Here is a 144,179-nt window from a genome sequence, read left to right as displayed (position 1 = left end):
AAATTTTGTATCCACAAAGCAGTTAGTCTAACGTTTCATGTAGTGTTGGGGGTAATGTGCAGGCTGGCCCATGGCATAGGCAACATACTCAGTTGCCTATTGCAAAAAATGACAGGGGGGCTGCACAAGAATGTTTTTTCCCCCAAAAGTGCACCCTCCAGTGACGACTGTGCACCCCTGTACCCATATATTGAACAAAATTAATTGTGCCAAATAACATTTTCAGTTGTGCCCTTGGCACAATGTCACAGTTATGTGCAGTTGTTGGGCACAGGATTGCTCTTGGCACCCTGTCTCCAGGGTGTCCCTGGGATAGGCTCCAGACTCCCCTGTGAACCATTGTAGGACAAATGGAAGGATGGAACATCCTTTCAGTACTGATTAAATTTAAATGTTTACAATAACATCAAAAACTGCCTGCATCATGACATGAATATGATACATCACTGCATTAGTTATGCATGCTGGTGCAGTTACCATACGCATTAGTTATGCTACTAGAGTTACTCGATTATATGCTATGCATAACTGGATCCTCATCATATGTTAAAAAAGAGTGAAAAAAGAACACATTTATCAGTTTCAGAAGGCAGGAAGTGGTGCAAAGAAGAGGAACAGAAAAAAGAGCAATATAGAGGTAAGAATCACAAGTTAACAGTTGTTCATTTCAGCCATTGATGTTTTTGAAATAGCTTCTTTAGAACCTCTTAACTGGAATGGCCATTTTTTAATTTTATTTAATTAGTTTAATGCAAGTTAAGTGCAATAAAATTCACTTAAGCTTCTAGAATGGTATTTTAATTGCAGTTTTTCATGTAATGGAGGGTTGAGATGGATGCAAGTGCAGATAAGAGTAGTGCCCTTGCCTGAGCAGAACTTGGTTGGCCATGTCAGCAGACTCAGGCATGAGCAGAACAACGAAGTCTCATTGACTTCGGACAGGAACTTGGCTTGAGAGGCAGTCTCATTGACCTCGGACAGGAACGTGGCTTGAGAGGCCATCTTGTTGACCTTGGACAGGAACATGGCTTTAGAGGCTGTCTCATCAACCTCAGACAGTAACATGGCTTGAGAGGCCGTCTTGTCGACCTTGGACAGGAACATGGCTTGAGAGGCCATCTCGTCGACCTCAGACAGGAAATGGGCACGCTCTCTGAGGTTCAGGTGTGGTGCAGTCTCTTCTGCACCGCACTGCAGAGAGATGACGTGATACCCCTGGCCTGGCTTGAATGTGGAGTGAAGGCTACTGTGCAGCCAACGGGAGCAAAGCGGGGCCCGAGGGGGAAGTGACACTCCCCATGAAGGTAGAGGGGGAACGACGCTTTCCGCAATGTCCGAGGGGAAAGCGAAGTTCTCGCCGAGGCCAGAGGGAGGAACAATGCTCTCCATGAAGCATTAGGGGGAGCAATGTCCTCCGTGGAGCGGGAAGGGGGAGCGACATATGGCATGAAGCAAAGAAAAGGAGCGATGTCATCAGCGGAGCATGGAGACAGAGCAATGTCCTCAGCCAAGCAGGAAGGCAGAGTGACGTCCTCAACCGAGCAGGAATTCAGAGTGATGTCCTCAGCTGGGCAGGAAGGCAAAGCGATGTCCTCAGTGGAGTAGGAAGGTGGAGTGGTGGCTGAAGCGGAGCCTGGCATAGCGACATCCGAGGGGGAGCATGGAAGAAAAGCATGGAAGAAAACCGGGAGGTGGAGCAAAATCTTCAGCTGAACCAGTAGACTGAGCGGCATCCTCAGCTGAGCAGTGATGATGATAATGATAATGAGTCTTTATTGGTCACCTATACATTATAGCACAGTGAAATTCATTTCTTTGTATACCCCAGCATACCAGAAAGTTGGGGTCAGAGCGCAGGGTCAGCCATGATGCAGCACCCCTGGAGCAGAGGGGAATTAAGGGCCTTGCTCAAGGGCCCAACAGTGGCAGCTTGGCTGCACTGGGGTTTAAACCCCTGACGTTCTGATCAGTAACCCAGAGCCTTAACCATCAAGCCACCACTGCCCCCAGTGGCGAGGACCAGTGGCATCCTCAGATGAGCAGGGAGGCTGAACAGGGAGACTGAGTGGCATCCTCAGCTGAACAGGGATGCTGAGCGGTGTCCTCAGATGAGCAGGAAGGCTGAACGACGTTCTCCGTCAACTCAACAGGCTGAACGAGATCCACAGTGGGGGAGGGAAGGTGGGAGATGGTTCTAGCCTGGTTGGAAGGCTCCTCCTTGACATTCCCCCTGATGGGAATGTCGAGCCATTGCCAGTTGGCTCGAATTAGGGAGGATTTCCCTTCCTTCTCCCACCTCGGCTTTTCCCTTTCATGCAAGTGCAGATAAGAGCTTTATTAGACAAGAAATAGGCAGACAAATCCAAATCATGAAACACAGGTGTGGTGAGAACAGGCAAAGGGTCAGGCGATCAGTAAATGAGCATGAAACAGTCAAGGCAAAGCAGGAAACAAGAAACTGGAAGATAGATCAAAACTAGACACGAGAACAAAACAACACCGGCTTGGTATGGTGAATACACTCAATACTTCGCAAAGTACATAGACATATGAGGGGTTTAAATCACAAACATCATCAGGTGTGAAACACAAGATAGCTGTGCACAATGATGACACATGGGGAAAACAAACAATGACAATACAGGGTTAGAGACAGGTCAGAAATCATAACAAAAGATACATGTCAAAAGTAAACAAAGTCAATGTTACTGAAAAACTCTGAAGCGCGTGTTTGTGCTTTGAGCCTCAGAGTGCGCCGCATGCTCCAGCGCTAGCGCAAAGGGAAATTGTAACAGTTATATTGCTGCTTGCTTTCACTTCACGAAAAACATCATGTGTCTTCTTTTAAAAGAGATCATGATTAGGCCTGTAGTCTAAAGCATTCATTTAGTCTAAGGTATGTCATTTTCCAGTCTATGCTCAAAAATGGGGATGACTGGTAAGAGGCTAATCAGACCAACCAGATAACTAGCTGTTTGGTAAACATCAACCAATATGACCACCCTGGAAATTCTTGACTTTTTGCATGAAAAGCGACTGCAAGAAATCTACCCAAACATCTGGGTGACACTGAGTATGAGTGAAGGGATGACTTTTTCCAGGAAGTAATGAGTAAAGTAATCCCCATTACATTCTGAAAGAAGTAATTAATCATTTGTAATGGATTGCTTTTTTTTTTTTTTTTTTAACTTTCTTAAATGATCCCAACACTGTTTACATGTTACAGAGAGCAAATGCATTAATATAAATTTTTAAACATTTGGCTGAATCTGAGTTGTGGGTTACTGATCAGAAGGTCACCGCCAAGCTGCCACAGTTGGGCCCTTGAGCAAGGTCCATGGTTCACATCTTGTGGTAAGTCAACAAAATGTCCAATTACAGGCAGTCATCAGACTACAGTCCCCTCTGAAAGTAATGGAACAGCAAGGGCAATTCTTTTTTCACTAAACATTGACGATGATGACATTTGGGTTTGAGATCAAAAGATGAATGTCAAGTCAAGTGGGTTTTTATTGTCATTCCTCTATATAGCTTGTATACATAGGAATGAAATGCCGTTTCTTCAGGACCTTGGTGCAGCACAAAATAATATGCCACCAAATGCAAACCACTCGTGAGCAGTAAGCATCAGAAGACCAGATTGGACTTTGCAAAGAAATACAGAGATGAGCCACAAAATTTCTGGAACCAAGATTAGTAACAAATGCAGTCTACCAAAGTGATGGAAAGGCCAAAATGTAGAGAAAGAATGGATCTTCTTATGATGCAAAAAGCAGGAGCTCATCAGTCAAGCATGGTGAATGTAGTGTCATGGATTTTGGCTTACATGGTTGCTTCTGGAAAATTCTCACTAATCTTTATTGATGTTTATGATGTAACTTATGATGATAGCAGCAGAATGTATTCAGCCGTCTACAGAAACCACTTCCAATTTACAGAGAAATGCAACCAAGCTAATTTGGAGGAACTTCATCAGGTAGCAAGACAGTGACCCAAAAAGCACTGCCAACACAACAAAGGCCTTCATCAGGGGTAAAAAGTGGAAGGTTTTAGACTGGTCAATCAGCAGACCTTAACCAAGTTGAGCTTCCATTTTCACCTCCTGAAGAGGAGACTGAAGAGAGAAACCCACCAACAACTGGAAGAAGCTGCAGTACAAGCCTGGAAAAGCAAAAAAAATGTCAAATAAATTTCAACAGTTTGATCTCAATCAGTTTGGTACCAGCTCGATGCAGTTATTACAAACAAGAGATATGCAACCAAATATTAAGTGTTATTTACTTTGGAGACTATCTGTTCCTATACTTTTGCTCACCTAAAAATTGGCTGGTCTGATACAAAAGGTTGTATGTTGTTAACACATCTAGATGTAAATAACAGAAAATAAAAACTGAATCCTAAACTCTCATCTCGTATTTGTCAAACCCAAATGTCTTCAATGTATAGCAAAAAATATATTTTTTAAAAATATGATATACTGTATCTTAGCCCTTAAGGTTTGAAATAGCTTGAAAAATCTTGTTAGCTGTATACCTGGAGCCAGGGTGCCACACATCGCAGGTAATCTTAGGGTGTTAGGAAAGCACACATGCTCTAAGATAGTTATTCATGTAGGATCTAATAATATCTGCTTTTTTTAAAGCCTGAGAGATCATGTAATTTACTGGAAAAATATTTCTGAAATGGCAATACATCATCATGTTTATTTGTTTGTAATAACAGTGCTTATTTCCTATTCAACAATTTCCTAGCATTTTTTTATCTTATGTAAATACATCACATTTGCCTCAAGCTCTACAGTCGCCTGACCCCACCCAACTTACATACTGATGAGAACAGTAATTGAATATTAAAATTAGTCTGGTTAAACATATAGATGCAGTATATATATATGTGTGTTTTTGTCCAGAGTCTCTATTATTCAGGAAAACTCCCTTTACAACTGCAGGTAATGCATCTGTTGTAGTTCATTAAAATGTATAATTTGTACTTAGCTTCTACATCCTAGTGCTGTTATCATAATAATTATTTGTATTTTTGTTTGTACTATTTTATAATTTGTCCAATTTTTGAGTCACAGTTGTAATTACATTGATGTATATTTTTCTCTAGATATGTGTACAGAAGACTGTAACAGCAGTCATCATTTGCAGCTGGTCCAATCATCATCAGTAAGGTTGAATGTATCAATGGCCATAACCCAGATCTTTATGTGGCCACTCATCTACATCAACATCCTCATGCTTCTAACCTTTTCTAGAAAACAAGCCTTCAGAACTGAAACACGCTATATACTGTTTGCCCATACCTTAATCGTGGACGTGACTTTTCTTGTGCTGACAGATTTTGTAGTAATTCTCTCATATAGCTATATACTGATGCCCATGCCATTCTGTATTCCAGTTTGCATGCTCATGGAGACACTTACAACAACCACACCGCTAACTATTACTGCAATGTGTGTGGAACGTTACGTGGCCATTTGCATGCCACTGAGACATAGTGCTATCTCTACTGTCAGCAGGACCCTTACAGTTATTTTTATTATTTGGATCATAAGCTCCCTAAAGTCATTTGTGGATTTGTTCATCCTTGTCACAACTGGCTCAAAAGAATATCTGTCTCAGTTAACCTTGTGTCATTATGAAATTATGATGCCAGAGAACTGGCACCGCTTCATGAGGGGTGTTATATATATTGTTAATTTTCTAATAGTTTTACTTGTTGAGTTATTTTGCTATGTTATGATTGTGATCTCTGCCCGAGCAGCCTCTGTTGACAAGAAGTCAGCAACCAAAGGTCTGCGCACCATCTCTTTGCATATGCTTCAGCTTTCACTGTGTACAACTGAAATTATTTGTCCCTATATTGAAGAATTAATCATGGAGCGATATATTCAGATATATTTGCCAATCCGCTTTTTCAACTTCATAATGTTCAATGTCATTGCTAGGGCAGTCAGTCCACTTGTTTATGGCCTAAGAGATGAGAAATTATATGCTACCCTACTGTATTATGTCAGATGTAGACAAAATCATATTTCATCTGAAAGCAGAGTTGTAAACGCAAAACAATAAGTGAATAATAAATAAAAGTTACTAGCGTTAGGTATTTCCTAAACTGATTTTTTTTACATAGATATATAGCCATTTACTTTGTAAATATATAATCACAGACAGAAGGCAAGTTTGTATTACAGATTAAAGGAGATTTCAAGGGCTTTAAGAAATTCAAGGCTAGGTCTAAGTGGTTACCATGAAACGTATGTATATGCAATTAATATATAATGCAATATATAAGTATATAATGCACTCCAAAGGCCCTACTTTCAGAGTTTTCTGCTTTGGTGTCGTATGAAACTGCTCTCCAGGATCCTGAATAAAGAAGGTGGATTTTCTCTCTCTCAAAGAGTGTGTTTGTTTTTCTCTCACCTTGTTTTCTGCCTCAACATTTTTGTCTTTGCAGAGCTGTGGCCTCAATTTTATCAACATTTATGATTAAGTAAGTCACGATTTGTAAGCTGGATCTTATCATATAAAACATATGGATGGCCTTGGTTTCTCATGTCTTGAATACTTTATACTATATTTCCCTCATTTATTTGTATATAGTCTGTGTAGTCATTTTGGCATGTTTCCATAAAAATAAGAAAAAAAATTGATAGGCTTATTTTATCAACAGACAATAGTTCAGTCAATGAGAAAATGAGAAAATACAAATGAGAAAATACAAGCAAAGCAATATATCAAGCAGAGAACAATACAAGTAGTGCTACCATACAAGATCCATTAATTGAGTTCCAGAAGAAGCAAAGTACACAGAGTAGAGGTGTAAGTGCCAGAGCTATTTATTTATGTATTTATTTATTTATTATTTTTATGGGTTGGTTAGGTGTTCACGGAAGAGGTGGGTCTTTAGCTGTTTTTTGAAGATGGTGAGAGATTCTGCGGTCAGGATTGAGGTTGGAAGTTCATTCCACCACTGAGGAACATTTAGTTTGAATGTTTTTGAAAGGGACCTTGAGCTACGCTGAGCTACTACTAAGCGTTGGTCGTTGATTGATCGCAGATTGCGTGAGGGAACGTAAGCCTTCATGAGAGAGTTGAGGTAGGAGGGTGCTTTTCCAGACAAGGTCTTGTAGGTGAGCATCAAGGCCTTGAATTTGATGCAGGCAGCTACAGGAAGCCAGTGGAGGCAGATGAAGAGGGGTGTGACATGGATTCTCTTGGGCTGGTTGAAGACGAGGCATGCTGCTGCATTCTGAATCATTTGAAGGGGTTTGATGGAGCTGGCCGGGATGCCAGAGAATAGTGAGTTGCAGTAGTCCAGTTTTCAGATAACAAGAGCCTGGACTAGTATCTGTGTAGCCTGTTCAGTGAGGTAGGGTCTGATTTTCTTGATGTTGTACAGAATGAACCTACAGGACTGTGCAGTTGTTGAGATGTGGTCTGTAAAGGTCAAGCTGTCATCGAGAAAGGTTCCTGGCCATCCTGGTTGGCTTGAGTGTGGTTGAGCCGAGCTGTACAGTGAGGTTGTGGTTAATTGGGGGACAGGCTGGGATAACGAGAAGCTCAGATTTTGCCAGGTTGAGCTTAAGGTGGTGTTCCCTCATCCAGACTGAGATGTCCGACAGGCAAGCAGAGATACATGCAGAGACGAATGGATCATCAGGCTGGAAGGACAAATAGAGCTGGGTGTCATCAGCATAGCAATGACATGAGAAGCCATGAGACTCAATCACCTGCCCCAGAGATGTAGTGTAGATAGAAAAGAGCAGTGAACCCAGAACTGACCCCCGTGGAGCTCCAGTTGTGAGTTGCTGAGTTTCAGAAATACCTCCCCTCCATGATACCTTAAAGGATCTGTCTGAGAGATAGGATTCCACCCAGTGCAGAACCGTTCCAGTGATGCCCAGGCTGGAGAGAGTTGACAGGAGGATCTGATGGTTCACAGTATCGAAAGAAGCAGAGAGGTCGAGTAGGATATGGACAGATGATCTAGAGGTTGCTCTTGCTAGCCGTAAGGCTTCAGTGACGGAAAGCAGAGCAGTCTCCGTGGAGTGATTGCTCTTGAAGCCAGACTGCTTGGTGTCCAGGAGGTTGTTCTGTGTGAGAAAATTGGAGAGTTGATTAAAAATTGCTCTTTCAAGAGTTTTGGAAAGAAAAGGGAGGGAAACAGGTCTGTAGTTTTCAACCGCAGCAAGGTTAAGTAATGTTTTTTTAAGCAGTGGGGTAACCCGGGCCTGTTTAAATGAGGTAGGGTATGTGCCAGTAGAGAGGGATGTGTTAAAGATGTGTGTGAGTGCAGGTAACAGTGTGGGAGAGATGGACTGAAGAAAGTGAGAAGGGATAGGGTCAATAGGACAGGTTGTGGGATGGCTGGAGAGGAGGAGTTTAGAGACATCAGTCTCTGAGGGGGGAGAGAAGGAAGTCAATCGAGAGTTACATGAAGGAGGAGCCGGTCTATACATGTCTGGGGTTGAGAACTGGTTCCTGATTGATGTAAACTTGCTGGAAAAGAAAGTGGCAAAGTCATCTGCAGTGAGAGTGAGGGGAAGGGGGAGGAGGGGGACAGAGAAGAGAAGAAAAGGTTTTGAAGAGAGTGTTGGTGTTGGGAGAACTGCCAATCTTCTCTTGGTAGTATGTGGCTTTAGGAATGGAGATGCTATTGGAAAAAGGAGAGAAGTGTTTGGTAATTGTTTAGGTCAGTTGGATTGTTAGATTTACGCCATTTCCATTCAGATGCTCTTAGTTTGGCCCGGTTGTTACGCAGAGCTTCTGAGAGCCAAGGGCTAGAGGGTGATGTGCGAGCAGGTCTGGAGGTTAGGGGGAAGATGCTGTCAAGAGAAGTGTTAGGGTGGAACATAGCATGTCAGTTGTGGTGTTTAAGTCAAGTGAGGAGAGGTGGCTATCAGAGGGAAGTAAGGTTGTGACAATGGAAGAGAAATGTGAGGGGGAAAGGGAGTGAAGATTGCGACGAAATGAGATAGAGGGTGGAGACAGTGAAGGGGGTGAGGGGAGAGAAATAGAGAACTGGGTAAAGAAATGGTCAGAGGTGTGGAGAGGAGTAATGAGAAGATTGTGTGTGGTGCAATCACGTGTGATGATGAGGTCGAGCTGTTCGCTGGCTTTGTGGGTTGCTGGTGTGGTGAGCTGCTTGAGGTCAAATGTGGGAAGGAGAGCAAGAAAGTTAGCTGCATGTGGCTATCTAGATGAATGTTGAAGTCTCCAAGGGCACACAAGAGGAGTTCCATCATCCGGGATGGTGGACAGTAGCATGTCAAATTCATCGATGAACTTTCTCAGTTGAATTGGAGGACGGTAAACAACAAGAAAGTGCATTTTGACAGGTCAGTGACTGTAACAGCATGAAATTCAAAGGGAGTGTAGGGGCAAGAGGGAGAAAGTCATGTAAATTTCCATGTTTTGGAGAGAAGCAAACCTGTACCACACCCTCATCTGTTGGGATGTGAGGTATGAGAGAAGTTGAAGTTGGTGGCTAGGGCAGCGGGTGTGGCAGTGTTCTCAGTATGGATCCAGGTCTCAGTCAGAGCCAGCACACTGAGGTTGGAGTGGGTTGCAAAGGCAGGAATGAAATCTGCCTTGCTGATGGCAGATTGGCAGTTCCAAAGTCCGATCAAGAACAAGAGGCAATCTGCAGAGGCCACATTCAGAGAGCGTAGGTTGTCAAAGTTGCATACTTTTCTGGGAGTATGCCGTGGTCTGCGCCTGTGGCAAATAACAGGGATAAACTGATGACACATGTTAGTGTGTAAACAAGTAAACAGCAAGAAAAATAAAGGGGGAAAAAATATACTTTGCAGCACGAGTGGTGTCTTGTCGGTGTCCTTGCTCGGTGGACCTATCCAAGTGAGACTGTTGGGTATCCATGTGTTGTCATGCACAGTAATCTTTAGGCTGTCCACATGGGGCCATCTTCAGCAGAAGCAAGTGATTCAAAGATTAAGGAGGCTCCAAGAAGAAGCAAAGCATCAGGATGGAACAGGCAGGATAGAAGGCAGATAGACTCAGGATCTCTGGCATCTCATCGGACTGTAACATCTGTGACAGAGTTAAATATGTTGGTTCAATGTGTGGTCACAGTTAGTGCAGCCCACAACAATATTACTTGTTTTAGCCAAGATGAAGATTTTGGAAGGAGCACAGACATACACATATGAAAACTCCAACCATTTTTTTCAGCATACAAGGTATTGTTTGGCTGGAGAATAACATGCAAGAAGCTGGACAGCCACATGAACAACCCATTTTTAATGCTAACTTGCTGCTATGGTAGAATGATTTGTCTTATCCAGTTTGTTTGCAGGGGTGAAATAAATGCTTTCTAGAGAGAATGCAAACTGGAGTACAGGAATCATCAACATTTTTTTACTCTTTTTTTCCTGGTGAAAATAGATTCAATAAATTCAAAATTATGAATAAGAATATGAATAAGAATACCTACAAACCACAATTGTCACGAATCGTGACGGTGCAGAGATAGGACGGATGCAAGTGCAGGATGAACAGTTGTTTATTAGAAAGAGAGACAGGCAGACAAATCCAAAACGTGATCCAAAACGTAATCCACAAACATGCAAGAGGTCAGGCGATTGGCAAACAGGCATACACGGGGCAAGGCAGGAATCTAGGTCGATAAACAAAACAAGAAACGAACTATGTCGAGGGACTGGAAGCGGATAATCCAGCGCGAACTAACTCTTAACATGGACCGTAACTATGACTATGATACGAGCTAAACCAACTCCAAACATTTAATCTTCCGCCTTGTGTGCTGGGAGGCGTGCGGTATATATGCGGACATAATCAGCGTCTAAACTGCTAGCAGCTGAGAGCAATACAGACCCACGTGAAATCCCAGCCAATGACAGAACAGGGAGGAGACATGACAGAAACATAAACAAAACACACGTGTCCAGATGTCGCTACGGTCAACAACGGGAAAGCAGGTGCTCACGCATTCGCGCTTAGAGCACGCTGCTTCAAGGGGGAATCGTGACAGAACCCCCCCCCCCCCCCAAAGGCACTCCTCCCGTGCCATGAGTCATCCCATTTAATTGGCGGACCCGGCCCCCTGGACTGAATGTCCCAGGCAGAGCCAGGAAACTGCATGGTGTTCTTGGCGGCGCAGGGAAGCGGAGCGACGTCCTCGGCGTAGCAGGGAAGCAGAGCGACATCCACAGCTGGGCAGGCAGGCTGAGCAAAGTCCTTGGCGGAGCATGAAGGCAGAGCGATGACTACAGCAGGGCAGGCGGGCTGAGCGAAGTCCTCGGCGGAGCATGAAGGCAGAGCGACGTCCTCGGCAGAGCATGAAGGCAGAGCGATGTCCACAGCCGGGCAGGCAGGCTGAGCGAAGTCCTCGGCAGAGCATGAAGGCAGAGCGAAGTCCCCTGTAAGGCCTTCGCTCTTCGAGAGGAGCGTGGGTCTCCGTGCGGCCAGGGAGAGGAGCGTGGGTCTCCTCGAAGCAGTAGGGGGGAACGACGTTTGCCATGGAGCCGGAAGGCTGAGCGATGACCTCAGCTGAACAGGCGGGCTGAGCGACGTCCACAGCTGAACAGGCGGGCTGAGCGACGTCCACAGCTGAACAGGCGGGCTGAGCCACGTCCACAGCTGAACAGGGAGGCTGAGCGACGTCCACAGCTGAACAGGGAGGCTGAGCGACGTCCTCAGCTGAACAGGGAGGCTGAGCGACGTCCTCAGCTGAACAGGGAGGCTGAGGCTCTGAGGTCACCAGGTGAACCTTGGGCACGGGCGGAGCTTGGCTGGCCGTGTCAGCAGACTCGGGCACGGGCGGAGCTTGGCTGGCCGTGTCAGCAGACTGTGGCGCGGGCGAAGCTTGGCTGGCCGTGTCAGCAGACTCGGGCACAGGCGGAGCTTGGCTGGCCGTGTCAGCAGTCTTGGGCGCGGGCGGAGCTTGGCTGGCCCTGTCAGCAGACTCGGGCGCGGGCGGAGCTTGGCTGGCCCTGTCAGCAGACTCGGGCGCGGGCGGAGCTTGGCTGGCCGTGTCAGCAGACTCGGGCACGGGCGGAGCTTGGCTGGCCCTGTCAGCAGACTCGGGCGCGGGCGGAGCTTGGCTGGCCGTGTCAGCAGACTCGGGCACGGGCGGAGCTTGGCTGGCCGTGTCAGCAGTCTTGGGCGTGGGCTGAACTTGGGCGACCGGGTCGGTAGACTTGGGCGTGAGCAGCATTTGGTCATTAGGCAGAGATATTAGCAGAGCTTGGTCAACTGGATCAGCAGGCTTGGACATGAGCTCAGGGACGTGAGACTTGGCTTGGACCTCAGGGACGTGAGACTTGGCTTGGCCCTCAGGGACGTGAGACTTGGCTTGGCCCTCAGGGACGTGAGGCTTGGCTTGGACACCAGAGCCTGGAGGCTTGGACGTCAGAGCCTGGAGGCTTGGCTTGGACGTCAGGGCCTGGAGGCTTGGCTTGGACGTCAGGGCCTGGAGGCTTGGCCTAGACGTCAGAGCCTAGAGGCTTGGCTTGGGCTTCAGAGCCTGGAGGCTTGACTTGGGCTTCAGAGCCTGGAGGCTTGACTTGGGCTTCAGAGCCTGGAGGCTTGACTTGGACCTGGGCTTCAGAGCCTGGAGGCTTGACTTGGCCCTCAGGGACGTGAGGCTTGGCTTGGACGTCAGAGCCTGGAGGCTTGGACGTCAGAGCCTGGAGGCTTGGCTTGGACGTCAGGGCCTGGAGGCTTGGCTTGGACGTCAGGGCCTGGAGGCTTGGCCTGGACGTCAGAGCCTGGAGGCTTGGCTTGGGCTTCAGAGCCTGGAGGCTTGACTTGGGCTTCAGAGCCTGGAGGCTTGACTTGGGCTTCAGAGCCTGGAGGCTTGACTTGGACCTGGGCTTCAGAGCCTGGAGGCTTGACTTGGATCTCAGAGCCTGGAGGCTTGACTTGGATCTCAGAGACTGGAGGCTTGACTTGGATCTCAGAGACTGGAGGCTTGACTTGGATCTCAGAGACTGGAGGCGAGGCTTGACTTGGACCTCAGAGACTGGAGGCTTGACTTGGATCTCAGAGACTGGAGGCTTGACTTGGATCTCAGAGACTGGAGGCTTGACTTGGACCTCAGGGACTGGAGGCTTGACTTGGATCTCAGGGACTGGAGGCTTGACTTGGATCTCAGGGACTTGAGGCTTGACTTGGATCTCAGGGACTTGAGGCTTGACTTGGATCTCAGGGACTGGAGGCTTGACTTGGATCTCAGGGACTGGAGGCTTGACTTGGACCTCAGGGACTGGAGGCTTGACTTGGATCTCAGGGACTGGAGGCTTGACTTGGACCTCAGGAACTTGAAACTGGACTTGGACTTCAGAAGCTTGAGACTTGACTTGGACTTGGACATCAGAGCCTGGTGTTGGTGCCTCCCCGATGACCTCCTGCTGGAGCTCGGCAGGTGAGCCCACCTCGTGGGGCTCAGGTTTGAGCTCTGAGATCGCCAGGTTAACCTCCGGCTGGGGCTCTGGTGCTAGGACCTCCGACGGGCGCTCCGAGGTCACCCTGTCGATCCCGGGCTGGGTCTCTGCACGGGCTCTCCGGTGGAGTTTCTTATGCTCCCGCCAGCTGCTCTTGAAGCATTCCTGAGAGCAGAAAAAAGCTTCCTGGAGGCCCAGCTTCTTGCAGGTGGGACATTGAAGCTGAGTCTCTCTCCCGCAGCCCTCGGTCATACATCTCGGAGATTTTGCCCCCGCGTTGGCCGGAAACTCAAGTGGATCGCTGGTTACTGCCCTGTCCATCTCCTCATAATAGAGGTTGAATGGTGGGTCCACCTGGGGCTGTCCATTGACTCTCCACCCCAGTAAATCAAGACCACGAAGTTGTCCAGGCTGTGAAAACTCCTCCATAAACAGCTCTGCAAACTGAGTGACATCATGGAGGGCTGGCGACCCAGCACTCACCAGCTGTTCCGCCCAGTCACGGGCCGGACCGCAAAACCTAGACACCAGGAACCCGATCCACTCTCTCTTAGTAGGCTTGGGAAACGCCAAGCTGCAGAAATACACCTGGCAGCTGAAGAGGAACTCCAGCGGGTAGCTCCCCAATCCCGCTGTCTCTGGCGGCAATTCAACGGCGTACCTTTGGGGAAATTGCACGGATGAAAAATGCGGCCAGTAATCCGAGCGTTCCCCGATGAGGTATTGTCCTACTATTTCCCTGGTTTCTGTGGCGTGACTTCTCTCTCGTCCTCGTGCTGCATCCATGTTTAGGGCGGAAGATTCTGTCACGAATCGTGACGGTGCAGAGATAGGACGGATGCAAGTGCAGGATGAACAGTTGTTTATTAGAAAGAGAGACAGGCAGACAAATCCAAAACGTGATCCAAAACGTAATCCACAAACATGCAAGAGGTCAGGCGATTGGCAAACAGGCATACACGGGGCAAGGCAGGAATCTAGGTTGATAAACAAAACAAGAAACAAACTATGTCGAGGGACTAGAAGCGGATAATCCAGCGCGAACTAACTCTAAACATGGACCGTAACTATGACTATGATACGAGCTAAACCAACTCCAAACAGTTAATCTTCCGCCTTGTGTGCTGGGAGGCGTGCGGTATATATGCGGACATAATCAGCGTCTAAACTGCTAGCAGCTGAGAGCAATACAGACCCACATGAAATCCCAGCCAATGACAGAACAGGGAGGAGACATGACAGAAACATAAACAAAACACACGTGTCCAGATGTCACTACGGTCAACAACGGGAAAGCAGGTGCTCGCGCATTCGCGCTTAGAGCACGCTGCTTCAAGGGGGAATCGTGACAACAATGTTCTGTCATTTTTTGTTATTTGTGTTTATAGTGCTAAAAAGCTCTACAACACCCAATTATAACTCAGCTCTATAGAGATCTAAAGCTACATCCAGATTAGTGTTCATTTTGTCATCTATTTTTTATTTAGTTTTAGTCTTAGTCCTGTGTCAAATGTCGTTGATAGTTTTTATCATATTTAGTAAACTTTATCCTGTTTATTTTTAGACAATATTTAGTTTGGACATTTTTTTCTTATCTTTGTTACGATTTCCCCTTGAGCTAGCGCTGTAGCATGCAGCGTGCTCGGAAACCTGAAGCGCAAGCACTAAGCGAGTGCACGCTTTTGGGTTTTCAGTGACACTGACTTTGTTTACTTTTGACAAGTGCATTTGTTATGGTTTATGTCCTGTCTCCACCCCTGTATTGTCACTGGTTGTTTCCTGTATGTGTCACCATTAGTCTCAGCTCTTTTGTGTTTCACCCCTGATAACGTTTGTTATTTAAACCCCTAGTGTATCTTGTATCTTGGAAAGTATTATGTGAGTTTCCATAAACCAAGGGTTTGGTTCTCGGTTCATGAGTTATTGTTTTGATGTTGTTCTCACCCTCGATTCCTGTCTTGCCCAGTTTGTGCCTGTTTGCCAATCGCCTGACCCATTGCCTGTTTTTTGACCATGCTATTGTCTCATGATTTGGATTTGTCTGCCTGCCTCTCTTTAATAAAAGCTCTTATCTGCACTTGCATTCGTCATAACCTCCATTATGTTTAATTACGTGACAGAATACCTCGCCACACCATTTGATGCAGCAGGAAGAAGGAGGAGACCTCATGCCAGGGAAACCAAGGAAACTGTGCCAGCCTTGGATTCGATCCAGTTTCCTCAATAAGCTACCACTGAGCTCCCAGATCCTTATGATGGATGTTTTGGCTATCCTGTGTATTTTCTTGTGGACTGCCAGTTTTATTTTGCTAGCCTAGCAGACCCCAAGCCGGAGGAGAAGCAATGGCTCAGGTTAATGTGGTCCCGGTTCTTTGGACCCACCCGCCAGTGGGTGTGGCTCATGGTGGCCAATGGAGCCAGGGAACTTGGGAATGTAACCCAGTTTGTGGGAATATTTGTGACGGTGTTCGGGAGTCCAGAATCTAAGGCCGACCTGGAGCATATTTTGGGGGTTCAGCCTGGCAGATAAACCTGCCCTGCCATTCACCACCTATTATATGCAGGCAAAGAGGGTGACCTCCTCCCCAGAGCTCCAACCTGAGACCCACAAAGTGGTCTCACATGCAGAGCTCCAGTCGGAGGTCAATGTGGTGACCTCTTCTCCAGAGCTCCAACCTGAAACCCATGAGGTGGTCTCACCTGCCAAGCTCCAGTCAGAGGTCAACGTAGTGACCTCCTCCCCAGAGTTCCAGCATGAGACCTATGAGGTGGTCTCACCAGCTGAACACTTGTCTAAGGTTAATGTGGCGACCTCAGCTCCAGAGCCCCAGTTGGAGGTCAACATGGTGACCTCCTCCTCGGAGCTCCAGCATGAGACCCATGAGATGGTCTCATCTCCAGAGCTCCAGCATAAAGTCAAGTTCCTGTCTGAGGTCAACGAGATGGCCTCTCAAGCCATGTTCCTGATCGAGGTCGAAGAGACAGCCTCCTGAGCCATGTTCCTGACCGAGGTCGAAGAGACGGCCTCCCGAGCAATGTTCCTGACCGATTTCGACAAGGCGACCTCCAACGCGAAGTTTCAGCTAGAGGTCGATGAGGTGACCTTCCACACCAAGTACCAGTCCAAGGTCGTGGGCACGGACAACCACGTTATGCTCATGCTCGAGTATGCTGACATGGGCAACTAAGTTCTGCTCACGCCCGTATCTGCTGACACGGACAACCAAGTTCTGCTCACGCCCGTGTCTGCTGACATGGACAACCAAGTTCTGCTCACGCCCGTGTCTGCTGACACGGACAACCAAGTTCTGCTCACACCTGTGTCTGCTGACACGGACAACCAAGTTCTGCCCACGCCCGAGTCGGCTGACATGGCCAACCAAGTTCTGCTCACGCCCAAGTCGGCTGGCATGGCAAACTCAGTTCTGCTCATGCCCGAGTCTGCTGGCAATGCCAACCAAGTTCTGCTCATGTTTGAGACTGACAACACAGCCAACCAAGCTCTGCGTACACCTGAGTCTGGTGACACAGCCAACCAAGTACAGCCTGCAGAGTCAATGTGAAGAAAACCCAAAAACAAGAGTTGGTGACATCACCAAAGAGCACCAGAGGGCAAGGGTGAAGGTAGCACAATCCACTTCAAGTGTAGAAATATCATATCATACCACATATGCAAACCACTTGTGAGAAGTGAGAATCAGAAGGCCAGATTGGAGTTCGCAAATAAATACAGAGTTGAGCCACAAAAGTTCTGGAGGATTAACCGCTACCAAAGTGATGGAAAGGCCAAAATGTAGAGAAAGAATGGATCTGCTTATGATGCAAAAAGCAGGAGCTCATCAGTCAAGCATGGTGAATATTGTGTCATGGGTTTTGGCTTACATGGCTGCTTCTGGAAAAGGCTCATTAATCTTTATTGATGTTTATGATGTAACTCACGATAATAACAGCAGAATGTATTCAGCCATTTACAGAAACCACTTCCAATATACAGAGAAATGCAACCAAGCTAATTTGGAGGAACTTCATCAGGCAGCAAGACAGTAACCCAAAAAGCACTACCAACACAACAAAGGCCTTCATCAGGGGTAAAAAGTGGAAGGTTTTAGACTGGTCAATCACCAGACCTTAACCCAGTTGAGCATCCATTTCACCTCCTGAAGAGGAGACTGAAGAGAGAAACCCATCCAAAACAAACAACAACTGGAAGAAGCTGCAGTATAAGCCTGGAAAAGCAAAAACTAAATAAATAAATTTGCAACAGTTTGATGTCAGTGGGTCATCAGCTTGATGCAGTTATTACAACCACATATTAAGTGTTATTTACTTTAAGACTATCTGTTCCTATGCTTTTGCTCACCTAAAAATTGGCTGGTCTGATACAAAAGGTTCTATGTTTTAGGTTGTTAACACATCTAGATGTAAATAACAGGAAATAAAAACTGAATCTAACTAATCTAACTAAACTCTCATCTCATATTTGTCTTTTGATCTCAAACCCAAATATCTTTAATGAATAGCAAAAAAAATATTTTTTAAAATATTGATATACTGTATCTTAGTCCTTAAGGTTTAAAATAGCTTGAAAAATCTTGTTAGCTGTATACCTGGAGCCAGGGTGCCAAACGTCGCAGGTAATCTTAGGGTGTTAGGAAAGCACACATGCTCTAAGATAGTTATTCATGTAGGATCTAATGATATATGCTTTTGTTAGTTTGAGGTTACAAGGGCTAAAATTATGTGTGAGCGTAAAGTAGTGAACGCAATGTTGAATGCAACAGTATTCTCAGATACATCTATATATATATATATGTCTGTCTATTGGTCTGTATATATATATATATATATATATATATATATATATATATATATATATATATATATATATATAACATGGCCCTAGTCTCAACATGATTAAATAATTGCATGAATGAGCAGGTGCACATGTGTTCCTAATAAAATGGCTAATGAGTGTATATTTAGATATTGTTTAAGAAAGAGACTGACATTCAAACTCTAATGTCTCGAGTGTCATTTGTTCCTATATGACCCAATTCACTATGATCTGCTTCCATTGGTAATTAAAGTGAAGTGGTACCAAAACAAATTTTATTGAACACAAATGAATTAGTGATCTATTTGTGTGTTTCAGGCAGGTATAGGATTTGCACATACTTTTTCCATGACACATGATCTTTGTGGTTTGAAGATTTATGCTAATATTCCATTACAAACCTTTATAAGTTTTTTAAAAAAATTTTCATAACCAAAAGTTTAACAGCGCATATTTCCTAATCAATAATTTTCTAGCATTTTTTTTTTATCTCATGCAAATATACATTTGCTTCAAGCCCTACAGTTGCCTGACCCCACCCAACTTACATACTGATGAGATCAGTAATTGAATATTAAAATTAGTCTGGTTAAATATATATATATACAGTATATATATGTTTTTGTCAGAGTCTTTATTATTAAGGAAAACTCCCTTTACAACTGCAGGTAATGCATTAAAAGATGAGCTGCATCTGTTGTATTTCATTAAAAAATGTAGAATTTGTAGATAACTTCTACATCCTAGTGCTGATATCATAATAATTATTTGTATTTTTGTTTGTACTGTTGTATCATTTGTATATTTTTTATGCCACAGTTGTAATTACATTGATGTATATTTTTCTCTAGATATGTGTACAGAAGACTGTAACAGCAGTCATCATTTGCAGCTGGTCCAATCATCATCAGTAAGGTTGAATGTATCAATGGCCATAACCCAGATCTTTATGTGGCCACTCATCTACATCAACATCCTCATGCTTCTAACCTTTTCTAGAAAACAAGCCTTCAGAACTGAAACACGCTATATACCGTTTGCCCATACCTTATTTGTGGACTTAACTTTTCTTATGCTGACAGATTTTGTAGTAATTCTCTCATATAGCTATATACTGATGCCCATGCCATTCTGTATTCCAGTTTGCATGCTCATGGAGACACTTACAACAACCACACCACTAACTATTACTGCAATGTGTGTGGAACGTTACGTGGCAATTTGTATGCCACTGAGACATAGTGCTATCTCTACTGTCAGCAGGACCCTTACAGTTATTTTTATTATTTGGATCATAAGCTCCATAAATTCATTTGTGGATTTGTTCATCCTTGTCACAACTGGCTCGAAAGAATATCTGTCTCAGGTAACCTTCTGTCATTATGAAATTATGATGCCAGAGAACTGGCACCGCTTCATGAGGGGTGTTATATATATTGTTAATTTTCTAATAGTTTTACTTGTTGAGTTATTTTGCTATATTATGATTGTGATCTCTGCCCGAGCAGCCTCTGTTGACAAGAAGTCAGCAGCCAAAGGTCTGCGCACCGTCTCTTTGCATATGCTTCAGCTTTCACTGTGTACAACTGAAATTATTTGTCCCTATATTGAAGCATTAATCATGGAGCAATATATTCAGTTATATTTGCCAATCCGCTTTTTCAACTTCATAACATTCAATGTCATCGCTAGGGCAGTCAGTCCACTTGTTTATGGCCTAAGAGATGAGAAATTTTATGCTACCCTACTGTATTATGTCAGATGTAGACAAAATCATATTTCATCTGAAAGCAGAGTCATAAATGCAAAACAATAATTGAATAAAAAATCAAAGTTAGTCACCTACACTAAGATAAACTTTGAATGTGGTAAATTCTGAAGAACCCTTGCTGACCCCTGCAAAGGTGCACCCTCCACAGTAAGAAATGTTATTTTGACCCACAGATGTACAGTGATTGTAGCTTAAATTTATGAACTGTAATAAACTTGCTATACTGTACATAGTTACAATTAAGTATTACAAAATGCTGTTTAATACAACAAACACAAATATGTGGAGCCAAATAGGTACAGATGCTTTTTTTCCAGAGTAATAATACTTCAAAGAATCTCAGGACCAGAGCTGTCTATCAGTTCATACCTTTAATAGTGACTGTTTAAAATGGCAATTTGAAGTTATTATATCACTTCAGTTGATTCTACAAATGAAATTCTCTGTGTAGACCTCAAATATGTCACAACTGTAAGCATTTTTTTTAGCGATCATCCAAATACTGAGCTACAGTATATTAATTATTATTTAAAGAATAAAAACAAAACTAAATTACAAACTATAAAACATGTTAGCATTTGACTGACACTTTTATTTGTTTTAGTTGAGCATAACACAAATATTTTCTGTTCAATTCAATATGTTTTATATAGTGATTTTCACAATGGACATTGTTACAAAGTAGTTTTACAGAAATTTAGATTTAGATTTAGATCCCTAATGAGCAAGCCAGGGTTGATTGTGGCAAGGAGAAACTACCTGAGATGATATGAAAAAGAAATCTTGAGAGAAACCCCACTCAAAAGGGTACTCATCCTCTTCTGGGTGACACTGGATAGCGAGATTATGAATCATTACTCATTCACAACTGTGTACCATAAAGTCAAACAATGCTAAGTGTGTTGAAAGGATCTTCAGTACAAGCATCAGTTATTTTTGATTCCATTATTGTTTTTAGCTTTAGGTCTATAGTAGGGGTGTGGCTTCTGCTTCATTGGAATGAAAACCTGCACCTACACCGGCCTTTTGTGGATAAGATTGGACACCCCTGGTCTATAGTGTCCAAGTAAATTTATCCACTCAATCATGAATGAAACTTGAGCATAAACTGTTTTAAGTATTACATTTACATTTACATTTATTCATTTAGCAGACGCTTTTATCCAAAGCAACTTACAAATGAGAAAATACAAGCAAAGCAATATATCAAGCAGAGAACAATACAAGTAGTGCTACCATACAAGATCCATTAATTGAGTTCCAGAAGAAGCAAAGTGCACAGAGTAGAGGTGTAAGTGCCAGAGCTATTTATTTATGTATTTATTTATTTATTATTTTTATGGGTTGGTTAGGTGTTCACAGAAGAGGTGGGTCTATAGCAGGGGTGTCCAAACTTATCCGCAAAAGGCCGGTGTGGGTGCAGGTTTTCATTCCAGTCAAGCAGGAGCCAAACCTGATTCCATCTGTTTAATCAGCTGATTTTGAGCTTTCAGTAGACTCAGGTGTGGCATCTGCTTCATTGAAATGAAAACCTGCACCCACACAGGCCTTTTGCGGATAAGATTGGACACCCCTGGTCTATAGTGTCCAAGTAAAGTTATCCACTCATCATGAATGAGACTTGAGCATAAACTGTTTTAGGTATGTGCAATCTCTCACCTATCCAAGTGAGACCGTTGGGTATCCATGTGTTATCATGCGCAGTAATCTTTAGGCTGTCCACATGGGGCCATCTTCATCAGAAGCAAGTGATTCTCAGATTAAGGAGGCTCCAAGAAGAAGCAGAGCATCAGGATAGAACAGGCAGGATAGAAGGCAGATAGACTCAGGATCACTAGCAACTCATCGGACTGTAACATCTGTGACAGAGTTGAATATGTTGGTTCAATGTGTGGTCACAGTTAGTGCAGTCCACAACAATATTACTTGTTTTAGCCTAGATGAAGATTTTGGAAGGAGCACATACACATATGAAAACTCCAACCATTTTTTTTTCAGCATACAAGGTATTGTTTGGCTGGAAAATAACATGCAAGAAGCTGGACAACCACCACCACATGAACAACCCATTTTTACTTGCAGCTATAATAGAATGATTTATCTCACCCAGTTTGTTTACAGGGGTGGAATCATATACATTCTAGAGAGAAGGCAAACTGGCGTACAGGAATCATCAACATTTTTTCCCTCTTTTTTTTCCTGGTGAAAATAGATTCAATAAATTCAATATTATGAATAATAATTGTTCAATAAATTTAATTATTATTATAAGAATACCTACAAAGCACAATGTTTTGTCATTTTTTGTTATTTGTGTTTATAGTGCCAAAAAGCTCTACGATACCCAATTATAACTCAGCTCAATACAGGTCTAAATCTACATCTGTCATATCACAGCAAACCAGTGACTACATTTCCCATCCTACACATTGGCCTACAAACATGGCTGCCATGGACTGCAATTCCCAGAACACTCACACTCATTCTAATCACGTACACCTGCATCCAGTTCACAGCAATCACAACCATGCTATAAAAGAGACTTTGTGAACACTATGATGTTGCGAAGTATTACGCTCGCTTGCCTAGTCTCTGTAGTATTTCCGAGCCTTATATCATGTTTGCTTTTCTGATCATGGACTTTGTTTACCCTGTTGACCTCAATTCTCTGTTCTGCCAAGTTTAGCCTGTTTGCCTCATCTTTTTGACCCTAGCCTGTCTTGGACTTTGCTTTCTGCCTGATCCTTTGTACTTCATATTGTTTGATTAAACTGCCATACCTGCACTTGCTTCTGTCCTGCGCCTACATTACGTGGCAGAATAATTCACCGCAACATGGAAGCAGCAGGAGTACATGGAGATATCAGTCCAGTTTCCCCAATGGATGGACATAGAACTCCCAGACCCGAATTATGGATTGGGTGGCTACATGAGGCAGTTCATGTTCCACTGCCAAATGTACTTTTCGAGCCTGGCGAACCCCAAGCCGGACAAGAGGCAGTGGCTTGGGTTCATTATGTCCCGGTTTTATGGCCTGGCCCGTTAATGGGCAGAGCATCTGGCCAGTACAGGGTCAAGTGCCCTCAACAATGTAACTCAGTTTGCAGAACTATTCATGAAGGAGTTTGAGTGTCCAGGGCTGAGCTACAGTCTGGATCAACTTTTGAGAGGAGTCAGTGTGACAAGCAAGCCTGACCTGCCATTCCACACCTACTATGAGTGGATCGACAGGGCAGCCTCCAAAGCTCAGCTTCAGCCCCCAGCCGACAGGGCAGTGGTGGAGGTGACGCAGACCTGCAAGACAGAGGGCTGCGGTAAAATGGCCCAGCTGCATGTCCCACATGCAGGAAACTTGAGATCCTTGGATCATATTTCTGCTCTCGGGGATGTTTCAAGAGCAGCTGGCATGCTCACAAATGGCTCCACAAGAGACCACCTGTGGTGCTCCAGCTGGAAGTCAACATGGTGACCTCATCTCCAGAGCTCCAACCTGAGACCCACGAGGTGGTCTCACCTGCTGAGCTCCAATTGGAGGTCAACATGGCAACCTCCTCCCCAGAGCTCAATCATAAAGTCAAGTTCCTGCTAGAGGTCAACGAGGTGACCTCCCAAGCCAAGTTCCCGTCCGAGACCGAAGAGACAACCTTCCAAGCCATGTTCCTCTCTGAGGTTGAAGAGATGACCTCTCAAGCCAAGTTCCTGTCAGTGGTCGAAGAGATGGCCAACCCAACCTCTGCTCATGCCAAGTTTCTGTCCGAGGTCAAAGAGACGACCTCTCAAGCCAAGTTCCTGTCAGTGGTCAAAGAGATGGCCAACCCAAGCTCTGCTCATGCCAAGTTCCTGTCCCAGGTCGAAGAGATCACCTCTCAAGCCAAGTTCCTGTCCGAGGTCGAAGAGACGATCTCTCAAGCCTAGTTTCTGTCCGATGTCAAAGAGACGACCTCTCAAGCCAAGTTCCTGTCAGAGGTCGAAAAGACAACCTCTAAAGCCAAGTTCCTGTCAGAGTTCGAAGAGACGACATCACGACCAACCAAGTTCTGCTCACGCCCGAGTCTGCTGACACAGCCAACCAAGTTCTGCTCATGTCCGAGTCTGCTGACACGGCCAACCAAGTTCTGCTCCCCCTGAGTCTGTTGACATGGACAAGCAAGCTCTGCTCATGCCCGAGTCTGCTGACACAACCAACCATGTTCTGCTCATGCCTGAGTCTGTTGACACAGCCAACCAAGTTCAGCCAGCAGAGTCGATGGAGGATGATTCTCCACCTTCCTGCTCCACTGAGGACGATGCTCCGCCTTCCTGCTCTGCTGAGAACGTTGCTCCACACTCAAGAAGGGCTGACGAGATGGCCAACCAAGTCAAACACCTGTCTAAAGCTGATGACACAACTTCCCAAGCCTGGGTCTTGTCTAATGACCTCGGTGAACAAGCCTCAGCCTCATGACTGTTCCTCGGCTCCTCGAGGAACCTGCTACTTTTCGGAACCTGCATTGGAACCTGAGGCACTGTGAACACATTTTGCCCAGAGGGCCAGGACCGCCAGGGGAGGGAGTGTATTTTGGCGCTTCGGGAGAAGTGCCCTTGAGGGGGGTTCTGTCATATCACAGCAAACTAGTGACTACATTTCCCATCCTGCATGGTGGCCTACAAACATGGCCACCATGGACTGAAATTCCCAGAACACTCACACACAGAACACTCACATTCATTCTAATCACGTACACCTGCATCCAATTCACAGCACTCACAACCACACTATAAAAGAGACTTTGTGAACACTATGACTTCGCAAAGTATTACGTTCAGTTTCAATTTTGTCATCTCTTTTTTTATTTAGTCTTAGTCTTAGTCCAAATCAAATGCCCTTGATAGTTTTTAGTCAACTTTATCTTGTTTATTTTTAGCCAAGTTTTAGTTGACTAAAAGTTTGGACATTTTAGTATTATCTTAGTCATATAAAACCATAAGTGTTTTATATATACTATATATAAAATACAACCCCAATTCTGAAAAAGTTGGGACAGTATGGAAAATGCTAATGAAAACAACGAAGGGTGATTTGTAAATGTACTTTGACTTGTATTTAAACAAAAAAATTTATAAAGACAAGGTATTTGATGTTATCTAATCAACTGCATAGTTTTTTTAACATAAACATTTATTTTGAAATTGATGCATGCAACACGTTCCAAAAAAGTTGGGACAGGGGAAATTCAGGACTAATAGCGATGTGTAAAGTTGAAATAAGAAGGTGATGTGAAACAGGTGAGGCAATCATCTAATCATAGTATATAAGGAGCCTCCAAAAAAGGCCTAGTCCTCCAAGAGCAAGGATGGGTCGAGGCTCGCCAATCTGCCAACAGATGCGTCAGCAAATAATCCAACACTTGGGAACAACATTCCCCAAAGACAAATCGGTAGGATTTGGGGCATTTCACCTTCTACAGTGTACAATATAACTAAAAAAATTCAAGGAATCCATTCAAATCTCAGTGCGTAAAGGGCAAGGCGGAAAACCACTTCTGAATGCGCATGATCTCCGATTCCTCAGATGTCACTGTCTTACAAATCATCATGAGTCTATAATGGATGTTCTGACATGAGCTCGGGAATATTTTGGTAAGCCTTTGTCTGTCAACACCATTCACTGTTGCATCCACAGATGCAAGTTAAGGTTTTACTATGCAAAGCAGAAGCTATACATCCACACTGTCCAGAAGTGCCGCTGACTTCTCTGGGCTCGGTCATTGGACAGTAGCACAGTGGAATCATGTTTTGTGATCCAACGAGTGAACATTTCATACAGTTTTTGGACAATACAGCCATTGTGTTCTTCAGGCCAAAGGGGAAAAGGACCATCCAAACTGTTATCAGCATCAGGTGACAAACAAAAATAAGAGTGACAGCCTATATCAGTGCAATAAAAAAATTTAAGTGGTACAATAAAGCCCATAGTGGCTTGAGTATCTGCATAAATGACAGCTAAAACACTTTACAAACATTACATATCTATGCAACTATTGACCAGGTTTTATTTGTAACAAACCTGTTGGATATAATACTTAGCAAGCTATGATAGTGAATATAAATTAAGATGAATAATGGTGTTCAAAATAGATTAAACCTGGATCATTTCAATTACGTGCACGCAGCTTTATCCAAATCAAAGTTTCTACTATCGCATCTGTTAAAGTAACTGCTTCTGTTAAGATTTTCTGCTCTGTTAAGACTCCCTTGAGGGCGTGTCCTGTGAGGGCCTGTGAGGGCGTGCACTGATAGAGAGGTGTTCCCATTGGCTGCAGCCTGTAGGTATTATAGCAGGTCAACATCTACCTGTGTAATAAATTGTACCACATATAACCCAGGGTTAGTTTAGCACTTACAGAAAAACGGCTGTAATAAATAAATTAATTAATTAATTAATTCTGCAAACAAATAGAAATGAAAGTCAAAAAAAAGAAAATTATTAAAATTCAATAACTTTTTGATTGTAGGAGCTACACATGTAAAATCAAATGTACTATGATACAGTTCATTTATTGCTATCAACTAAAGCAAATAGATTTTAAAAACTGTTTTATTTTATTCTTTTTTTAAAAGAATGTAAATGTTTTACATTTGTAACTCCTAAAGTTAAAAAGTTATTGAATTTGAATTATTTAAAATATTAGATGACGATAATCTTGGTAGAATCTAAAAATTAAAAATATATTCAATTGTATTTGGCTCTCTGTCCACTCCAGAATAAGAAAATAAACATTTTGTCCTTTCTCTGTTTTTATTTTTTGAGAAATAGAAGAGAAGATCTCGAATGTACTGTACAGTGAATGTACAGCAAATGTCTGGTGACCTATGCCATCACTTCCAAATACAAACGCATCCCATAGCATACTCCCTTAACACTGATTGGCAGGTTTCTGTTCAAGGCATCGGAAATGCAAATGCAAAGGGTCTTGCAATTTCTTTTGAATTTTGGCAGGATCCATACGTGACCCCGAGGTGAAATAGCAACTGCTACTGTTATTTTGATATGACAGGGTCATAACTCATAAGACATGGGAAACGCAGTTGCAAATGGACTTTGTGTTTTCAGTTGAACTTTGGCAGACATTGTACATTTGTCTAAACAAAAATGCAAACGGTTTGCATTTTCATTTGTATTATATCACAATTTATGTGGTAAATTGGAAACACAATTGCAAATACAGTTTGCAATTGCTTTTGAAAATTTTCTGCAAAATACTTCCATATTTTTTGTCATAGTTTTTGTTAATGAAATTAATGCTAATCCAGATTTCTGTAAAGCTGCTTTGTGACAATGTCTATTGTTAATAGTGATACACAAATAAAAGTGAATTTAATTGAAATAGTGCTATTCTTTAAAAAAAAAAAAAAAAAAATCCTTTAAATATTTTTAAATATATTTTTTAAGAACTTTGAAAAGGCATGTCAGACTTAGCAGAGAAAAATGCTAGTGAAAAACCAAAGGTTTTAAATAAGATTTATTAAGGAACTGGTAAACAAAACAGAACAACAGACTAAAGGGTAATTGTTTAGTGAAAGGAAGGGTCAAAACCATGAAGTTAGAAATAAACAAGACAATAAAGCATATACTGCATATAGTGATCTGTTTTCTTATTTGGACTTAAGCTAAAAGTGGGCATGGTCTGCACCATAAGGATTTATTAATTTATTGAATATAGAAAAATTAATTTATGGAAATACTGGAAAACACTGAACAAAACAGGGCTGCTTGAATAAGAAAAAACATTTTTGTTCATAAATTCTACCAACAAATAGCAATTTGCAGAACAAACAGTGGATATAAGAAGTATGAAGAAAACTCTTACAATAACCTGGCTGCACATGTCTGGCCACCCGCAAATCTAATACTTTGTTAAACCACTTCTTTGCTTATAATACAGCTCTCAGACTTTTTTGACCAACTTAGCACATCTTGATTTGGCAATTTTATTCAACTCTTCCTTGCAAAATGCTCCAGATCTATCAAATTGTAAGGGGATCTCCTTTGCACAGCCCTCCTTAAGTAATTCACAGGTTTTTAATAGGTTTTAGATTAGTCTCTTTCTGGACCTTTACAAATAATTGATGATCATTTGGGTGATTTAGGTGGGCTTGGATGTTTTTTTTTTCCTGAGAAAGGGCTTCCATTTAGCCACCCTACCTCATAGCCCAGACATTGGGGTTAACTTAGCTTAGCTGTGGCTTAGGTTGTAGAGTGGGTTTTCCACTAATTGTAGGATTGGCGGTTTGATTCCTGACCTCGAGCAAGACACTGAACCCCAATGGCAGGCTAGCACCTTGCATGTGTGAATGGGTGAATGAGAAACAGTGTAAAGTGCTTTGTAGAACCACTAAGGTTAAAAGGCTCTACATAAGTGCAGACTATTTACCATTTACATGTGCAAAAATACAAGATATTGCTGTCACATGCAGCGATGACCACCGTGCTCTCTATATATTTTAACTCTATGGGATGTGCAGATTGGGACCTCTGGTGTTCAAACAGTGCAACTGCATTAGATGCATAATTAAAAGAATGCTGATATCGCACATTTCTATGACGCACATCTTCACATTTTTTTGCATCGCGATGCATAGTGTCACAATGCATCATTTTCTCTTATAGAGCCCCACAGTTATGGAACAGTCTTCCTATTAGTGTTCGGGACTCAGACACAGTCTCAGTGTTTAAGTCTAGGCTTAAAACGTATTTGTTTACTCAAGCCTACCCTGACTAGATTCTGTTCTACTACTTCGCAGTCATAATTATCTTTTTTCTCCCTCTCTCCTTTCGCCGAGCCCCACATGAATTTATGGAGATACTAGAGATCCAGATCCTTTCTGCCTCTGGATGGAGCTCAAATCTTCTCTAATTCCAGACTGCTGGGACTACGGCTGCTCCTAAGGCCATACAGACTTCATATAAATCCATAATGAACTTTTTCACACTATCTGTTGTTACCCAGATGAGGATGGGTTCCCTTCTGAGTCGGGTTCCTCTCAAGGTTTCTTCCTCTTAAAACATCTTAGGGAGTTTTTCCTTGCCACTGTCGCCACTCAGTGGCTTGCTCAGTTGGGATAAATTCGCACCTTTAATATCTGTATACCATGTTGATATTTCTGTAAAGCTGCTTTGAGACAATGTCTATTGTAAAAAGCGCTATACAAATAAAATTGAATTGAATTGAATTGAATTGAATTGAATTGAATTACACCCCCATTACATTTTTTTGAAAAGTTGTCTGTTGCGTAATATGTTGCTTTCTTTATTGACATACAAAAATGTTTCTGTAAATTTTTTTAATGTTTGGAAATATAAACATCTATAATAAATTTGTACTATATAATCTACATCAGCTGTGTATATAGAGTGCTTCTAAAGTTATAGTGAAACCAGTCACTTCTGAAAGAATCAGAAGCACTCTGTTTGCATAGCAGATGAAGGATTTTGTCCAAAATGCTCTGTTTCATTTGAACCTTTGTGTACTATACTGGCCTCAACAGCATTCCAAACAGCTTGTTAAATACTTACAGATCCTTTAATTATTAATCAAACTTTGAGTCTCTGCTTTATTGCACAACCTATTTGTTTTGTGTGGGAAAACAAGGGCTCTTTCCAAAGATAATAAAAGAACACTGCTCATCTATTTCCACTGATGAGAACAGCAGTGTACAGGGCATGTACTCACTCAGGTCTTGTGATGCAACTAAAAGTCATATTTGAAAAAAATATACACTCACTGGCCACTGTATTAGGAACATATATACACCTACACATTCATGCAATTATCCAATCAGATACAGATCAAGAGCTTCTGGTAATGTTCACCTCATAGTTCAGCATGGGGGAAAATGTGATCACGGTGGGTTTGACCATGGCAGTAAGCACAACAGTATTTAGAATTTACACATAAAGTTGCAAAAAAACAACTACAAAAAAGCATCCGGTGAGTGGCAGTTTTGCAGGCAGGAAAATCTTGTTAATGAGAGACGTCAGAGGAAAACTACAAGACTGGTTCAAGTTGACAGGAAGGTTATAATAGCTTAAATAACCACTTTTTACAACTGTAGTGAGCAGAAAAGCATCTCAGAACTCACAATATGTGGACCCTTGAGGCAGATGGACTACAACAGCAGAGTTTCGCAGCATGAATGTACAGCCGACAAATCTGCACTAATTATGTGATGCAGTCATGTCAACATGGACTAGAATCTCAAAGTTGAAAAAAAAATCTCAATAACTTGGAATCCATGTCACTATGACTTTTCTAAGAGTAAAGTGGGGTTCTAGCAAGTATTAATATCATGTTCCTAATAAAGTGACCAGTGTGTGTATATTACGGAATTTAATATACACTTCAGTGAGTGTATAGTATGGAATGTAATATATACTACATATATAGCACTTCATGTCCATATAAACTTCATTGTCTTCTGGATAGACGACACTGTCCTTCACAAAAGCTATATGAGCTGTAGCCGCTTCTGTCTGCTGTTAAAAAAACGATATGATGTGTGTAAGAGAAATACTGAGGCATGACAGAGTACAGAGTACAGAGTAGGTCTTGTTGACTTTGCTCATTCGTAAATGCGAATGACCCCCTCTATACAAATTCTCCTAGAAGTCACTATATACAAAATCTCCTAAATTACATTCTAGTGTCAAGTTGTTGTTTTTTTTTGGTTTGAGAAAAAATGTTGAGGACTTAAATCTTTGTCTTTTCCAGGTGCCAAGCAAAAACAAAAAATTGACCTAGATGATTAAAAAAAAAACTCGCTTGCTTGATCACTTAGAAACAGCTACAACATCAAGAAAAATTAGTACAAAGATATTAAAGCTGGATATGAGCTGAAGGAAGGCTTATATTACAACTAATTTAGTAGACCTATTTCCTACTGAGTTAAATGGCCCAGACAGAAAAGTGATGTAATTTTAGCTTTTGTGAGCTAAATTATTTTGTGAGCTTACTAAATTATATTTCCAAGAAAACTTACTGTTTACTCCTCATATTTTATTTAGATCTAATTTTAAAGCTCATTACAAATCTCTAAGGTCACTTCTTCTCTCATCCAGCCAATGACTGTACTCTATATATCAGGTGAAAGGGCTCAGTTCAGCATCCAATCATATTAATCAATGTAAAAAAAAATAGCAAGAATTATGCCAATTCTTCATCTGCTGTGAAGATTTCATGCTACAATGTGTGCGCCTAAATTTGGATAAGCCGCCAATCTGCAGGGTTGAACTTCATCATAGGTTCATTGCTGGCCCTACCTCAGTGAAATGTTTCAAATACTGTCTTCTTTCCTTCCCAAGAAGACATGAACTCCATCTAAAGTGAACTCTGTAAATATCTGCTTGAAGTGCAGACTTTCAACTTTAGAGAGGATTAACATCCAAATCAGGGAACCGTGAAGGAATTATAGCACTTTTCATATGTGCTAACCGCCCCCGCCCCCTTTTAAAAGAACCAAAAGTAATTGGAAAATCGAACATAATCATAAATTAAATTGCCATTTAGACGTCACCAGACACTGTTTTTTTTTCCTTGGTGATGTTCCTCCAGGCCTTTAATACACCTGTCTTCAGTTTCTACATGTTCTTGGGGTGTTTTGCCTTCAGCAAGTGAAATAAATGAACAATTGGATCAGGTCAGATGTTTGATTTGGCCACTGCAGATCATTCCACTTGTCTGCCTTAAAAATATCTTGGGTTGCTTTCAAAGTATGCTTCAGGTTATTGTTCCTCTGCACTGTGCAGCACTGTCCAATGAGTTTTGTAGCATTTTGCTGAACCTGAGCAGATAATATAGCCGTATACACTTCAAAATTCATCCTGCTGCTTTCAGTCACATCATCAATAAATACAAGGGAACCAGTTCCATTGACAGTCACACACTCATGCCATAAGATGATGTGTTACACTTCAGATCATGCATGATGAGTAGATCCCTTCTCCATACTCTTCTCTTCCCATTGTTTTGGTACAAGTTGATCTTTATCTTATCTGTCCATAGGATGTTGTTCCAGAATTGTACAGACTTTTTTTTTTTTTTTTTTTAGATGTTTTTGGAAAACACTAATCAGGTCTTCCTGTTTTTAAGGCTTTACCAGTGGTTGACATTTTGTGGTAAACCCTCTATATTTACTTTGGTGAAACTTCTCTTCATTCTCTTGTTGTGAAAAATGTTAATGATCACTTCCAAAGTGGGTTTATTGGTGCTTGTTCCTATCTTTGTCTTGCCCTTTGAATAATTTGCACGTAACGTTGTTTTCTTTTGTTTATTGTCAGTAGCTCTGACCTGCTGCTGCTTTTTTTTTTTCTCCAAAGGCTGTTGATCAGCCTTTGACCCTGCGTGTTTACTATAAGCCGAGCTGGTCAGCGTTTCTGCTGACGCGGTATAACGCCTGTGCGTCATCGCACGTCTCTCCTTGAACTTTATTTTTCCCCCTAATAGGACTTTTTCAGTACACTAGTCAATAAACCGCTTGGGCCACGCCGTATAAAAATGCGCGATCCTGGAATCGTCAGATTCAACTGAGAACAGCGAAAGATTACAGGCTTTCTTCAATAGTGCTACTTAAGATAATTTAAAAAAAAAATTATTTTACCTTCATAATAGGCGGAATTTATATCGATTTAGATCATAAACATAAGATACAAGTCAGCAAGCGAAAAAAAACCCAAAACAAAACAGCGGATTAATCTATAAATTCAGAAATGCAAGCTTTGGGGCACTGCGGTTTGTGTGTGTCTAGAGGACCTTTTCAGAGCCGGACCGACTTCCTGCTTACGCGGGCCAACATGGCTGCTATCCGTCAAGCGGCGGCGTGTTTACATTTATTCAGGTATGTATAACGGTACTTGATTAATGTTATGATTTTGGAAGATCGTAGATGAACTGCATACCATAAATGGAGGTCTTGTGCAACGTATGTATGTATGTATGTACGTACGCACGCACGCTCGCTACCGTTGTATTCTGACCTAATATGCAGTACTCTAGTAAGCAAACCACTGTTTAGTATGTTTTATTTTACGAAGTCATGGGGTTTTGGCCGTATCCAAGGCGACTGTAGGTGGTGTACTATTTAAATTTAAATACGTTAGTTTGTGGTTTCTCAGATTTATCAATGAATGAGCTTGAACATGAGTTTTAAACGTCTCTTTTACTTCTAGAGCCACAGCCAGTGGGACCTTTATCAACAGACAACCTTTACAGTGGCTTCTACGTATCCCCGAAATGATGCAGACAAATATGGTGTCCTTGAGCATGGGCAGTGGACTATGTACTGTTCCCTTCATACAGGTATATTGTCAATTAAAGAAATGTGGAAAGCGGGTATAAAATGTATGCGATGTCTTAATACCAAATGCATCCTTTCTGGACTGTTGTAGTACACTTCGGATGAACTGTTTGACATTGAATTCAAATACGACATAATGGTTAAATTCACAAAGGATAGAAGTTCTTAAGGCTTTAAGTTCCATACACATTTTTCTTGTTTTTATTACAGCAGGCAGAAAATCTCTCACATGAGTCTCTGATTCGACGGGCATCCGGCTTGGTCACAGACAGTGCTAATACCTACCTTTCCCAAACGACCATGGCTCTTGTAGATGCCCTCACACTCTATACAAAGGTCCGTAGTTAGGTTTAATGGCTTATGTGGTGTACTATTTGGATACTGTTTGGGTTGTATATATCTCAGTCTCAGAGAACATCAGATTAATGTGCATTGAGTAACACGATCTGTTCCTATTCTCAGGCTCTGCACACCCTCATTGCTCTTCAAAAGCGCTATTTGGCCTCAATTGGAAAACTAACTCCTGCTGAGGAAGACAGCATTTGGCAAGTGATTATTGGCCAGCGAGTGGAGGTAATTTTTTGGGGCCTGTGTTTTAGTGAATTCAAATATAAAAGTACCTAGTGAAGTCCCTTTTCGTTACCTTAATGTTTGTTAGTAGCATTTGCTCTGCAAAGACAACTAGAAAACTGTACTTTGGAATTGACTGTAATGGAGCGTGATATACTTTTGTGCTTATCACTCAGATATCACCAAAAAGAACTGGCTTTAATCTTTACTGATGCTCAGATCTATAAACATAAATAAATATAAAAAGCCCCTGTAGCAAGCAGTATTTTTCTTTATTCAGGTTGGAGACAGGCTGGATGAATGTAAACGCTTTGAGTCAAACTGGATGAATGCTATCAACATCTGTGAGTTGTCAGCTGAGGCTGCCTACAATGCAGGCATGTGTTTATGAGCTAAAATTACTAGTATTTATATGTGGGGGAACAACCCTTGTCCATTGATGGTTATGGTTTAAATCAGCTGATAATATCCTCTTGGTTTTTAGGAGCAGAACATGTATCCAATGCATTAAAAAGCAGCATGCAGGCAGCACAGTCTAAGGTAGAAGAGATGAGGAAACTTCAATTGGTGGCACAGAAGAGTCTTGCTGAAATGAAAGCTGAAGAGATCCAGAGAATGGCTGAGTATGCATCAAGTATCAACTTACAGGATTTGGAGGATCTTCCTGAGGCTTACCTCCGCGAAGACTGAGAAAGCATTTTTTTTTTTTAGGAAGGACTGAATTTAAGTTATTGTCCAGCATAGGTTCCAACTTGGAGCCTTTCAGCTGCAAAAATGTAGTATGGCTGAGAACCAGTGAATGAAAAATATTTTTTGTTTGTGCCATATGTATTACATTTGAATCTAAAATTTATGGAATATAATTTCAAGGCATTGAACTTACAGACTTATTTGGCCAATAATTTGCATTGCCCATTAATGATTAAGATAATTAAGCACAATATCCACACAGCATATTAAATTTGTCATCTTATGTGTGCTATCTACATTTTATCTGGAAAAAAAAGCGTGTCATAAGCTGATAACCACAATTTCTTACATGTAAGCCAGTAATTTGTCCAGATGATGTACACACTTTTGAGATCATTAAAAAAATGAATGTACTACTGCTTTATTTTAATGTAAATAAAATCTTATTTTTTCTATGAATGTGCCAGCTGTTTTTATTGATGTGATCTGGAAGAGAATTATTGGATCATCTTGGCATGAATGGACATATAGTGCCATCTGCTGTGGAGGAGGGTGAAGTTGCTCAACCCATTTGTGTGGATTGTGTTTGAATGGCTGATTCAGTTGAATTGTTGTGTATTTAGAATACAGAGCATACTTTTATTGATAACATAAAGCAAGACCAAAGAAGATACACACAATACAGTGGATATAAAGTGAATATAGTGTACATACCCCTGGTAAAATTGCAGGTTTTTATGATCTAAAAAAAAATGAAACCAAGATAAATGTTGTATCTTTTTCCACCATTAATTATACAGCAACTGACAAAATCCAGGTGAAAAACAAACTTAAATATTATAGGGTGGAAAAAATGGAATAGAAAAAAACATCATAACCTGTATGCACACTTTTGTGGTTTTCTATGGGTCTTGCGATTTCTCCCAAAACATACCAGTAGGTGGATTAGCCTTTGTATGCTGTAACGTTGCAGCTTCAAACTAAAAAGCCCAAACTTGTTCCAGCAATACCACTGTGCACAAAGCAAGGTCCATGAAGACATGATTTGCCACAGGCTTGAGTAGAATTACTCATGTGACCTCAACCCCTCTGAACACCTTCGAGATGAATTGTAATACTGACTGTATCCCAGGCCTCCTCACCCCACATCAGTGCCTGACACAGTGCCTTGTGGCTCAATGGGCAAATCCCCATGTGTAGTCCTGCCTCACATCCAGTGTTCCTGGGATAGGCTCTGGATCCCCCACACTCCTGACCAGCATAACATGGCTGCTGAAAGTGAGTGAGACTGAGAGTGTTATAGACGGAATACAGTGAATTCATTCAATTATTAATTTAACATAATTTATATATAATTTTTAAAAAATCAAAGTAATGTATATAATTCCAACATTTTCATTAATAATCCAAGCAATTCCCACAATATACTGGCTGTGTCACAGAAAACATCGTTCTTAAAAAATAACCAGCAGATGGCGGTGTCATGTTTTTATTACATTTTAGCTATTTATCCAATCAGCTCTTCGTCGGATATAAATTACAATTCTTTATTGTTATTTGCCGTCGCTCATTCAGTGGTGTCACTTGTGTGTATCATACTGTAGACACTGGTATCCTGGTGTTTTTGTCATCGTATAATTAAATTAATTAGAAATTAATGTATTAAAAATAGGTAAACTGTGGGTACCAGTGAATGTTTAGAGAATGCGTTAGGTAGGCTGATTGTATTAAACGGTGATGTTTTGTTGTTGTTTTTTAACGTAGCAGTGGTCAACATAAAATCAAAGTTGTTGTCAGGGGCTTTACTTTGTGCTTTGCACACACACTCTCTGTTGGAAGCACACAATATATATATACTATAGATGCATAGGTGCGTAGACTGCACCCCAGGCCTCCTCACCCAACATTAGTGCATGACCTCAGTAATCCCCACAGCCACGCTCCGGAATCTAGTGTGCAGGTGGAAAAAAGTTGTAAATGTTGCTGTAAGCAAATATTGATTCCATATGGCTAGAACATTAATGATTACCTCTGTGAATTTTCAAGTTCAAAATCTTAAAATAATTTGAATGCCATCGTTATACAACTGCATGCTGATCATGCTGGTCACTGCTACAGAGGGACCATTTCAGGGGCTTGTTTCCACGTGTTCAGAGGTCAGATTGCTCCGCCCACTTGAGCCGAAATGATCACGCCCATTCTTAGATCTCTAGTGCTATGGTTACCCCAGGCACTGTGTTCATACGACAAGCTTAGCGGAATTAGAAATCATGGCAAGGGGACTACGATTTCTCGCGGGGAATATCGCAGTATCTTTGCAGTTCTCCATTCATCTTCCTCTTCTTTTATTCGTCTTCATCGGTGGGTTATTTATTATTATTGTTTTAGTTATTCTGTACGATTGTAGCAAGTTTGAAGTTTGCTGTGTAGACAATCGCAGCGTGTAGCACAACACATCTGATGCTCCAGCTGAATCCCACTACTTCACATGTGTGTGGTATAGATTCTACTTTAAATGATTTACATCACTATTAATGATAAAGATTGTAGCTTTGAACTTGCATTGTGTAGCCACAACAGCATCATCATTACAGTTAGCCAGCTTGCAGTATTGTTTGGCTTGGCAAACGTGGAAATATTGTAAACGTGAAAGACAGTAAAGCGGGTGAAAAGGTCATTAGTCTGTATCAGTGAGTGAGCTACTTTGCTAGACAATGTAACTTTTTAGTTGAATGTAAATAAAGGTGTACTGAGATCTGCACAATTCAATGTAAATACTACACTGCATCTTTTGGCAGCTATTTCACTTTGCCTTCTGGTTAAACTAGTTGACTTTAGCACGAAGTTTACTGGAACTGTAGCAAAAAAAAAAGAGGATTTACATAGAAAAAAATTCTGCATGGATATTTCACGTCTGTATTTTATGTAATTATAGGAAAAGCCATGCTACAACAGACTATGATTAAGAGTATGCACGCCATTTTTTTGTGCATGAAAGAGATTTTCAGTCTGTGTTTTTCAATGTTTTCATTTAGGTCTTTCCCACTTGAGGGCAACTTTTAGTGCAGTTAGTAAAATTGTTTTAGAAGTCTTCAAGAACAGGTCAGACCCCTGTGTAACATAGCTGGCCCAATTAGTGAAGAGCCGGTTAATATACTGTAGGACAGTAGGTCTGCATGATCGAGAGGTGAACAGTCCTGCACACGACAAACAGTACTAGATGCAAGTGTCAACAGCTGACATGTGGTCTAGGTCTTTATAGTCCTCATTCATACTGGCTAAAATACTGCTGCAGAACCAGAGTGTGATGCTGCTGCCAAGCTAGCACCTCCCTTTATAATAATTCCTTAGATTTATATAGCGCTTTTCTAGACACTCCAATTCTCTTAATATAATCGTTGCACTGTGGCATAGTAAAAGATTTCCTAGCAGCAATCAGCCAATTAATTTGCAATGAGTTTTGTCTCTCCACGCTCAAACCAACATGGCCTGCTGCCGTTTATAGGCTGTTACGGTTCTCTGAAAGTCTACAGGCCGGTAGAGGCACAGGAGATGAATTCAGTTCCTGTGTCGGATCATCTGTCGATGGTCCAGAATTCTTTTTGTGTGTGCCATATCTGAGTCTAGGCCTTCCATCTGCTTTGAGAGAGACTCTGAAAGACTCAGGACAGTTGTTCTGCGTAAAAGGGGGGTGAACACTGCTGTGCTAGACAAACAATACCAACTCATGCTACTGTAGAACTGTACTGACTTATAAATATGGACATTGATGCATTTCAGAATAATCCAGACACAACTCATGTACAGGCTGACTGTTACTGTTGACCTTAAAAACATAACTCTATTACTCTTCTCATAGAGCTGTCTTCAGTAAGTAAATGTTCACATATAGATTTATGATGTCCTTAATCTTTTGTAAGTCCTGTCTGTTATTGAGAACAAGGCTAAGAAGCATGGTTTCCTAGATGAGAAGTAGACTCACAGAGCACTTTATTAGGAACATCTGTACACCTACTCTTTCATGCAATTATCAGCCGATCATGTGGCAGCAGTGCAGTGCATAAAATCATGCAGATACGGGCCAGCAGCTTTGGGTAATTTTCACATCAACCATCAGAATGGGGGAAAATGTGATCTTAATGATTTTTGTCATGGCATGATTGTTGGTTTTAGTATTTCTATAACTGCTAATTTCCTAGGATTTTCCTGCAAAATAGTCTCCAGAGTTTACTCAGAATGGTGCAATAAAGGAAAAAAAAAAACATCCAGTGAGTGGAGACAATGTTGATTCAAGATATGGAGAGGCTGCAGTCAGTGAAAGACCTCTTGGAGTAGCATACCTCCCAGTGTAGTCTCTAAAAATGAAATTCTCCTTGTGGAGTGCCCCATCACAATAGAGTGCTATTAGAATGCACAATAGAATGCTTCTAGGCTGCGGTGATCACCTTCACCTGATGTCCATAATTTCTGTATAGACCGATATTGTGCCAGATAAATAGTTCGTACTTTGACTAGTTAGCCATGCATTTCAAATAGCACAACACGGTGTCTACTGGGCAGATTAGTGAACATTGTGCAGATTGACTCTAAAGTCAGTCACAAGGTTCTTCGGTTTTGACACCTAATCTATGGTAGAACCGTTCATTTCTGTCACATGGTTACCCTTCTCCTGTCATCAGTGCATGCAGGGCGAGCATCCAAAACACATGGGGGAAATCCCGTATCTGATTCCTTGGGAGCATGGCAAATAAAAGGCCCTTATCCTAGGGTTCTAGTACTCCAGAAGTGCTATGACAGCCCCCCGGTTGTAGATGCTATGTGCTTCTCGGTCGGCTGGCTCCCTCTGGCATGATTTTGTTGCATAACTCGTCAAATGTTAAGCGGGTCATTCTAAAGTTTTGGATCCACAGGACCACCGTAAAATCATTGCAGACTATGATCTCCCAGAAATCCCGGATATGTGGCCCCTGCCAGGTATAAGGGGCTTGCCTTTCCATGATTGCATGCATTACATGCCCTCGTCGCCTTCTATTAAACACTATCACGGCTATTGCGGTGGATGCAATTGAAATCACCGTGCCAACACTCATCAGATCTTGGAGATTGTTCACCATGTTTAATTGTAATGACTATCGCGAGAGGAGAAAACCCAGATTTAATCGCATAACATCATTTAATGGAAACGCAGACCATTGGCAGTTATGGTTCGTCAACATTCTTAAAATATCGCTTCTATTTTGTGCAAAACTGCAATGGAAACCCGGCTACTGAGGGGGAAAAAGAAGCGTGTGGACAGACATGAGTAATGCCTGTTGTGAATGTTATGTCATTACAGTGGAAAAAAATACTGGAGACTGTAACTGCTGGCCACTAGCTAGTCGCAAGCATTAGCATTTAGGTTTTTTGGTTTGTTTGTTTTTTTAAGTTACCCATTAACAGGGTCAGGGATGCTTTCAAAACTGAAGTTGGTACTGTAAATAAATCTAACACATTATTATCTTTAACTAATATTTAATAGTTGGAATCTAAAAGCGATTACCGATCCTATTGCCAGTTGTCCCAAGAATACTCCATTGTACTTCAGTTTGCACCATGAGTGTGCAGTAACCAATTTGATAGCTTTTACACACCATTAATATTTTCAGTTACATAACATCCTTTATGATTGGTGTAAATGTATACAGAGAGGAAGGAAAAGGTGAGCACTTCAGGGGCATGGAGCAAGTACCTCAGCAAGAGCGTGAAACATACATTCTGACTGAATTGTTTACAGCAAAGTCCCTGTCAGAGGATGCTTGTGTGTAATTTAAATTGCATGCCACAATACAATAGTAGGAAATAAGTCTGTCCCTCTTTCAAATTTTGAAAAAACTTAATTTTTAGTGTAAAGTTCTGTTTACATGGCCTGTGTTTTCTGGGGTTGAAGCACAAAGGTAGCTGTTTTATATCCAGACAAGGAATATGAGGAATATTAGCCTTGAAATACTCTTGAAAAATCCAAGAACTGTAGTAGAGTGTTGTAGCAAAATAAACTTGTGTTTTACTTGCCTATCAGTTGTTAACAGTTAGTTGGTAACCATGATTACATGACCAGCATAAATAATTCACTCTTAAGGCATTGCTTACTGTATTTAACACAAGCCTAGAATATGATGGCCACATCATCTGCAATGGCATTGATCTTCCCTATGCAGTATGTGCTAAAATAAAGACTGCTGCAGCATCACTTGCTAAGCAGCACAACCTGCTGCAAGTCACTCACTGTAAGTAAAAGGGTCAGTCATCTGGAATCAAACAGACAAGATTTGACACAGTGATTTGCTTTAACAACAAACAGTCTTCTGTTTAATCAGGACTCTTCTATAACGTATATAATGTTATATATATTATAACGTACGTATAATTTTCACGAGATCAAGAGATGGCCTAATGGTATCCTCTAGGAATGGGCCTGAATGAAGCCACCTAGCTAATAAGTGGGATTTTTAGAGATGTTTAAATTTTTTCAGTTACATGGTTAACAATTTTCTGATTCTGTTTAATATTCTGATTCTTAATTATTATAATTCCCATTAAGGTCAATATTTTTATGAAGTATGTCATTGTGATCCTATGTTAGGTTAAAGGTTGTATATATAGGTTTTGTCACTGCTACTCCATTTAATTCAATTCAATATAGTTTCATTATTATGTTTTGTCACCTCACTCACAGCTGCATTTTTAATCAGATAAGCTGTGCTTAAACTATAATTAATTGCTGTAATAAACTGCACATGGAGAAATTTTGCCTTCTTTGCAAGTTTCAGTGATGGCTCTTTTAGGTCATTGCTGGTTTACAGTGTTGGATGGATGGATCACTGTCTGTTAACTTTACAAAGGCCAGCTAATAAACTGGTAGAACACCTGCCTATTAACAACTGTTAAAGATACCCTGTTTTTACATATGTTATATTACATAATGTAGTATGTTGCATATAGTTTAAAGCTTGTATACGTTGGAATGAAATGACGTTCCTTCAGGACCATGGTGCAACACAGAACAGTGTGCAAGACTACATAAAGTGCAAATGCAAAACAGTGTGAAATGAGTACAAGACAATAAATACATATAACAAAACAATAAATACACATGACATTAAATAAGTCTTATACACAGGACAATACACAGAACATGGACTGTAAACTGTAAGCTATTGTGTAATAGTCAAGTATAACAGCAATATTGGCAGCAAAAAATGATTCCATCAAATAAAGTGACTGATGCAGCTATGCAGTGTGCAGTGGTACTGAGTCTTACTCGGTTAGATTAGCCCATGTGAGCACTGGGAGGCAGCAGGGTGTTGAGTTATCTGCCTCAGGGAAGAAACTGTTGTGGAGTCTTCAGGTGTTATGGATGCTCCTGTACCTGTTGCCAAATGAGAGGGGTGGTAGGGGTCATCCGCAATACTGGTGGCTTTGCGGATGCAGCGGTTGTTGAATGAGGTGTTAATTGAGGGTAGAGAGACCAGCTGTGCTCATAATTTGCTGTAGGGTCTTGCCGTCAGAGGCTTTCAGTTCCTGTACCGCACGGTGAGACAGATGATCAGGATGCTCTCTATTGTCCCTCTGTAGAAGAAGGTGAGGATGGGAGGGTGAAGTTTGGTTTTCTTGAGCCTTCTTAGCTAGGCAGGTGATGTTGAGAGTCCAAGAGAGGTCCGCTGTCATGTGCACACTTGGAGCTTTTGACTCTCTCCACAGTTGTTCTGTTGATGTGCAGTGGTGAGTGGGCCACTTGGGTTCTCACATGGGTATCAACATTGAGAGATAGGTTGTTGTCCCTACACCATTCTGCGAGCTGGTTCACCTCCTCTCTGTACACTGACTCATCATTGTTGCTGATGAGGCCCACAACTGTAGTGTCATCAGCAAACTTGATGATGTGATGAGAACTAACCTTAGCAGCACAGTCCTGAATCAGCACAGTAAACAGCAATGGGCTGAGCACAAATCCCTGGTGCTGGTGCTTAGTGTGATGGTGCTGGAGGTCTAGTTGCCGACACTGACAGACTGGGATCTCCCAGTCAGAAAGTCCAGTATCCAGTTGCAAAGGGAGGTGGTCAGACCCAGTAGATTCAGCTTAATCTGTTGTTGTGGGATGATTGTGTTGAATGCTGAACTGAAATCTATAAACAGTATTTTTATATAGTTGTCCTTTTTGTCGAGATATGTCCAAGATGGATGGTAGCAGATATGGCATCCTTTGATATGGCATCCTTTGTTGAGCAGTTGGGATTATTGGCATACTGAAATGACCTGAAGGCAGTGTCTCTGGTTTTCAACAGTGAGCGCACTTCTGCAGTCACCCCCGGTTTTGGTTTACGCGTGTGGTGATGGCCTTGAAGGATGTTATACATCATCTATGCACTTGCTTATGTAGCCAGTCATTGATGCTGTGTATTCCCCCAAGTCTGTGGTGTTATGGTATGTAGCCTCTCTGAACATATTCCAGTCTGTAGGGGTGTGCTATCTGTAGGTTACTGATAGCCTCCTAGAGTTCACTTAGCACTTCCCTAACATTAGTGCCTGGTGGAGTGTACACCGTGACAATGAGCATGGTGGTAAATTCTCTGGGCAGGTAGTATGGCCGGCATTTCACAGGCATAAATTCCACCAGCGACAAACGGTAGCTTGAAACCACAACGGCATTCCAGCACCATTCATTGTTTATCTAAACAGTTTATCTAAAGTTTCCCAATTGGTGTAGACTACACATAACCTGCACCATATTAGTGGACCCGAAGTGGCTGCTGCTACCATCTTGGACTCAAAGATATGTAAATGTGCAAAGTGCAATCAGGGACATCAGCATGATTAGCCATAACAAAAAGGGAGAGCCAGAAAGTAACTTGACTAAACAAATAGGTGTTCAGCATAGACTTTAAGGTTGAGACTGTGTCTGAGTCCCGAACATTAATAGGAAGGCTCATCCAAAACTGTGGGACTTTGTAAGAAAATCTCTGCCCCTGCTGTAGTCACCATTAATCTAGGTACTGTTAAAGAGCCTGCACCATTTGAATGAAGCAGGTGTGGTGGATCAGAAAAAATTAAAAGTTCACTCAAGTACTGTAGAGAAAGACCTTCTTTTTTTTCCCACTTGTATTTTATAATTACTAGTAGAGTTGAGGTACTCGATCCCGGTACCAACCAAAATTTACAGTACAGTTGAGTCCGTGTCATGTATAACATGAAAAGATAACATAAAATTAAGATGATAAAAGATTAATAAATGTCTCCCTGCCTGAACAGGGGGCTTTCTGTACGCACATACTTGAAGTGCAAGCACAGAAAGCCACCTCATCATACAAGTACTTTAATTGAGTTCTCTTTAGCAGCTTATTACGCTTGGACAGTCAAATAAATACACACATCATGTCAAATGCAGGTCTGGCCAAGTATTCATGCAAACACAGACGGTTATGTCTTAAGTGTATGTAAACAGTTGGGGAAAAAATCGGAGGTCTGTCAGTAGAGTATATTGGATCTGTGCATTAGGTCTTAAAGTGACAGCAGTCTAATAAACCTGCTGCTGTCTGTGGCATTAATGTTAATCAAACAACAAAAGACAACGAGAAAGTCACTCGCTCATTTGACTGAGTAGCTTCAGTAAATTGAATAAGAATCACTGTATATGTCATACATGCCTCTTTTATTTTATATTTAATTGCTTTCTCAATTTCCGTAGTGTTACTTACTTGAACACTACTGATGGACCTACCTGAGAAAACGTATCATTATAGTGAAATAAAACTGTACTCTTATTGCCCACCCCTAAACATTAGCATTTGGTGATTCCAGTCTTGACTTTCACTTAAAATGTGAAATGTACTTCTTAATGTAGTAAATATCATAAACCCTGCTGATAGGATTTTTTGTTTTTCATTTTAGGAATTAAAATGGCAAAAGTTACAAGAACAAACTATGTTCAGAAAAGAGTTTGTTGTCATTCATAGACAGATTAAAAGCAGTAATAAAGCATTAAGCTTAATGTTATGACAAGCTGCTAAATGTAACTCTACTCACTCTCTCACACTCTCTCTCTCTCTCTCTCTCAGCCTATATAACTGTGGGGGAGACGCATCAAATCATTGAAATATCAACTTGAACTGCAGGACACAGTATAGTGTGATATAATAACAAAAAGAGGTTAATTTGTATTTTCATACACTTGTAATATAATAAGTTTTATATATATATATATATATATATATATATATATATATATATATATATATATATATATATATATATATCCCTTTTTTTCTCTGAAACCATTTTTGAAAAGAAACTAGTTGAGGTGCTGATGACATGAAATAAAAATATTAAATGGCAATGGCAAGATGTAATAGTGGTGTTTTCGTTACATTTATGTTGCCATTGGTTTGTGAAGGTTAAAGTATTAATTTAACAGCTCAGTGTTTACAATTGGCATTGCAAATCTTTTTTTCAATTTAATTACTTTCTGGACTCGGCCAGACTCGACTTGGACTCGGCCATTAAGGACTCGGACTTAAGTCCAACCCGGGCCCCTTTTGGACTCCGACTCTATTGGTTAAGGACTTGGTCTCAACTCAAAAGTGGTGGATTCGGACCAACACTAATTATTAGTCATATTTTATATTCACACATATTCCACTACACCTGTCAGTGAGCTTGGCACAATTTTCTGAAGATGAAGGTGGATGATTCTGGTAAACTGCAAAACAAAACTAGCCACTTTAATAGGAACACATGCACATTTTCTATTTCATGCAATTATCCAGTAGATTGGGGAAAAAAACATCACCCGGTCTTTTTCCAATCTTTACCTGTACGGTTTCTTGAGCCTGTGTCTACTGTAGCCGCAGATTACTGTATTTGGCTGACAGGAGTGGAACCTGATGTGGTCTTCCTATTGTAGTCCATCCGCCTTAAACTCTATAAGCTCAAAATACTACTGGGTGTAAAAATCCCAGGAAATCAGCAGTTTCTGAAATACTCAAACCAGTTTATTTGGCACCAATAACCACTCCATGGTCAAAGTCACTGAGATCACATTCTTCTTCATTCTGATGCTTGTTGTAAATATTAACTGAAGCTCTTGACCTGTATCTCCATGATTTTATGCATTGCAGTGTTGCCACATGATTGGCTGACTTGCATGCATGAGTGGGTGTCCTATCAATGTGATTGGTGAGTGGATACACCACTGAAACCATTGACCAATTTAAATGACTGATGACTCCAGATCTAGCCAAGCTAAAAACTTCATGCATGCATACATAAACTAAAAACATCCCTGTGTTGACCGCAGACATAAGAATCCAGGCCTAGGAGAAGTATCATTTACATCTTTAGCCTGTTTATTAACGTAATGATAATCATTCCACCCCAAAAATCTAATTGTACAGGAATTACAGTATTTGTTGGAATTTCTGATATTAATTAGTCTTGATCAACCAGTTATTCAGACAACCCTCCATATAGTCTATGTACTTTTGCCCATCATGTTTCAGTCATAATGGTAATATGCGTTGATTCTGTTTTTTCTTCCATAATGTTCATTTATTTCTCTTATCTTCCTTCGTGTCCTCTCATTATAATCTTGTTGTGCACTGAACTTTTGCTTTACTCTACATTATCCTTTTCAGATATTGTAAGGCAGGCAAAACAGAATCTCCTTTATTGTTATTGGATTTTTGAGACAGATTATGCTTGACACCTACATTTCATAAAATTCTGACACCAAAACATGAGCCTGTTGGAGATGAATGGTAATTGCATGTTGCTCTGATGCAGAGTGAATATTTTGCTTGTTTATTTTTCAAGGGTGTTCATGAATATAAAGGGCATTCTATTTCGGATCTGTTGCTCTCTGTGGTTAAAGCAAATGATATGTGAGCGGCAGATTGTCTTTCTGGTGTTCATTTAGATATCCAAGGCAGACGCCATCTGTCCTGCCCTGTGGAAAGAAGGTACCAACTGTGTACTAGTCTCACTTACTTTATCCAGCAGACAGAAAGCACATTAGAGAGCAGGCTTTTGGGGATTGGATCCAGGTACATCATGTCGCAAAAATGGCAGGGAGCAAAGTTTGGCATCTCTGGCTGCACAAAAAGCCCTAGGATGCCAGGCATGGCATTTCTAGATTTTTTTTAGTTGTTTTTGCATGAGAGTCTGTACCAGGGTCATCACCCTTCTGCCATTAATCTTTGCCCTCCGTGAGGAACAGACATTCACAAAATGGTTATCAAGTGTGTATGATGGTGAAGGGGTGAGAGGTTACTCTCATCATGGTATGTGTTGGATAGAAGACAGGTGACAGCTGCTCCTACCCTTTGGAAACCCAAGACGAGATGACCGCATATTGTACCGCATATTGTACATGTTGTTCTGCTTAATAATTTCTGCTTTAAGAGAAAGCAACAGAAAGACCCAGAGCTGGGCTTGCATGAACCAGATCCAGATTTGTGCTGTATGAAGACATGGTATTGACATCCAAATTCCTCATAAAGAAAATTGACAATGAAATAAGATCATGGAATATTTATTACATACTTTATCTTTAAGTAGCACAATATAATAGAATAAAATGTATTTGTTTGTTTGAATTTGTTTGGATTATGAGGGCTATTTTTGCCACAGGTGAATGATTTAAAGTGAGTTGGTACAGCTTTGAAAAAAAAGCTCCATTCTTCACAGGGGACCCATAAACTATATAAGTTTTTAATTTGTACATTTCCATTTTTAAAATTGGCAGACACTTTGATCCAAAATGACTCACAACTAAGGCTGAATACAATCCAAAAATAGAGTTGAGCTCTCTGGCAGTTCTGGGGCTTTAAGTAGCAACCTTATAGTATCACTTTAAAATAAAGTGATCTTGTACTTGTTTGGTTTTGATTGCCCAATTGTCTTATTCCTTTGTTTTCACCATTCAGTTTCTATCACTGGAACTCTTTCTACAGAATGAATCCAATTAAATAGCAGAGGTTTACTAGTCCTAGAAAATGAATCTTCTCACTGAAACCTATATGTGTTTCACTGAAACCAGTAACGTGTGTTTTTCTGTTTCTGTCCTGAGTAGGGCATGAAAAATGCATTCTGCCTGACACACACCCTTCTGTGTTTTACTTCTTGCAGTTACTGAGTGGGCATGGTGGGTGGGATGGAGAGAGGGAGGGAGGGTAAAGAGAGAGAAGGCATTAGATGTATATTTCAGATATAATAGCTAAGTCTTACCACATTAACCTAAGTGCCAAGGGTTTCAGAACATCAGCCACTTGCCTGTGAATTTACTAATATTCATAATGTGTAACTGATTTCTCTTTTATGAATATTAGGTTTATTGATGTGTAATTGCATATATGTCCTTTTTTGAATGAAAAGAATATGCCTTCTAAATTCTACAAACCGTGGGTCTTATATATATCTATCTCCCCTTATTTTATATATTTGGACTGAACATTTTTGGGCCCATAGTATATTTTGCACAACTCTTAAAGTGATAGCCTGTAATTTATTCCTCCATATTTCAGCTTTTCATGTTTAGCACAGATGGTCTTTCCTATTTTTTGAAGATAGAATTATTTCTTATTTTCTTGTTTTAGATTGTACTGTGTTGTTTAATATGCTTTCCTAATTGTATGTTTTGTATTAATGGAGAAGAAAATGTAACAACTTAAAAAAAAAAGGAAAGAAAATGTTAAAATGCTCCTCATTATTGATTACTTCCTTGCCTGCCTGCTTTTATGGCTTTGTGCCTGATCTAGGCTATCCTTTTTATGTCTGATCTCACCCTCTACCTTTATTCACCCTTAACCTTAATTCAATTACTTCAGACTTCAATTACTTCCAGGCTTCCAGACAACATTTTAGTCATGCTCACATGTTTAACTGCAGTACCCTCTAATAAATGTAGAGAAGACAAAAATTAAAACCTCTTTTAAAGGAAAGGCAAAAACTCACATCTGCAAATGATTAATTTAATTCCAGAACTTTTTATAGGGTAAGGTGCTCAGGCTGAGATCAATGAGGACAGTCAGCATGTCCCATAGTGAAGCAGAAGGGCAAGTGTTTGTGTGGTGCTCATTAGGATTGTGTGATACAGGCTTCCCTGTCTGCTGCCATGCAGAGGGAATGCTTCCCACATGGGGCTTAATTACAGCTGAGGAAAGCAGAAACTCTCATTACAACCCTTAGCATATCTTGTATCTTATTTGTCCAAACTTGGTGCATGTCATGTCAGCAAGACTAAACTAAGCTCCGTCTTTCACTGCAAATATGGATTATTTGGTTGAGCAAGTCATTTAATGCAGTATGTCAGCATGTGGTATAATCTTTAATCATATACCACAATATTTGTTATGCACAATAATAATATACAGTGCTGTGAAAAAGTATTTGCTGATTTCTTCTGTTTTTGTGTATATCTCATACAAAATAGCTTTAGATATCTTCAAACGAAATACAACATAAAACTAGGCCTGCAACTAACATTTATTTTCATAATTGATTAGTTGGCCTATTATTATTATTTTTATTATTATTATTATTATTCGATTAATCGGATGGGGGGGGGCAAACTTTCAGTACCCATGCTTATTTAAAATAAAATCCAAAAAGCAGAAATACTTATATATAATATAAACTCTCTCTCTATCTCTTTCTCTCTCTTTCTCTCTCTCTCTCTCTCTCTCTCTCTCTCTCTCTCTCTCTCTCTCTCTCTCTCTCTCTCTTTCTCTCTCTCTTAATTTAATTTAATTATATTATATAATAGTGTTTATGCTTTACTTTTTATGGATGCAAAAAAAGCAGAATTAAACTACAGTCCTAAATTAATAATAAAAACTCCCTTTTACTGCACCTTATGGTTTCTGTTACTCACTGCCTTTAATCATATTGTTTTACTTTTGATCGTAGTATTTTAATTAGACATTACTGATATTACTTGCGCTCTGTGTATCCCACTGTGTATCACTGTGTATCATACTAACGGATCACTTCCGTTATAAGAAACGACAGAAGTTACACTACAAGTGTGCAAATACACCATATAATGACAATAAACTGCAATTCAACTAAACCTTTTAAGCAGCTCGTATCAGTTTTCCCAAGCTTTTGAACACAGTGGAGCATTTTGGATATAAACATAAGTTTGTGCTTGTGCACCACTGTCGTGCTTCCGTTGTACACAAACTCTTCTTTGTAAAGTTTGATATTCTTCAGGGTGTTTAATATAAAATGCGCCCTTGCCGTAGAGGACTTGGAGGTCACACACTTTCTTCCGCTGTCACTTGATGATTACGCCTCCGTCTGATGGTGACTGGGGTCATGTTGGGAATAAAAGGTAACGTTCATATAAACAGTAAACTGAAGAAAGTCATTGTCGGTGACTCTGGGTCACTGCTAAAGCTAGAGGCATCACATTATGTTTTTATGACGTCATGTGCCTCTCACTAGGAAGCGGCTTATACTTCTGGTTAGTAAAAAAACTAATGTGTTCCATCTGAGTGTTCCATTTGAGAAGATATTACTTTTCTAAAATTCATACACTAGATCAGTGGTTCTCAACCTTTTGTGAGCTCTGGACCCCTAGTATATATCGAACAATCCACAATGACCCCCTCACTCCACAACAATTATAGGCTATATATTAAACAGTTATTTCTACATATGTTGCTTTATTTTACTAATATTTAACATTAATAATATTAGCATTGGACATTTAAAATTGAATCAGAACATTTCAAGATTTTATTAAAAAAACTTTTTTTTGGTGTGACATTTAATTTGACTCTCTGAATTATCTTTTTTTTATTTTATCCATCAGTGCGACACTTGAACTTGTCTCCCACTCATAGGTTTTTGCAAATGGTCATTTCATTTGTAAATAAATTTAAAATAAATCCATCATTGAACGATCGTCATCTCAGCTAAAGTGATATTTGTGAATGCACGTGAATAACCAAATTGGTTCATTTTAAAACATGTTATTTGAATATTTTTTGATACATTTAACTAATATATATATATATATATAAAACATTTTTTTAGCTTTCCCACAGACCCCCTGCAATTTAACCACTGACTACTACGGGTCCGTGGACAACCCCCCTGTATACAGTATGTGTACACCACATTCCAAATGTTTGAACAATTGGCAACTATATGCTTGATTTTTATATATTTTACAATTTGACCTTTCAAAAACCTTACTTATCAGTGGACCTATAAATATTCTATAAATATGGAAAAACAGAGGGAAACATGGAGGAAAATGATCAAGAGTGTGCAACAGGTTAAGAGCAGGAGCACACAGGTCACCTCTGCTTATTTACTGCTTGCAAATATACATTCATTGAAAACAAGCTGGACAACATCAGGACAAGAGAACTCCAATATCCTTTGTTTCACTGAAACATGGCTTTCCAAAGAAGTTTAAGGAAGTATATCCCTGGAAGTGTGTGTAAGAGGTAAATTCACCCAAGATTGAAGAGAAGGATAGTTTGGCTGGTAGAGAAAGAGCCCAGGAAAACTTCAAGACCTTCAAGCTCAAGGTACAACAATATCAAGTTGATTCATTCATTGCTGGCTGGATAAAAATGTGAGCATGAGCATACCTCAAAAACACAAAAGAATGGATTGGTAGAAAATTTTGGACCATTGTGGACCTAATATTGGGCCTACAATGGGACCGGATCTCAATCCCTTGGAATATCTCTGAAAATCGCATTTAGGAGAAGGCATCCAGCAAGCTTGAGACAACTGGATCAGGTTGCTTAAAAAGAGTGGGCCAAACTACCACTCAAGAAGTGCAGAAATCCCATTCAGAGCTACAGAAAGCACTGTCCTGTAGTTAGTGTCTCCAAATGTACCTTCAAAGTATTGGGTTGAAAGCATGAAATAAAGGAAAAGATTCTGGTCTGTTAAATGTGAAATAAAGAATTGTGCATATGAATTCTTGAGTATACAGTCGGGTATATGGACAGTGAGAGAATTTTCGTAATTTTTTTCTCTGAACACCACCACAATGTATTTGAAATGAAGCAATCAATATGTGACTGTATAGTCCTCTCTAAAAGAATTGGAAAGGCAGGGCCAATTTATACACCGAAGCCATTTGGGTTTGAGATCAAAAGATAAATACGAGATGATGGATCAGAATTTCAGTCTTGAAGTAAATTAAGGTAAATAGCACTTAGTATTTTGTTGCATATCCCTTGCTTGTAGTAACTGCATCATGCTGGGGACCCAGTGACATCACCAAACTGTTGCATTCTTCTTTTGTGATGCTTGTTCAGGCTTGTACCACAGCTTCTTTCAGATGTTGTTTGTTTTGGGGGGTTTCTCCCTTCAGTCTCCTCTTCAGGCGGTGAAAAGGATGCTCAGTTGGGTTAAGATCTGGTGATTGACGTAGTCAGACTAAACCCTTCCACTTTTTTCCCTTGATGAAGTCCTTTGTTGTGCTGGAAGTGTGTTTTGGGTCATTATCTTGGTGTTCCTCCCAATTAGATTGGATGTATTTTCTGTAAATTGGCAGACAGAATGTGTCTGTGAACTTCTGAATTCATTCTGCCGCTACAATCATAAGTTACATCATCAATAAAGATTAGTAAGCCTGTTCTAGAAGCAGCCATCCTAGCCCAAGCCATGACATGTTCTCCACCATGTTTGACTGATGAACTTGTATGTTTTGTGTCATGAGCATATCCTTTCTTTCGCTACACTTTGGCCTTTCCATCATTTTGGTAGAGGTTAATCTTAGTTCTAAAACTTTTGTGGTTGCTCTCAGTATTTCTTTGTGAATCTGACCTTTCAATTCTTGCTGCTGATGCATGGTTTTTATCTGGGGGTGTGGACTCTATATTTCTGCTCTCAAAGTCTTCTTCAAATGGTGGATTGTGATATTTTCACCTCTGCCCTTTGGAGGTTTTTGGTGATGTCACTGACGCGGTTGTTTTTGGGTTTTTTCTTCACAGCTCTCCCAATGTTTCTGTCATCAACTGCTGCTGTTTTCTTTGTCCAACCAATTCAGGTTACTACTACACCAGCAGTTTCTTTCTTTTACTGGACATTCCAAATAAAATCAGTGTATCCTTTTTGACAGCAAATGCAGTCTTCATAGGCAAAGTCCAGGGTTCAAACCAAGAGTAGATATTTAGAGCTATTCATTGTTTAAACAGTCAACCAATCAGCGCACACCTGTCAATCACAGGTTCCAAAAATTTTTGATCACTTGAAAAATAGGTGCCTTGTTGTAAGTTGTTTAACACCTCTAGATGTAAATATCAAGAAATGAAAGCTGAAATTCTGATTTATCATTTCATATTCATATTTTGATCTCAAACTCAAAATTGTATAGCAAAAACAAAAGAATTGACCTTGCCATTCCAATGCTTTTGTTTTTTGTTTTTGCAGAGCACATGTATTGGGTTAGTGGATTCATGGATTACTACTTTTGTGTCTCACTGCAGGTGGTTTCAGCAACGAGGTTGTGGTTCCAGAAAATGTTCAAGTTGTGCTTGGCAGGAATGCCACACTGAGCTGCAGGGTGGATGTGGGTGCCAACCTCAGCCTGACACAAAGCTCCTGGGAACGCAGCTTGCCCATGGGCTCTGTCACAGTAGCAGTGTTCAATCCACAGTTCGGCATCTCCGTATCTGAAGAGTATGTAAATCGCGTCCATTTTCTCAACCCATCAGTAGAGGATGCCTCGATTGTGTTGGAGGGAGTGGGCTTTGCAGATATTGGCTCCTATATTTGCAAGGTGGTCACCTTCCCACTGGGTAACTCGCAGGCCTCTACAGTTGTTGACATCATGGGTATGTTTTTCAATTCAACTAAGTTTTACTTGTATAGCAATTTTAACAATAATCATTGTCGCAAAGCTTTACAGGAATCTGGATGTAGATATACATTAGATCCTTAATGAGCAAGTCAGAGGGATGTAGACATGGCCAAGGAGTCCATTATGGACCTGTGTTTTTTCAGGTGCTTTTTTTCTCAGGTGTGGTATACACTTGCTATGATCACATTGTCAACAATTATGTTTCATTGTGTTCCACAGATATTTACAGGTTATTTGTAATCATGAGAACAAAAGCAATTAAAGTAAACAATTGTAAAAGTTGTAGAACAAGACGTCCCAGTCCCAGGACGTCCTGTTCTTGGTGATGTCACTGTGGTGCTCCATTTTCTCCACTTGTTGATGATGGCCTTCACGGTGTTCCATGGTACATTTAATGTTTTGGAAATTCTTTTCAACCCCTTTTCTGGTCAGTATCTTTCAACAGTGAGATACCATGCATGCTTTGTAAGCTCTTTGTGGACCATGGCTTCTGAAAATCATGGCCAAGAAAATCCTACAGAAACAGATTATCTTTATTTGGGGTTAATCAGAATAATTTCTTTGATGACAGCTGTGTGATAAATACTTTTGAACATGAGAATGAATGTGATTGTTCCTCAAGTTACCTGCACTTTTATTCCATTTACACTCTATATTCTGATACTCTAGTTTAAGCTCTCAGGTGATATTATCTAGCCAAGGCTGTGACTCGGCTCTGTTAATCTGTTTTAAAAGGTGCAACAGAGTTGAGAGGTGAAGAAAGCAGACTAAAAATAGTTAACTATTTCCTTGTCTTCCAGTTCAGGTGATGCATGTGGAACTAATAGGGTTCTTAAATAGATCTCTAAAAAAAAATACAACATACTACAAGAGAAAGTGGCACAACTGTTTGAGATGCAATCAGAGAATGTTTTAACGCTCTTACCCCTTATGGCCGAAAAACCGGCTTGTCCGTCTTTGATCTATTCCCGTAAGGACGATATTCCGGCTTGGTCGTCTATGCCAAATCCCCGTAAGGCCTATATAGAGGATTTACAGTGTAAACGTTATCCCCGTAAGGCCGGTGTACCGGCATTACTCTGCTATGATTCCTTACTTATTTAATTATTATTTTTTGACCCGGAAGGTTGATGACGTCACGACGTGATTACGTTATTACACCGGCATTACGATGAAGCTGATCCAAGCGTGAATATTGGTGTAATAGTAGAAGTGAACTAAAAATGCCAAAGCGAAAAGTTAATCATGTTCCAGCTAAAGTTACACCTACAGTGAACACAGGTACATCTAAAACAATGAAAAAAAGAAAACATACACAGTCACACAGGCGAGAGCTAGGATTCTAGATAGTGACAGCAGTGAAAGTTCAGGCGATGTTGAAACCGAAACCGAAACTGATAGAGACGCAAACTCTCCTGATTCAGACCCTGATCCGTCTTCATCTTCAGCATCAACCAGTGCGACTGACACTGCAGGGGTCTGGAGTCATAACGGGACCATTTCTGTGCATTCGTGAAAACACTACCTGCTGGTCTGATTATCACCAGAAACTTGAATTTTGGCGCTAAAATGCATTTATTTATTTATTTATTATTTACTTGAATTTATTCAAAGGCATTAACCATGCTGATGCTCGTATGGTACTTCTAAATGAGTATAAGGATTTTAGCGAGCATTTTTTCGTAATTTCTCTAGTTAAGAATTGTGCTCTAAGTTTAGTAAAAACACTGAACTGCTTCATTTTCAAAGTAATATTACACAAATACATTATTATAAGTTGTTTCAAGGCCTAAAAATGTTAAAATTAAAATGTTGATTTTGGCCCAGGAACTCAGGGTTGGCGTGCTGTTTCTATGGGGAATATAGGGTTATGGGACATAATACTGTGGGAACTTAGGGGTAAGAGGGTTAAAACAGATTAATGCTTTTGTGGGTTCACAGTTTCAGTTGAGTAGGCTAGCACTGTAACTGCAGCTTCTGAATTATCTTTAATGACCTTATTTATCCTTAATGACCTTTCAGAAGGGAAACATGTTCTTTCAGTCAGGGTGGCAGCTTTTTTGGTTACGGGCAAGTGTGAATTAAAAGTTATTCTTTATTTTTCATTAGTTTCCTCTTGGTGTTTAAAACCAATTCACACCGGCCCTGAGTGGCATAACAGGAAGTATTCACCCTATCGTTGGGAGGTTCTCTAGGTGGGAGAGATGGCATTAATTTCTCCCCTGTAAGTTAAAGCAGTAGTAAAAATAATGGCCATCTGTGAGCTCATGTAGATGTGGGTGGATAGCACATTCTTATGAATGTGTTCAGTGATGTAGCATGAGCAGCAGTTCATAAATGGGCTTCTCGTGTCTCAGAGGAAGCATTTGTTAGCCTTCATTGTCCCTGGTTGGTAAATGACCAAATTGGACAAAAATGGAGGAAAAAAAAACCAAGTCACATATCTGTCTTTTCCCCAATCAAAACAAAGAGTGTACTCCTTGTTACTATTACTATTTATTTCAACTTTTAGTGACTGTTTGTGATTAATGTAGATAATAAAGTTACAATTCATATTCTCTCTCTCTCTCTCTCTCTCTCTCTCTCGCTCTCTTAGTTGAGCCCAAAGTATATGTGTTGGCGGGTCCTGATCCTTTGGTGGATGGAAATGAGGAGGGTGTGGTAGCAACATGCATGGCTGAAAAGGCCCGCCCCCCAGCTGATGTCTTCTGGGAGGCGGAGCTTTACGGACGCTCAGAGCAGATCCTGCAGGACGAACCTGATGGCACCACCTCCACCAAGGTGGACTACATTTGGGCACCCACCAGCCATGCCCTTAACCATGCCCTCACCTGTGTGGTACGCCACCCTACCCTGGCTATAGACTTGCGCATCCCCTATGTGCTCAACATACAATGTGAGTTGTTCTCTCATTGCTGATCATATGAGGTTTCACTTAAAACTTGGCATCATTATTTTGAATGGTGTCTAGCATCCCAATGTAAGCTATTCCTTGGTATTTACATATGTGTGTTTTCATAACTGTTATGGATGTAACCAACTATGAATATATTATACAGACTTGACAGATAAATGAATTTGAATACAGAAATGAATTGTATGTGCACTATTCATTTTTAAGCCTGTAAGAAAGGTAATGTATTTGAGACTAGATCTTGGAAAAAGGAACAAAAACTGTCACATAAGTGGAGCAATAGATTTTTACTGTAATGTTATGTGGGCTCGAGCATGAAGCACAAAGCTTCACTGGCATGAACATGCGGTGGTCCGGGACTGCCTGGTCAGGGACATAGTTTAAATTAGTCTTTATATTTATGTTTATATGTTTATTTGCCTTTTGATGGACAGGGTGAATATTTTTCCTCAGAGGGCCTTTCACTGTGCACAAATCTCTGTTGGAACCTGAAGATTAAAACTGTAGGTTTCAGTTGTGTACATGGCTGAGGTAATGTGGTGTACATGTAAGAAACACAGTTTCATGCCTTTCTGTTTCAAGCCTACATCAAACTACAGCAAACTAAAGAACCTTTCATGGTGCTGCATCAAACTATTTTATTTCTCAGAGTGTAAATATTCTGAAGTGTTTTTCTTAATAGATAATTGGCCTCTTTTTCTTGATCTTATTACTTTCAGTTGCGCCAGATGTCATGGTTATAGGCCAGAATGATGTTTGGTATGTGGGACAAGAAAATGCAAAGTTGGACTGCAGAGCAAATGCCAATCCTCCTCCTCATCACTTCTTCTGGACCAGGTACTGTCACCATAAGTTTTACTGTGTCTGTACATCATGTGTTTCTAGAACACAGACAGACCTTTCCCATTGTTCTTCTGAATGTTTATTACCTGAATGACTTTTGTCTTGGCAAGTTTCTGAATTTGGGACCCGTTTTATCAGGCTGAACATGCAGATGCCTGCAGGAGTTAAAATGACAAACAGCAGTCTGGTCTTCACTCGTCCGCTGCAGACAAATGATTCTGGAACGTATAGATGTGAGGTCCAGAATGAGGTTGGACTACATTCTCAGGAAGTACACATCTGGATACACGGTGAGCTGAAATTTCATTTTCTTTATTGGTAAAATTTAATTTAAGTCTTTATTTTAACTTAATTAGGCTGGTGTGTAAGAGGTCAGCAGCATTGGATCTAACTGAAACTGTGCTTAAGTAACTTGTAGAAGGTTTTCTTTTCTGGTGTTTCTTTTCTGATATAAATATTTCTGATATTTTTGCTGAAATACCACCAGCAGGTTTCTCTTTATGCTTTGTGTTTGATCGTTTCTAGGATTTATGCAGAATTATTATTGTAACCAGCATTGAACTGATTAGATTTTGGAATTGACCCAAACAGGTTCACAGCAAGGTCAAATATCCGAAGTATTTTTTTCTTCAATTGCTTTCCTCCTGTTCAAATTATATTTTAAGTGTATTTCAGGCATATAAATTTACAAGAATGACTAGACTTGTTGGAGGTGGAGATATTCCTGTTGGCATCAAGTTCTACTTGTTTAAATTCTGTTTTATATTGCCCTTTCTGTTCCACTCTCCCCAGCTACAAGTCCTGAACCTGAGAATAGATTATGCTCGAGTTGTTTTGTTGTTTTTTTCCCTGTTCATAGGAGAATAATATACAGTTTTGTATTTTATCACAATGGGATTCATTCTATATCAACATATCTATATCTATATAAGTTCTATACCAAATGGCAGCATTAATATTGCAGTCTGTGTAATGTTTCATATCTGTTGTTACTGATGTATGCAAGCAAGAAACCCTAAATAAAGAACAATTGACAAATTGTTTAACTTTGCTAATATAAACCACTTTTGCTACACATTTGTCAAACTCTGTGCTATGTCATCAATATGCATTTGAAAACATAATCATTCACAGAGCTAGTCCATTCTGGATGTTTCTAAATCCAGCATTTATAGAAATCCCAAGCAAAAACATATTCTGGATTTGGTAGTCCTTTGGAAAAGATGGGGGGAAAATACATATCTTTGCCATGTCAGACATGATGACTCAACTTTTTGGTTGCATTTTAAAAAGGTCAGCATAAACTGGGTCAAAGTTGAATTTGAGTGAACAGTATGGCATCAAATCCAGAGCGACATTGCCTGTATGGCAAAATGGTATGGAAACGTGGCAGAGAATAGAGAGACTATACACTGAATACTGAACAACTTTGAGTGCAGTGGCACAGCATCAACTCCAGAGCGGCGTTGCCTGTATGGCAGGTACTTTTAAAGTGCAGAATTTAAAGTTGCAGCTTTTCATTCATTATGTTTGTCTCTTAATTTCTGTCTATTCTATGTCTACTCTCTGGAGACCAACACACTCACTTCGTTCTACTCTTCCACCAGAGCCTCCATCTATGCCTTCTGTCCCCACCCCTACCAGTGGAGGCATTTCTGGCCTCTATAGCTCATCACCCTCCCACGTCCGTGCCCGCTTCACCTCCCCAACACTGGCATCACTGCATGATGGCACCATGGGCACTGTGGTGGGCGGTGCCATAGGAGGCACACTGGTACTGGTTCTTCTGCTGGGCATTGCTTTGCTTTGGTACATCCGTCAGCAGCGCACATTCCATGGTGATTACTACACCAAGCAGTACGTGGGGGCCTCATACATGCAGAAAGAGTCCCTTGAGCTTCATGACACCTTTCCAGATGACTCTGCTAACAGTAGCCAAGACCTGAAACACAACCCTGATGGTGATGGAGATACACAGGTCTACCACAGTTACAGAAAAAACAAAGGCCTCTGGGACAGTTATTGCCCCGGAGACTCTAACATTAGCACAATTGGGGAAAACAGCACCCCCTACCTGCAGGAGAAGAGGTACGATATGGCCACAGACTGTGACTATGTGTCTCACAAGGATGGATCTGTGATTTCTCGTAGAGAATGGTATGTGTAAATATGCGAGATGGTTAATGGAAGACAAGAGTTTACAGAATACAGTATTACCAAACTCTTAAAATAAAGGAAACTCTTAAACTATTTTTTAAGAGTAGTTAAACTCTTAAAATATTTTAAAGTGTATATCAGGAAAATTAAAAGCTGTATTGTTTCTAGCTTGATGATTCCTTAGGGAGTTGATATTGCACAGCAAATGTCTGTGATGTTTTGTTTTGTGCTTTTAATCCCAAGAGAGATCAAAGGGTAGCCTGGAGCAATGAAAACAAGTTGGAATATATTGCCTCCTCTTTTCATGTGCCCTTGTTTAAATTCTCTTATTCAGTTTTAGTTACTTATTTGTAAGTATTTGTAAGATTCTTATCATGTTTGCCATAACAAATGCAAGGAAAAGTATTGTTTGTATGTTGCAACATGTATAATTTTTCCATTGTTCTTATTATTGCACAAAAAAAATGCATTGCTTGGATGATAAACATTTTTTAGTTACCCTGGACTGTAAAGATAATGAAAAACATTACAGATCTAAAGTTAAAATCTGCATATCACACTCTTGTTGTGAAGTACACATATATTTTCTCTCTTTTAACTTCTCATGTATTCATTTTTAATAATTAGTGAATGAAATAAGGAAAAACCTACTGATGAATGTGTTCCTCAGCACTTGATGCCTGTTTTTGGACTATTAAATGAAAGGGTACATAAACTCTAGTGATGGTAAACATTTGGGACTAAAGATAGACCGATACCTCAAACTGTCCAGTTCAAGAGGTGATAACCTAGTGCCACTCGAGCCTTGGTGCAAATCAGCTGTCCAAGTACTAGCAGCAGGTGGCACAGAGTATTTTTTTTTTGCCAGGCTCCAGCCAAGTTACAACGCACATTTACCATAGCCACATACAGTTTGTAAATCAGCATGTCAGCTACTTTTTATTCAGCTGCATGCAGCATTGATTAAGGTGCAGGGCTTCATCAGCCTGAAGCATTACAGTACGTCAACTGTCCATTGGTGTTTCTACTGGATATGTTCTGTATCTGTCACTGCAGCCAGTACACATGTTCTTTTCTCTGGACGCGGTTTCAGTGTACTTACTTACTTCAGATACACGGTTGGATATCCCAGTCCTTCACTTTGCTGACTATTCCATGAAATTGGTTAGGCATTCAATCAGCTGTGGATGCTCCAGCTTCATTAATATCAGCCTGCAGCACATTCACTGCTGCTGAGCTGCACTTCTGCATTACATTCTGATCATGAGAACTCCCAGTGGGGGGGCTATCAGCGCTCCTCTCCAGGGTGGCATCATTAGAGAAGCTGCAGCTAAGGCTAAGTTCACACTACACGACTTTCAACGTCGGCAGATCGCTGTGCTGTTCACACTACACGACTTGCACTCTTGTAATCGGGAGTCATGAAGTTGTTGTGGTGAAACAGGAGTTGTTTATTTGAAGATGGACGTAGGACAGAAACAAGCAGTGGAAGCTGTTTGTGCAATGATTTGTGCTGAAGAAAGCCCATAAAGGAAAAGACAAAGAAAGTGGGTGAAAGAATGGATTAGCACACGTGGGCAGCAGGGATTGTGTGTGCTACAGAGCGAGTTGGAGGTGAGTAAAAAATGTTTTGTAATGACAAGCCTGTCTTGTGGGTTTCCCTTTCTCACGGTGACCTCTACCCATGCCTTGCTCTCTCATTGGCATTGGCTTGTCGCCACAATGACTGCCAGTGACGACACTTTTTACATCACAGGATGTGGAGTCACCCGGCAGCTCCAGATATTTAGCATGTCAAATATCTGTGTGGCGTCATCGATGCCTCTGTGATGTCTCGACAATGCATTGTTGAGTAGTTCACACATAACGTCTACTGCCGATTGGCGAGTGCTGATTGCTTGTTGAGTTGCCTCCAATCAAAGGGTTTTTTTGGTGAGCTCGGCGACTTGCAAATTGGCCTTAAAATCGTGTGGTGGCTTAAACTGCAGCATTAGGACTGCAATTGCTAAGAACAGTTTGCATTTTGCATCATAACGTCAAGTGGTTTGATACAATAGACTTTAAGTAAGACTTTAACAATAATGAATTTTGAGAGTTATAATGAAACTTCCTGTTAACACAATTGCACTTTTTGACTATATACAATGCTGTGAAAAATCTGATTTCTTCTGTTTTTGTGTATATCTCATAATAAATAGTTTTAGATCTTCAAACAAAATACTACATAAAACAAAGGCAACCTGATTAAACACACAATACATTTTTAATTAAAATTTTTTATTGAAGCAAAAAAAATTTATCCAGCACCTATCACACATGTGAAAAACTAATTGCCCCTTTAAACTTAAAATCTGGTTGTGCCACCTTTAGCAGCAATAACTACAACCAAATGCTTCCAAAAACTGAAGATGAGTCTTTCACAGCACTGTGGTGGAATTTTGGCCCTCTCTTCTTTGCAGAAATTCTTTAGTTCAGCCACAATGGAGGGTTTTTTGCACATGAACTGCCAGTTCATGGTCCTGCCACAGCATCTCAAAAAGTCAGGACTTTGACTAGGCCACTCCAAAACTTTGATTTTGGGTTTTTTTGAGCAATTCAGAGGTGGACTTCAGATATTCTCCTTTAGGATTTTCTGGTAGAGAGCAGAATTCATATTTCCCTCAATTATTACAAGTTACCCAGGCCCTGAAGCATTAAAGCACCATCACACTACCACCACCATGCTTGACCGTAGGTGTGATGTTCTTTTTGTGGAATTCAGTTTTTGGTTTACGCCAGATGCAACAGAACCCGCCTTCCATCAGTTCCACTTTCGACTCATCATTCCACAGAACATTCTCCCAAAAGGTTTGAGGAGCATCAAGTGTGTTTTGGCAAAATTCAGACGAGCCTTATTGTTCTTCTGGGTTAGCAGTGGTTTTCACCTCGCCACTCTTCCATGGAGGCCATTTTTGCCCAGTGTCTTTCTGATAGTGGAGTCATGAACAGTGACCTTTATTGAATGGAGGAATTTTGGAAGGTTGGACACTTCTGGGAAGGTTCACTACTGTGCTAAGTTTTTTACATTTGAAGATACTGGCTCTCACTGTGGTTCTTTGGAGTCCCAGAGCCTTTGAAATAGCTTTGTAACTCTTCCCAGACTGATGTATTTCAATCACCTTCTTCCTCATCATTTCTGGAGTTTCTTTCAACTTTGGTATAGTGTGTTACTGGGTAAGACCTTTTAACCAACTTCATGTTGAAAAAGTTCTATTTAAGTGTTGATGTGATTGAACAGGGTTTGCACTAATCAGGTCTGGTTGCATCTTGTCCAGCAGAACCCCATTATGAATGCAATTTCATAGATTTGGGGAATTGGTAACTACAGGGACAAATACATTTTCACACAGGCCCAGTTGGTATTGGATAACGTTTTTGCTTCAATAAATAACATTCATGTTCATATTTTGTTTACTCAGGTCAACTTTTGTTTTATCTTAGATTTTGTTTGAATTTCTGAAACAATTTAGTATGAGATACACACAAAAACAGACAAAATCAAATATTTTTTCACACTACTGTAGTGTACAGTGGTAGAACAGACATTATTTATAAGCACAATATTAAATATCACCCAGATGAGGATGGGGTGCCTTTTGAGTCTGGTTCCTCTAAAGTTTTATTCCTTGTGTTGCTTCAGGGAGTTTTTCATTGCTAAATTTTAAATGTATATCTAAGATTGATATATTTCTGTAAAGCTGCTTTGTGACAGTGTCCATTGTTTAAAGCCCTATACAAACAAAATTGAAGTGAATTGAATTAGAGAATGAGAAATAGCTACTGAGAATATAGTATGTGAAGCAATTATGTGAAGATTCTATGTTCTGCACTTCATTATGCTGCTGCATTGTTGCTTATAGTTCCTGCTTTGGCCCACTGCCAACTCCTGTGCATTCAATCATGTAGCAAAGGAGCTTACCAGGGAGGAGGACAAATGTGGGGTCACGGTCAGAAGGTGATAGCTTTCTGTTGGTACACGGCAAGGAAATAAGCACATCATAATCTCTACTAGTTCAGAAGAAACCGCCTTGCCTGTAAGAAACATAGGCAAGCAGAACAATGGTAATATTGTAAAAGCTATATTGCTTATTTAGGTTTTACCATCATCAGCAATAAAACACTAGGTTATCACCTCAAAGTCTGTCATGGGACTCATGTAGTAGCAGACCAAGACTGACAATTGCACTACTGGAAATTGCAACTTGTCATTTGGGCAGAATCTGATTTTGGTTTGGGTTGTTTTTTTGGTTTTTTTTTTACCTCCTCCGCCCTTGCTGCCCTCTCCATTGATTTGCCAGCACCACTTCTAACACAGCACATCTGCTGCATATGCTGCTCAGGCTGCTTCCGAAAGACAATCCTCACATCAAAGGTTAAGCTTTTTAATTAATGTTTCCCCACATTTGCTTTCTAATCCGCTTCAATCTACTTCAACTTTAAATATATGTGCAAATGTTTTACTTAGAAGTTAGGAACGCTTATCTTAACAAGAGGATATTTAATATGAAGGAGTATCTTATGGAGGATATTGTGACTAATATGTCCCATGAGATCAATTCCCAGGATGTACCCTGCTTCTGGTACCTCGTTGGACTGCATGAATTCAGATGGTTTGATGTTCTCCTGTTTGTAATTTTAGCAGGTGGTAAACAATCTCACCTACTCCCAGACATCCTTTTGCACTGTTTGCCACCAGGCTACTTCCAGTACCCGTAGCAGGGTCTTCATCCATCCGAGATGGCCCTCTACTGGGATAGAGTGGCAATAGTGTTGGAAACTTGGGATCAAGGTTAGTGGTACTACAAGTTGGTATTTCTCTCCTTGACCTTTTAGGGGGAGCTTCCTATACAGTACGCCTTGGAGTTCATTGAAGCTGATCAGGGGGAGTAGGTGTTCTTTGCTGCTGTAGTATAGCTTTTAATTGTTTCACTGTGTCATCTTTTTCCTGAGCTTGGGTGATTTCAGCTTAGCAATGGGGAATGTCAGTTTTGGTGCTGCTGGACGACGTTCAAGCAGGGAGCTATGTCCATGGAGGGAGGTTTGAAGGCCCTTGACAAAGTATCCATTCCGATGTTGAGACAATCCTTCCGATAGCGCACTTTGAAGGTGAATTGTTGAAGACGCAGGGTCCACGTTGTCAGGCGTGAGGAGGTCTTTGGGCAGTTTAACACCCAGGCCATGATCAGTAAAGACCTCAAACTCCACTCCTTCCAGCAAATGCCTTCTATTTTCTACAACCGAGACCATAGCCAGACACTCCTTGTTATTATTCTCTGAAGTAGAATAATTAAGCTAAGCCCCTTTTAATGTCTTTGACACATACGCAATAACCTTCTCACCCTCCTCAGATTGCTGGGTTAAGATGGCCCTGAGTCCCAGCTCAGTAGCATCAGTGTGGACTTGGAAAGGCAGAGAGAGGTTGGGATGTGCAAGTACTGGTGGATTTTACAGTGCTTCAAAGCTGGCCTGACATTCAGGTGACCACTGCCTGGGGTACCAACAGACTTGAAATCCCTGCAATGCAATGAAATAAGTTGAAATAAGTATAAATGAAATGTTCCATTCCTGGTTTTGCCGACATGGCTGCACCCCTGAACCACCTGAAAAAGAAAGGGGTTAGATGGGAGTGGTCACCTGAATGCATTGAAGCATTGAAGCATTGAAGCATTGAAAGCAGCACTGCAAAATTCGGTGCGAGACCTCCTATATGTCTGGACTTCCCTTCCTTCGGGGACTCCGCAGAGACATCACACATCCTCAACTTCATAGAGCAGTGTGAGAACTTCCTCAACATTCAGCCCTTACCAAACACAGAGCTCATTGGAACCCTGCGCACAGTGTTGAGAGGACCTGTGCTGAGCTGGTGGAAGGCGGAGAGAGACAAAATCCATGACTGAGGATGTTCAAGGACGCCTTCATGGCGGCTTTCCTTCAGGTTGACTACCTGGCAGAGGTTGAGGAAAAGCTCAGGGCGATGGTAAAGCAGCCAGGGCAGAAGTTATGAGATTTCACCTACAATCACCATGCTCTCTGCTTAAAATGGAGGGCAGCCATCACTGAAGAGGAGTTGGTAAGCCATGTCCTGAATAACATCATCCCCAGGGTTGCCAGCTATCTAAGAGGGACAGTATCCACCATCGAACAACTGGTCAAGGTGGGCTCCAGAGTAGAAAAAAACCACATGGGGGTGAATATGTTGGCAAAAGGTGGGGAAGTTGAACCCCAAAGAGAAAGGGTCCAACAAACCACCTGGAGGCTGAGGTCCCAAAGAGCTAGTGGGGATGTCAATTACATAGCCTCATGACACCAAGCTCCTTACACCCTCCCTTCTCCAGGTACCACTAAAGTTTGCTGGGGAAGAAATATGGGCAAGTATTGACAACAGCAGCTCATATACTATTATGCAGCACAGTGTCTGGAGGAGACAAAGAACAGAGTCCACACTTCCCCATGACACCAGCAGCAGCAGAAATTTGTTATGGTGGATGGTAAAATGCATGTCTCCAGGGCCAGGACTCTGCTACAATATGAGTGGCACAGTTCCAGCTGAACTGTAGACACTTACATCATGGATGATGCCCATCTGTCCTTTCCCGGTCTCCTAGGTTTGGATCAACCGGTCAACCTAGCCATACCCCTGAAGTGCTGCAGGGAACTCTGCAAAAGACGGGGGATAATACAGAAATTCACCACCAGCTGAGGGGGCATTTTTGTTGATTTTTCCAGTTGGGGAATTACTAGGTGGGGAATTACTAGTTGCAACTTTGCCTCAAATGCAGCATAAGCACTGTAGACTGTGGACAGAGGTTCTGTACAGGAACCAGAAATTATTAGTTCACCTCTCGAGTCTTCAGGTTCGATTCGTTCATTCATCACGTCACAGCCCCACTGCATTCGGCCTATGAAAGTGTTCATCTACGTATCAGCTATGATGCACACCTTTTAGATTTTTGATATTTATTAAATTAAACTGTCAAATCATATCTAAACATTCTGATGTTTTTATGCTGTATGGACTCATACACAAAATATACCATAATTTAAGGGTCAATTGCATTTGAAGGGAATGACTTACAGTCACAAACCCAACTGAAAAGTGTTCAGCTAGGTGTCAGCTATAACGCACACCTTTTATATTTTTTATATTTAATAAAATAAACTATGAAATCATATGTAAATTTTACATGGATTTAAATACCAAATGGGCTCATACACAAAATATACAATAATTTAAAGCTCAATAGCATTAGAAGAGAATGTCTTACAGTCACAAAAACAACTGTAAAGTGTTCATGTAGGTGTAATCTGTGTGTATTACAGATTACACCTACATGACCACTTTACAGTTGTTTTTTAGATCTTTGATATTTAATAAAATAAACTATCAAATCATGTGTAAAAATTTGCCATTATAACCCCAATTCCTAAAAAGTTGGGACACTGTATAAAATGTCAATCAATATGTATGAATGTCACTTTTGCACATGCCCTCTCTGACCATTACGGCTAAATTTAGAGTCATTAGGTCTAGATCAATAATGTAAATGACTTGACAGGGCATTTTTCAGCAGTGTAGAGCAATGTTCAGTAAGCAGATTTTTTTTTTTTTTGGGCATAATTACAGATTGTGCTGATTGTGGTTATTCTTTGACTTACTTTTTTTAGCATGGTGCCAGCAAACACCCTGCAGTGTTTCCTATTTTCTTCTAACCATTAAATGCTGCTATTACCAGTGAATAACTCTTGTCCATAGATGGCAGTATTAAACTGCAATTTAGATTTACAGTGTCTGTGGTTTGATGTTTCTGCATGAGCAAATGTACCAAACAAAAGCCAGTATTATTTTTGAATCAGAGCAATGCAATATATAGTTTAAATAATAGTTATAACAAAAAATCTGACCAATATGAATTTCCACACTAAAATATTTTATACTGTACCTTTTGAGTCAACCAATATGTAGACTGCTTACTTTTTTCTTTTTTTCTTTTTCTTTATTTCGTGACTGCGCCTTCACTTTGATCAAGAACAGTAACAACTTTTAATTTTTTCCTTATATCATTTGAAGAGTTTGTACTCAATTCACAGTTCTTTTTCCTATAATTCTCTGGTGTATGCTGAAGTGAACACACACCAACATCTGATATTCAAGTGTACTTCCTGTCGACCATATTGGATTTTGCCCAAAACTTTTTTCTACTTCTCCTACAAATTATGTTCAGTTAACACCAAATTTGGCATACGTTATATTCAGACAAACCTGGACAAAACCAGGCAAAGCCGACAAATAGGATGTGAGGATGACGATGAGGATAAGACTCCTGAGTGTTAGGTATTAGTGGTGAATGGCATCTCCAAGGCTTCTTTCTATGCTCTGGAGAGAGTGATATGACAATACCTTGGCTTAATCTCTACCCTGAATACATGCAATTTGAACATCTGTTGTTTATTTTTTAGTCTACTGTCTCCTGTGCAACACAGTTGTTTTTAAAACATGTGTAAAGGAAGGAAATGTTTTCACACCACAGCTCCAAACATAGAACATTATTACTGTTATCTGTCATTGTTCTCACCACAGGTGACGTTTTGAGCCTACTGGCTCGTAATCAGAAGGTCTGATGAAGAACTATTGGGCATGAAAATACATTACACTCACACTATAAATAACCCTGACTTTAAAACTCTCTTTGCAAAGTCTCACTCCTAGCCCATTCTGCTGATAATTCCAAACCTTCATTCACATTTGTGCATTTCTGGTTTTTGACTCTGTTTGTCTAATACTTTGCTCTTCATGTTTGCCCTAGTCTAGTCTGTTTGCAGATTACCTGACCTTTTTGACTTTGTCATTAAAACATGTACTTGAATACTTCATCACCTCTGAGACAAATATAAATCATTAAATGGGCTTTTATGTAAAGATGTAAAGAGATCTCATTTATGAAGAGAAATACAGTTACAACCAAAATTATTCAACCCGCATTGCAAATCAGGTTTATTGTCAAAATTTACAGACTTTCAGCTGTTCGCAATGAACAAATCAAACAAAAGCAATTGACATAGTTGTGAAAAACACAAAGGATGCTTCAAGTGGTTTCCCCAAATTCAACTGAAAATGTAACTTATAATGATTTCTCCAGTCTCAAAATTATTCAACCCCTTCATGGCAAGTATCTTTAGTACTTAGTAGACCCTTTTGCTGTTATGACCTGCTACAAATAAGCTGCATAGCCAGACACTAGCTTCTGGCAGCGTTCCTGAGGAATCTTAGCCCATTCCTCATGAGCAATGGCCTCCAGTTCAGTAATATTCTTGGGCTTGCATGCTGCAACTGCCATCTTCATTATCCCACCAGAGATTTACTGTGTGTGTAAACTGATGTTACGACTGTGATGGCCCTGTAGAAACTTCCAGGACGACTTCTGCAACCAAGCCTTGGTGGAATTTGAGGTATGCTTGGGATCATTGTCCTGTTGGAAGGCATTGTCTCTAATTTTCCAAAAAGTTAAACACAGCTAAGTTATATCATCAAGTACTTACATCAGTTTGAGGATGACAAAAAACACAGAGAGCCGTGAATAGGGAAAGCAAGGGTTTATTGCTGCTCACCACATGAGATCCGCACAGAGGGACGTCCCAGAGTGATCTGAAAGTCCCCTGAAACGGGGCTCCCTTTTTATACAGTTGAAACACCCCTGGTTTGCCTAAAATACCATTACATCGGGTGATGTCCTATCTGGGTTTTTTTAGATTCTTTTCCAATCCGCTTATTGCACTTCCTCTTTTTGGTCAGGCCTTAGGCCTTGCTATAATTAACTTTTAAGAGACATTGTCTATAAGGAAGAGAGCATGACACTGCTCTTTCCCTTATTCTCACTAAATTCTCATTCTCCATATTTTATTGCCCTTGTGTTTTATTTCTATCAAAAATCTTATCCAACAAAGGTCCAATGACGCCCAAGCTTCAGCTTCCTCACAGCTGGCATGACGTTTTCTCCTAGGATTTCCTGATACTTCAATGAATCCATCTTGCCTTCCACACACTGCAGGTTTCCAGTGCCAGAGGATGCAAAGCAACCCCAGAGCATCACTGAGCCACCACCATGCTTGACTGTGGACAGAGTGTTCTTTCTTCATTCTTCTTCCTCCAGACATACCGCTGATCGATCCTGCCAAAAAGTTCCAGTTTTATTCATTGTTACACAGAACAGAATCCCAAAACTTCTGTGGCTTATTTATATGATTTTGAGCCGACTTTTCTCGTGCTTTTGGGTCAGTAGTGGTGTACATCTTGGAGTCTTGGCATGGAAACCTTCTGCGTTTAGTACGAGCCTTACAGTGCCCACTGGTGCCTGTTGCCACCAAATCTTGCTGCAAGACTTTTGCAGTCACTCCAGGGCTTTTCACAACCTGCATTCTCAGAAATCTGGGTGCAGCCATTGATATCTTCCTTTTTCTGCCCCGTCCAGGTAGTATACACTCAACAAACCCCTAGCCAGTTCAGGTATTTCATGTGTTCCAGCTCATGCACACCTGGTGCAATTAATGAAGCCCTTAGTTTAGTTGCATCAGGTGTGCTTGAGAAAACACTTGTTTTGACTATTTGTGCTGTTGTGAGGGATTCTATTCAGGGGGGTGAATAATGTTGAAACTGGAGAATGATTATAAGTTGCATTTTCAGTTGAATTTGGGGAAACCACTTGAAGCATTCGTTGTGTTGAACTATTTCAGTTGCTTTTGTTTGATTTGTTCATTGCAAACAGCTGAAAGTTTGTAAATTTTGACAATAAACCTGATTTGCAGTGGGGGTTGAGTAATTTTGACTGCAACTATATAATGAGAATCAGTGAATACCTGACTGAATATGCCAGCCTCTGTAATATGATCCATTGCATAGTAGGTCAGATTATTGCATATAGATTAGCTATGATAGGACAGTCGGTTGAGATCCAGTCTTGCATACATATGACCTGGGTTTGTTCTCTGCTTAAGGTGAGCTTGTAACATTGTTGTACATAATGAAGAAATCTCCTACCAAACATCATTCCACCCCGAAGTCCAAGCAGGTCTCCTGCATGTCAACAGCTGGTCCTGTGTGCTACATTTAATAAATGTGATTGAGTTTCACAGCATGTCTACACACCATCTTAGTCACTTTGGAATGCAACATGCTTATCTTAAGCATGTTTGCATAGGTACTATACTAGGATCTCGGGTCTGGCACAACAGGAACCAGTCTGAGGTTAGAACCTGGCTCATGATCTTCCTGTTTACTTTAGCAACTGTCAGACTGTGGGTTTCGTGTGTGTGTGTGTGTGTGTGTGTGTGTGTGTGTGTGTGTGTGTGTGTGTTTTGTTTGTGTTTGTGTGTGTTTGTGTGTGTGTGTGTGTGTGTGTGTTTAGGTGTGTGTGTGTTTGTGTGTGTTTGTGTGTGTGTTTAGGTGTGTGTGTGTGTTTAAGTGTGTGTGTGTTTAAGTGTGTTTGTGTGTGTGTGTGTGTGTGTGTGTGTGTGTGTGTGTGTGTGCGTGTGTGTGTGTGCATATTTAATTGCATATCTGTGGGACCATGATTAACAATGATCAAGAGTGTGTGTCTGTATGCATGTCTATTGTCACATTTTTGTGTTTGTGTGAAGGTGTGTATTTACAGATGTGCACATTCCTTCTTATTGCTGTGGCCTGCAAAACTGACAAAAACATTTCACTTGCAAACGTAATCATTTAGGAAACATTGTTCGTTAAATCAGTTACATTCTAAGTGCTGATTCATATTTGTTACTGCACTTGTGGATACCATGATTACTTAAAGTGAGAAACTGAGAAGCCTCAGAAGTCTCGTAAACTGAAACCGTTTTCTCGTTTTTCGTTGTATCAGGATGTAGTTGTAAACCTCAGAATAAATCTCCATCACCCACTGACTCAGCAGTTGCTGTCCTGAATACATTTCCAAGACATATTTAGTGAATGTCACTGGTCTTGTATTCAGAGCAACTTAGTGACTTTACTAAGTTTAGTAATTTACTTAACCCCACAGTACACTTCAAAATAAGTTTAAAATAAAAAAAAAGAAGAAGAAGAAGCAGATGGTAAGACAGTGCTGGTCTATCAGGGGTTTGGGGTTAGTCAAACACACACACACACACACACACACACACACACACACACACACACACACACAAAGACAATTTCTAAGAGTTGACTCTGACCTCCTCTCATACACACATCATACCCACTTCTCCCTAATCTATTGAGGCAGCTTGAAACACATTATCTCACTAAATGACTTGAACATGTTTTTGCCAATATTTGTGGCATTTGGACTTCTCCTTAATCTCCCTCAGAGCTTGGAAAATCAAGGTAGGTCAAAAGAATTTACCTTTTTTATTTCTGCATATTTTATCAAATGAGGGTATTTAATATTTTTATTAGTGCATCTAATAATAATAATAATAATAATAATAATAATAAAAAATTACAATGCAAATTTACCTACTTAATATTTAAGCATATTATTTTAGTGGGATTTTGTGTAATTTGTCAGGTCAGGTTATCATTACTCCCTCACCATTAAGTAACTACACATTTTGTAATTGGAGCATATTCACTTTCTGGGGACTTTTCCTCGTAGTATTTATACTGGTTTCTGTAATTCCCTTATTATAATCATTGCATTACACAACACCTGCACTATAGGTTGCAAGTAGTTTTTTCTAGTCCTACCTGATCTGAGCTGTTTAAAACTGAACCACTGAAAACAAATAGCACCTTCTGATATCTTTTGCATTTACTGGTGGTACAACATTGCTATAATAACACATTGTCAGCCAATCATAATCACTTTCAGGGGGTTTTCTGATAGTAATTGTGACTGGTTTCTGTAATTCTCTTTGTGTAATGACAGCATTACATTTACACTTGTAGCTTAATATGAACTAGTTATCCTCAAGTCTATCCTGTGTTACATATAATGTTTATTGTCAGTAGCTTTTTCTCCTTGTACCTGATTTACACTATTCAAACATAGACAATGGAAGACCTCTGTGTTGTGTTACAATTATATTATTTATATAATCAGTCATGCATCAAACTTTTTAAATGAATTGTGAAATTTCAGTTTCAGTGTTTCAATATAGTTTATTTGATCCGTGTTAAATTTTATCAATAAGGTGAATGAACATAACTATGTTCATGTTAAGCTGCCATCTTCAATGGGACAGGTAAAAATCTATGTGGTTTCTGCAACGTGTATGAATGCCTCAGCTTTAAACCACACACCATCATGATTTTATACCTCAAAGTCACATGATTGAATGCAGTGAATACAGTGAATACATTCACATAAGTTCACTGTTTCAATAAAATAAATCTGTGTCATTTAGATATTAAGGTGGAAAAGTAAAGTAGTATGGCTAGTGATTTTAGAAATGAAAAAAGGTCTTGTGAACTTACCATAACAATTGTTTGCATGAATTGCATCACTTAATTAAAAATGCTCTTCAAGCTGCTCTAACACACGTGATCTGTTAGAATGTATTGCATCTCCAAGACTGTAAATAATACTGAAAATAGGGTGTCAATATGGTGTCGATACTGAAAATATGTTGTCAAAACGTGTGTGTGTGTGTGTGTGTGTGTGTGTTCATTTTGAAAATGAATAAAACCTTTCATGTCATATTGTCATTCTACTATATGCAGTATTTTGAACATTGGCATTGAACTTGCCCTAACAGCATGTAGGCCTTGTGTATGTGCCATCTCCTTATGTGACAATTCTCACAGATGTGTGATTTTCTCATCTTTTAACTAGATCTGGTCTTAAGAGACATCATTATTGATGATCATGTGATAGGAGTCTTAGGAGAGGAAGTACACCTGCATTGCTTGTACTCTGGCAAATATAACATCAGTTATTCCTCCTGGAAGCACCAGGAGTCAGAAACAAAATCAAAGAAGATAGCAGGATACAACAATGGCAAGCCATTTGCCAGAGACAACTTCTGCACTCCAGCATCAACCACAAATCTTACTGTGAAAGTGAGCATAAACAGCTTCGCGGTAGAGGGACGATACACATGCATATTCGGAACAGATGAGGGGGAGGAAACGATGAAAAGCCTGAAACTCACAATCCTCGGTAAGTATATATGTACCAAGCTGTGTTGATAAGACAAAGTAACGTATGTTGTAGGCTTTCAAGTGGTGGATGATTCAAATCCAGAAGATTCCATAGCCATCTTTTTTTCCATAAGGCTCATGTCATGTGAAAAAATAAGTACACCCCATGGAAATTGTTGGCTTTTTTTGACATATTTGGACAAGAAAACATTTGATCATCTTTGAAACAGTGTCTATTAATAACGTTGATACACTCTATCAAATGACACATAAAATTGACATTTTGTAGTAATTTTCACATTAAAATTTAAATCAACAAAAAACAGATCAGTCACATAGAAAAAGTAAGTACACCCCATATATTTATCATTCCTTAAAATTAGAATCAGGGTAGACTTATGGAGTGCAGGTATTATTTAAACCTTTCATATCTAGTGTCTGGTGTTCCCTTTGCTATTGAGGTGTCGTGTCATCATGCTAAAATCTAAAAAGTTCTGTAAGGCCTTCATAAAAAAAAAGGTTGTGGATGCCTATGAGTCTGGCAAGGGATTGAAAAAGATATCCAAACTACATGAAATGCATCATTCTATTGTAAGGAAAATGATCTACAAATGGCACAGATTTCAAATGACTCTCAATTAGTCTAGGACTGACTATCCCTGCAAAATCAGCTCAAGAGCAGACTATCTGATGCAAAAAGAAGTCTCCAAGAACCCCAAAATTTAATCATCAAAGTGCATGCTTCTACACTCAGAAAGAGACTGCACAAATATGACTTGCATGGAAGGCGTACCAGGAAAAAGCCTTTGCTGCCTAAAAAAAACATTAAAGCAAGACTACAGTTTGCCAGCGAGCACACATGCAAAGACCAGGCCTTTTGGGATAATGTGCTCTGGAAAGACGAATCAAAGATAGAGTTGTTTGTCCACAGTAACAGAAAGCATGTTTGGCACAGACCAAAGACAGCTTTTCAGGAGAAGCACCTCATACCAACTGTGAAGCACAGTGGTGGAAACGTTATGGTTTGGGGTTGCTTCACTTCCTCAAGGACTGGACAGCTTGCATGTGTTGATTCAACTATGAATTCTACATCATATCAAAGAGTGCTTTAATATGAGGCCATCTTTTCAAAAGTTGAAGCTGAACTAAAAATAGACCTTTCAACTGGATAATGATCCTAAACACACTAGCAAATCCATCAAGGAATGGCTCAAAAAGAAGAAATTGAGGGTTAGGGATTGGCCTAGTCAAAGGCTGGATTTAAATCCCATTGCAATGTTGTGGGAGGATTAGAAATGGGCAGTACATGCAAGAAAGCCCTCAAACATCTTGCAACTGAAAGAATATTGCATGGAAGAGAGGTCATAAATTCCAGCTAGCCTAGGAGACAGTGATGCAAAACGTCTACAAGATGTTATTTCTGTTAAAGGGGGCAATACTAGCTACTGAGGTTAAAGGTGCACTTACATTTTCCACAAAAGAATATCACATCTATTGATATTTCTGTTGAATAAATGATTGAAAAAGCTCATTTTCTGTGTATTTTCGTTCAGGAATATAAAATTTATCGAGAACCAATTCTTCAAAGATGATCAAATGTATGTTTGTCCAAACATGTCAAAAAAGCCAACAATTTCCATGGGGTGTACTTGCTTTTTCAAATGACTTTCTCTCTCTCGCTCTCTCGCTCTCTCTCTCTTTCTCTCTCTTAACATGTGTATATATTTGTATCAACATAAAGACATTCAACAACTTAGACATAAACTGAACAAGTTTCATTTGATGAACAGAAATGGAATAATGAGTCCCTGAACAAAGGGGGGGGATTGGGTCAATATCAAAAGTAACAGTGAGTATCTGGTGTGGCCACCAGCTGCTTTAAGTACTACAATGCATCTCATCCAATCATATAGCATAAAGTAATGCAGATACAATAGCTTCAGTTAATGTTCACATCAAACATCAGAATTGGGCAAATGTGATCTCTTTGACAACTGTGTCATGATTGCTGGTTCCAGATGGGCTGGTTTGAGTATTTAAGAAACTGCTGATCTTCTCGGATTTTCACATATAACAGTATCTAGAGTTTATACAGACTCGTGTGAAAAACTAAAAAAAACTGATTGAGTGACAGTTCTGTGGGTGAAAACAACTTGTTGATAAGAGAAATCAGAGGAAAATGGCCAGATGGGTTTGAGCTGCTAGAAAGAATATAGTAATTCATATAATCACTTATGTTAAGTAGAAAAGCATCTCAACATGCACAATACATCAAACCTTAAGGTGGATAGGAAACAACAGAAGAAGATCACATCAGGTTTCACTTCTGTCAGCCAAGAACAGGAATCTGAGGCTATCATGGTCACAGTCTTATCCAAACTGGACACCACATTTATATTTTACATTTATGGCATTTGGCAGATGCCCTTATCCAGGGTGACTTACATTTATCTTGTTTATACATCTAAGCAGTTGAGGTTTAAGGGCCTTGCTCAAGGCCCCAGTAGTGGCAGCTTGCCACCCTGGTTGCAATGGTCCATGTTCAATGTTCAAAAAGCCCATATGGGTGTGATGGTTTTTGTTGTTGTTTACATTTACTCATCTGATACATGAATTGCAAATCCATGCATACTGCTAAGCAGTTAAAGGTTAACAGTATTTGCCTAAGGCCTGAACAGTATCTCTATTGCAATCTTGGAAATTTAACTCACAACCTTCCATCTCCTAGCACAAAATCTGACCTATCACTGTCTGGCATGTCTGATGTGCAATGTTTTTCTTTTTCTTCTCAAGCTCGACCCAAGGTGAACACCCATGCAAAGGAAGAAATTCTGAATGGAACTCATTACCAAAGCATCTTCTGTTCAGCTTCCTATGCCAAGCCCAGTGCGAGTCTCCATTGGGACATCCATGGGGCTCCACCCAGTGAGGACATTTTCTCCATCATCAATACAAACTCCACACTGCCAAATGGCACAGGCAGTATTATCAGCATGCTACGTTTCCCCATCCACTTGAATAATGAGAGTAGTGTTGCCTGTGTGATTCAGCATCCAGCTTTGACTGAACCTATCACAACTGTTATAGAGTTACAGACATTCGGTAGGTTATTATTAGAATGTTAGTTCACTATAATTCTCAGACTTCTTTTTGCACTTTGAGTCTTACTAATCACACATGTATATGTGTTACGGAAAATGATTTTTTTTTTTTTTAACAGATTTATATGAATTGCAAAGATACATGTCTGCATTTGTGCATCTTTCTCTATTTCTTTCTCTCTTGCTCTTTGACAGTATATGCATAGTGTCTGTGAGTGTGTGTCTGTGAGATTCTGTCTCTTGCTTTAACTTGGCTATACTTCAGATGATATCTTTCTGTGTGGCATGTGTTTCCTGTGCAGTTTAAATACTCACCTCGTCAACCCACTTCCGCTGAAACTGCTGCTTAATACAACATAAACAACATAGATAAATCTTTCCTTGTTAATGATATTTTTTTCACTTTGTACTGATAACATATTCTGATCCAACTAGTTTAGACCGACTATTCTTATAACATTCTAATAAGATCTTCCTCCTCTTTTGATATAAAATGTTTAAATTTCCCCCTTTTTCCCCCCATTTTCCCTGTTAAGTTTCTCCAAATGCAACAATGGAAGTGGCCTTGATTGAAAGAGAAGGAAAAGCCTTCTTTGAGGTCCTCTGCAGAGCAAAAGGAGGAAGGCCTCACCCATCAATCATTTGGATCCCACCTGAATCTGCAGACACATCATGCTCTCCTCATTTAATGAAATTTGAATCAGTTTCTAGTTTTCACTGCTTCCCATTAGATGCTTATGAGGGTGAAAACATCACCTGCATTTTTGGCTACCCACATCTTTCTAACATACAGAGAACTGTTACACTGCCTACATTCTGTGAGTATCAGTATAATTATCTACATTGTTTAAATAGTGCACATAAAAAGCAGTATGTCACATGTGCATACATTAAAAGAATTATGCATGTAAATTCTTTTCTGCCCTCACTGTATATCATTTTCTAGCTCTCACCTCTCTTCAGCTGACAAACAATAGTATTAAGGTGAACCATTTGAACACTTCTGATTTGTTGATATTAGAAGAGGAGGACAGCAACATCAGAATCAACATGGAAGTATTAGGAAATGTCCCAAGATATCAAATTAATTGCACAAAGTGAGAATTTGCAATATCTATTAATGTTTATGTATAGTTTTTGCTACTTGTATAGACATTTACTGAGGGTATGACAGAAACCCTCATTTAGGGATGTTCATGGATCAGATAGATGGCTGATCCATGTACAGACTACTGATCTTTTGTATTTGATTATCAAGAAGCACAAGCTAATGATTAACATGCTTATGCTACTCTGCTTCTCAGGGATGGTGAATTGCTGTCAGAGGATGTGAATGTGGTTGTCAGTGGTCTCATGATAAAAGGTCCTGTTGGGGCAAATCATGCGGGCCAATACCAGTGCCAAGCCTCCTACTACAGACATAAAGCCTCTTTACAGTTTGAAATAGAAGTGAAGCCTAGAGTCAGAGTACTAGGTACAAGGCTAACTATAAACTGTGTGGTTAAGCAAATTGTTCTCCCTGTTTGTGGAATGTCAAACAGCAATCAATAATAGCAAAATTATTTACAATTCACATTGATTCTTATATGTAAAGTGTTACTGCATCACTCTTAATCATTTGGACTTTATTCCTCACAGCTCCTATCCATGTGACACTGTTCTCCAACACATCTTGGGAGAATGGGATTGAGTATACAGAGGTGAAATGCATGGCAGATAATGTGTCTCCTGATGCCAATATTACTTGGGTTACCAGAGACTGCGGAAGTGGAATCAGTGACTCTGATCCTGGAAAAGTTGTGTCTGGAAGTCAGCAGGAAAATGGTGTAGTTTGGAACACGGCACGGCTCCCAGTATATTCTTATGCAGGATGTACAGTAATTTGTATGGTGCACCACCGTGGGTTAGAGAAACTGGTACAAAAGAGCATTCAAATCCCTTCAGTTGGTAGGTTTTACGCCATTGTAGTGATCTATGAAAAGGAAGTTATGATACATTTACTATCAAACGTAAATTATCAAAGAGATCTATGCACTTAAATCAATGTTCCACAATAATATTCACAGTAGGTCCCTAAAGACTAGTTAGTGCCTGAAAAACATCAAGGTTAATGTTGCTTGTTTTATTTTATTAATCTATTAATTTTGGGTGTTCAGTCTCTGCTGTCACTCACACCATCAATGTATCATGGGTTCTTCAACAAGACCTGAATGGAACAACAATAAAGTTAACATTACATCATCTAATAGTTCACATTTGGTTAAAAGTATCTTAATGCTTCCTACTTGCTTGCCTCAAGAGCTAACTATAGATTGTACGGTTAAGCAAATTGTTCTCCCTGTTTGTGGAATGTCAAACAGCAATCAACCATAGCAAAATGATTTACAATTCACATTGATTCTTATATGTAAAGTGTTACTGCATCACTCTTAATCATTTGGACTTTATTCCTCACAGCTCCCATCCATGTGACACTGTTCTCCAACACATCTTGGGAGAATGGGATTGAGTATACAGAGGTGAAATGCATGGCAGATAATGTGTCTCCTGATGCCAATATTACTTGGGTTACCAGAGACTGCAGAAGTGGAATCAGTGACTCTGATCCTGGAAAAGTTGTGTCTGGAAGTCAGCAGGACCATGGTGTAGTTTGGAACACGGCACGGCTACCAGTATATTCTTATGCAGGATGTACAGTAATTTGTGTGGTGCACCACCGTGGGTTAGAGAAACTGGTACAAAATGGCACTCGTATCCCTTCAATAGGTATGTTTATGCCATTGTAGTGATCTATGTAAAGGAAGTTATGATACTGTAAATGTTTACTATCAAACGTAAACTATCAAAGAGATCTATGCACTTCAATCAATGTTCCTCAAGAATATTTACAGCAAGTTCCTAAAGACAAGTTATTGTCTGAAATAAATGAATGTTAATGTTACTTGTTTTATTTTTATTAATTTATTAATTTATTAATTTTATTAATGTTATTTATTCCCAAGGGGACACTGTTTTTTTTTTCCCCCAACATGAACGGAGGTTGGCAAAAGGGAATTGATTTTTAGCAAGTCAGGAGCAGTGGATAGTTAGCAGGTTTGCTTAGGTTAATAGTTAAAATTTTGGGATCTGAACTCATAATGCCACAGTCACTTGCACAAAACCTCAACCACTGGCATTGTATTAATTAACAACTGTCACCTGTCTTCCATTAGGACCACCAAAAAATCATGTGAGCTTTGATTTGCGGAAAGGATCCACACACTGGGCTGCTGTGTGCGAATACAAAAGTGATGGGGCCATAACCAACACCTCCTGTGTCATTTCTGATACCAATGCAATTGCCATACCTTTGGCCATGAATACCACAAAAGAGGGCAGTAAGGTGCTAGTCACATGCATTTATAAATTTGAACTGTTCCAGCTTGAGGGAAAGTTCTTGACATGCATCATCCAAAATGAGTACGGGGACGCTGAAAGGAGAACCATACATGTCCCAAATTTTTGTAAGTAGATCACTGACGAATGAGAATTTTGAAAGAGCAAATTTTAATATAGAAAAATCAAGCATATAGTTGCAAGTGTTTAAACATTTGTAATGGACAGTACACATATACTATATGGCCAAAAGCATGTAGACAGCTGAGTATTGAACATCCCTTTCCAAAGTATGGCCAACCCTTTCCTGTTATAACAGTATCCACTCTTCTGAGAAGGCTTTACTGTAAATTGTGGAACATGGCTGTGGGGATTTGTACTTATTCATCCACAAAAGAATTAGTTAGAACAGGCAGTTGATGTCAGGTGAAATGCCTGGCATGCAATCTGAGTTCCAATTCATACCAAAAGTGTTCAGTGGGGTTGAAGTCAGGGCTCTGTGCAGGTCACCGGAGTTCATCCATACCAAGGTTTTTAAACCATATCTGGTAACCCAGAACATGTTTGCACCCCTTAGTTCCAGTGAATGGAAATCATAATACTACACATGATACTACACCATACAAAGACATTCTAGACAATTTTGTTTTCCAAATTTTTTGGGGGAAGAACCACATATCATGTTGAGGTGTCCTCATACTTTTGGCCATATAGCCTATATTCATATTAAAGCATTTAATTATGTGCATTTAGCCATTTTTTGCAATATTAATTGGTCATGGTTTTAAAATTATTATGTGGTGTGACTGTCATTTACCCTCCAAATAATATATTTCCTTAATATGCTTAAATATTATTACAAGTACAGTAACATAGGTATGTCCTATAACGTACATCCTGTGCAGACACGTTACAAACATTTTTAAATACGTAAAAATGATTTTTTTTAAATTACAACCCCAATTCCAAAAAAAGTTGGGATGCTGTGTAAAATGTATATAAATGTAAACATAAACAGAATGCAATGATTTTGCAAATCTCATAAACCCATATGTTCTTCACAATATAACATAGAAAACATATCAAATGTTTAAACTGAGTAGATGTACTTTTAAGGAAAAAATAAGGTCATTTTGAATTTGATGGTTGCAACAGGTCAGTAACATGCTTGGGTATTAAAAGAGTATCTTAGGTAGAGTCTTTCAGAAGTAAAGATGGGCAGATACTCACCAATCTGTGAAAAGCTGCATCTACAATTTGTGGAACAATTTTATAATAATGTTCCTCAACGTAAAGTTGCAAAAACTATGAATATCTCATCATCTACAGTAGAATGATTGGCATTTCCAAATTGTCAGTAGTATGTGATTGTGGCCTGCAATGGGCTGGTCCAATGTTCAGGATGTGTAACCCCCTCTGCTAATTGGCAGCGCAAAAAAGCAAGGAAAATTAGGTTTTCAATGGCATGGGCACGTTAACCTTCTGTAATGTCTTTGCTATGCCAAATGCCTTTGCTAACTATCTGATGGGTTTGTTTTGATTTCTCAGCCTAATGATGGCTTGCTTCACTGGCAGTGACATCTCTCAACTCTTTGGATTTCATATTGAGAGTTGTCAGCAACAGATTTAACATTTTGAAATGAGCTGTAGACCATGCTTGCTTGAAAGTGAAATCATGAGGAAAGTAATGAGAACATGAGCTGAAAGTCTGAGCTCATATTCATTATTTATTTTCACCTGACTGTAGCACACACTTTAAAATAATTTGAATTTTAAATTGACTATTTAAAATCAAAATTATGTCACAATTTTGTACACCAATCAGTGGAAAGCTATCAGTGGAAGAAAAAGACAAATTACTTATGTAATGTTCACATGATCTGCCAAGATAGACATGAAGAAACAGAAGGTTAACGTGCCCATGTCATTGAAAACATAATTTTCCTTGCTTTTTTGCGCTACCGATTTGGGGGGGGGGGGATTACACACCCTGAACATGGGACCAGCCTATTGCAGGCCACAATCACATACTACTGACAATTTGGAAATGCCAATCAGCTTACAATGCATGTCTTTTGACTGGGGGAGGAAACATTAGTACCCGGAGTACACTAGGAGGTGGAGCCATAATGTTTTTGACTCTACTAATATATATATATTTTTAAAAAGACTGGAAAGGTTGTGGTGTGTACATACAGTGTGTAGATAGATAGATAGAATTATTGATCCCACATGGGAAATTGTTATATAATATATTAAATGTATTAGGTATGATTAATGTCTATTGTGTATTTTCAAAAAAAAATTTAAAGCAAAAGATTTGTTGCACAGAAAATGTCTGTGTCATGTCATCAATTGATGTATACTTATTTTAATAACATGCAGTGAAAAATACACATTTCTGATCTAGTTTTCATTCTGCAGTTATCTCATCAATTGTGGTTTTGAACAAAACTATTCCACTGCATGGGAGCCATGGGCAACATACTGGCGTGCACAGAGTGGCATTGGAGGAACATGTTCCCAATCAGAGGATATTTTTTAGAGTTAATGGAAATGCATCAGCATCTAATATCAAATGTTTCAGGTATGATCAGTCAGGGTGACAAAACATTTCATGAACATATTCCAACTTAAAAAATGTTAATTTTCTTAGTCCATTATCTGTAATTGTATGTCTCCAAAAATGCTCCACATTCACTTGACATTCTTCTTACTCAGTGAGTAAGAAAGCAATGCTTTATATTATTACAGCTCTTGCATACCAATGGTTGTCCTTTAATATTTGATTTCTGTGTTTGGCTGTCATTAGATCCAATGGACTTTTTGCACACACCGTTGGTATGGCCCTGGTTTTTGCTCAGCAAGTGTCAGAGAGTGATGCTGGTTTGTACACATGCAGTGCATCCTGGTACCATCACAATGCCACAGTCACTGTTCTTGTGGAAGTAACCAGCCAGGAAATGAACAGCAGTGAGTATTTACTGCTTTGTCCTATGATGGCTATAGTGGCATATAGACCATTACAATGTCTAAACAGTGGGCCTTGTTATACAAACCTGATACAGTATATTATACAAGATCTATTAATTGCCTTAAACATTTAATGAGACACTTTGGCTCATTTTAAATGTGCTTTCTTTTTCTGATGCATAGTGATGCTTATCCTGGTCTGTTTCTCCTCTGCTCTTGCAATCACCTTCATATTGGTGGTCGCACTCTGTATATTCTGGTGAGTTGCTGCACATTTTTCCACTAATAAAGGTTGTAAGTCTCCCAGACATAGGTGAGACTGTAGGCAAAACAGGAAACAAGGTAGTACACCTAGACCTGCGTGACATGTTATTCATAAACAGGATACACAGTGGTTTATAAAGACAGATGATACATATTGCCACATTAACCACAACTACACCATTTGTTCAGCAAAAACAGATTCTTTTTATGACAATGGATATATGTGACTTCCAAACCAAGGGTGGTAAAAGGCTACAATGAAGCACTGTATGATGTTTGGTTATTTGATGTTTGATGTTTGATGATTTCCACACACATACACAATCTGGTCATACACTCTTTTACTGGAACTAGTTGTATTCAAGCACCCCCAAACTATTCTGAATTCAGCAGTTGGGATTTCTAGTCTATATTACAGCTGTCAAATTCTGGTACAACATTTCTATGGACATCAGGTTACCAGCACTCATTGACTTGGTGCAAAATAATGCTTCTACTTCTTTCTGCCTATGCAGCAAAAGAAATGAAGAAACTCACTCTTCAACCCCGGTATGTATAATAAAATCTTTGATATTTTCAGTTGTTCAATTTCAATGACAATTTCCATTGATTACTGCAAATGTGTTGTACATGAAGGATTGGACGAAGCGTGAGTCTCTGGCTGCCCTGATGCAGGACCCACGCTCACCAGAACTCAAGAAGCCCAGAGGGCAAGGGCAGGAATATGCAGAGCTAGTGCACTACTCCATAGTGATTGATGTGAAAAGCACGGTGTGAGGAGAGGTTTGAGAATTCACCGGTCTAAAGTGTGAATAGATCTTAAATAGTAGCATGCTATTTTTTAGTAATGGTATATGCACTGTATATGAATGTAAAACTAAACTTTAAAAATGATTCATCATTACTGTTATGTCTCTTAGAACTTATTTGCATTGTACTGTCATCTTATGTTTTACAATGATCATGTTTTTCACCTGTGTGATGTGAATTAACATAAAAGATTATAATGCTTTCATTACAGTAGCTCCTCCACCATTAATCACACATACATGCACTGGTTCAAACAAATCAGTCCTACTGTAAACAGCAAGCTACTAATCAATTATTAAGCTGACTTTAATATGCATATTTACTGTTCTTCTTATTCTTTATTCTTGTGCAGCACACTATGCATCTGGCTTCAATATATAGCAATTTAAATTAGCTTCTAAGCAACCCAGAAAGCCCTCCAGAGTTTACCAGGGAAATCTTGCCAGCATTCTGTGTGACATATCTTGTGACAACTTGCTAAGTGGTGATCAGTTGACAGCTCTGCCCCTATTTTTGAGAGGCTGCTCACTTCAGAGCCAAATGGGTTGAGCTGGATATCTAACTCCACCTCTCTTGACCTAGTCTAGCTCCACCTCTATGGATCTAGTGAAGTGCCACTCATTTCACCACCTACTGGCTGTTAACGTTAATGCAAGCCCTTTGTTAGATCAAACTTTAACCTAATGGGGAAAAATGTTTATTGTTGATGTGCGAAGGTTAGGTCAAAGTAACCATAAGACTTGCATGGAAATGGAGATGTTGGCATAGCTAATATTGCCTTACCTTTCTTTAACATTTTTCATGATTTCGGCATTGTTTCTGTGACTAAAGGCATGACATCTGTGCACCTCGCCTTCTATTTTTCCACCGTATCAAGGCTATTTGTGAATTTATCTCAATCATATGTGATTAATTAATAAAATAAAGTATGCTCCTAATATGATCTTTGCTTTTAAATGTGGGAACTGAGTTGCCCTTGCAGGTGTGATAAAACATTTTTAATAAAATGATCACCTATCTGCTTGTCTTATCTCGTTTGTTCCTTTTAAATGTACACTTAGGGTCTCCACCTAAAGAAAGAAAAAAAACAACATTTACACAGATCTGCCCCACTTCACCTCCACCTGGTGTTGCATTGAATTCATGAACTTGTGTGTCATCATGAATCTTAACTGAATCTGGCCTGGCATCACTCTCTACAGTTCTAAACAGATGTAGGTCAGTTTTAAAAAGATGCCATTTTGCAATTGTTTTATGGAGGCATGATTATCTTGCTTTGGAACATAGGCAGTGCCAGGAATTCTTTTTAGAATCATATGCTGCTATTATTGAAAATGATTTTTTAGAAGGAGGCCCTCCAACGGTCACCTCAACAGAAAGTGGAACACTTGCATCAACAGCTTCTTTTTGGCGGTTTAAGCAACTTTGCTTCCTTGCGTCCCCAAATATCTTAGCAGCAACCATTTCTGACAGCACCTCCTCCTCCAAAATGATGGATGTGGTATCCAATCATGGGCAGAAGAGCAAAGACTTTAGATGCATGCACTCATAAGGAACAATTCCACTCCTGTCTGCAAATTCAGCATTTGTCTTGCATTCATCCAGTTCACAGATTATGTCTTGGCTTGCACCCCATGTTTTTTTTCTGAACATGTATAGGAGAGCAAGGCTTAAATAATGATTTATAACAGCAAAGATGCCATTTTTGGCATCAATGCATTGGCATGACAGGTGCCGTTTAGCTGAAATTTAAAAATTTAGGCAAATTATCCTTTGCCTGTGTATTCTGTTAATGTGAACCAGCAAGTTCCAACAAAATCCTACTACTGACAATGGTGCTGCTGGGGATGTGCTTTCCTGTTCAGCTGAGGACGTCACTCTGCCTTCCTGTTCAGCTGAGGATGTCGCTCTGCCTTCAGGTTCAGCTGAGGACGTCGCTCTGCCTTCAGGTTCAGCTGAGGACGTCGCTCTGCCTTCAGGTTCAGCTGAGTACGTCGTTCTGCCTTCCTGTTCAGCTGAGGACGTCACTCTGCCTTTCTGTTCAGCTGAGGTCATCGCTCTGCCATCCTGCTCCACTGAGGACGTCACTCTGCCTCCATGTTCCGCTGAAGACGTCGTTCCTCTTCCTTGCTGCGCGCAGTATGTCACTCCCCCTTCCTGCTCCACGGAGGACATCGTTCCCCCCTCATGTCATGTATCAGGAAACTCTGGACTCCAGTTCCCATCAGCCACTGCACTGCACTGCACTACATGTCACATGATCACCTGCACCTGATTCACGTTCTGTTAACGAGCACTCTTGTGTATATATGTAGTCATTGTCTGCACTGTTTCTCTGTCTTTTGTTGTCTTAGACTTCTGTCTTCTATGTCACGGTGTTTTGTTTCATGCCACGGTGTTATGCCAAGTTGTCTTCATGTCTTTGTTTTGTTGTACGTTTGTTTAATAAACTGTTTTGTTATCTGCGATTGCTTCTGCCTCAACCTCGGTACGTGACAGTGCCGTCAAAACAGATCTGACCCATCGAGGTATGGATTCCACAAGATCTCTGAGGGTATGCTGGGGTATCTGACACCAAGACATTAGCAGCAGAGCCATAAGTCCTGTAAATTGTGAGGTGGGGCCTCCATGGATGCACACACACCCGGCTGTCCACATGATGTAAAAGAAAATGTCGTGCTATATAAATGCAGACCATTTACCAAGTTCTGATGCTCACATGCCCATTGTAGGCTCTTTTGGCAGTGTACAAGGGTCAGCACTCTGACCAGTCTGTGGCTACACAGCAAACTGCAATTCACTGTGTGTCCTGACACAGCGATTTGTACTATAGTACCTCTTGTGTAGGATCAGACCAGACGGGCTAGCCCTCGCTCCCCATGCACATCATTGAGCCTTGGGCACCCATGACCCTCCTGCCGGTTTATTGGTTGTCCTTCCTAGGACCACTTTGGTAGGTACTAACCACTGCATACCAGGAACACCCCATAAGACCTGCCATTTTGGACATGCTCTAACCCAGTTGTCTAGCCATCACAATTTGGCCCTTGTCAAAGTTGCTTAGATACTTACGCTTATGCTGACTGTTCACTTGCTGCCACCACTTGACAGGTGCCATTGTAATGAGATAATCAATGTTATTCCTGTCACCTGTCTAGCTATATCATTGATTTCTATACGTGTCTATAAGTCTTTACGTGAACAGACGTTGCCATGACAATTGGTCGCCATGTCACGTGTCACGCCTATGCTCACACCCGCGCTGACCTCAGAGGTCGCGATGAGCTCAAAAGTGGCGCAAAAAAATAAAAAAACTCCAAATGTCGTGCAGTGTAAATGTAAGTTCTTTTGGCATGTGGTATTTTTAAACTCTGCCTGTTTCCATTGATGATGGTAATATTAGTCTATCCCAGTCCCGAACAAAAAAAAAAGAGCTTGACACTGAAAAAAACTTTGTTTACACTAAATTTTATTGTATGCTCTTCTTGACATAACGTTATTTTACTGATATAAGATCCGCGTACAGTGACAAGTTTGTTAGTTTAGCTCAGTTACAGTCTCTTTGCACAGTGTGGTTTGGGTGACTTTGTTTCTTCTCTGAACTGTGGACTGTAGAATAGAATAGAATAGTGTGTGAATATACAGGTATATGCCTATATGCTGTGTGCTATGAATATGCAATACAATGTACACTAAACACACTTTGCAATATTTAAATAATACAGTGCAATATAAAATATAATATGCAAGTACAGAATCATAAATTGCATATTAATCCTATTAAGAGATGAAGAGATAAAACCCCTCTATCCCTGCTACAGAGGGAGTTCCGACTGTAACATGAACAATAGGTTATCATTAACGCGCTCGTTCTAACACATTATTGTTTCTATAGTAACAGGTCATACCCAGGATGGACGCTCCAAATAATCCCAAACTAATAATAAACCAGTGTGTGTGTGTGTGTGTGTGTGTGTGTGTGTGTGTGTGTGTGTGTGAGGGAGAGAGAAAGAGAGAGAGAGAGAGAGAGATGGTGAGGGGGTGACTGGTTACCGCAGCTATAATGTAGGTGAGAACAGGAACTAACTTGTCTCCCGGATGTCCCACAACATTAAATCTAACTATAGACCGTTATAATGCGCGACGTGTCGCTCATTAATAAATTACACCTTGTAATCGTTGGCAAATCGCTATTGTATTGTCGGAAGAACGCATTCAAGATAGTGTTGTTATAAGAAAAAAAATATGTCGAATGTACAAATTGCAAGTAAACTTCCAATAAAGTTGCTATGTTTGATAGGGTAATGGGTATCATATGCTAGGCATGTCACTCATGAGGATGTGTGCGTTGCCATGCAACTTTCTTTTGCAGCTCATTTTGTATTGTTAGCGCGCCATCTGCTGAACATTTCCAGTATCTCTGCTAACTTGTCGAAAGTAACATTTTAAAATCTTTTAATAATCATTATAGGATTGTCTCCAGAGTGTGGTGTATTTCTTAACATTCAAATGTAAGCATACAAAACAACTATTTGTTTTCTCGTTGCTATTTTATTTATTTATTTATTTTTAGCAGTAAACAAACTGCCAACCAAAATGGCCATTCCTCCGCCGCAGGAGTCTGTTTCTCAGGGAAACGGAGTGCACAGCGACACGTAAACACAGCAGAACCAGCGCTGGATGCAAACTCACAGGTACTGTAACTTTGAATAATTGAATAATTTTAACTAATAACTAATATAACTAATCACAGTTTATATTAATATTAATACTGTCTTGCAGCTTCAGTAGGAAACGCTTCTCTAATGGTATTTAAAACTATTTCGGGGGGAAATATGTATCCCATAGTTTCTGTACGTTTCTACGGGCTTTAGCTAGCTAGCTAACTGACTTTGGATAGTTCTTATTTCGGATAATTCATTAATCTTGTTCCCTAGGCAAGAACCTGTATATTTCTAAAGCCAGTTTTGGATGGAGCTATGTGTATGTTTTTGTGAATGGTCAAATTGGTGCCCCAAGCGGAATTATATTGTGGTGCCCCCATCCCCTCCAAATATTATGATGAAATAAAAAATATATTTATGAAATTTGAAAATTAAAAAACAAAAAAAACATTGAAAATTGGATTATGAAATAAAAACACATTAGGTGTAAAAAAAAAAAACTTTTTATTAAAACTATAGCCTATATATTGCTCTACAGCATAACAAAAATAATACGAACACAATTATGAATATTAAATGACAAAAAATAAGAAATAAACATTAGTAAATAAAAATAAATGAAACAATAATAAAATAATTTTCAAATGAAACTTTTGCATAGGTTTTCATCATTGACCTGCATTAAATGAATAATGCAAGAGATATCAGTCATTCAGGAAGAGGCAAAGTGTTATAATACTGAGTTAGTCAGGTATTCTGTATACTGAACTACAATCAACCTAAAGCTGAATTTAGCTTTTCACCGCATAATGTGTCAAAAACTGACTTATTTCCCAACCCTACAATAACCATGAAATGTTACACTATACCAATATTTAATAATAATTAATAATAATAATATTAATAATTTATAATAAATAATGAAACTAATGGAGTTTATAATATAAATATTAATATTTAATAATAAAATATTATTATTAATAATAATGCCAATATTGAAATATGTACGTTATAATGTTTGTTTATTTATTTATTTATTTATTTATTTATTTATTTATTTATTTTTAAAAACATTTTTGCATGATGCTGCATCTGTGCCACTAGGTGTCATTATAAGACCAAAACATTTGCCATGATATTAACCAGCATTAACCCACACAGGGGGGTCATTCCATCTCCATTCATTGGAGTCATTCCATCTCAAGTGGTCCAGTGTTTGTAAAGTTGGTTGAGCGATCGTTTTAATTATCGTTTAATTATCCAACTTTTTTTTGGTGATTATGTATATCTATTGGCATTGCAAAGTCACCAGTTTTTGGAGTTTAAAAAAAAAGTAATTTCACTTGATTTAACTATGCCGGCCATCTTTATGTCATGGCACACAACAAATTTTGGTTATACAGCTGTTTACGGGAACCTCAATATCTCGGCTCAACCGATCTCTAGAGTATATTACATACATGGACATACTGCATATAAACATTTTGCACATTCTTGTTCCTTAGACTTAGAACTTAAGTCCAAAATATAGTGCTAAATATTGCTCATAGTTGCACTTTTAGGGTCAGTTTATAATGGGAAGGGTTTGGGTCTCAGTCTTAATTTTTTTAGGGAGTACTAGTGTGCATGCAGAACATTTCAGGTTTGAGATTGGAGGTAAACTCTGCAGGACAGTGGACCTCGAGGGAACGAGCCTGATTTATCATGTTGATACAGGTATACTGTTGGTATGCATGAATAGATTTTATCCAAATATGGAAGCAAAGTGTTCAGTTGGGTGTTTTACAAATGAATAGTGTCATAAACAGAGCTTTGGTGTTGTTTATCCTGTTATAAAGGCAGTAAGTGACTTCTGAGGTGTAGTCAATTACTGCCTTTATAACAGGATAAACACCATAGCTCTGTTTATGACACTGGACTTAAGTTAAAGAATGTGCTAAATGTTTCATATATGTACATGTACCTTGTAATGTGCTCTAGAGATCAGTTTTTGTTCCAAGGAGCTACAGTGCCCCCCACTAATATTGGCACCATTGGAAATGTGAGCAAAGAAGGCTGTGAAAAATTATCTTTATTGTTTAACCTTTTGATCTTTTGTTTAAAAAAAATCACAAAAATACTTTGCTCTCATGGATATCAAACAATTGCAAACAAAACACAGGCTTATCCAAAAAATATCTTTGTTAAATATAGGTGTGCATATTTAGGCCCTTTTAGTCAATACTTTGTGCTACCTCCCTTTGCCAAGATAACAGCTCGGAGTCTTCTCCTATAATGCCCGATGAGGTTGGCGAATACATGGCAAGGGATCTGAGACCATTCCTCCATACAGAATCTCTCCAGATCCATGAGGTCCACTCTTCAGTTCACCCCACATGTTTTCTATGAGTTTCATGTCAGGGGGCTGGGATGACCATGGCAGGACCTTGATTTTGTGGTCAGTAAACCATTTTTGTGTTGATGTATGATTTGGATCATTGTCCTGCTCAAAGATCCAACCACAGCCCATTTTAAGCTTTCTGGCAGAGGCAGTCAGGTTTTCATTTAATTTCTGTTGATATTTAAAACATTAAAGAGCCACCACCATATTTAACCATGGGCACAAGGTACTTTTCCATATATATGTGTGTGTGTGTGTGTGTGTATATATATATATATATATATATATATATATATATATAAGATATATATATATTAAGATATATATATTTTTTATAAACCTGTGTTGTGTTTTAAGAAGAGATCAAAAAGTTAAACAATAAATAAAATTTTTCACAGCCTTCTTTGCTCATATTTACCAAGGATGCCAATATTGGTGGAGGGCACTGCAGGTTCATCCTGAGCCGAGATATTGTGGTTTCCATAAACACCTGAATAATCAAAATTTGTTGTGTGCCATGACACAAAGATGGCCGCCATAGTTAAAACCAAGCAAAATTTATAAATAAATAGAATAAAATAAAAATAAAATGCTGGTGCCAATACATAGAGGTAATCACTCAAAAAACAAAATTTTAAACGGTCGAGCAACTTGCATTAGATTGAGATGGAATGGCCGTTTGACTTAATATACACAGCTTTGCTCCCTGCCGATTTTACAAAGATTGTAACTAATCAATCAGCTTTTAGAAATGTCACAACAAAATGAAGCAGTTTTTACATAAAAGTCGGTAAATGTGTTGGCATTCAAATGATTGATTATGTTAAACACCTTTTTATTTTTGCATCCATTATTCCATTACTTCATTCTACTACTTTAAATCTTTCCACTTTGCGAACCTGAAAGTGACGCGCTTAATTTCTTTCTCTTCTCAGCACCAGACTCCTGTTGTCTCTTCCCAGGCATAGTTTTCCACTGGCATCCATCATACACAGGTGTAAACAGACACACAGCGACGCATATTACCACGCACAGCCTACTAATATTCCTACTTTTTATAAACACAGATTTTATTTATATATTTTAATTGTTAGAATATGTTGTAATTCATATTAAAATTAGAACTGACTTTTTTAGCAGCTGAAATGGCACCCCCTTGGGAGTTGGTGCCCTACGCAAACTGCATCACCCGTGTATGGGGAGCGGCGGTACTGGTTTTTAAGTAGCTTACTCTAATATATACTTATATTTATCCTTATAATAAGCTAGTTAAGTGTTTCCTTTTCCCCTTCTTTACCAGGATTCCACTTGTTGTTAAGAAAATGGACACGAAAGTAGGGAGTAATCCAAATTGTTCATCAGATTAAAAATTTTGCCTGTTGCAGCCATGTCTGCACCTAAAAAAGATATTCACAGAGACACACTGACAGCTCCCAGGAGAAACAGCCATGACAGATCATCCGTCCATAATCCAGGATCTGTTCCTACTTTACCTCTCCTAACATCACGTTCTCCAACATTTATGGGTGAACCCCCGACTGATTGCCCTCTCAGCAGGCCTCAGATATCACAGCTGCCTAACATATCTGTTGTTGAGCTTCCTCAGTTGGTAGCATCAGTGGGTCCAGAGGTGGCAATGACAGATTCTGTATGGACGGAGGGACCCGGTCTGATATCATCTGCTCTCACTGCTGATATTCCCCTCAGAGTAATTAAACACCCTCAGAAAATAAAGACAGAGTAAGTCATGGAAAATTAACATCATCCCATCGTAAACAGTTTTAGTTTTCTTCATTTTAAGTGGCGTGTGGGCAGTTTTGATTTGGCAAGTCTTTTTAAGCTCTCTAGGTGAGGGTATCTCCAAACAAGGCTCCACAGAGGGAACAGAGATTGGGAAAGAGAGTAAGACCAAGTGCAGTCCTCTTACCGGCATTGAGGTGTTTGAGATCTTTGCACAAAAAAAACACCTGGGGGGGTTACAGTTTTACCATTTGAAGGGTTCTGAAGATGGACCATATAGGTAGTATTACTTTTTTTTATGTGTTTATACATCTGCTGCTTATATATGTATTTCTTTTTCTAAAGTCTATCTGCCGACTTTAATGTTTGTGAAGTTTAGTAAGTCAACTGATATATGTCTGATATATGCCTGATACAATTTGTGAAATGTTTTAGAATTCTGAGAAAGGTAGCAAAATGCTACAAACTATTAACAGGAATGCTAAATGCATTAAGGCAGTGGTTTTCAAAGTGGGGGCCGCCAGGGGGCGCCCGGGGGGGGGGCCTCAACAATTTAGTGTGAAAAATAAATACATGTATGTTTGCTCTTTCTCACTCTCAGACAAGCATACACACACACACACTCAATTCCTAATGTAATGTAATGTAAAGATGTAAGATATAATTATTAATTAAAAAAGGGGGGATATATTCAGAAGTCTGTATTTTTAATGTGTTTTAAAGACATCTTGCAAAAGCGCGGCCTCGGTCAAATTTTAATGCCATTTGGGGGACTTGCCCTGGAAAAGTTTGGGAACCACTGCATTAAGGAATCAATGTGTACAGTATAGACAAATACAAACCGTTTAAGAAAAGCAGATTACATCAATCAAAAAAACATTTCAGTAGTTTATTACTTTGTACCTCTAGGGGAGTGGATAATAAGGGTTATATGCCAGAAGGGAGTAAGATTGAGTATATTTAAATACTGCATATGAGCAATTTAGGCTCAGCAGCTCAGCTTTGTACTTAAGTTCTGCTTGTAAGTCGTTTTTGATAAATCACTGTCTATTATTGACCTTTTTTTCAGACCCTATGATCTGCATGTGGTCCCTTGCAGCAAATCAGGCTCAGATCACTACATCTTCTCGCCCACCTCAGTGATTCATGTGAAGAATGGCTGTAGTGTTGGGCTCTTGAATCTAGCAGAGTGGTATCGTGAAGCCATACTATGGAAAGCACTGAGAGATATCCCGTTTTTCAGAGACTATCTATTACATAAGGCTTTCACCAGGTGAATGATCACAGATTTCATCTTTTAAAAAAATTTCTTACTTTTTGTTTTTCAGCACCATTTATGCAATTTATTTAATTTTGGTAACTGAATGGGATAAACATTTATATAAATTAAACCTTCATGTTTTATATGATAGACAAATTTTACTTTGACAGATGGTCACAACTTTCATTTTCAGTCATAACAGTCATTTTCTTGACAGTTCTGTCTAGTTAAATGTAAACATAAACTAGTAGCTTTTTTGTAGTAGTTAACAGTTTGTTTGTTTTTGTTTTTCAGATGGCACAGAAATGTGTGTCATGTCTCATTTCAACGCAAGTGTAAGAACCTTCAGTCTAAGTTACTGATAGATGTTCCCCAGTTTAGGGAAGCTTTATTTAATTTGACCAGGTGTTTGATCTTTTAATATTTTATCTTTGCTTATCACTCATTACATGAAAAGTGTTTATTCTGTTTGACATATGTTGCCTTTTTTTCTTGTTTTAGACTAATTGAAATGCTTAAAAAAATGCACTGGCTACCACAGGATGAGTCACACACATACACTCTTACAGAATTTCAGAACACACTGTTGAAAAGCAATCAACAATCCCGAAGCTTCATTGAGAAATTCTTACATCACCGCTCTCTGATACTGACTACGGTAAATTTAAATTTCATCAAAATAGGTAGCTACTAATAAACAGAACCCATGCCCGTGTGGGATTGTTGACTGAGACTGTAGTCATTTTTAAAAACAATTCTAGAGTTAGCATTAGTAAGGACTGTCATGATTTCACTTTCAAGCACGCTCAGACATTCAACTGCTTGAAAGCCAGGTCACAACTCTATAAATGTGATTATAATAACATAATGATTTAGAAAGATGTTCACAAGTGCAGTTGCTGTCCTTTTGTCTTTGTAATCCGATTTTATGATCTCTAAGCTCCGATAATTAGCATGTTATCTTTGCTAGCTAAAAGTAGACCATTCAGCTGCTTGCAAGCCAGCTCTATTAACATACAAAATTTGGCTTATAATGATATGAGGATGTTCATGAGTGCCGTCACTGTCCTTTTTTCTTTGTAATGGGGAAAAAAAAAATACTTGATTCATAATGGAATGGTGGCTAGTCAGCCAATTCAAAGCCTTATACAAATTGCATCTACATACAGTGGATATAAAAAGTCTACAAAACCCTGTTACAGTTCCCGCTGAAATGATTGGAATGGCAAGGCCAATTCAAAGGCCAAGACATTTGGGTTTGAAATCAAAAGATGGATATGACATCAAGCCTGTGACTCATTGACATCACTAAATTGTTGGTTTCTTCTTTTGCGATCCTTTTCCAGGATTTTACCGCAGCCTCTTTCAGTTGTTGTTTGTTTTGGGGAGTTTCTCTCTTCAGTCTCCACTTCAGGAGGTGAAATGCATGCTCAATTGGGTTAAGGTCTGGTGATTGACTTGGCCAATCTAAAACCTCCCACTTTTGATCCTTTGTTGAGTTGGTAGTGTGTTTTGGATCATTACCTTACTGCATGATAAAGTTCCTCTCGATTAATTTGGATGCATTTCTCTGTAAATTGGCAGACAAAATGTTCCTGTAAACTTCTGAATTCATTCTGCTGCTACCATCATGAGTTACATCATCAATAAAGATTAGTGAACCTGTTCCAGAAGCAGCCATGCAAGCCCAAGCCATGACGTTACTTTTACTATCTTTCACAGATGAGCTTGTATGTTTTGGATCATGAGCAGATCCTTTCTTTCTCCATGCTTTGGTTTGTCCATCACTTTGGCAGCGGTTAACCTTGGTTCAAGAACTTTTGTGGCTCATCTCTGTTGCTCATTTCTTTGTTAATTCCAATCTGGCCTTCCAATTCTTTCTGCTGATGAGTGGTTTGCATCTTGTGGTATGGTGGATTGTGATACCTTCACCCCTGCTCGGTGGAGGTTGTTGGTGACTGCTGTTTTGGGGGGTTTTCTTCATAGCTCTCACAATGTTTCTGTCATCAGCTGTTGTTGTTTTCCTTGGCTGACCCATTTGGTTGCTCAGTACACCCGTGGTTTCCTTCTTTTTCAGGACATTCCAAATTGTTGTACTGACTATTGTTTGTGTAATGCCTCTGATTGATTTTCCCTCTTTTCTCAGTTTCAAAATGGCTTGCTTTTCTTCCATAGACAGCACTCTGATCTTTATGGATCTTTATGTTGGCTTATCCTTATTTTAACAACAAATGCAGTCTTCACAGGTGAAACTGAAGGCTAAAACCAAGAGTAGATGTTCAGAGCTATTTATTGTTTAAACAATAATCAATTTAACAGGGCACACCAGGGAAACAAGAAACACGTGTCAGTTACATGTTCCAATATTTTTGCTACTTTTGATCTCAAACTCAAATGTCTTCAATCTAAAGCAAAAACATGTTAATTGGCCTTGCTGTTCCAAAAGTTTTGGAGGGGACTGTATAATTGCAGGTTTTTGTGATGTAAAAACTGAAACCAAGATAAATCGTGCCAGACTTTTTTCCACATTTAATGCGATATAGCAACCAACTAAATTCAAGGAAAATCATTTTAGGAAAAAGAGAAAAAAAAAAAACAACTTACAAATATAGCTGCAAGCAGCAATGGCGGGCACCCAAATTTACAGCAAAAAGATTATTAAAGTTTGATGCGTTACCAACACTATTTAAGATATAAAAAATCCTTTAACAATTATACATCTGATCAAGTTTGAGGTGATTTGGGTAAATGTCAGAAGACTTTTAAGTCTGTTTTAAGTGACACACGTCCTGTGACACACTTCGTGCCACCAGTTGGTGGTGCTAAAACTGTGACTCACATCTACATGATCAGCCCACATCTATGTGATCAGTCAAAAATACCAAAATATGTGATTGTGCATCTTCATTGGCTTGGCATAATTTTGTCCATGTTTGGTGACAATCACATGAATATTGTCACACACTGCCATCTTCTCTGATTGACGTTCAGGGGTGAAATGACAAACTGCCCAAGTGGAGAATTATTCAGAGCTAAAGAAAAAATATGCCCAGGCCAGGTTACGCCCCTGCACATGCCCCTAATAGCTCCATTCTATTTAATCTCCTGCTACATTCTACTCAATCTACTGCTTGTTTTGGGAACCATTAAGTTAACTTTAATAATTGCTGTTTCTGGAGTGAAAGACAGGATTATGTTAGGTTTATCTAAAATGCTACATTTTGCTTTATAAACCATAACATGTGTTATCGTAGCTATTGACTAATACCTAAATGTTTAGGTACAGGAGACCTGCTACAAAACATACCAGGAATTACAACAAGTGAAAGAATTTCAACTGAGCCAATGCAGCAAGCCATTGCATCTTCAGCAGGACTTGATTAGAAGCCTTCACAAAAAGCTGAACCAAACTGGTCAAGCCATTCAAAGGCTGGGAAACTTTACAGCTCTTATGGACTGCATAATTGTACAAAACCTTGTTTCTGTCACTCAGTGTGAGCTCATGATCTACCTCAATAAAGTTTTGAAGGTAAAACATTGTTCTACTCATGACTTGTTAAATGTTACATACACACATTACATATTAGCTGGAAGTGCATGATTGTTATATCATATGCCTTGGTCAATGATAATGCCATTCATGAAAGTGAATGGAGATTGAATGGATCTCATGACAGTGAAGAGTGTCTTATTTCTCATATATTTATTTGGCTGCAAGCCTGATTTATTCTCACTGGTGATGCAGTCAGTTTTTACAAAATGCATTGCTAGTTTGAAAAGAATCATTGTGAGTATGTGGAATATTTGATACCAATTACTTTAGATTAGATGAACTGTCTGCGGCATGATCATATTAGTGTAACATATTAGTGTGAACTGTATTTAGAAAAATTGGCAATCGAGCCTAACCTATGACAGAGATCGCCCATTTTAAAAGCACTAAATCTTTCCCACAGTAGTCATATGCTTATTGATAATGCTATCAGGAATCTTGCATAGCTTCTGATTATTTTCATGTCCAACAAAAGCAAACAAACTGATGTGGCTTTCTAACAACAGTGATAGACCACTCATACTATTTATGTAACTAAATGTATGTTTGGCCGTTTTATATTTTCACTAGTGGCTGCATTTAACTAATCATAATTGTTCCTGTCTCCAGACTTGCACTGATTGACTGCTGGCAACATGCAAGAGAGAGAGCATTTGTAACACCACTTAAAGAAAGTTTAACAATGCTTAAGCAATGCATCTGCGAAAAACTGTGTGTTTAAATAATGTAAATAATATATGGGGTTGATAAACATATTCCAGAGACAATTCATGCCTTTTTTTATATATATATATTTCTTTAATTGTCACATAAAGTTTCACATCACTGTAGAGTGTGCCTTATTAGGCGGTTGTAGGTATGACTTTTAATATATAATCTAGGTGCCGAATGAGGCACTTATTTTTCCATCTGTTTGTTAAATTTTACAGCAGGAACAGAAAAATCAGGGCAGTCTTTTCCAGGCAGAGCTGACATTTGGAGTAGGTGGTCAGCTTGAGCTGTCTCCATCGATGCACCTGTTTCAGGAACTGCTGCATAGAGCACTGTTGTCTGTGGTTGACTCTACTCTACAGGTGAGAAAAAATTGTCTCTGTGTATTTCAAGGACTGTGACAGTTCCTGCTTTACTTCCATGTAAATCCCAGCTCTTTAAACTGATCATAAAGATGGTTTGATGCCTTTATCTATAGCTTGTTGATGCCTGCAATAATCTGCCAGATTCTAAAGCTCCTTTGACAGCGAGTTTCTCTTTTGTCGGTGGTTTTCAACAGCCTGCTCCAAACCCTGGCATTACAAATAATACAAGTGTTCGTGTCAGAAGAGGTGACAGAAATTATTACCTTTTACAACTCAAAAAATGTCACATTTCTGAGAATGGTACTTGGAAATAAGTATTAAACATGTTATACATTAAACAGTGACTCTGGAATTTCATTGAAATAATATTTATCTCAATCACCAGATTTATTGTAAGAAGATATTTATTTTAAGCTGTGTTATTTTCAGCATATGAACAGAGTGGATCTGCACTCACATGTACTGGCAGTTTTCCCTATAAGGAGGAGACTTGTGTTCACACAAAGATGGTGCTTCCCAAACTCAGTTCTTTTAGTCTTCAGGGTCAGAGACTGCAAGGACAGGTCTATCCTCTGTCCAGAAACCAGTTGGAATGGCACCTGCACCACCATGCTGGGGCACAGGAGATTGAAAAACAGCAAGCCAGTATTATACAGGTAATGCAAGCAGTTCTTTGTCACACCTGTTTCTTCTTGTGTTGTTAACCTTGAAAACGAATTTCTTATTATGACCTAAAACATCGACAGATTTTCACACAAGTTCTCAAAGTAGACAAAGAGTACCCGATTAAACAAATAATACAAAAAAATATTATACTTGGTCATTTATTTATTGAGGAAAATGATCCAATATTACATAGCTGTGAGTGGCATTGTTGTTTTACTTTTACAAAACAATACTAAAAGTAATGTGTGTGGCTATATATATATATATATATATATATATATATACAGTATCTCACAAAAGTGAGTACACCCCTCACATTTTTGTAATTATTTGATTATATCTTTTCATGTGACAACACTGAAGAAATGACACTTTGCTACAATGTAAAGTAGTGAGTGTACAGCTTGTGTTACAGTGTAAATTTGCTGTCCCCTCAAAATAACTCCACACACAGCCATTAATGTCTAAACTGCTGGCAACAAAATTGAGTACACCCCTAAGTGAAACTGTCCAAATTGGGCCCAATTAGCCATTTTCCCTCCCCGGTGTTACAAGGTCTCAGGTGTGAATGGGGAGTAGGTGTGTTAAATTTGGTGTCATTGCTCTTACACTCCCTCATACTGGTCACAGGAAGTTCAACATGGCACCTCATGGCAAAGAACTCTCTGAGGATCTGAAAAAAAGAATTGTTGCTCTACATAAAGATGGCCTAGGCTATAAGAAGATTGCCAAGACCCTGACACTGAGCTGTAGCACGGTGGCCAAGACCATACAGCGGTTTAACAGGACAGGTTCCACTCAGAACAGGCCTCGCCATGGTCGACCAAAGAAGTTGAGTGCACGTGCTCAGCGTCATATCCAGAGGTTGTCTTTGGGAAATAGACGTATGAGTGCTGCCAGCATTGCTGCAGAGGTTGAAGGGGTGGGATTTCAGCCTGTCAGTGCTCAGACCATACGCCGCACACTGCATCAAATTGGTCTGCATGGCTGTCGTCCCAGAAGGAAGCCTCTTCTAAAGATGATGCAGAAGAAAGCCCACAAACAGTTTGCTGAAGACAAGCAGACTAAGGACATGGATTACTGGAACCATGTCCTGTGGTCTGATGAGACCAAGATAAACTTATTTGGTTCAGATGGTGTCAAGCGTGTGTGGTGGCAACCAGGTGAGGAGTACAAAGACAAGTGTGTCTTGCCTACAGTCAAGCATGGTGGTGGGAGTGTCATGGTCTGGGGCTGCATAAGTGCTGCCAGCACTGGGGAGATACAGTTCATTGAGGGAACCATGAATGCCAACATGTATTGTGACACACTGAAGCAGAGCATGATCCCCTCCCTTCGGAGACTGGGCCGCAGGGCAGTATTCCAGCATGATAATGACCCCAAACACACCTCCAAGATGACCACTGCCTTGCTAAAGAAGCTGAGGGTGAAGGTGATGGACTAAACCCTATTGAGCATCTGTGGGGCATCCTCAAAAGGAAGGTGGAAGAGCACAAGGTCTCTAACATCCACCAGCTCCGTGATTTCATCATGGAGGAGTGGAAGAGGACTCCAGTGGCAACCTGTGAAGCTCTGGTGAACTCCATGCCCAAGAGGGTTAAGGCAGTGCTGGAAAATAATGGTGGTCACACAAAATATTGACACTTTGGGCCCAATTTGGACATTTTCACTTAGAGGTGTACTCACTTTTGTTGCCAGCGGTTTAGACATTAATGGCTGTGTGTTGAGTTATTTTGAGGGGACAGCAAATTTACACTGTTATACAAGCTGTACACTCACTACTTTACATTGTAGCAAAGTGTCATTTCTTCATTGTTGTCACATGAAAAGATATCATCAAATATTTACAAAAATGTGAGGGGTGTACTCACTTTTGTGAGATACTGTATATAGATAGATATATATCACATTACTTTTAGTATTGTTCCACTTTAAACATTTAAATAATGGGTCCTTTTGACCTGAACAAACCATGAGGGTTCACCTCAGATTAAGCAGTGTCAGAATTTGTACTGGTAAGGGGGAACATAGATGTCCACAGATCAGGAAGTGGCAACTGCTGATGTTTGAAAGTAAAAGCCATAAATACTCCATTCAGCTTCAGCACCCTCTAGTCCTCTGTTAGTCTCTCATCTTGCTTCTGTGTCCGTCATGTACCCAGTCTCAGCCCATAATATAGACACAGTTTTAATCTAAGACTCAGACCTAGTTTAAATCTTAAGCCCCACTTCTGCCCCGTCTTGTGTTGTTGTTCCAATTAGTATGTACAGTGCTGTGGAAAAAATATTTTCCCCATCCTGATTTCTTCTGTTTTTGTGAATCTCTCATACTAAATTGTTTCAGAAATTAAAGCAAAATCTAAGATAAAACAAAGGCAACCTGAGTAAACACAAAATACAATTTTATATGATAATGTTATTTATTGAAGCAAAAAAGTTCTCTAATACCAGCTGGACCTGTGTGAAAATGTATTTGCCCCCATAGTTACTAATTCCCCAAATCTATGAAACTGCATGCATAATGGGGTTCAGCTGGACTAGACACAACCAGGCCTCATTACTGCAAACTCTGTTCAATCAAATCAACACTTAAATAGAACTTTTTCAACAGCATGAAGTTGGTTAAAACGTCTTACCCAGTAACACACTGTGCCAAAGTTGAAAGAAATTCCAGAAATGATGAGGAAGAAGGTAATTGAAATGCATCAGTCTGGGAAGGGTTACAAAGCAATTTCAAAGGCTCTGGGACTCCAAAGAACCACATCGAGAGCCATTATCTCTAAATGTAAAAACTTGGCACAGTAGTGAACCTTCCCAGAAGTGGTCAATTTTCCAACTACTCATCCAGGAAATCACAAAAGAGCCAAGGACAACATCAAAGAAACTACAGGCTTCTCTTGCATCAATAAAGGTCACTGTTCATGACTCCACTATCAGAAAGAAACTGGGCAAAAATGGCATCCATGGAAGAGTGGTGAGGTGAAAACCACTGCTAACCCAGTAGAACATTAAGGATCATCTGAATTTTGCCAAAACACACCTTGATGATCCTCAAACCTTTTGGGAGAATGTTCTGTGGATTGATGAGTTGAAAGTGGAACTGTTTGGAAGACAGGGATCCCGTTACATCTAGCATAAACCAAACACAGGATTCCACAAAAAGTAAATCATACCTACGGTCAACCATGGTGGTGTTGGATAACTTTTTTTTTTTTTTGCTTCAATTAAAAAATAATAATAAAAACTGTATTGTGTGTTTAATCAGGTTGCCTCTGTTTTATGTTGTATTTAGTTTGAAGATCTAAAACTATTTAGTATGAGATATACACAAAAACAGAAGCAATCGGTGAAGAAATACCTTTTAACAGCACTGTAGATACTCTTTTTTTTTTTTTTTTTTGTCTAGTCTCTTTTCAAAGTATTGAATGTTTATAACCACAGTTCTTTCTCTACAATGAGCTCTGATCACCAAGTGGTGCTTCTGGTATTTTGAGCATTCTGATTTGACTCAGCTTATTGGTTATAATATGGTTGTGTTGCCTGTCTGCCCTTTGACCCCTGTTTCCTAAACACATGTCACTTCCTGTATGTTCCTGATTACACTGTGACTGTTTTCCCCTTTAATCTAGGAAGCCCTCCAAGAGATCCAGCAACATTGTGAAAGGCATTCCTGGTTGGTAGACGCTTATTTGTGTGCCAGTCAGTGGAGCCCAGCTTCACTGGAGAGTATGCGAGGATGGCCTGCCACAAAATATAAGGAACACATACAGATGATACAATTATGGATCAATCAAGTGCACAATGTGCCTACTGCTTTTACCACATCCAATAAACTCATCACTATTAACTGTTCACATATCCAAGAGATGCTAGGTGTGTTTATTAATGTATGCATACCACATACAGATATGTGACAAATTAAAGGGGAAAAAAATAAATGGAGAAAAAAGGATGCGTACATATGCTTCCAAACAGATGTACTACATGAAACAATTAACATTCTGCCATGATCTGTGATATGTGTATAAAAATTCTGTGTTGGCCTCAGTCTTGGAAAAATCATTCATTATTGAGATGACAATGCCCTATCCACAGTACAGTAGGGCCTGCTCAGTGGTTTAATGAGTTTGAAAATAATGTAAATAATATTCTATGGCTTTCACAGTCACCCAGTCTAAACCCATTTGAGCATCTATGGGAAATTTTGGGTTGCTCTGTTAGATTTTAAGCTGCCCTGGTGCCTTGTTATGAAGTATTTTGTGGACGATATTCAAAAGCAATTGCAATCTGTATTTGCAATTGCATTTCCTATTTGTGGACGCATACATTTTGACATAATTCAAATGAAAATGCAAATCATGTTTTATCATTTGCATTTTCATTTACACAAACGTACAGTGTCTGCCAAATTTAAAATGGAAACGCAGAGACCATTTGCAATTGCATTTCCCGTGTCTTACGCGTTATGACCCTGTCATATTGAAATAGCAATAGCAATTACCCCGTTTACTATTTCACTTCCTCAGTGTGGTGTATGGAGCTGGACAACATTCAAATGGAATCCCAAATCCATTTGCATTTACATTTCCCATGCCTTGCACAAAACCTGCCAATCAGTGTTCGGGATGGGACTATACTATGGAGCGTGTTTGTATTTGGAAGTGACGTCACTCACGTTCGACCACAATTTAGAGCGCCTTGCGGTCACGGGAGATTCAGTGCACATTCGAGATTCTTTCTTCTATTTCTCAAACAATAAACACACAGAAAGGACAAAGTGTGTATTGTCTTACTCTGGAGTGAAACGAGAACCAAGTGCAATTGAATATATTTTTTATTTTTCTCCTGTTAAATCCCCCTGAAGCTAATCCCTCAAAAATGTAGCTCACCAGTAATGGAGTCAGTAATCTAAAAATGTAATGACCTGGGCAACTGTGTAAGATTTTACCAAGATTATAGTCATCTGCTTCACAGGATATCTAATGTATTGCAGTATTATGGATACAGTATTTATACAGTTTGCAATTGCTTTTGAATAATGTCCACAAAATACTTCCATAGCTTGTTGTTGCTAAACACCTTGCTAAGACACTTTTTTCCATTAATTTGTCACTTGCCATATTATATTCCAAGAGAAAGATTTTGTTGTAGTGATTTATTTATTTATATTTAATTTAACCCCCCTCCCCTCCTCCTCTCACAGAACCCTTACTGAACACCATGAAGAAGGATGTTTTAAATTTGCTGTCTGAGGAATTGCAGTTATGTGCTGAAAACTTGATAAATGATCTGAAGAAATTTATGGAATGCCTTCAGCTTGAACCCACTGACCTGAATGAGTTTGCAAATTATGCTAGCAGGGTATTTATTTCTTAAGTATTTGTTATTTTCACTTATAAGTGACATTTACTGCAAATAATATGCACACTTCTATGCTACTGGAATCTGAGGAAACCTTTTATGTGCAGGTAAAATGCTACAAGGAAACTGATATTCACCAAAAGCTAGAAAACCTGTGCTCCCTTCAAAAAACTATTCAACTGAATTTTGGAAACATAACTCCTGAGTTAGTTTCATTGATTGAGGAGGTAGGGAGCCTGATCTCGGTGTTTTTGCATACACTGAAAATGTTTAATTAAACACATTGTCATAACACACCATGTATTTATTATCGTAGACATTTGCCCTGTGGAATCAGTTTGTTCCTCTGCTGAGGACAGCGACAGAAAGAGTCATGCAGCAATTGCCGTCCATGATTAACACTCTGGACAACGAATTTTCCTCTCTGACTAAACAACTAGAAGATCTGGTCTGCAGTGCCACCACTGGATCTTTTCTGGACCTAAATCAGAATTCTAGCCAAATTATTCCTAAACTCAGGATAAAGTCTGAACAGCTACATTTGATAGTTGCACAACTGAATGAGCTGAATGGGACCAACCAAAGCCTGAGAGGTAGAGGTTTTTTCCTAAACTTTTCACCATTATGTTTCTGCAGGGGGTTTGGAAATTTCTAATTTCAATCATGTATCAATACTCCTCTTAGGGCAGCCCTTAGATCTCTCATTTGTGATGACAGCCAAGCAGAATATGGAAGCACGGAAGGAGCTCTGGGAACTAATGGATGTGTCCACTGCACAGATTCAGGAATGGAGGCTCGTTCTGTTTAGCAAGGTGTGTCTATACAATTGTCACTGTATCAGCTTTCCCTAAACTTAATCTGTTTAATAGCATTTTTAAATGTCCCTTGGCAGTTTGTAGTATCCGAAGCCCAGAATATGGTAAATGAATGGCTTCAGCGAGCAAATTCAATAGCAAAGGTCATCCCCTCTTCTGATGAAGTACTTCGGGAAACTTTATATGTATTTGAGAGGTTCAGCCAGCAGCTCTCACTATTAGCCAAACTAAGCAGCCCTACAATGAAGCACAAACACTGGGCAAACATATTTAAAGGTAAGGCAGTGCAAGTGAAAAAAAATATTTTACACAATGATGGACAGTAATAACTTTTATAGATGATGATCACATATTAACCACTTCATGTATACAATTGACATAATATTTTCCTCAATATATCATATTACATCATTCATAATTAATATTCTCCTCTAAATAGACACGGACCTGCTAGTTTCCCGAGGACAGAACCTAACTGTAGGTGATCTTATGTCCAGAGATCTGTGGGAGCATCAAAATATAATTAGCAAGGTCTCATAACACTTCTGCATCTAAATGATCTAAAATCTAAAAATATGATACCATGATACAAATTGTTAAATAATTAAAATTATTATTATAAATTACATTTTTTATAAAAATTATTATAAAATTAAAATTATGACTATTGTCTAGATCTGCAGCAAAGCTAACGCTGAAGCAGACATGGAGCAAGCATTCCAGAGGATTCAACAGAGCTGGGAAGGGACAGAATTCAGACTTACAAAGTTCATTTTTTGTCAGAAGAAGAATCCACAGTGTGGGGTAACACAACAGATAAAACCTTCTGCTGACTTTGAGTCGACCCAAAATGTTTCACGACAGAATTCCTGTGGCAGTGGAACTTTTACCATAATGGGTACATAAAGAAAATAATCTCTTAGTTTGTTTCATAGACATGTTTAGCATGTACTATACATGTCTTGTTGCAAGGCCTTTTCTTCATTTATCAGTTTTACAAATAAGCTGTCCATATACACTTTCCAATTCCATTTCCGTAGCCCACGCAACTAATTTTGCCAATAACAAGCAAGTTAAGTACTCATAGTTTAAGTAGGTTTAGTATGCATAGAGCTTAACTACCTTTTCTGATTAGACCTAGAAACTCTGATGGCCCAGGCTGAGGACAGTGTTATGACCCTGTCCAGCATGCTTTTTTCTCCTCTTGTCCGTGATTTCAAAAGGGAGGTAGAGATGTGGGTCCAGCTCTTGCAGGAACTTGGTATGTATATGAAAAGCTACATCAATCTTAGATCTGTTGTGTTTAAGTCAGGATAGTTTAGTGTGTATTTATCCCTTTATTTTCTTTTTTTTAAACAATAGATGAACTTCTAGATTTTTGTGAAAGATATCAGCGAAAGTGGATGTTCCTTAGCAGAATTTTGCATGACATGTCTATGAGCACAAAAAACATAGAGTTGGTAAGTTTGTTTCTGTTAATATTATATTAATATGATATTTGACATATATGGCGGTGTTTACTATTAATTAAGGATTATTGTATTGCAGAGAGAGAAGTTTTCCCCGGTGGATGAGATGTTTCGTGAACTGATTCAGGCTATATCAAGTGACCCCCATGTGCTGAATTTTGTTAGATTGAGAAAGACTAGAGAGACAAATTGTGACTTCCATGGACAACATTTACGCATTATCCTCATTAAAGGACTCACAGCAATGGAGGAAATTTGCAGTCAGTTATTGTATCTTCTAGACTCACCACGTAGTGAGTTCCCCAGACTGTGTTTTCTCAGCGATGGGGAGGTGATTGAACTTCTCTCACTGCATCTGACAACATCCTCCCTTCTACCATTTGCGCGCAAATGCTTCAGGGGAGTACAGTGGTTTGAGGTTGACAACAATAGTACAAATGACATGACAAACAAAAACATTGAGCCAGATCTCCCCTGCACTCAGATGTGGATTAATGGTGTATATGGAATGCTAATGGAACATGTACACTTTGTCTGTCCTCTTAAACTTAATTTAAACCCTGTAGTTTGTCTTGATCGTTTGGAGAAAAATTTACATCAAACAGTTAAACAGCTGATTGTGAAATGCATTGCCACCCGACAGTGTCCTGAACCAGAAGAAAATAGTCCTGAAGAAAATAAACAAGTTGATGATAATATCCCTACACCAGACCATACTTGCATTTTCATCACATCAGCAAAGGATGAAGGAAAAACTCCAAATGTCCTTACATCATCATTTTTTAAACTAATATCTGAATATCCACTGCAATGCCTTTTGGTTGCAGAAGAAGTTCTGTGGTACAGTGAAATATGTAAAGTTTCCCTAAGCCAAGCTCAAAACAAGTGGATAGACATCAAAACACAAACTACCACAAAACTTCAGAGACTTTGCAAAGCTGTACAAGATATCATTGCAGATTCCTATAATAGCACCTTGGCAACACAGCACACAGTGACAGCCCTTCGTGCCATCATTTTACTGATCATGAAGCATTCCCAACAGATTGATGGGCTTGTTGATATAAAAGGAAGTCTGGAATCGTCTTTTGAATGGCAGAGGCTTATGAAATACCGCCATAGTGTCATTGATAACTGGAGCAATGTCGGCCAGGATAACCCATGCTACAGTGAAGAGTCTGTTTATGTTGATGTCTTGGGGACACAGTTAGCCTATGGTAATGAATATATAGGGCCAGAAAACTGGATGATGGTGAACACCACTTCAACAGAGCGAGCACATTTGGGCATTCTTCTTGCCTTCACTAGTTACAAATGTGCCTTCATTAGTGGACCTCTTATGTCTGGCAAGCAAAGGACTGCACTTCAATTGGGATGGGCATTAGGACAACAAGTTATCACTTTGAGGTGCTGTTCAAGTACAAGTTTTGTGGCTGTTTGTCAAATGTTTCTTGGTGCACTTCAAAGTGGTGCATGGCTAGTGCTTAGTTCTGTAGATTTATTGGAACAAGGGATTTTATCCATTCTTGGGCAGTGTTTGACAGACATCCATCAATGTCTGTCAATAAATCTGGAAAATGGACAACAAAAAGAGCTTCAAGATCACAGTGATAAGGATAGACATTTTGACAAAAATCACAGCGAAAAGATGACTGAAATAAAATGCCAAGTACTATTTGGAGAAAACAAAATTTTGGCAAAGCCAAGCTATGGCTGCATTATAATTTCATCAAATGGGTACTCAGCTGAAATACCAGAAAACCTGCGCATTACAACAAGACCTGTTTCATTTATGCATCCTGACTCTAGCATTATTGCAGAGGTTTTGCTGATTTCTTTGGGATTTTCTGAAGCAACCAGCATTAGCCGACGTCTAATTTCTTTAATTAGCCTAAGTAGCGATTTATTTTGCCTTCCAGAATTTGTCTGTCGAGATCGGTGTTCCTGGCTTGTACTTCTCAGAAAAGTCATAGATGCATCTGGAATATACCTGTACAGAAAGTCTGAAGAAACTCCTGAGAGACCAACTAATGTCAGCGTCAGTGCATCTGAAAACATATTACAGGACTATCATTTATCCCCTCATAAGTTCACCAGTAAACCTTCCATGGCAAATGCTATAAGAGAAGAGCAAGCATTAATCAAAGGGGTAATGTCTGTATTATTGTCTGCCATCTGTGATCACAATACAGCCTTTCAATTCTGCACCATTTTTGAAGAAATCTTCCCAGCAGCAAGATACTGTCCAGATTTCCAATACATTATTGAAGAGAAGGAGAGAAATGCCCTTAGAAATGCTGTCACAGAGGAGTTGCAACAAACAGCATTTTGTGCTGACTCACAAATACTTGACAATGCTTTGACCCTGCATCAAAGCCTGAAGTTTTCTAAGGCAGTTGTGATTGTTGGGCCAGCAGGTAGTGGAAAAACAACTTTATATAGAGCTCTTGCAGGAGCACATCGGCGACTTGCAGGAACATCTGTGGAGGAAATTGTTGCAGATACCAACCTTTTGTCACGTTCAAGTTGGTGTTCAGTTGACATAATTGTCTTATTTCCTAACGCTTTGTCGCATGAGGAGCTTTTTGGTGCATGCTCTGAACAAACGGGTTCCTGGAGGGATGGTGCCTTCACTAAAGTGTTAAGAGACAGTGAGCAGTATGAGTTTTCTGTTCATTCTTTGCCCCAAACTAAGCAAAAACATGGGCCACAAAAAGTTAAGTGGCTAGTGTTGGATGGGGAACCCTTGACCTGCCCTAAGTGGTTTGATTCTTTGAGTACCCTTTGCAACCCTGAAAATCCCTTTCTTAGCCTTTCATCTGGTGAGAAGATTCATCCATCACAAGAGGGAATTAAAATTCTTGTTGAAACCACAAGCCTTGATGATGCCACTCCCTCTGCATTGGCATGGTGCAGCCTGGTGTGCATTTCTGGAAATGACACGTGGAAAAATGTGTGGAAAGCTGAAATGGATGGTCTGTACTGGGAGCATGTTTTGGACCAGAACTGTCTGAAAATGTGGAGGTGTCTGGCTGAAGATCTTTTTTCTAGCACCATAATTTTCCTCAGGCATAAAGGTTTAAACTCTGCAATGTCCAATGAAGGACTTGACGCTAGTACATCAAGTACTGGAATCGCTAATGGATTGCAAGAAGTAATGTCATTCATTAAAATACTCTATGCTCTTCTTGGGGAGTCTGGAAAGAGGAGTAGCCTGAAATCAGTATCTAAAGAAAAAACAGGTAAATAATTTCCAATATCATTTGTCAATTATATGTTGCATATAGCCTCACCAAGTGATAACTGTGCAGTGAAAGACCAAATATGTTGATATTTTTATGAAGGTCACTGTGGATATCCATATTCATGTGTAAGATCAACATATACTGTAACCCATCACAGATAAAAGTTAGAAGTTAGTTGCAAATAAATAAATAAATAAATGAATAAATAAATACACACACACACACACACACACACACACACCCTACAAACACTGGAAAACACTGAAACACTGAAAAACTGGGCTGCTTATGGAAACATAAGTAAGAATAAGTAAGAAACATAAGTAACTTTCATAAGCATAAGTAAATAAGTAATTTTCATTCACAAATTATAAGAACAAATAATGGACCATTCTGAAAAGCTTTCTATCTTCTATCCAGTGTGACTGAGTAAGCAAGCTAACTATATTTCAAAACAACAGTGTCTTTCCCAAATCAAGAGACTATTATTTAGGCTACAGTTGACAGCAATAGCCTTCTAATATTATTATATACTAATTTATCAGATTTACTTAAGTTTTAGGGTTTGTTACATTGTAGAAAGATCAGAAAAGATTGCTGTTAAAATCTGTTATAACATTACATTACATTTATTAATTTAGCAGACGCTTTTATCCAAAGCGACTTACAAATGAGAAAATACAAGCAAAGCAAAAATTACAAAATGTCACACTCACAGTGCTGCTGCCAGTTATAAATGTAATTATAATTGCCCATATGACTTTCTGAAAACATTTTCTCTTAATCATTTTGAAGAAAGAGAATTTAAGAAATAGAAAAGAAATAAACAATAAATATGTTTTCACATATTGAATGGCCTCTCCAAATTGCTCACACAGACAGCATGCTGTGTGCAGAGCTGAATATCTCTGCAGAGCTCACCAAATAATAATCATTTAATTTATAAAATAAAATATTGTAAAACTTGTATGTTCATTGGGCCTCATTTATCAAGGTTGATACAAATAAATGTATTTGTAAATCCTTTGTATGAGTGTTTACACAAGAAATTTGGTTTATGAAAATCCCCTAAATATGCTTTTCTGAATTGATGGGATTTTCATAAACCAAATTTCTTGTGTAAACACCCATATGAATGATTTATGAATAAATCGAGTAGTCATGCTCCTGTGTGTAAATGCACGCATTTGAAAACTAACTAATGTAAAACTCAAATCATATAATTTTCATAGATTACTGCGTGGATTTGGTTATTCAATCACATTAGACATAAAAAGCTTTCCAGAAAGGTCCACAGTGTGTGTGGTGTTCTGCACCTCACAAATGTTCTCTGTGATCCAAACACCTCAAACTTAGATTTTCTATGACACATTTTCACATGGTATTCACTTGTGAGAAATTGGTGAGATATTTTACGGTCACTATGGTAAGGTAAATATGGTTATCAGGAAATGAAAGCTGAAATTCTGATCTATCATCTCATATTCATCTTTTGATCTCAAACCAAAATGTCTTCAGTGTATAGCAAAAACAATTGGTGTCGCCATTCCAATACTTTCAGAGGGGAATGTATATAACAATATTCAAGTTTGTTAATTACATATCTGCAGGAAGTGGGGGCTGCCAAGGGTGGGCCTATGCTGTGCAAAAATGAAACCCAAAGATGACACACTTTTACATTCAGTTGCCAGCCCCCTCATCTTAAATCGTCCCAGTATCCTGCTTAATTGTGTTAATTGTTTTATTTCCCCTGCTAGACCCTACCCTCAAGCCACCGTCCACAGAGCTACATGCAAGAAACCTCTTTGTGATCGCTTATATTTGGGGTTTTGGTGGGCAGCTGCACCCTAGGTATGCTCAAAATGATCTTTTGCAGTTTTATAATTATAATATATTTACATTATTATTACAATAATATAGTAATTATAATTTTATAATTATAAAATTAGTGTGCAGTAGTTTTTTCTGCTTGAAATGTTTTTGTTACTCTCTTGATTTTAGACACTGGCCACAGTTTGATATTTTTGCCCGGGAAGCCTTGTTTAAATGCCGTTACAAAATTGAAGTACCAGTTAAAGGCACAGTATTTGAGCATTTCTTTAACCTTAGTGATGAAATGTTGGAAGATTCTACTTCCCTAAGTAGGTTCACCAAGAACAGGGACCCACAACATTTCTACACATTTGTGCCACAGGTTTGTCTATTTATATACCATACTGTATCATATCCTTATTCTTATATTTGCCATTCACTTCCTCCCCTTCAGACAGTGGTGATGTAAGGGTGATGTAAACAACAGCAACAACATTTCAATGAGTCCCAAAGTACCCATTATTCTGTAATTACTGGAAGTGTTTAAAAAGCTGATAGCACTTTAATTTTTTAATTTTTTTTTTTTTACATACAATATACAGACACACATAAAAGACACACTGTAGATGAGTAAAAATATTTCACAGACACTTTCAGTGCACACTGGTCTGGTTTGTAATGTGTAATTTGGTTTGTAATCACATAAATTGATCAACTTTTGTTTAGTTTATTTCACTTTATTTCATTTTATTTTATTGACTGGTTATAGCTATCCCCAGTACCTTTTAGAGTCAGTCTATCTGTCTAACTCTAAATTAATAAGTTAATAAGTAAATAAATAAGTTAATCATAGATCACTAGATCTCAGGCGTCATATCTGTATAAAAATAATTTGACATGAAATGAAATCCACTAGATGTTATTAATTAAATAGTAACTAAATCTTAATATCTCTCAACACAGTATAAAAACTATGCATATCTCCTGGACCGTCTATTAGAAGCCCATTATCCAACATTGCTAGTAGGAGAAGCAGGGTCAGGCAAGACAATATTGTGCAAGACTTTATTACAAGAAAGACCACATCTGCACGTACCAGTAAGCCAACTTCTAGGCTCTGCTGATTTATGCAATATACTTGAGAGGATTGGGTGCCAGAACACATCTATGGACTCTTTGGATACCACCATGCAGCATCAGGCTTTGCTTCTGTTTGTAGATGACTTACATGAATCAGCTCTTGGTAAATACATTTTAAAATCATTCTCTGTTTGGAGCCGTTTCTTTGTTTTTCATCTGACCTTTTGCTGCTATGTAGATTAATGTTTCTTCTCTTTGACTCTGAATATACAAAAGGTAAAACTTCAGCAACTTTGGAAACCTTGCGGCAGTGCATATCAAGGGACGGAGTGCAGAATTCAGATGGCTATCACTTTAAGCTGTTTAGCTCTGGAGCAGTTAGTTATCTGGGCACTTGCAGGACTCTTGGAACGCACAAAAGTGGCTACAGTCAGATTTCCCCACGGCTCTCTAGACTGTTTACGGTCTTGGTACTTCCTGTAATGACTGCAGATATTCTTTATTCTATCCATTCGTCACAATTACTTCAGTGGCTGAGAAATTTCCAACCTATGCCAAGGATTGCAGATATGGCACACTGTATTGTTGCTACAACCTTTGATGTGTATCTTGCTGTGTGTGAACATTTATCCTCTTCTGCCCATTCTCCTCACGTTGTTTGGTCATTACATGACCTTCAAAAAGTATTCCAAGGAATGTGCCTCTTTGATCCTAGGACCACAGCCCAATACTTACACCAAAGAAGGCCTAGTGTCAATTTTCAGAGTCTTTCTTCATTTTCATTGTCAGCATTTGATCCAGCTTTCCTGGGTCCTGCAAGGAACATACTCAGTATTGCCCGTCTGTGGATACATGAGTGTTTGCGCACCTTTGGTGATCGCCTGTCCTCTAATGAAGAAAGCCAAAAACTGGTTTCGTTCCTTTCACAAGCATCTGAAAAGAATTTTGGTAGCAAGTTGGTAATTGAATCCCAAATCTTTGCAGAAATGCCAGACCCTGAATGCCAAATAAAAAGCACACCTACAGATGATATAAACCAGCATGGACATATGACTATGCAGCAAGATAATGTTGAGTGTATTGCATCCAGAAAAGAATCTGCTTCACCTCTTGTGGTTGTAGTGACTGAGGATCAGTCAAAACTGACTGAATCAGAGTGCTCTGAGGAGCTGAGCAGCTCCAACTCTAATGCAACATGTGAAAAACCTCATACCATCTCTATAAGGCCTCAGCAGGTGCTGATTGAAATTAGTTCTTCTAATGATATGGTCTTCAGCCCAGAATTTAGCAGACTCCACATGTGTAGAGCACAGAAGCAGTTACAACGCAACATAGTGTACCAGGAGAGAGACCTGGATGTGTTAATAGAACAGTTGACTAACATTGTAAAAAGCATAGAAGAAAAAGATACTTTCTGCAAATATGCTAAATTTGCTGTGTACCACCAGAGAGTACGACAGCTTATACATATCCTACGTGCCTTGCTCATACCTAATGGACATGGGGTTCTGCTTGGAGCTGCTAAGAAAACCGGGCGAAAGACAACAGTACGTCTAGCAGCTTATTTGACAGGATACCAACTAATTGAAGTCCATTGTGGAAATGAGGTCAAACTGAAGGAGATGTTAAAAGAGGCTCAGCATCAGATTGACATGCATGGGGAACATGTAGTTTTTATGGTTCATGAGAATACTAGTCAAGCAACTAGGGATGAACTACTGGTGATTATGGAAACTTGGCGGCATGTAGATCAAGAACTGAAGGAAGTGAGATCACATATCAGTGATGTGGTCAAGAATTCACCAGATCAAAGTATCAGCCATGTTAATAAAAGGTAAGTTATCACTAGCAATAAGTCTTATGTTGAATATATGGTCTTAAATTGATTGTGCTGCTTTAAAAGAACTCCTGTAGTAATTCATCACGTACTGCTGCCAATTATTATTATTATTGTGAGAATTCAATCTTCAGAAATTTTCTCAGCTCCAGTTTCTTCATTGTCTGTTAAACTAATTTTTAAGATATGTTGCACCTTTGATGCAGGTATTTCAGGAATAAACAAAGACATATCCATGTGTTTTTGCTACTGCCTCTCAGCCAGCACACTTATGAAAGAGAAACTGGACAGTCATCTGTAATTGCGTGTCATATTACTAAGGCTTTAACCCTCTGCTGTTGTGTAGAGGTATACCATACTTGGAGCACTGAGGCTTTAGTTGAAATTGCCTCTGTTCATCTAAAGTACAGTGTAGGTAAGTGACTTAGAATGGTCAAGAGTTCTAACTAAATATTATTAGTGTGTTTAAGTTGAGTTTTGATACTTTTGTAACTTGATGGGGAAATGCACATTCAATCTCTTTGTACCTGTACAATGACAATAAAGGTATTTGTATTCATATATTATCTTTAGATGACAATACCTTGGTGGCCAATATTGCTCAGGCAATGGCTGCAATACACCAGTCTGCTACAAAATATGCTTCAACATTCCTAAATACCATTTGTGACCAGCTGTACAGCCCACAGACATATATTGAGCTGACAGAATACTTCAGTCGCCTTCGTGACCACCTCTTTGAGCAAGGAAGAACACATGCCAACAGGTAAGCACTGATGATTAACATACAAATATTTCTCCAACATGTGCTTTTGTGGAATATAACACTTCTGAAATATGAAATGGGCATACTTTTTTTTCTCTGTCTTACCCCATAGGCTGGCAACAGTTCTGGCCCATTTGAAGGATCTGACTAACACAGCCCAGGATTATAGCCAGGAAGCTTTCCAGCTTAAAGTCAAATTTCAGGAGGCACAAAAGGTCAAAACATCTCTATCATCTGATATAATATTCAACTATGATTAATTGCCTTCTAATTCTAGTGTTAGAAAACTGATGCCTATAGGTATTACTGTTAGAATACCTAAGGAGAACACTGTTTTGCATTTGCCTTAAATTGAACTGTATTTGAATGTAAGGGCAATTTCCATATTGCCCTTATATTGCAAATGATATTACTGATGGTATGTTCATAAAAACCTGGAGTGTACTACTGTAACTTTTGTTGCAGGAGCTAAGCCAGTTGCAAATGGCTATGGACACTGAGCGTGCAGTCTGTGAAAAGACTCATCAGCATTGCTTATTGGAAGAGAGCTGGCTTTCTCATCTACAAGAACAATTAGATCTAGCAGAAGAGCAAGCTCAAGATGCCCTCAAAGAGGTAAGACTAGCTGTTTTATCTAACATGTATTTGGGAATTTTTCCAATATCTGGATTGTTTGTTTGTTTGTTAAGGTAAACTAACTTTCATTCCATTTAGGTGACTCCACTGTATCAGGCAGCCCTTTTGGCTCTGCTTTCTTTAAATCAGTCTGACCTGGATGAAGTCAGACACTACAGGCATCCCCCTGAAGGAGTAGTCATTCTGATGAATGCTATATGCATGCTATTCAATTGCCCATGCAACTGGGAAAGTGGCAAACATCTTTTAGGGCAGCCTAATTTCTTACAGGTTATTAATTGCTTGCATTTTATTAGTTATTTAATACCAAAAAGTCCAGTATATTGCTTAAATCTCAGTAGTAAAAAACTTATTTCTCCTTTACTCATCTTACTCCAGGAAATGCAATTTTTTGATCACTCAAAGTTAAGCAATGAGTTGTTTGAAGAGTTGGGACAAATTGTACAGGCTCCAAACTTCCAGACAGACTTAGTCTGTGATGTCAGCCAGGCTTGTGAATCTTTGTGCAGCTGGGTGCGAGCAGTGTACCAGTATGCCTGTGTTAAACGCCGTATGGCTCCTCAGGAAGCTCACAAGAACCATTTAAATAATTGCATGGTTGAAATCCGTGCACGGCTGCAGGTGGCTCGGCTGCAGGAAGAGGCTGCACGAGACAGACTAGAGGTTGTTGAGAAGCAACACCAGTTTGTCAGAAACAATTTAAAGGAGCTTTCAGCCCAGCTCCATAAGGTTGAAATCCAAGAGAAAGAGGCTGCTGTCACTATTAATCAAGTAAGCTGTTACATTGAGAAATGGAACATGGCTAAAAAGGTAAATAAATCTTAGTTAATCTCACATTTTTTCATGTCATTTATTCAGTCCCTTCTGAAAATATTGGAACAGCAAGGCCAATTATTTTGATTTTGATATTGAATATACATATTGAATTACAGCTTTCAGGTGTTTCTTGTTGCCCAGGTGTGCCCTGTTTGATTGATTGATTGTTTAAACAATAATAAATTAGTGTCACCTGTAAAGACTACATTTGTTGTTAAAAAGGATAAACCAACATGAAGACCAGAAAGCTGTAAGTGGAAGAAAAGCAGACCATTTTGAAGCTGAGAAAAGTGGGAAAATTTATCAAAGCCATTGCACAAGTATTGGGCATAGCCAATATTCCAAAAAATTTGGAATGTCCTGAAAAAGAAAGAAACCACTGGTGTACTAACAACCAGACATGGAACTGGTCGGATAAGGAAAACAACAGCAGCTGACAGAAACATTGTGAGAGCTGTGAAGACAAACCCAAAAACAACAGTCAGTGACATCACCAAAAACATCTGCAGGGCAGGGCTGAATTACAATCCACCATTTGAAGAAGACTTCAAGAGCAGAAATGTAGAGGCCAAGATGCAAACTTGAGCAGTAAAACTCAGAAGGCCAGATTGGAATTTGGAAAGATATACTGCCAATAAAATTCTGGAACCAAGATTAACCAAAGTGATGGGAAGTCCAAAGTGTGGAGAATGAAAGGATCTGTTCATGATCCAAAACACACAAGCTCATTGGTAAAACACGGTGGAGGTAGTGTCATGGCTTCATGGCTGCTTCTGGAACTGGCTCACTAATCTTTACTGATGATGTAACTCATGATGACAGCAGCAGAATGAATTCCAAAGTCTACAGACACATTATATCTGCCAATTTACAGAGAAATGCATCCAATCTATTTGGGATGAACAGCATGCAAAATGCATCGATGCAGTAATTGCAAGCAAGGGATATGCAACCAAATATGAAGTGTTCTTTATATTAATTTACTGTTCCAATACTTTTGATCACGGGGGGGGGGGGGCTGCCACCCAATGTGGCATGTTCTAAGTAGTTTAACACATCTAGATGTAAATATCAGGAAATGTTGATATATTATCTTATATTAATCTTTTGATATCAAACCCAACTGTCTTCAGTGTATAGCAACAGCTATAAGAATTGTCCTTGCCTTTCCAATACTTTTGGAGGGGACTATATGTCAATTATCCAATGTGTTAATCTGATTAATTTGCTTTCTGTAGGAAACTGAAATGAATGACCACACCATTCCAGGTGATGCATTGTTATTAGCTGCTGCAATAACATATTTGGGCCCATTTGGGCCTGATATTCGACTGGATCTGCTAAAAAAGTGGCACAAAATGTGCCTCACAGGCAAGATTATCATTGGTCCAGAAGATATACGAACATCTTTATTTGATGAATCACAGTTGCATTCTACTGAGAATGCCCACTTTGAACATATTCCTGTGGCTATGGAGCTTCACAGGGTTCTGTCACAAGCACTTGGGAGGGATCAACATCTCATTCAAGCAGTGTCTCCCAATCATGTCTTAAAACTGTTGTTGTGGGGACATAGAGCTCCATGGGCTCACAAATGGGCTTTGCTTACAGACACACAGCAACATAAAAAACGCAGTTGCCAAACAAGGCTGACAGGTGAGTAGCTCTTTATTTATTTATAATTGTTACATATTAAGTTGTGATTCCACTTTTTTTTTTTGAATATTCAGGCCTGTTCCCAGTAAATGCTGGAGGAACTGAAAAAGAAGACTTTGAGCTCATTGTTTCTGCAGATGACCCAGAATTTATTCACAAAATCAGTCATGGTGCAAATAAAGGTTGGTAATTTATGCAGTTTGTAAGTTTTTCAGTCCATTTAGAATATTCTAGTTTAGCAATACTCTCCCATATAATATGGTACAACTGACAATACTGCTGCACTTAAACAGGTATGAAAGTTTTGGTGACTGAAATTGAACATGCTGTGCCAAGGGAAGAGTTCCTCAGTATGTTAGATCGGCCAGCTGGAAATCACATTTTTCATGTGTTCCATCCAGTCAAAGCACTGCACCCGGAATTTTGCCTGTTTCTTAGCACCTCTCTTCCAGCAAAACTTCTGTTAGATGGTAGGAAATTGTTGCATTCATAAATGCAATGATTGTAACAAAATTGAGTAATACTGATTTGCATTTGCAATTATGTATTGTCATTTAGTCATTTACTTCCATTTCCTTTTTTTTTTGTTAGAGATCCACCCCTTAATATTGATGAAGGTGAACGTTATAGATCTATCTCTAAGCACATCAGAAGTCCAGGGTATTATTCTGAGTGACTTAATACAGTCTAAGTGTTCAGAACTTTGGTTGAAGCTTTGCCAGTTGCAGAGAGATAAACAAGTGCTTCAGGATAAACTTCATGCAGATGAGGTAAAATAATAAAGAATACTATTTTTGAACAGTTAAAAAATTAAAAATGGTCAAATATAGTAATCAGGTCATTGTGTGCATTTCCAATATTTAAGGTTTCTTTGTTGGATTACATCCTGCAGTCGTCCATCCCACTACTGCAGGATCCCGAGTTCCTTCCATATGTGTCACTATGTCAGAGAGCCTCACTGAGGCTTCAAGCAGAGATTGAAGAGCTGTCCAATGAAATGGATGGTCACAAAGCAATAATGAATGACTTTCACGGCATAACAGCACTGGCAACAGCCCTTTATAGGGCTCTCCAGGATGTGGGACGGCTCTATCCTTTTTACTTTTTTCCCCTGTGCAACTTCTTGATTGCTTTGAGGAAAACGTTAGCCCTAAAGGGTTGGCCAGATGCTACATGCAGTGCTGAGATGTTGGAGGGTGTTGTCATGTCAGACATTTCACACAGGATAGTGTCCCACATACTTGATCACTATAGACCCTATTTATTCCAGAACCATGCAGAACTACTGAGGTTGTTTTTTTCTGTTGCATTCTTCATGCACACTGCGGGCTGCTCTGAGATTGAACGTGTCATTTTTCTCAGAGGACTCAGTAACATTGAATCCGCAGAATATGATCCATCACCTGAACAATCTGGTCCAATGCTTCCAAGCTGGATACCAACCCATGCAAAAGTTGTTTTAGGTCTCCTAGAGAAAATCTCTTCCTTCCATGGCTTGATCGCCTCTTTGAGGAATTCATCCAGACAATGGCAGGAGTACTTTCACTTTCCTTCGGCCACAGTGGTTGGAACTGTTCCTTGCCAGTCACACACCCAATTGACAACATTACAGCGTGCTATTCTTTGGAAGACATTCTGTCCACAATGGCTTGCAGCAGTGGTGGATGATCTCTCTGCTTGTCAGCAAGGACAAAGTATACGATCAACTGTGGCAGGTGGTCCTCACACCAGTTCTCCAGAAGCACTCTCAAGCTTTTTATCCAGAAATAAAGGTCCAGTAATTGTAACTATGCCAAGTCAAATAGAATATGGGTCAGGAGGCATCCACCCACTGCACTGGATTAAACACTCTGTTCTGCACCAAGCAGAGATGAAAGAGGTATTATAATTTATTATAATACAAGGATTGGAAAAATAACAGAAACGCCACAAGAAAATGACCTTGACTAAATCAGTCATATTTAAAGTTTCAAGGGCAACAGTCTTAAAAATCATGTCACCATATGTTGCTAAATGCCCCAAAAGTGCAGCCACCAAAGAATTAAATGAGCACCTCTGTGACTCAATTGCAAATAAAATTGTATGTTGAACTTCACAAAGCTGGAATTCATGATACATCTATGGCCTTTGGTGTAAGAGCACAAATCCTGAACCATTGAGCAATGGGCAAATGTAATATAGTCTGTTGAGTCAACTTTCCCCATATTTCCTGTATGGATTTCACCATACATCTGGACAGGAAGCCAAATTACGCTTTCAAGCATCTAATGCCAACTGTTAATTATGGTGGGTGACCCATAATGTTTTGTGCAGCCATCTCATGCAATATGACATTTTACAGGACCAAGTGCACCCTAGGTTGGAAACAATCTTTCCTGGTGATATTTCCATATTCAAGGAAGATAATGCTATTATACATACTCCTAACATTATTCATCAGTATTTTGATGGACACCCTAAAGTCAATTGCCTTACATAGCCTTTTCAATCACCAGATTTAAACATTTTTGTACCTTCATGAGAAGTGCTAGAGTACCAACTGTGAAATAGATATTCACAACCACCACTCATAGAACTGGAATGTTTTCTTAAAGAGTGGTCCAGAATCCCTGCCACAAACTATGCATGGTAGCCTTACTTCTTATTAGGTCCTTGATATTAATATATTGTTACAGGTTTCTGTTATTTTGTCCACCCCCTGTGTGTATTTTTTTTACTCATGGACTACATTTAACATGCTAAATAAATGTTAAAACGTTTATTTAGCATGGCAAAGTTTTATGCTTTGCTAATATGTGATGTTTCATATTTTTGTCATGATTCTCAATAGGTGAAGGTGGTTGTACTTTCATTTGGTTCTAAATGCCAGACAGATGATGTTCTGTCCTCACTTAATACAGCTACTCAGACTGGCTATTGGCTAGTTTTGAATAACTGTCACCTGCTTGATCATTGGGATGCCAGAGTCGTTACTCAGCTAAGGCAGTTAATATCCTGCACAGAAAATGGTAAATGCAGTTCCCTTCACTCAGTCTTCAGCTATGGCTTAATTCTTTAATTAGTAATGTTTAACCATAAGCATTAGGCTAATGGAGTAAAACCGTTATTTTTGTAGCATACTTATAATTAGTATTTTCTTTCAAAAAAAAAAAAGAGCGTAAGACTAAAGTACAGAATATTGATAATGCTTTTTTTTATATCCCAATTAATTTGAATTACTCAGATGAGTGAAATATTCATGGAATTGACAGGTTACTCGATTTTACCATGTTCGCCCATTTGAAGATGCATAAAAAAAGTAGTGAGCATAGCATTGGTTATTGTTTCCAATGCGGTTTGCATTTTGGTTTTGAGGTAAAAGGAAGCATTTAAGGATTCTAAGTTTTATTGTCATTGTGTTTGACACAACAAAATTCTGTTGGTGATATCTCAAGTTGATGGCTAAATCATTATGGAATTACAAACTACAAATATCACTCCAATACAAATGACAATAAATAGACAATAAATACAGGTACAGTACAAACAATATGAGTGCAAACATAAATATTACACATACGAACAGATTCAAGGTGAATATAGCACTTATGAAATATTGCATGTATGAGGGATTGTATGTTGGGGATTACTGTAAATTGAGGATAACTGAATTATATATATGCACATAGGATTTGACAGTTAGTCTAATTATTGTGCTGCTGTCATTGACTACGTTTACATGGACAGCAGTAATCTAATTGTTGACCTTACTCCGAGTAAGATAATAATGTGATTAAGGTGTTTACATGAGTCGCTTTTAGAATACTCCTTTCACGTACCCGTTTTACATGTTCTAGAACATAATTAGATTAACAGCACACGTCATTACGTCTCTGCGCCACGCCATCCGACATCCCTCCAGAATTTCACACATCAACATAGAGTTCGTCTTTGTTACGGTACCGTATACAGTTTTGGTGTTTTATTAAAAATTTTTATGAATGCTTTAAGTGCAGTTAATTATTTGTTATGCTGTACGTGCAAATAGACAACTGCTTGAAGCCGTGGGCTGCGTCCCAAACCGCGTACTTACCGTCTATATAGTAGCCGAGATGCATGTATTTTTCCCCACTACAGGCCTATAGTAGGGGAAAAATAAACTTCATACGGGACGCAGCCGTACTCTCTTGCTCGCCGTAAAATGTTGAGCACTGCCGTGTGTGATCGTGTCCTGTCGCAAAATGCGGTGAAAACTCCCACACGACGTTAATAATGTGATTAAGGTGTTTACATGTCTGTAATACACGTCGATAATGCGACTAAAACAGGAGTACTCCACATGTCTTAATTTGATTAGTGTTTACTTTGAGTATAAACTTAATTACATTAAGGTAATTAAAAATTGCTGTTTACATGGTAGTTTCTTAATCACAGTATTATCTTAATCGGGTTAATAGTGGATTATTGTTGTCCGTGTAAACGCACTGATTGTTGTTGGGCAGTGTCCTTACTTGAGTTCAGAGTTAATTGTGAAATGGGCCCCAGGAAGAAGCTGTTTTTGAGCCTGCTGTTGCAGGTATGAATGGCTCTGTAACACTTGCCGGATAGTAAGAGGACAACAGAAGGAATAAATCACAATGAAAACCAGGTGCTACTAATAATAGAAAACCAAAGTTCTGAAGATCAAATAGATTTAAAACAAATGCAAGACTGTAACTCACATGCAATTTTCAGCACAGCACATCATACAGTGGTGCTTGAAAGTTTGTGAACCCTTTAGAAATTTCTATATATCTGCATAAATATGGCCTAAAACTTAATCAGATTTTCACACAGGTCCCAAAATAGACAGAGAGAACCCAATGAAACAAATGAGACAAAAATATTATACTTGGTAATTTATTTATTGAGGAAAATTATCCAATATTACATATCTGTGGGTGGCATAAGTACGTGAACCTCTAGGATTAGCAGTTAATTTGAAGGTGAAATTAGAGTCAGGTGATTTCATTCAATAGGATGACAATCAGGTGTGAGTGAGCACCCAGTTTTATTTAAAGAACAGGCATCTATCAAAGTCTGATCATCACAATACATATTTGTGGAAGTGTAACATGATATGTCAGGATACCTGTCCATGAATTAAATCTCAAGAGAAAGTGGGTCATTCAGCAAGATGACGACCCTAAACACACAAGTCATTCTACCAAAGAACGGTAAAAGAAGAATAAATTCAAAGTCCTGAATTTAATCCAATAGAAATGGTGTGGAAGGACCTGAAGCAAGCACAGTTCATGTGAGGAAACCCACCAACATCCCAGAGTTGAAGCTGTTCTGTACTGAGGAATGGGCTAAAATTCCTCCAAACTGATGTGCAGGACTGATCAACAGTTACCGGAAACATTTAGTTGCAGTTATTGCTGCATAAGGGGGTCACACCAGAAACTGAAAGAAAAGGTTCACCTACTTTTACCACTCACTGATATGAAATAGTTGATAATTTTCCTCAATAAATAAATGACCAAGTATACATTTATTGTCTCATTTGTTTACTTGGGTTCTCTTTATCTACTTTAAGGACTTCTGATGATGTCTTAGGTCATATTTATGCAGAAATAAAACCAATGATTAGACATTCCTACCTCTGGAACTAGCTTACTGGTCTTTATTGATGTAAGCAATAGTGGCAGAGAAAAAATAAATTAATCAGTGTTATGAATCCAGCTGAGAATGAATTTTACTTAATAAAGAAAATGGTTTAGAATCAACAGAGGCTTAACAGAGGCTTTAACACTTACCAAAAAATTTCAAATGAACATAGGAAGGCTGGTCACTGAAGAGTCTGTCAGAAGGTTACAGATTTGGAAGGGGTGTGTGAACAAATAAAAACTTTAGACAGTTTGCAGGTGAAATTTATGGAAGCAACACCAAATAGCTTTTCTCTAACATGGATTATCACAGGGGTTCCCAACTCCAAGTTGAATTAGCCTTGTGGATTTACTTGTTGATTTTTTTAGTTCTGAAAAAACAGAACACAATTACCAAACCCAGTCACACATAAGATCAGTCAGGATCATGCATATTCACAGCACATACGCTATATGGCCAAAAATATGTGGACACCTGACCAACAGATTGAAATCTGTTGTGTGTAGGGTTTTTTTTGTTATTGTTGTCACCTGAGGTTATTTGTTTGTTTATAAAATAGGTGAGGACCACAACAGTTATTTAGGCCCTGATAAATAAAAACATAGAATTGAAGGAGGGTGTACTGTTTTCCCCACTGGAAATTAATACTGGAAATTTAAATAAATAAATAAATGAAAAAACACAAGGTCACAATAAAATTATTTTTTCACATTCATGAAAATAATTAACCATAAATAAAAATGGACACATGCCTTTTATTTTTTGACCTGAAATAAAAATCATTGTGTGATACCAACTGTAAATTTTACTTCATTGTCTCAAAACTTATGCTTTACTATTTTTCTTTTGAAAACCTGAGGGCACTGGACGAATATTGAGGCAGATATGGGGCTTAATCCAATTGGAGGAGGTGCAGGAAATCAAGTGCATCCACACTTTCGACTGTGGTTTATAACAAAAGGCAATGCTCCGCTTTCTATACCAGGTGTGGAATATTTTATTATTTTTCCACTGAATACATTCTTATTCTTTGTATTGTGTTATGATTATGTCATTTAAAAACTCACTACTAACTTTTTAATTTCTTAGCACTTGCATCTTAAAATGTTTGACCTGATATCATCAGAAGGGGTGAACAGGTAGAACACTCTGAAAACACAGAGCACAAAGTACCCTCACCCTCTGGCACAATAGCGCAAAGTACCCTGAAAGAGTGATTGAAATAGTCTTTACAACAGCCAGGGACATGCGAGATTTGGAATTTTCAAAGATCTGCTAAACTGGAAATGAGCAATCTTATCTTCCTGATTAAATTATCTAATTCAAGAAATTTTTTGTGGGCCTTCAGCTGTGTATGTTGATACAATATTGAAAAGGTACTTGTAGGGTACAGTGGGGTCCAAAAGTCTGAGACCACTAGTGAAAATGTTACAAATACAGTAAATAACATCAAATTGTACCATAATATGTTTTGTCATTTGAAAGTTCTGGAATTAAAAAGCTTTATGACCCTAATAAATAGCCAAACATTTATTATACACGTTCATAAAATAAACAGATTTTAAAAAGCTAACCTCTGTTGTTCTATATTAGGACCACCTGCCTAATATTGTGTAGGTCCCCCTTGTGCCACCAAAACAGCTCTGACCTACTGGGGTATGGACTCCACAAGACTTCTGAAGGTGTGCTGTGCTATCTGGCACCAAGACATTAGTAAAAGAGCCTTTAAGTCCTGTAAGTTGCGAGGTAGGGCCACCATGGATTGGACATGTTTGTCCATCACACAGATGCTCGGTCAGATTGAGATCTGGGGAATTTAGAGGCCAAGTCAACACATTGAACTCTTTGTCATGTTTTCAGCATTATCCTGCCGAAAGAAGCAACTGCCATTAGAGAATATCGTAGCCTTGAAGGGGTGTACTTGGTCTGCAACAATTTTTAGGTAGGTGGTACGTGTCAAAGTAACATCCAGATGAGTACCAGCACCCAAGCTTTCCCAGCAGAACATTGCCCAGAGCATCACACTTCCTCCACCAGCTTGCCATCTCTCCCCAAGTTACCAGCGCACAAACACCCAACCCTCCACATGATGTAAAAGAGAATGTGATTCATCAGAGCAAGCCACCTTTTTCCAGTGCTTCGTGGTCCAGTTCTGATGATCACATGCACATTGTAATTGCTTTCGGTGGTGGACAGGGGTCATTATGGGCACTCTGACAGGTCTGTGGCTATGTAGCTCCATATGCAGCCAGCTGCGATGCACTGTGTGTTCTGACACCTTTTTATTATAGCCAGCATTAACTTTTCTAGCAATTTTTGCTATATTAGCTCTTCTGTGGGATCAGACCACAGGGCTAGCCATGTGCATCAATGAGCCTTGGATGCCCACGACCTGCTGTTTAGGAGAGGTTCTGACCCAGTCGTCAGTTGAGACAGTTGAAAATTAGGAAAAACATCACCTGGTCTTTTTCCAGTCTTCAGCTGTCCAGTTTTGGTGAGTCTGTGCTTTTGATAGATTCAGATGTTTTTGTACTTGGCTCACAGCAGTGGAACCTGATGTGGTCTGCTGTTGTGCGTTGAGATGCTTTTATGCTCACCATGGTATAGAGTGCTTATTGAGTTACTACAGACCTCCTGTCAGCTCAAACAAGTCTGGTCATTCTCCTATAACCTCTCTCATCAACAAGGTGTTTCAGGCTGCAGACCGTCTGCACACAGGGTGTTTTTTTGTTTTTTACCCCATTGTATATAAACTCGAGAGTTTCTGAAACACTAAAACCAGCCCATCAACCCTGCCACAGTTAAATTCACACATATCACATTTTTCCCCATTCTTGACCTGTATCTGCATGATTTTATGCATTGTACTGCTGCCACATAATTGGCTGATTAGATAACTGCATGAATGCACAGGTGTACAGGTGTTCCTAATAAAGTGGAGGATGCATATATAATGGAAACATCACCAAAATGGGCTAAATATATTAGCCCAAATGACTGGTTTGAAACACAAAAAATAAATAAATCACTAATGCAGCTCCCAGTGTCCCTTAAGTATACCGTATGACCAAAAGTTTGTGGACACTTGATGGGTGCTTGTTGAACATCCCATTCCAGATTTAGTCCCACTTTGCTCTTATAATAACCTCCACTCTTCCTCTTCACTAGATTTTGAAACGAGTATTAGTGAGGTCAGGCTCTAAAGTCGGGTAAGTAGGCCTGGGGTGCAGTTGGCATTTCAGTTCATCCTAAAGATGTTCAGAAGGGTTGATGTCAGGGCTCTTTGTGGGATACTCGAGTTTATCCACCCCCAACCTTGGCAAATCATGTCTTCATGGACCTTGCTTTATGCACAAGCATATTGTCATTCTGGAACATGTAGTTAATGTACATCTTAATGTAGTTCCAAGGGAAATCTTAATGCTACAGTATACAAAGACATACCATTGAGTGCTCTCAACTTTCTGACAATAGTTTGGGGAAGAACCACATATGGGTGTGAAGGTCAGCTGTCCACAAACGTTTGGCTATATTGCATGTGTTTGGGAGCATGTGTGTAATAATTTGCCCCAGTCTTGTTTACCTTTACAACATTTAACAAACATCCTTATCCAGAAAAATTAGTTTGTTTTCATTATTTTATTATCAATAAAACTTATATAGTGGATTGGCCAACCCTAATAGTTTAATTGTTAAGCTATTGATTTTTATTAGATTTTAGCCTTCCCATCTAATATCACCACCAGCCTCCTCTGGTCCAAATAATTATCTAAATGAGAGATTTTGGTTTTTGATTTGCAAAACATTATCCATTATTGTATGCAGATTGATGACCAGAAAATCAATTTAATCAATTTCTAAATAATTGTTTAACACAATAAAGTGTCCAATAAAGGGTGAAGGGGTCTGAATAAAAGGAAATGTATGGAGAGGTAAATAAATAAATGAACAAATTTAAGAGGACTGTGTCAACGTGTTACTGGTTTACTAAACTGTTTTTTTGTGTGTAATGTGGCTCTGATGCTTCTTCCATTAAAAATGTGTTATGATAAAGATTTTTATTAGAATAGACCACAATTACCTAGATTCAGATGTGAATTTAATAGTCATACTGCCAGTTGCAGCAAGTGACCGAATTTTGTTTTTCTGTGTGTAAATTGATTTCCACTGCAGCTTTTATTAGGATGTGTGCCACGCATTTGGTGTTTGACTCTCAGTGGGACCTGAAAGATGAGCTGTGCTCCTCTTTGAGTCAAGTTACCTCTACAGTTCTTCCAACTATGAACATGGTGGATCCCCTTCTTCGATCAGCCATCCTTCATTCTGTGTTAATGCAGAGACAAAAACTGCAGCATCTGGGAAACGGGAGCATTTACAAATGGTGAAGTTCATAAATGTTACAAAATATAAATAAATGAATAACAAAAAAAAATGGGCATTGTGAACATTTAGTTCTGTGCTTCACCCCTCCTAGGTCTTACGAGGACCTTCTCGCTCTGACTGATGCATATGCCCGCATTGCCAAACTGTGCCATGATCCAATTGGAGCACTGGAATATGTAGCTGGTACCAATGCTTTTACTTCCATTATACAGTTGTGCTCATAAATTTACATACCCCTTGCAGAATCTGGAAAGTTAAAAAAAAAAAAAAAAATTTAAGAGAAATCATTAAAATGGCATTTTTTATTATTATTATTTATTACTGTCCTGAATAAGCTATTTCACATAAAAGCAAGCCATCATTCCTATTCAAGTATCAAAGGAAAAACTGGTGGCTCTGTAATGCTGTAGAAAGGGCTTTGTTTAGGTCCACTTGTCCCTTAGAGGGAAGGGTCACTGCAGATCTATACAAAATTATTCTGACTGATTGCCTTTATCTTATGATGAAACATTTCTATCTTAATGGGAGGATGAGAATATTCCCATCCACAGGGCACAAGGGATGATTGAATGGTTTGATGACTGAAAATTATGTAAATCATATGCTATGGCCTTCAGTCACTAGATCGCAACCCAGCTGAACACCTAGGGGAGATTTTAGACTGGCATGTTAGACAGCATTCACTTCAAAATATTAAAATATAATTACAAAATAAATAAATAAAAATAAGGTGTTTCATCCCGCTAGTACAATTAAAGAGACTTGAATAAAATGCACACTGAACCTGTTCTGGCGGTTAGTGGCCTAACAACTTACTAAGACACCAAGTTTTCCTTTAATTTGTTACCCATCTGTACAACCCCTGGCAAAAATTATGGAATCACCACATTTAGAGGATGTTCACCCGGATTTTTTTTTAAAAATCTTGTAGCAAATCACAGATATGAGACAACAATTTTTATTTAATAGCTGAACATTCTGGCTTCTTGACCATACCACAAGTACAATTTTATTATTTTAATTAATGGCATATTTGTTTCCATATCAAGAAGAGGAGAAAGTTATGGAATCAACAAAAAAAATTACAAATTAGTACTTTTTTGCTCGTCCTCTGGCTTTTATGGAGGCCTGAATTCTTTGAGGTATGGACCTCACTAATGAAAAACTAAATTCTCCATCAAGCTGGTTCCAACTTTCTCAAACAGTGGTTGACGGATCAGCTTTAGAGGATGGAGCCTAGTCATGGACCAATTTTTTTCAATTCCACCATAAAGTTTCAATCGGACTGAGATCCGGACTGTTTGCTGGCCATATAATTGCTGGTATTTGTTTTAGAAATATAAAATTACAAGGTGATGATAATTTTTTACCCTCTACTTGATCTGGAAAAAAATATATGCCATTAAGATCATTTCTTTTAACTTATTTGAGGTATGTTTCACAAAGCCAGAATGTTCAGCTATTACAAAACAAAAATTGTTTTGTCTCATACCTGTGATTTGTTTATTTGTTACGAAGTAACAAATAAAATATACAGTAGCCGGGTGAACAACCTCCAAGTGTGGTGATTCCATATTGTTTGGCAGGGGTTGTTTAAAAACCCTTGGTTTACAGTGCTAATTTGCCTACAGCTTACTTGATATATGGTGGTCACGTGTCAGACTCCGCTGATTTGGAAGCTGTGGAAGCAGTGTGCAGAGTTTGTCTACAACCACCACCATCTACATGGGGTAGTGGCCCTCAAATTCTTTCAGAAATGATCAGTATGAGAGGACATTTTGGTATGTATTCGCTATATTGTAGAAACCATTTTAAACATCCTGCAATAATGGGAAAAGGTCCTAATTTATTTAAGGAAAAATCCTCAAAACAAAGACCCTTGAACCATTTACTTAACTTACTTTCTCTTTATTTATTTTCAGATGAGGACATTCTGAAAACTGTACAGCACTGCCTTGAAACCACACTGAATAACAATGATACCCTGCTTCTGGGATTCAGTGCAGAGATGACAAGTGAGATAGTGAAAATAAGAAGTCACTCACTCAGAATTCTACTTCTTCAGTCCGAAGAGAGCTTTGCAGCTGTCGGACATTATAATGGCATGTTCGAGCATCTTCCAGAACTTGCAGACTACAAAATGGCTCAAGAAAGATTAAAGGCTTTACAGACCAAGTTTGAATGGAAAACGGAGAGCAGAAGTGTGGGTGAGGGAAAAGCCTCGCTGGGCCCCATCCATACTTTCCTACAGACAGAGTGGGAAAATCTAGCAGAGATAGTGTCATCACTTCTTGGAAATGCTTTTCAACCATCCAAAGACCTTTCTGCTTCTCACAACACCAAATCATCCATTATTCCAGAGTTGGAGACTCGAGCAGACCTGCTCCAAATGTATCAGTTGGAAGAATACAGTGGTTCACCTCCTGTCTATTGTTTATCTGCCTTTGCTAACCCCCATGGTTTTCTAGCTGCTTTGATCAGAGAGACTGTCCACATTAAACAGAGTGATATCAGCCACATTACGTTGCATTTTCAGGTATATATTACCATATCTTACAATAGTACTAACCAACTAAACCAGTTTTGGGCAGTGGTTTTCAAAGCAATAGTTGTTTTATCCCCTTTATCGCAAGTAATCCACAGACTTCACACAATGAACACTTCTGTCACATGACAATCATTTGCTTACTGTTCTTAAATAGGATCTGGTAAATATGTGAGAAAGAATTAAAGTGAATCCAAGTTATGGATAATCATTTTTCTTTTTAGTATAAACAGCTCAAACATAGTAGTACATCCAACATAATGCTTGTCTACATCCTCAGGTCCTAGGTTCTGCAGCATCTCCAGCATTTAAGCCCTCAAATGGAATCTATCTTTCCGGATTGGAGCTACATGGAGCATTGTGGGATACACAACTTGGAGCTCTGCAGGACACCATGTCACCCAAGCCTTGTCCTTTTCCTCTTCTCTGGGTAAGAGCTCAAGTAAGAAACTCCAACATCAGCAACTCATCTCACAGTTCACCTTCTAATTCCTGCACCAAGGCTCTCTACAACTGTCCTCTATATCTGGACAGTCAGAGTAAAGATGGAGTCTGGAGCCTCTCAGAGAACAAGATTGTAACTTATGTTCCACTTATGACCAGATTAGACCCAGTACTTTGCAAGATGAGACGAGTTAGATTAGTCAGTGCACTCGAAAATAAATTTGGGTAACGATTATAAATATTGGGATACATTTAAAAGACTGCACACCAACTTGGCATTTTTTTTTTTAATTAAAAGGTTTAATGATTTGCATGAATGACATCGTAAAGATAATTAAACAAAATCTGAAAAGTTATTCTTTACAGTTAAATTTATAATGGTAAATGCATGCATTAAATTAATTTACAAATCTCACTAATACCAGCATAATGGTATGCATTCACTTTGAAGTCTTCAAACTCTCAACTTGACCATATTCAGAGAACATGTAATACAATACCCTTTTTTTTAAAAAAACAAAAAACATAAACACAATATGTGACTGTAGCCTTTTGTTTTTAACTCTGCTCTGTCTGCATTCCTATTATCAAAGCATCTACCGTTTTTTGTACAAACAAGGCTTGAGTTCAAGCCCTATTTTCTTTACATCATTTGGAACATTGTCTGTCTTCTGAAACTCAAAGGAGTAGAAGTGGCTGTTGGTTGTGTCCTAGAGACAGAATGTAAAGAACAGAAATTCATCAAAACATTAAACACCTTTTTGACATACAAGTGCATGAACTGTGCAATTTCAGGAGTTTGTACAAGCCAGCTAATCTCCAAAATCATGCTCATTTAACTTGTTCCATTAGCTACACACTACAGTTTGTTGTATTTTTTTTATATACATTGTGTACTTTTCTTCACACGATTCTGTTTAAATCGGCTGTATTTCATTTGCCAGCTAACAAAATGTTGGTTGTTTTTTTTCCCATCCCTACCCCCTGCATGCACTTAAAGCATTAAAGAAGACCATACTGCACAAACTGCTGATCTGCTGTTTACTGAACATTAGCATTTTAAACACACATTAATTGGTATGTACATTTGTAAAAGTTAAACTTGCAGAAATTACAGGAAGCATCACCACTAGGGAAGTAACATCTGGATGAACATACTGTATATTTCACTGCCACTAAAAAAATAATGTGTAGTTTATCATCATCTTACCTTACTGACCAACTTAAAGCCCAGACGAGATAAGGCTCCATTGAACTGGCGTATATTATCAAACCTGCTGGCAACTTCTGCAATTTTGAGGATACCCCTACAACAAATTAAAAAGGTTAGTTTATATACTGATTTCCATTGTTCTAAAAGAAATCAGGTAAAGCACTATAAGCACTTGATTACCTGACTCAAGCCACATCTTATCTCCTTTAGATATTTGTAGTTGTAATTGGATTATTCTAAATGATATGCCAGTATCAGCATTAATAACTATAGAAATGGAACCCATGGACGTTTTAATACTTTTAAAAGGCATCAAAGTACAAATTACCCCATCACCAGGACTCGGTTTGCCTCGGCCAAAAAGTCTGTAAGGTTGGTCCCCATAAGGGAGAGACAAAAGACTGCAATATCAACTGTGGAGTCAGAAAGTGGCACCTGGACAGACACAAATCAATAAACATAAGCACATGATAAGATCAATGAAACCATCCTCTGGCATGCCCTTAATTAGAAAATAATGTGCAGAACACACAGGAATGTATGGCTAATGTATGGCTTTCGGCATTGTATGAAGATTCAGTTTAAAAAAATAAAATTAAAAAACCCACTTATTCAGTGCCTGCAAAGTCTGACATGGCTTCATGACATTTACAGCCCTAAATGGTTTGATTGTTGATCTATTAAAACGATACAGCCCATTGTGAACACAAGTTATTTGCCCCCTAAGACTAACAGTCAAAAAAATTCAGAATGAAAATGTACTTGTTTAGCTTGTCCTAACAAATTTTATTATATCATTCAAGATTTGTGATCATTTTTAAAGAATTACAATTTATAACTTTATAACAATAAAGAGCTTACAATGTGTTTACTCAAGAGTAAAGAGAATTTTTATCTCTGGACCACAACTTTGTTCTTCTTACCTAATTTTTTCTGTAATTTAATTCAAAAAGTGGAACTTTCATGTTATATTCTAGATTCATTACACATAAAGTGAAATATTTCTAGCCTTTTTTTTTTGTTTTAATCTTGATGATTATGGCTTACAGGTCATGGAAATCCAAAATCCAGTACCTCAAAATATTAGAACAAGAATTTATAATACAGAAATTTCGACCTGAGAAGAGCTCTAATCAGCTGATTAAAACAAAACACCTGCAAAGGTTTCCTGAGGCTTTCATCTCTCAGTCTGGTTCAGTACACAACCACAATCATGGGGAAGATGAAAGTAAGTTTTGCATTTCATTTGGGTCTGGAGGAAGAGTGGAGAGGTACAGAATCCAAGTAGCTTGAAGTCCAGTGTGAAGTTTCCACAGTCAGTGATGATTTGAGGTGCCATGTCATCTGCTGGTGTTGGTCCACTGTGTTTTCTGTAGTTGAGAGTCAATGCAGCGTCTACCAGGAGATTTTAGAGCACTTCATGCTTCCATCTGCTGACGAGCTTTATGGAGATGCTGATTTCCTTTTCCAGCAGGACTTGGCACCTGCCCACAGTGCCAAAACTAGTAACAGTTTGCTGACCATGGTATTACTGTACTTGATTGTCCAGCCAACTCGTCTGACCTGAACCCCATAGAGAATCTATGAGAGACACCAGACCCAACAATACAGACGAGCTGATGGCCGCTATCAAAGCAACCTGGGCTTCCATAACAAACACCTCAGCAGTGCCACAGGTTGATTGCCTCCATGTCACGCTGCATTAATGCAGTAATTCCTGGTAAAGGTTCGTGCATAAATTTACCCTAAAGACCTAGATCAGTTTTTGGGAAATCTGACTCTCCTGTATTTTTTGTTTTGTTTTTCTAACCTATTCTAGCTGTCAGCATCAAGTGCCATATATCATTTTAAGGAGAACTTTAATTTTCAATCTAGCTCATTTAAAGTCCCAATTTTTTTTGTCTGAGAATGGATGAATTATCCCGAATTTTTTGAAAAATGCCAGAAATAATTAGGTGTTTTTTTTTGTTTGTTTGTTTGTTTGTTGTTGTTTTTTTTAACTTTGAACTCAAAGAAAACCTCCTGAAGTTTGGATTTTTTCTTTAGAAAGTTATACCTGGATGGTGGTGGGGTGGGGGTCCTTGATGAATCAATGCTGCAGAATGGGATGGCGTAACCATGAAGTGTCCACATTCACTATGGAGCATATGACCATCCAACTGAGACAAATATGTGTGAAGACTGAACAGCTGAGAATCTCCACTTTATGGGAATTTTTAAAGCATACAGATTGGATTAACGGTTCAAAAGTTATTAATTATTTTATAACAAGTTATTTTTAGCAGCAGGCTGTGGTTTCAGTCTTTGAGGGTTAACATACTTTTCAGAAGGTCGACATTCTGTTTTATACATTCTTTATTCTAATATTTTGAGATACTGGATTTTTTATTTCCATGAGCTGTAAGCCGTAGTCATCAAGATTAAAACAAAAAAGGCTTTAAATTCACTTTGTGTAATGAATCTAGAATATATGAAAGTTCCACTTTTTGAATTAAATTACAGGAAATTTTTTTTTTTTTTTTTTTTAACTTTTCCACTGTATTCTATTTATATATTTTTTTAGAAGCACCTGTATATCTCAATAACAGGCCTTCCTTGAATGGAGAGTACTCCATATTTTCAGCATCTTTAGCATCTGTTCAAGGCTGACAATGATCCTGAACTGTCAATGAAATGACAATGAACTGATTGTTCAACTCTGGCCTCAATAGCACCTAAAAACTGTCATAAATCTGCCATATAGATGTACTGAACATAGCATGCTAATGAGTTCTTGCAAATCTGACTAAAGTAAAAGCTTGTGCACAACATTTGCTTCTCCAGTGTATTATTCTTTACACACAATAAATGACAAAAATGCTCCTCTACACAATTAATATAAAAAAATACACATGCCCCTGTTAAAATGTCAGGTTTTTGTAATGTAAAAAAAAAATGAAACCAAGATAAATCATGTCAGAACTTTTTCCACCCTCTAAGTGAAATTTATAGAATTATACAAAGTATAAAAATGAAGTGAAAAACAAACATTTTATGGAAAAATAGGAAAAAGAAAAAAGTTACAATAACCTAGTTGCATAAGTGCAACCCTAAACTAATACTTCGATGAAGAGTTCTGACATGATTTATCTTGGGTTAAAAAAAAAATTTACATCACAAAAACCTGCCATTATAAAGGAATCTGTAGACTTTATATCCATACTAGCTCAGTGTTGTTGGATAGTGACGTGCAACCCAGGGCCATGATCGGTAATTTGCACAGCACTGGTCATAATGCCACATTTACATTTCACATTTTGCTTCTGTAACATATATTTACATTTAACTTCAAAAGACAACTAAATAACTGTTGGAGTCGGCAGGATTAGTCACAATTCCTCAGGAGCAGGTGGAAGTGGGTTAAAAAATAGTCCCGTGCACACCTCTACACCTCATACAAAGTAATATTAAAGTGATAACATTTAATGAAAAACAAAACAAAGGCATTGTCTTGCGCGATGCAGTTTACTGGAAAAATTGGTTTCATGTAGTCTAAAATTTTTCAGACTAACAGAGTATATTTAAGCTGCTTTCTTCATTCTTCACATTTTTGGTGTTTTTCCACCACCCCAACAGCTCCCCACTGCAGCAACTAATGAACGCATCAGGCAACTAGTCTATGCAACCCCTAAATCATGGGTAAGGTTTTTAGAAAGTGATGGTAAATCCTTAGCTTTATATCATGAATAAATATAAATAAATTTTGTAAACATGTGACATGCTAATATGATGGCAAATGGAACCAGAAACGACAAACAGACACTTCTCCAGGGGGAAAACTGAGGAAAATTCAGCATCTGCAAGCCTGATATGTAATAAAATAATGTCTGATTTAAAAACAAAACAAAACAAACAAAAAAACAAACTTACATTGGCCATATCACAGGCAGTGACAAGGTCACAAATGGGAACCAAATCAAAGCAGTGCACTTTGTTCTTCACACTCTGTGCAATCTTGCAATCACCACAGCCAAAGTCTGCTATTACCAGAGATGGCGATCTGACAATTAAAACCAAAAACACTGTTAAAATGTATTGAATCACTTTGCTCACAAGGCTAAAGTAATTATGAATTAAAAGTAGTAACATAATGAAAATACTCTGCTCATTATAAAAAATGTGTGCAATAACTTTTTGAAGATTTATTGGAGCCATAGAGCTTTTTCCCTTAACTTTCCATCAACAGGGAACTTTTTAAAAATTGCTCACATTATTCATAAGCATTCATTTTGAGTGAATTGGAAATCATTCAAGTGACCAGTCAAATAAGTTAATAACTAAAACACAATAATACACACAAATGTGTTATGGTGGGTTATGCCTTTCATCACTACGATAAAATAAAGTCACAGACCTCATACTTCACGGACCCCAGAGAACCACTGACTTCAATGATAGAATCAAAAAGAAGCGACTTCTCTCACCTTTGCCGAATATAGGAGATGATGGAATCCACTGGGTTTGCAGGCCAGTGTTTCACTTGTTCAGTGTAGCCTGTATGATAAATCCTGAAGGCATCAGGGTCCTGTGTAAATATACGTTTGGCTTCACCACTTGTTGATGTGTAAAGCAGCTCATTTATGTAGCGGAACCGGGCTGATTGCAAACGTTTCTCCATCCTCAACCTTAAGGCGCTGGAGCGGTCCATTTGACATTCACCGACTTTTCTGAAATCTTCTTTTTCCTGTTCAAGATTTATATCACTTAGTTTCTCTTTGGTTTCAGTGGCATGGATGTTTAAAATACTCCGCAACTTCTTTGCCTGGAGCAAAGACTTTTTATCCATATTGACAGGCCTTTGTTTTTCACACTGATTATGTGCATTTGTCTTCAACCCATTATGGACCGGTTTTATGCTCGTTAATTGATGTGTGTCTTTGTTTACATTTTTTGTAATAGACTGGGCTTTCTCAGGTCTGCCTGTTCTCAAGGGTACATTATTGTTCTTCTTCACTGATGCCATTTTACAAAGTGCCAAATCATCATTCTGCATTTTCCCTGCTATTGAGAGGTCCTGCACCTGCCTCAACTTTTCCTTCATTTTAACATCTGCAACTCCAGATGAATTGAGAAGGAATTTGTTCTTGCACTGTCTTTTGTTCTTCATTTTATTCTTCCACTGTTGCCGGCTCAATTTTTTATCAGTAGAAGCTTCTTCTGCATTATGCAACTTTTTAGAACCTGCAAAACATGAGATAATTGTAATTAAGAGATAACAAGACAAAATGGACAATGTCTAAACTGCTTAGATTCTACTACTTTCAATGCTGGCTGTGTCCACATCACGCTTCACTCGTCGCTTCTTCACAGGTTTCTGCAGTATATCTGTTTCCTTGTCCATGTCTCCTTCCATTCCTGTACCAGATGTTTTCTTGCGTTTTTTGCACCTTTTTTTCTTCTTCTTCTTCTTGAAAAGATGTATAGGACCTCCTTCAGTTTCCTCATCACTACCTACAGAAGGTTTTATACACTCCCAGTCTGGGGCAGACCCTAAGGTCTCGAGAGTTCGCTTAAGACAATTCCTGCTGATTGCCTTGTGCTGTTTAAGGGTGCAATGAAGACAAATAATCATAATTTTTTTTTTTATGAGGAAACAACAATGCTAAGACACATCATAGTCAAGCCAAAGCACAACATAACCAATTTTGTTTAAAGGGATGGCACATGGCCTTATGGACAAAAGTCTAAAAAGCTCAAAGGTTTTGCTGCAGGATAGAAATATTAATAAAACATGCTAGAAATCTACCTTCTCAACAAAAGGCTTGGCGTTCACTACAGAGTGGGTCTGTTCCTTATCTGGCAGGTTATCAGTCCATTCCTCCTCTGCAAACATGTTAGCGACGACACCAACACCCTGGATATAAATATAGAAATTCAGCGACTTAGAATAATACAGCAAAAAAAAGAAAACACCATTGTATTTTTGTAGCTAGCTAACATAGGTAATGAACCTTGACTAAGGTAAATGCTAAATCTAATCAACTCAGCTGCATTCTGATCTAAAATTACTCACAGTGAAAATCCTGAGTATAATTAGAGTTGATATTTATCCAAAACAAAGCGAATTCTCCTGTTAATTATTCACTTAGCAAACATATCAGTCGCAAAGACGCCAGCATTCAACCTGCATTCACAGGGACAACACGTGTGAATAGTGTACATCCGGTATGCTTTATGCTTTACGACTCTGCCCGATCTGTGGCCAGTTTTACGACATTACTGTACATTTTGCGGCATTTCGAAACAGCTTGTACATCGTGTGTAGAAGTATTTTAGTTTTGTTAGGAACAGCATCAATTACTACAACAAATTCTCTTGTAGTATCTGGAAGTCTCTTTTTGTATTGTCTGAATAAAAAGAAAACATTTGGAATTTGATAACTTACTTGGTAGTTACGATGTTGAATACAACACTTTGAATACAAAATTGGAAATAATGGCTTGGGCTTGCATGGCTGCTTCTGGAACAGACTCATTAAGCTTTATTGATGATTTAACTCATGATGGTAGAAGCAGAATGAATTCAGAAGTCTACAGAAACATTCTGCCTGCCAGTTTACAGAGAAAGGCATCGGGTTTAACTGGGAGGAACATAGGTCCTTAAAGTTTTGCCATGTCTGCCATTGTGTAATTGCACCAAATTTTGTGTCATCCATGATACCCCCCTCTTTACTAATAATGACACCATGACAGACATTTTTGGCATTAGAAATTCGCACTTCAGATTTTAATGAGCAATTTAACATGCTCATAATAAATCCAAAACATGTGGCAAAAACATGGTCAGAACAGGCAGATAATCAGGCAATCATCAAACACATGGAAAAGGGCTACACCAGACTCAAGAAACCAAAAGATAAATATCAAGAACAGGATATGGAACACAGTAAACAAAAACTTGGTATATCAGGCACGTACACTGAGTGATACTTCAGATCATGTGTGGTTTTGGAGTCATATTTATAGAGTGCAGGTGTGCTTGATTAGAAGCCAGGTGATCTTGAATGTGCAATTGAAGCATTTTTCTGGGGATTGTCATTCTGGGCGTCCATGTTATAATGGTATAATCTGGGATACGGAATTTGTCACTGAGTCCAGGATTGACATGACAGGATGTCTAGAGGTGTTGTTAGAGGGACACTTTCTCATAGAGGTTTCAGGGGTTAGGCAGGTTAGTGAGGTGGCAATTCCAGCATGTAAGTTACCTCATTGGTTCTTTGCATTATATATTGAATGGTCCCATGTAATGGTGGGTCAGTTTTCTTCAGCCTTGTGTGGTGCAAATGTCTTTGTGGTCAAGAGCCTGTGGTCAGGTTTGGGCTGTTTCCTGATAAATGTCCCATGAGAATGCACCCACAAAGCAAGACTGGGAAATATTTGTTGTTTTCCAGTTTCTTTGGGGAGTGCAGGGTGAAGGCATGACGGGGAGTCTGCCTTGGTGTTCTTTGAGCCAGGTCTGCAACAGAGATTGAACCGGAATCTGGCAAAGAAGAGAGCTCACGTTTCCTGCTGTGAGTTTAAATGTTTGGCTGTTTTGAGGTACTCAAGGTTTTTGTGGTTGGTGTAGATGACAAATGGTTGCTCAGCACCCTCCAGCCAGTGGTTCCACTGCTCTAGGGCTAGTTTGACCTTGAGCAGTTGTCTGTTCCCAGTGTCATCATTCCTTTCTCCAGGCGAGAGTTTCCTTGAAATTAATGCCAGAGGGTAAAGCTTAGGTTTCTCTCTGAACCAGTGTGACAACCCTAAGCCTAACTCAGCTGTAGAGGGTTCAGTCCTCTATAGTCAGTGCATGGTCTGCCCCCCTTTTTTCCCACAAAGTATAATCCAGCAGATGCATGTGATGTGGAGGGTCAAATCTAGCTTTATTTGAGTGCTTCCTCGATGTACTCCATAGCTTTATTCTGTGTGGCAGACTAGGGAGATACGGTTATGACGTGATGTGGTGCCAGCCATGAGCTCCATGGCACAATCATATGGCCTCTGAGGAGGCATTTATCAGTGGTAGATTAAGTTAAGCACCTTTTATTATTCTACTTTTAATAGTTCTCTTTTTTTTTTTAAAATCATGTGTTTCTTTGAAACTCCTTCTTCCCAGGTGAAGCTGTGTGATTTTGGTTTTGCGCGGATCATTGGGGAGAAGTCTTTTAGGCGCTCTGTGGTGGGAACACCTGCTTACTTGGCTCCAGAGGTGCTGCTGAACCAGGGGTACAACCGTTCTCTGGATATGTGGTCTGTCGGAGTCATTATGTATGTCAGCTTGAGCGGGACCTTTCCCTTTAATGAGGATGAAGATATCAATGACCAGATCCACAATGCTGCTTTCATGTACCCACCAAACCCCTGGAGGCAAATCTCTACAGAAGGTATATTTCTTGATAGTAGTACCAGTTTTTGCCTTTGTCAGATAAATAAGAACAGAACACCAATGCATTTCAGTGATTACTGTACCTACATCATGTCTGCTCTTCGTATTGCTTTTAATAGCAATTATACATTATTAAAACATGATTGAAAGCTGAGAACAAGTACCTGGCTGTTGAAATTGTAGAACTGTAGAAAATGCGCAATGAGAGGAGAAATCAGAAGCACAGAACAATACAAATTAAATGTGTCATCTCTCCTTTTTTCCGTAGCTATTGATCTCATCAATAACCTGCTTCAAGTGAAGTTGAGAAAACGCTATAGTGTGGACAAGAGCCTGAGTCATGTCTATTTACAGGTAACATTAGACACATGCAGAGAAGTGCAGGATTACTGGAATCAAGAACTGGATTAAAGAAATATGAAAGTGGCAAGGAAACAGGAAAAGTAATAAATTAGAAAACAGAAGGTTTTATTGCAAAATACATTTCCAGTGAAGAACAAAGCTGACGCACTCCATACATATTTTGATTTCTATTTACCGTCATTGCCTCTAAATCAGTCTTTCTCTCTTACTCCATCTGCCATTTTTCACACTCCATTTTTCTCTCTCATTCTGTCTTTTAAGGACTATCAGACATGGCTGGACCTGCGAGAACTGGAATCAAAGCTTGGTGAACGTCATATAACCCATGAAAGTGATGATGCTCGCTGGCAGAGGTTCACTCAGGAGCACACACTGCCTTACCCAGCTCACCTGGTACCTGCATCGACTGCCTATGATGACGAGCAGGAGGACATTGACGATGCTTGTATGCAGGGACTGACTGAGCGTGTTAGCATCCTCTGAGAAAAGTGGAAGAAGCAGCCAAATGTCAGTTGGAGGGGGCAATTAGCTATCTTCAAAGTTGGCTTGAATAGATTGGACCTCTTCTTCTCCACTTTTTTTTTTTTATCTATCAAGTCCCTCTACCTTCTTTGCACTATGTACAGCTGTATGCTCCAACACTGTTGATGAAGACTCTACAGCTGTATCTTTTCAGACAGGTAGAGGTTCCTTTATGCCAAACCTTCCCATAGTTTACAGAACACAGGGGTAGTGGGAAGACAAAAGCAAACATAACTGTGTACAGTGCAACCATATTACCATTGTATCATATTCCTTTTAATGCTTCTTTAGCCCCTGATTCAGTTCGCATTGGTGGTAAGTCTATGTTCTTAGTATTACATTATGCAATATGGTTTAGTGGATTTGAGTTGATCAGTTTTTCACTGAGGTCATATAGTTTGTCAATAGACATAGACATTGACATAGTACATATTCCATGCAATAAAGAACATACTTGTCAGACAATAGCATGCTTGTTCATATTTTCCATATAGGAGTTATTCTTAATACATTTTTGATTTTGCCTCACCGAATATTCCATTAGTGGGAAAAGCACAAATAAATACTGTAGATTACAGTGAGAATTTAAATGTACTGTGACCGAAGAGTACAATTTAAATAATCCAAAATCATATGGATCAATATATGGACTGTTCTTTAAAACAATGATTTAGGTGTGTCCTGCTTCATTGACCTTCTATATTAAATTCACAAATAAAGTTACACATGATAAAATACAAGCATCAAACATCCTAGTTTGCCATAAACCTCTATATCCATGATCTTTTGATGAGCGTATTTGTGGCATCCCAGACATGCAACTATATTTAATTGAAAGGCTATAACAAAAATCCTGACTAAACAAATAGGTTAACAGGAAGCTGGGGGTTAGGAATCTCTGCCTGGTTCCTTTTGATAAAGAACCTCACCTTTTGATTGAAGTAGATGTGGTGGATAGAGGGCCAGTCGGTCTCAAGTGGTCCAATAATTGTAAAGTTGGTTGCTTGACTGTTTTTAAAAATTTTTTTATTATTATTTTGAGTGGTTAAGCTCTAGGTATTGGCATTGGAAAACCACAATTTAAAAAAAAAATTAAAAAAACTTTTTACTTGGCATCTTTGTGTCATGGCACACAACAAATTGTCGTTATACAGCTGTTTATGGAAATCTCAATATCTCGGCCAAAAGTATGTCATAACACCTTACTCTCTCACCCACATTTGGGCCATCCCCAAAATGTAGTCATAAAGTTGGTAAGTGTGAAGAATGTCTGTGTATGCTATAGAATTAACATTTTCCTTCACTGGAACGAAGGGGCCCAAACCTGTTCCATCATGACAATGACCCTGTGCACAAAATGAAGTGCATAAAGACATAATTCCTCACAGCCATATTCCAAAATTGTCTTCCCAGAAGAGTGGAGACCGTTATAGCAGCAAAGGGGGACCTACTCCATATTGACCATCAAGGCCATGGTTTTGGAATTGGATATTCAACAACGACATGTGGTCAGGTGCCCAAATACTTTTGGCCAATTAGTGTATAATCTCTTAGTCCACACAAACCTGTTCTTCTTTTGATGAGCTCTACATCATTTGCTGTAAAAGTGTGAGGTTTATTTGTTCCAACTGTATGGGTATGACTTGTTTTGTAGCAGTTGGTTTTAAGAGTACACCGACAGCGAGCAAGGCAAAATTGATGCCATGACGGCCATTGCACTAGGCAAGATGATAAATTGAGATAACTGGGTGGCCATGTTTGTA

The 144,179-nt window shown here is 39.2% G+C and overlaps 10 protein-coding genes across 10 annotated transcripts; 9 read left to right on the top strand and 1 right to left on the bottom strand.

The window, feature by feature from the left end:
• Positions 1-5,029: 5,029 nt before the first annotated feature.
• On the top strand, positions 5,030-6,077 carry LOC128621703 (odorant receptor 131-2-like). Its single transcript, XM_053647659.1, has one exon. The coding sequence runs from the start codon at positions 5,115-5,117 to the stop codon at positions 6,075-6,077; it is 963 nt and encodes a 320-aa protein (XP_053503634.1). The 5' UTR covers positions 5,030-5,114.
• A 13,012-nt stretch (positions 6,078-19,089) lies between these two features.
• Positions 19,090-20,167, top strand: LOC128621792 (odorant receptor 131-2-like). Its single transcript, XM_053647756.1, has one exon. It carries the CDS (start codon positions 19,123-19,125, stop codon positions 20,083-20,085), a length of 963 nt encoding a protein of 320 aa, XP_053503731.1. The 5' UTR covers positions 19,090-19,122; the 3' UTR covers positions 20,086-20,167.
• A 12,420-nt stretch (positions 20,168-32,587) lies between these two features.
• On the top strand, positions 32,588-35,087 carry diabloa (diablo, IAP-binding mitochondrial protein a). Its single transcript, XM_053647069.1, has 6 exons — positions 32,588-32,913; positions 33,245-33,374; positions 33,583-33,708; positions 33,835-33,945; positions 34,223-34,319; positions 34,427-35,087. The coding sequence occupies exons 1-6, from the start codon at positions 32,786-32,788 to the stop codon at positions 34,630-34,632; spliced, it is 798 nt and encodes a 265-aa protein (XP_053503044.1). The 5' UTR covers positions 32,588-32,785; the 3' UTR covers positions 34,633-35,087.
• A 1,776-nt stretch (positions 35,088-36,863) lies between these two features.
• On the top strand, positions 36,864-59,957 carry nectin3a (nectin cell adhesion molecule 3a). The gene is made up of 6 exons (XM_053647068.1): positions 36,864-36,993; positions 53,124-53,471; positions 56,094-56,393; positions 57,131-57,248; positions 57,393-57,544; positions 58,862-59,957. The coding sequence occupies exons 1-6, from the start codon at positions 36,903-36,905 to the stop codon at positions 59,419-59,421; spliced, it is 1,569 nt and encodes a 522-aa protein (XP_053503043.1). The 5' UTR covers positions 36,864-36,902; the 3' UTR covers positions 59,422-59,957.
• An 11,760-nt stretch (positions 59,958-71,717) lies between these two features.
• Positions 71,718-84,050, top strand: si:ch211-149e23.4 (uncharacterized). The gene is made up of 14 exons (XM_053647657.1): positions 71,718-71,802; positions 73,253-73,579; positions 76,354-76,662; positions 77,198-77,479; positions 77,608-77,758; positions 77,966-78,135; positions 78,300-78,608; positions 79,119-79,427; positions 79,874-80,164; positions 82,461-82,623; positions 82,849-83,009; positions 83,193-83,268; positions 83,789-83,822; positions 83,910-84,050. The coding sequence occupies exons 1-14, from the start codon at positions 71,736-71,738 to the stop codon at positions 84,048-84,050; spliced, it is 2,790 nt and encodes a 929-aa protein (XP_053503632.1). The 5' UTR covers positions 71,718-71,735.
• A 3,767-nt stretch (positions 84,051-87,817) lies between these two features.
• Positions 87,818-107,068, top strand: LOC128621098 (dynein heavy chain domain-containing protein 1-like). The gene is made up of 22 exons (XM_053646587.1): positions 87,818-88,148; positions 88,657-88,777; positions 92,063-92,122; positions 92,265-92,335; positions 92,428-92,867; positions 92,968-93,147; positions 93,937-94,140; positions 94,423-94,533; positions 94,630-94,786; positions 97,409-97,657; positions 98,611-98,754; positions 98,871-99,003; positions 99,187-99,413; positions 103,052-103,295; positions 104,626-104,783; positions 104,891-105,010; positions 105,100-105,376; positions 105,468-105,595; positions 105,676-105,874; positions 106,038-106,129; positions 106,274-106,496; positions 106,734-107,068. Exons 5-22 carry the CDS (start codon positions 92,515-92,517, stop codon positions 106,913-106,915), a joined length of 3,381 nt encoding a protein of 1,126 aa, XP_053502562.1. The 5' UTR covers positions 87,818-88,148; positions 88,657-88,777; positions 92,063-92,122; positions 92,265-92,335; positions 92,428-92,514; the 3' UTR covers positions 106,916-107,068.
• On the top strand, positions 106,975-112,347 carry LOC128621100 (dynein heavy chain domain-containing protein 1). Its single transcript, XM_053646588.1, has 3 exons — positions 106,975-107,058; positions 107,147-110,309; positions 112,070-112,347. Exons 1-3 carry the CDS (start codon positions 107,002-107,004, stop codon positions 112,225-112,227), a joined length of 3,378 nt encoding a protein of 1,125 aa, XP_053502563.1. The 5' UTR covers positions 106,975-107,001; the 3' UTR covers positions 112,228-112,347.
• LOC128621097 (dynein heavy chain domain-containing protein 1) lies at positions 112,340-132,381 on the top strand. The gene is made up of 20 exons (XM_053646586.1): positions 112,340-112,506; positions 113,088-113,367; positions 113,481-115,038; positions 115,248-115,456; positions 115,615-115,807; positions 115,920-116,022; positions 116,273-116,422; positions 116,522-117,253; positions 118,498-118,915; positions 118,990-119,097; positions 119,209-119,385; positions 119,507-119,685; positions 119,781-120,794; positions 121,746-121,923; positions 125,403-125,528; positions 128,717-128,924; positions 129,018-129,109; positions 130,558-130,707; positions 130,849-131,462; positions 131,752-132,381. Exons 1-20 carry the CDS (start codon positions 112,429-112,431, stop codon positions 132,142-132,144), a joined length of 6,960 nt encoding a protein of 2,319 aa, XP_053502561.1. The 5' UTR covers positions 112,340-112,428; the 3' UTR covers positions 132,145-132,381.
• Positions 132,382-132,481: 100 nt separating this feature from the next.
• Positions 132,482-139,323, bottom strand: rrp8 (ribosomal RNA processing 8). Its single transcript, XM_053646589.1, has 8 exons — positions 139,181-139,323; positions 138,914-139,021; positions 138,427-138,706; positions 137,592-138,348; positions 137,038-137,167; positions 133,457-133,563; positions 133,126-133,222; positions 132,482-132,625 (listed from the first exon to the last, which is right to left on the bottom strand). The coding sequence occupies exons 2-8, from the start codon at positions 138,998-139,000 to the stop codon at positions 132,512-132,514; spliced, it is 1,572 nt and encodes a 523-aa protein (XP_053502564.1). The 5' UTR covers positions 139,001-139,021; positions 139,181-139,323; the 3' UTR covers positions 132,482-132,511.
• A 283-nt stretch (positions 139,324-139,606) lies between these two features.
• Positions 139,607-142,378, top strand: LOC128621382 (serine/threonine-protein kinase D1-like). The gene is made up of 3 exons (XM_053647108.1): positions 139,607-141,529; positions 141,800-141,885; positions 142,156-142,378. The coding sequence occupies exons 1-3, from the start codon at positions 141,232-141,234 to the stop codon at positions 142,375-142,377; spliced, it is 606 nt and encodes a 201-aa protein (XP_053503083.1). The 5' UTR covers positions 139,607-141,231; the 3' UTR covers position 142,378.
• The last annotated feature ends 1,801 nt before the right edge of the window (positions 142,379-144,179 follow it).

The sequence above is a fragment of the Ictalurus furcatus genome, chromosome 17, assembly GCF_023375685.1.
Source record: "Ictalurus furcatus strain D&B chromosome 17, Billie_1.0, whole genome shotgun sequence".
Classification (NCBI taxonomy): domain Eukaryota; kingdom Metazoa; phylum Chordata; class Actinopteri; order Siluriformes; family Ictaluridae; genus Ictalurus; species Ictalurus furcatus.
Note: the sequence above shows the minus strand (reverse complement) of the source record. Positions and strands in the feature narration are given on the sequence as shown.

Coding starts and splice junctions, on each gene's coding strand:
- LOC128621703 (XM_053647659.1), top strand. CDS start 5,115: ATGTGTACAGAAGACTGTAACAGCAGTCATCATTTGCAGCTGGTCCAA.
- LOC128621792 (XM_053647756.1), top strand. CDS start 19,123: ATGTGTACAGAAGACTGTAACAGCAGTCATCATTTGCAGCTGGTCCAA.
- diabloa (XM_053647069.1), top strand. CDS start 32,786: ATGCAAGCTTTGGGGCACTGCGGTTTGTGTGTGTCTAGAGGACCTTTT. Junction 33,946..34,222: donor TTATTGGCCAGCGAGTGGAG/GTAATTTTTTGG, acceptor TTCTTTATTCAG/GTTGGAGACAGGCTGGATGA. Junction 34,320..34,426: donor TGAGGCTGCCTACAATGCAG/GCATGTGTTTAT, acceptor CTTGGTTTTTAG/GAGCAGAACATGTATCCAAT.
- nectin3a (XM_053647068.1), top strand. CDS start 36,903: ATGGCAAGGGGACTACGATTTCTCGCGGGGAATATCGCAGTATCTTTG. Junction 36,994..53,123: donor TCTTTTATTCGTCTTCATCG/GTGGGTTATTTA, acceptor GTCTCACTGCAG/GTGGTTTCAGCAACGAGGTT. Junction 56,394..57,130: donor CTATGTGCTCAACATACAAT/GTGAGTTGTTCT, acceptor TATTACTTTCAG/TTGCGCCAGATGTCATGGTT.
- si:ch211-149e23.4 (XM_053647657.1), top strand. CDS start 71,736: ATGTTTTTGCCAATATTTGTGGCATTTGGACTTCTCCTTAATCTCCCT. Junction 77,480..77,607: donor TGTTACACTGCCTACATTCT/GTGAGTATCAGT, acceptor ATCATTTTCTAG/CTCTCACCTCTCTTCAGCTG. Junction 83,269..83,788: donor GTCGCACTCTGTATATTCTG/GTGAGTTGCTGC, acceptor CTGCCTATGCAG/CAAAAGAAATGAAGAAACTC.
- LOC128621098 (XM_053646587.1), top strand. CDS start 92,515: ATGTCTGCACCTAAAAAAGATATTCACAGAGACACACTGACAGCTCCC. Junction 94,534..94,629: donor GCTTTATTTAATTTGACCAG/GTGTTTGATCTT, acceptor TTCTTGTTTTAG/ACTAATTGAAATGCTTAAAA. Junction 99,004..99,186: donor AAGTGTTCGTGTCAGAAGAG/GTGACAGAAATT, acceptor TGTTATTTTCAG/CATATGAACAGAGTGGATCT.
- LOC128621100 (XM_053646588.1), top strand. CDS start 107,002: ATGTTCCTTAGCAGAATTTTGCATGACATGTCTATGAGCACAAAAAAC. Junction 107,059..107,146: donor GCACAAAAAACATAGAGTTG/GTAAGTTTGTTT, acceptor ATTGTATTGCAG/AGAGAGAAGTTTTCCCCGGT. Junction 110,310..112,069: donor AGTATCTAAAGAAAAAACAG/GTAAATAATTTC, acceptor TTCCCCTGCTAG/ACCCTACCCTCAAGCCACCG.
- LOC128621097 (XM_053646586.1), top strand. CDS start 112,429: ATGTTGGAAGATTCTACTTCCCTAAGTAGGTTCACCAAGAACAGGGAC. Junction 113,368..113,480: donor CTTACATGAATCAGCTCTTG/GTAAATACATTT, acceptor AATATACAAAAG/GTAAAACTTCAGCAACTTTG. Junction 128,925..129,017: donor AACGGGAGCATTTACAAATG/GTGAAGTTCATA, acceptor CACCCCTCCTAG/GTCTTACGAGGACCTTCTCG.
- rrp8 (XM_053646589.1), bottom strand. CDS start 139,000: ATGTTTGCAGAGGAGGAATGGACTGATAACCTGCCAGATAAGGAACAG. Junction 138,349..138,426: donor GGACACAGCCAGCATTGAAA/GTAGTAGAATCT, acceptor CATGTTTTGCAG/GTTCTAAAAAGTTGCATAAT. Junction 133,564..137,037: donor CTGCCTGTGATATGGCCAAT/GTAAGTTTGTTT, acceptor GTGTCTGTCCAG/GTGCCACTTTCTGACTCCAC.
- LOC128621382 (XM_053647108.1), top strand. CDS start 141,232: ATGTGTTTCTTTGAAACTCCTTCTTCCCAGGTGAAGCTGTGTGATTTT. Junction 141,530..141,799: donor GAGGCAAATCTCTACAGAAG/GTATATTTCTTG, acceptor TTTTTTCCGTAG/CTATTGATCTCATCAATAAC. Junction 141,886..142,155: donor TGAGTCATGTCTATTTACAG/GTAACATTAGAC, acceptor CTGTCTTTTAAG/GACTATCAGACATGGCTGGA.